The sequence below is a fragment of the Equus przewalskii genome, chromosome 2, assembly GCF_037783145.1.
Source record: "Equus przewalskii isolate Varuska chromosome 2, EquPr2, whole genome shotgun sequence".
NCBI classification, from domain to species: Eukaryota; Metazoa; Chordata; class Mammalia; order Perissodactyla; family Equidae; genus Equus; species Equus przewalskii.
Genome location: NC_091832.1, coordinates 4,236,062 through 4,365,650, shown reverse-complemented (window position 1 = coordinate 4,365,650; position 129,589 = coordinate 4,236,062). Strand labels below are relative to the sequence as shown.

At 48.1% G+C, this 129,589-nt stretch overlaps 2 long non-coding RNA genes and 1 pseudogene across 5 annotated transcripts; 2 read left to right on the top strand and 1 right to left on the bottom strand.

The window, feature by feature from the left end:
• Nucleotides 1–8,186: 8,186 nt before the first annotated feature.
• LOC139079088 (uncharacterized) lies at nt 8,187–28,185 on the top strand. The gene is made up of 4 exons (XR_011532392.1): nt 8,187–8,315; nt 8,397–8,463; nt 14,190–14,232; nt 26,255–28,185. It is a non-coding gene; the product is annotated as an uncharacterized lncRNA (long non-coding RNA).
• On the bottom strand, nt 19,260–38,350 carry LOC139079085 (oligosaccharyltransferase complex subunit OSTC-like; annotated as a pseudogene).
• On the top strand, nt 35,765–95,462 carry LOC139079086 (uncharacterized). 4 transcript variants are annotated; one of them, XR_011532390.1, is made up of 4 exons: nt 35,765–35,902; nt 41,174–41,384; nt 42,004–42,146; nt 88,221–95,462. It is a non-coding gene; the product is annotated as an uncharacterized lncRNA (long non-coding RNA). The 4 variants fall into 4 exon arrangements; XR_011532385.1 differs by having other exon boundaries at nt 41,174–41,684; XR_011532391.1 differs by lacking the exon at nt 88,221–95,462 and adding an exon at nt 87,169–87,721 and having other exon boundaries at nt 41,174–41,684.
• Nucleotides 95,463–129,589: the final 34,127 nt, after the last annotated feature.

The window sequence follows — 129,589 nt, the reverse complement described above, 5'->3', positions numbered from 1 at the left end:
ATAAATCTTTTCTTAATCTCTTTGAAACCCAGGCCAACTGTGATAAAAGGAAAAGCGTTCCCTGGGGTTTGTTAATCAAACCAACTGTCTTAGTCGCTTGGCAGAGACACGTATGGATGCTATGCTGTGTCTGTCAGTAGGCAGTTTTTGCCTAATTTATCCAAAGGAAATGTCTGTGTGATGTACTTTTAATTCTCTGAGAAGGATAAGTGTTCAAACCTTTGCAAATTTACGCTGAAGTTAGTTTTCCAAGGTCCACATAGCTGAAGCTCTGTCAAATCTTCCTTTAAAACATAGAGTGTGACTAGCTGTGATAAATTATACAGTTTTATAAACGTCGTATCTTATAGCGTTGTTGTGAAACTTAAAGAGGATGAATTGTGAAGAGCACCCAGCACCATCCTTGGCATATCAGTTGCCTTTCCTCTTATTCCCTTTCCAGCTTTTAGAGTAATGGAAGACAGAATAGATGAAATTCCTACGTGGGTGGATGAGGAATGGTTTTGGCTAGAAATAACAGAAAATTCAATATAAGAGTTTTAAAAATAAGAGCTTTTTCACTCACATAACACTAAGTCTGATGGAACCTGTTGCTTTGGTTTTAGTTTGGGAGTCCAACAAATCCATAGCCAGTAGCTCTTCAATTCTCTTGGCCTTTTCCTCATGCATATTGCCTCATGGTTCTAAAATGGCTGCTGCAGCTCCAGACATCATATTCATATTTGAGACAGGAAAGAAGGGTAAGAGACCCATCTGGTCCTTTTATTAGGAAAGCAAAAAGTTTTTCCAGATCACTTTCTACCCCCTTAGCTGTTTCGTGTCTCACTGGCCACTCAGGCTCACTGGAACTTGAGAAAATGAGTTCTTAGCTTTTTCAGTGGAGGTTAGCAAGGGAGAGCCAGTCCTGGTGGTCTAGTGGTTAAGATGTGGTATTCCCACTGCCATGGCCCTGGCAATTTCCCAGTCAGGGAACCACACCACCCATCTGTCGGTTGTCATACTGTGGCGGCTGTGTGTTTGAAGCTGGAAGCTCTGCCACCAGCATTTCAAATACCAGCAGGGTCACCCATGGTGGACAGGTTTCAGTGGAGCTTCCAGACTCAGACAGACTAGGAAGAAGGACCTGGCCACCCACTGCCGACAAATTGTCCATGAAAACCCCACGAACAGCAGCGGAGCCCTGTCCGATATAGCGCCGGAAGGGGAGAGGGTGGGGGCTCTGCTGTGCACCGGGGGTCTCTGGGAGTTGGAATCGATTGATGGCACCAACAGAGACAAGGGCGAGGCGGTCAGAAATGAGTCTCTGGTCGGCCCACTTGAAGCATCACCACCTGACGCTCTCAGGAGGGTCCGCACTGTTCTGCAGAGCTGGGGACAGAGGGGAGGGCAGTGAGCAACCGCACGTTTGCTTTCTCCCCTTCGTCTACTGAAGACCCACCTTGGAGTAGTTGGGTCCCATCTGGGGACATAAGCGGGTCTATGAAGCTGCACAGTCGGCGGGTGCTGGGCTGGCTCCTACATCTCGTGAGAGCCGATTGTTAAATTTTTATGAAAGTTATAGGCCAGCTGATAAATATAGTCATTATTAAAGTTGAATTATATGAACTTATAATTAAATAAATCATACTGAAAAAGGTAATGAATACTCAAAAAAAAAAAAACCCTCATCATTTCCTAATATTTTACTACACGTTACCACTGACTATGCTCTTGAGGTTATGTACGTCTGCTGTATCTGTATAGTATTTAAAAAATGTGCTGCTGTGCATTTCTTCCCAGCTCTGTGTTTAGTGACAGCATATTGGCAACTTTAAATTGGCCATGATGGGAGTACTTACACCACAGAAATCAGAAAATGCTGCAAATCTGGTTTTGGGTTTTTTTTTGAGAGAGAGTCAGTTGTTAAACATTTAGCAGCACACCATTGTGCACAGTCCTAGAAAACAGTAATCTGGAGAGAGGATGGACATGCACGCACAGTTGAGGTCTGTAGGCAGGCATCTCAAAATACTTTCCAGAGCCCTGCGTAGATGAATCACGCAAAGAGATGAGCCCCTGTGTTTTAAACCAACACGGGAGGAATGCGTCCTACAGGTCGCCTACTTTTTCAGGCATGCAAAAAGGAGTGTAATTTCTTCAGCTCCTGGTGCTTAAGAGTCATTCTCAAACAATACTGTTCTCCTTAATTGCCACTATTATCATTAATAAACACCCACTGCATACCTACTACGGGCTAAATTCTGAGTTTAACCAAGCAATGTCAAATATGGTCTTTATTCTCAAGGAATTTATGATTTAACTGGAATATGCACAGAAAAAGTAAATGAAAGTAGTCTACTCTGAACACTCCATACTTTCTCTTCACAACTCTTACCTTGATTTGTAGCCCTTTCTGTCTGTCTATATAAAATAAATATCTTTATATATAGTGCATGCACACATATACATATACACACAAATATAACACACTCACGTATATACCTTTGTTTGAACCTTTGTTTAATGCTGAGTCCTTCTCTAAACTATAAATTCCATTAGGGAAGCCAGCTACATCTCTTTCATTCACAGCTGTGTCCCAGTATCTAGACAGTGCCTAAAAGATAGTAGGCACTCAATTAATGTTTGTTGAATGCATAAGTGGATGAATGAAATGAAATGAGCAGCTTGGACAACAAGAGGTGAGAGGAAGGAACGCTTACCAATGACTGGAATGGGTGGGAGAGATTTAAGGAGACTCTAGGACACGAGTAGGATCTTGAGGGAAGGGTAGCACATAAATAAGGTACATGGCACATTCAACACAAGGACTTGTATGGCTGGAGTGGAAAATTTATTCCTTTCCACTGGAGTTGGAGCCAACTCAGTGGAGCTGGGGAGTTAGGATCAGCAGGGTTATATTCAGTTGAACTGTGGTGTTACCTGGACCCAAAGGAGGCAAATGCAATTCGAGAAGCAAATGCAGATTAAGGCTGAGGAGGGAGCTCGAGGTTGAGAGAAAAGAACCATATTTAACTAGTTTCCCGGCTGCCATTCCTGCCGTTTTATCCATTCTCCTCAAAGGAACCAGAGCAATCTTTTAAAAGCGTAAATCAACCAATATCTCTCCTGAACTTAGATGTAAAAATATCCAACAAAATATTAGCATATTGAGTCCAGCAATGTACAAAAAATTATATACTACAATCAAGTGGGGTTTACTCCAGGGATGCAAGGCTGGTTCAATATTTAAAAATCAACCAATGCGATCCACCATATGAACAGGCTAACGAAGAAAATTCACATGATCATATCAATTGATGCAGAAAGAGCATTTGGCAAAATTCAATACCAATTCATGAAAACTGTCACAAACAGAAATAGAGGGAAACTTCTCCACTTGGAAAAGAGCACCTACAAAAAAAAAATCTACAGATAACATTATACTTACTGGTGAAAAACGAAATGCTTTGCCCCTAAGACCAGGAACAAGGCAAGGATGCTCGCTCTCACCACTCTTATTCAACATAGTACTGGAAATTCCAGTCAGCACAATAAGGCAAGAGAAAGAAAGAATGACATACAGCTTGGATGGGAAGGAATAAAACCGTCTGGATTTGCAGACGTGATTGTCTATGTAGATAGCTGCAAGGAACCTATAAAAAAAACTCCCCAAACAAAACAATACAAATCCCAGAACAAAGAAGTTCAGCAAGGTAGCAGGTCACAAGAAGAGCACACAAAAAATTCTATATACCAACAAGGAAATGTGGAAACTGAAGTTAAAAACACAATGCCATTTACACACAACAGTATTCTACGTAATGTCGCCACAGAAAATGGAATACGTAGATATAAATCTAACAAAACGTGTACAGGATCTATATGCTAGAAATTATAAAATGCACATGAAAGAAAGCAAAGAAGATCTAAACAAATGAGAGATATACTATTTCATTTACTGTTGATTTAGTGTTTATGTATTGAAACTCAACATAGTAAAGACGTCAGTTCTCCTGAAATTGATCTATGGTTGAAGAAAATTCCCATCAAAATCCAAGCAAGAGTTTTTATAGATTAGAGAACTTTATTTTAAAATTTACATGTCACGTTAAAGGCCCTAGAAGAGCTAAGACAAGTGTGAAAAGGAAGAGTAAAGTGGGAAGAATCACTCGACTTGATCCTGGGTTTGCTATAAAGCTACAGGAGGCGAGACAACGTGGTGCTGGCAGACAGACAGACACCCAGATCAGTGGCACAGAATAGAGAACCCAGAAATAGACCTGCCCAACTGATTCTTGACAAAGTTACAAAAGCAATTTAATGGGGGAAGGACAGTCTTTTCAACAAATGATGTTGGGGCAATTGGACACCCAAAGGCAAAAGTAACAATAATGGTAATCATAATCATGAAATAGACATAAAAATAAAAAAGAACCTTGACCTAATCCTCTCAGAATTAACTCAAAAGAGGTCCAAGATTTAAATGTAAACATAAAACCACAAAACTTGTAGATAAAACATGGAAAATCTTCAGGACCTAGGAGAAAGTGAAGACTTCTTAGACTTGACACCAAAAGCACAATTCCAAAAAAGAAAAAAAATGATAGATTGGACTTCATCAAAATTAAATACTTGGCTCTGTGAAGACTTTGTTAAGAAGGTGAAAAGATAAACTATAGATTGGGAGACAATATTTGTAAATTACATATCTGGCAAAGGGCTTCTATCTAGAATATATAAAGACCACTCAAAGTTCAACAGTAAAAATGGACAATCCAATTAGAAAATGGACAAAGACACATAGAGATATTTCACTGAAATACAGCTGATAAATAAGCACAAAAAAAGATGTTCAACATCGTTAGCCATTGGGTAAAGGCAAATTCAAACCACGAATAAGAAATTGCTTTCTACCTAGCATATAGGCTAAAATAAAAAATAGTGATAACTCCGCATGCTGGTAAGGATACAGAAAAACTGGGTGAGTGGTCATACGTTGCTGGTGGGAATGTAAAATGGTACAGTCACTCTAGAAAACAGCAGTTTCTTTTAAAACTACGCTGTAGTACAATGTACTCCTGGGCATTTATTCCAGAGAAATGATAACTTACGTGTGTGTAAAAGCCTGCACGTGTATGTTCATATTATTATAGCTATTCATAATAGCTAAACACTGGAAACAACCCAGACATCCTTCAATGGATGGTAAACAAACTTTGGTCCATCCCTGCCGTGGAATACTGCCCCACAGTAAAAAGGAAGGGACTGTTGACACAAGCCACACATTAGATGGACCTCAAGCGAATTATGCTGAGTGAAAAAGCCAGTTTTAAAAGGTTATGTAGTGTATGATTCCCTTTGCATAATATTCTTGAACCGTTGTAGTTATAGAAATGGAAAATAGATTAGTGGTTGCCAAGAGTCAGGGCTTGTGGGGAGGGGGTTGGAGTGGCTACAAAGGGTGACGTGATGGAACAGCTCTGCATCTTCATTGCAGTGGTGGATATGCAAAACTAGGCATGTTATAGAATTGCCTAGAACTGTAGACACACACACACAGACCTACCTGTCTCACTGGTGAAATCTGGATAAGCCCTGTGGATTGTAGCAATGTCGACGTCATGGCATGTGACTGTACCACAGGTATATAAGATGCTAACCTTGGGTGAGGAGAGGGGATGTGTTCATGAGACCTGTCTGTGCATTTTTGTGCAACTTCCTGTGAATCGCTGACTATTTCCAAATAAAAAGTTAAAAAAATGGAAGTCAGATCACATCAGATCTCTTACTTAAAATCATTAGAAGGCTTCCCATCGCAATTAGAAGAAAATCCAATTCCTCACCTTCTGTCATCTGGTCCCAGCCTATCTCTCTGACCTCATCTCACTCTTCCTCTTATTAATGGAGCTGAAGCCACACAGATCTTTGCTCGCACACGCCGTGTTCTTTGTGTCTTTCACACCTCTGAGATGTTTCACTTGCTGTTTGCTTCCTGAAAAGCTCCTCACATGTTTCATCTGCAGGTCTTGTCATCACTCAGCCTCGCCTCCATGTCACCACCTCAGAGAAGCTTCTGTTTCCCCCCATCTACAGCAGTCCCCTCCCCTAGGGCACTCTCCACGCCATCGCACAGTTCCTTTTCTCCCTGACCCCTGCCTTTATCTGAATCTACCTTGTATCTTCATTCATCAGCCATCTTCCTCCATTAGAAGTAGTAAACTCTTCTAGAACTGGGGCTGTGCTGGCTTACTCGTAGTGTTATCTCTAGGGCTTTCGCCAGGGCCTGGTGCTCAGCCCCACGGGCTGTCCCCTCTCCACACACACAATGAGCAGCACCTCCTTTCCTCTTTAGGTTCTGAACAATTTCAAGAAATATAATAAAAGAGTAAAGACAGGAGCAAAAATATCAGCTTTATTACTGATGGGGCTAATTTGGAAGCATAGCTTAGGCAATGCTAACTGGTTATGGAATTGGGCAGCCTTGCCCATCGGATCCCAGCTAACTCTGGGCTGGATTAGCCCCTCTTCCAACATCTGGAACATAGGTGCATGCTACATACTTTTTTGAATGAAAGAGGGAAGAAATAAAGGCTATGAGGAATTCCTGAGTCATCTCTCACAATGGGTTTGGGAATAAGACTCAGAGGTGGGCCTGCTGACTAAGGGTACAGAGCTCAGATGCAGAATACGGTGAGGAAGGTAGAGACACAGGTAGGAGGCAGTCTGTGGGACATCTCAAATGCCAGGCCAAGGCCTTGGCAAGCTGTTCCAGGTGAAGTTGTGGGTGGCTGTACGTCTTTTCGTCCGCCTCCATCTGCTCATTTGCCTGGGTGCCATTTCCATTGTTTGGGGAGGCGTGAGGGATTTCTTTTTCTGTGACTAAGCTCACTTCGGTACTCAACACAGATGCGGTATTAAGCAACCCATCAGCCTTAAGAGTTTATGTCTTTACCACAACTCTCTTGCCTCAAAAATAATAAGAGGACGCCTAACATGTCTACTAGTCAGTACTATAAGGTGCCATATTAATCAGAAGTGGAATGAAAAAAAAGATAAATCATGAGTTACAAACCACTACCACAGCATTTCCTTTAATGGGAAAATCAAAGTTTTTGGGAACCAAATAGATACATTGTCTGGAGCAGTCGGCTATAGCTGTGAAGAAGAGACCACAAAAAGGTAGTTGTCAGCAGAATCAGAGGAAAGGAGGACGGGTAAGGTGGAATATGGGACGTGCAAAAGAATGAGATGTAAACAGTCCCCTTGACTCCAGCAACCTTGAAAAAGAAAACCTTCAATAAAGCTGAAGTGATGTCTCCGCTCTCCACCACCGCCACCAAACGCCCACGTCGCCACTGCTGCTCTCACACACACCCAGCTTTCTCTGGACGGTTTCCCCACTATTCTCCAGGGGCGTATGAGTGTGAGAGTGCGTGAGCGCGAGACACTAGGAGAAGAGAGGAGTGAGGGGTTGCTGTAGGAAAATGCAGGTGCACTGTTTTGGCGTAGTTTGGGGATTTTGAAGAGCTTGCTGTCCTGTGGGAGGCCCCAGAGCGGCAGGCGGGGAGGGCCGGGGGGCCGCACGCTGCTCGCTTCTGCCCTGCGCCTCTTTGTGGAAACTACCTCCCTGAAGATCAGCAGACGGCTCTGTGTCAACCTGGGCTGCTCAGCGAGGCAGGAAAAGGTCTAAGTCCACTGACCTTCACAAAGGGCGCTGAGTCAGAAATTTACCCACACTGGTAAAAAACATGGGTAGGAAACCCATGAGAAAGTGTTTTCGAGACAGATGTTGAGAATCCACTTTCACAAGGGAGGAAGGTGGAAACTGTAAGAGCGTCTGCTTGCTGGGTGCTTAAACCCTTCTCACTATTGACTTGTCGTTTAAGTTGTCGGCTGTTCATCCCGTTCCCCTAAGGGAAGCGGGGAAGGGCGGGCGTCAGTCTGGGTCCTGGCAGGAAGCAGAAGCGCTGGATGGAAGTCGGGAGCGCATCGGACGCAGGGACGATGTACAGAGATAAGGGCAAGTGAAGGAAACCACAAGGACTGAGGAGGCCCCGGGGCCTGACCAGCGGGGAGCCTGGAACTCCGTGGGCCTTGTGGAAGCTGCGGTCACGAAGCACGGGCTCCCGGAGGTCGGGGAGGGGTGCCCCGTCACCAGAAGTACTGGGCGGGACAGAGCGGGAGGGGGAGCAGTGACCTCACACTCCTCTACCTCTCAGTCTCCCTCCAGTGTCTCCCACTGGCCAAACCCAACCGGAAGCCGGAGGGCGGGGGAGCCCTAGGGACACGGCCCATGGCATTAGGTCCTTGGGACACAGAGCAGGCGCAGGAGGGAGGTGAGTGAACCCGGGGGGGGGGCGGGTGTGTGCAAAAAGAGGGCGGTTTGCCACTTAACATCAGTGCGCTTGGTATTCCAGGTGGAGAAGAATCTGATGCGGCCGATTCCCTCTGGACGTGACCATTAGGGAGAGAAGGCGCAAGCCGGTGAGAAACTTCGCAGTTGTTTTTTTCCTCATAAAAAGCAATGAAATAGCCCAGACCTGAACTATGTGAGGAAGGAACGGGTGACACACTCTAGGCTGGTCTCCAGAGGCAGCAGGCAGCCCACATCTGAAGCAATTGCCCTATGTTTGGGGTAATTTCTGGCCCATTCCCACCAAAACATCGCTCCATTTTGCAAGGAATTCGGGCAAAGGTTGCTTTAGGAGGACTGACTTCTCTGAGATATGGCTGAAGAAGAGCTGACTGAGCTTGCCAGGCCTTCCATCCCAAGGACAAGCCTGCGGCATCTTCCTCCCGGGTGCTCCTGGCAGAGCCTGCTGGGCACACATAGCTGTCACGGTGTGCTGATCAGAAGTTGCACTGCTTAGAGCAAAGACGGATTATCTTGCCAGCAGGCTGGCTCCATGGGTGAAGGTACACTTGACACGGGTGGGGGAGATTCGATGGAAGGTGAAAAGTGCTTTCTGAACTCCAGGGTTCTCGTTCAGAGACCCTATTTCTGTCTTGTTTTTGTTACCGTTTTCTTGTTCGTTCATTCAATAAGTATTTTTTGAGTGCAAAGGGTCAGGCAGGGCCACCACTTCACTCAATTCTAGCACACCCCGACTTGAGCAACACCATAGCCCTGTTACACTCTACCCTTGGACGAGGAGTAGAAGGATGCGTAAAATATGGGATGTACCACAATGTACAAAATTAGGAATATACAGTGAGTGGGAGAGACAGACGATAAACCATGTTGCAACATTGGGAGTGTTGCAACAGACACAAATCAAGTGTTGGTGACAGAAAATAGAGCAGTTAGCTTTGCCTGGGGCAGTGTAATGACATCAAAACATCTCACATCATCACAACTTGGGTTAAGTCATCAAGCATCCACATAAAAACGTCAATATTTCCTGGGAAGTAGGTGATGTTAACTTTATCTATTAACAATTTTCAGATTAATTTTATTTTTGTTTCTTTTTGGTGAGGAAGATTGGCCCTGAGCTAACATCTATTGCCAATCTTCCTCTTTTTGCTCAAGGATGATTGTCACTGAGCCGATCTTCCTCTATTTGTAAGTGGGATGCTGCCACAGCATGGCTTGATGAGCAGTGTGTAGGTCTGCACCAGGGATCTGAACCTGCAAACCCTGGGCTGCTGAAGCAGAGCATGTGAACTTAACCACTATGCTACTGGGCTGGCCCCAACAATTTTCAGATCAATTTTACAGAAAATATTCAACCTCTTTCTTCCTGCATATGTTTCTCTTCAGCAGTTAAGGATGCTCAAGCCTGGTACACCCCAAAGACTTCTCCCTGGAGTTCCTCCCCCACCCCCACTCTGATGTCGCCCCTTTCCCTGTCAGGAAAACTTCTCCAAGAACTCTCTTCTTCCTGCCATCATTGTTTCCTCACCTCCTGGTCACTTCTCATCCCGGCTTCCCCTCCCGTCATGCAATCAAAATGATCGTCACCGAGATTAACAATGGCCTCCAGGTTGCTTGAGCCAACTGGCAGCGTTTCCATCCTTGGCCTGCTCGACCTCTCAGCAACGTTTGATGCTGTGGACACCAGCTCCGCTTGCTAACTCGGCGTTTATGAAACATTCTCCTGGTTTCCCTCCTCCTTTGGCTGCTCCTTCTTAGTATTGTTTGCTGGATTCCCTTCCTCTACATGATCTTTAAATGTCGTCATTCCTAAAGGCCTTTTCCTAAGCCTCTTTCTCTTGTCGCTCTGTACTCTCCTCAGTGAACTCACCCGCACTCGGGGCTTCAATGATCATTTATGCAATAATAACCCTCGAATGTATATCTTTAGCCCAGTCCTCTCTCCTGAGACTCAGATCAGCATATTTTGAAATTTCCACTGGAATATCTAAAAGGCATCTCAAACTCAACTTATTTAAAACCAGACTCCTGCTGTCCCGTCTCAAGTCTGGCCTTTCTACAGTGTCTGTTCTGGTGAATAACTCTGCTATCCATCCAGAAACGTGGCATCATTCTTCCACGTTCTCGCCAATCTCCCTAAACACCAAGTCCTGTCGATTTTGCTGGAGTATTTCTCCAGTGTGATCGTATCTCCCTTCTCCAGCGAGTTCTCCTGACTCGAATCTGCCATCACTTCCCGCTTGAACAGGGCAATGGGCTGCTAATGCGTTTGCATATGCTCACTCTTGCCTCGTCTCCAATTCATGCTCCAAAGGGCAGCCACAGCCATCTTTTCAAAATACGTCATGACATTGTCTCTCCTCTGCCTAAAATCCTTCAGTGGCTGCCTGCCGCCCTGAGCAAGATCCTTCACAAAGCCTCCTGGCCCTGAATGACCCAGCTCCGCCCTCGCGCACTTCAGCCCAGCCTTTTCGTTCTTCCCCTTGCCAGACACGCTGGCTTTGTTTCAGTTGCTCCTCCTTCTGTGCTTCTGCCTCAGGACCTGTGCAGTGCTGGTCCTTCTTCCTAGAATTCCCCCTCCCCTCTTTTCACCAAATGCACTTCATCGACTTTTAGATCTTAGCTCGATATTACCTCCTCAGGGAGTCTTTCTTGAATTCTAGACTAGATAAGGCCCCCCTGTTACATGCTGTCACACGGGACATGTGTGACATGTATGACTGCATACAGCACGTGCTGCCAGCCTGGACTTTCCTCTCTTAGCTATTGGCAGTGTGTAATTACATGATTATTTGATTAGTATCTGTCTTCTCCTTTATACTCATGATATCCGAGTCCATTTCTGTTTTCCTCGTTCTAGGACCCCTCGTGCTTAGAATGGTGTCAGGCACACAGTACGTACCCAGTAAATATTTTTTTGGAAGAACGGAAGCCTGAAGAGACTTTGTGACCTGTAAGGGCCCAGGGAAGGGTGACAAAGGGTAGGTAGGTAATGACATTTGGAATGACTTGGGAAGGATGTAGGCAATTTGGTGGGCGGGCCACGACAGTGGTAACCCCCGGGCCAGAGAGAACCGAAAGGGCACGTCAGGGACAGAGCAGCAGGCCACAAGGCACCCTCTGTGCCTCTGTAAGGTGGCACCATGGTCGGGGGGGCGGGCAAGCTCACTAAATAGTGTCAGGAGACCTGCTTTCCAGACCTGGATTTGATGTTAACCAGCTGTGTGTTTTTCCCTCTCGTTCTTAATTTCACCTGTAAAATAACAGGATTGGATTGTTATAGCAGTCAGGGCTCTTGTCGCAAAGAATAAATACTCTGGGCAATTTATGCAGAAAATGAACTGATTGAAAGGATATTGGCCTGCTGACAGGATTACAAGGAAGCCCAAAGAACCAGACCTGGAGAGCTGGGAAGAACAAGGAGGATGGCACAGGCAGAGCCAAGGCCAGAATCTCAGGAGAGGCCAGACTCCTGCGAGGCCACCACAGTCACTGTGCCGTTGAACACTGAGCGTCACAGCTTTCACCCCTCCCAGGAGTGGGCACTGGACACCCCTGTTGACACCATTGGCTTTGCTGCCCTTGGGATCTGGATGTTGCTGACTTTGCTGCTACCCTGGGAAAGAATTTTCCTCTCTCCTTCCTTCTTTGTGTCATTGACTTCTGACTCAAAAACCAGAGCAGGTGCATCCGACTTCCTGAGCTTGGTCTTATGTTAGATTCCTAGCTGCTGGGTGAACTGGGAAAACAGAGCTTCCTAGAGAGGGAGGCAGGCCCTGTTGACCCTCCTAAAATGGAGAGTTCCCCCTCGGAGAAATCAGAGGGCTCAGATCCTGGGCAGCCCATCAACGTGGCACGTCCAGCGTTGGGCGGTCTCTGAAGTCCCTCCAATCCTAACAATCCGTGTGCCTACCAGCAAAATGAGAATAGATATGGTCATCACCTCATCACCTCCTCTCCTTTCTGTTAACCCCAGCAACTTATAAAAGCTATAACACTATCGCTTTGCCAAAGAAAACTTGTTCCATATTACAAGTCCTTATTTCTAGGTACCTTGGAGACATACTCTGCATGTCCTTGTGTTATGTGTTTCATTGAGCCACTGAAGCCAGTCTGTTTTTCCTGGTTTCACAGCCCTAAAAATAGGGCATTATTGAATAGCCCAATAACCTGGTCAGAGCTCAGAGTGCAGCGGGCTCTGCGATGACTCATATTTTTAGCGGGCAGATGCTCTTTCTATTGGAGTATCTATTTTTAAACTTGCCAAATGTCAATTCTCTCTCAACTGTCAATTTCTGTTCTCAAAGACATTCTGGTTGGTCTGTTTGGGGTTTTTTCCTGGAGAAATTTACTCTGCAATGTGAAAGGCACACTTCAGTCACTAATGGTTCTTTTTGGACAGAAGTAACATTTGTTTTCTTCTTTTTATTTGACTGAGAACTAGGAGAATCGATGAAAAAGGAATTCTGGAGGGAAAGGGTCCAGGATCTTGGAGCTGATTTACGCACCTTCCTTTAACGCAGTTCTCACCATGTCTGCTTCCCTAGGCAAGAAGCTTGCATTTAAAGCAGGCAAGCTGTGGGAGCGAAGCAAGCTTTATAAAACCATTCAGTGTGAATAGCTGATTCCGGCTTAATTTGTTACTACTCCAAGGTAACACAGAGGTGTGAATATAAAGTGACGTGACTGATGCTTTTAAAACTGACAGAGATCTTACACATCCAAATCAACTCGGGACTCCTCGAAGAGCCCCCTTTGGAAGGCATCGTACTTGGTCTGACGTGATCTTTTTGCTCAAAGCCTTTCTGGAATACCTTTTTCAGAACTACCTGCTCTGGGGCTCTCCTCCGTGACAGCAGCCCTCTGCGCTTGGGGAGCACGGGACACTCCCTCAGGAGAAGGTGCTGTCCCCTGGCGCTGGGTGTAGGGGAGGCGGAAGTGTGGTCACAGTGAGCCGGGCTTTGGAGTAAGACAGATGATTTGGGTTCAAACCCTCTCTCCCACCTGCAAGCATGGTCAGGCTGCTCAGGGGCTCAGAGCATCAGGTGCCTTGTGTGTAAAATGCGGGAAATCCCGCCTTCCCTGTGGGATGTGGTGAAGATTAAAGGCGTTAACGTGTGTAGGGTTCTGGTGCCTGATGAAAACTCCAAAGGCTTATCACCCTCCTCTGCTCCACTAATCTTCTGACACACTTTGTTTCCAGCCAAGTGAAGCTGCTGCTCTCCCATGTTCTTTCTTTGTCTCTGTGCCTTTACTAACGTTCTTTCCATCCTTACTCCCCATTCTGCCACCTCTGTTTGTCCAAATCCCATTTCCCCTTTAAGGTCTGTCTGGAATAAAAATAGTGCTAATGGACAGAGAGGTTAAGCAATTTGCTCAAAGTCTCACAGCTCTTACGTAAGTGATAGAGCCAGGCTTAGGGCCCAGGCCATCAGATGCTTGTGTCTACATTCTAAAATGTCTACACTACAACGTCAGGATATGTTATACCTGTGTGTATAAATGCCTCCACATTCAATTTCCACCTTTTCCATGCAGCTTTCCAGGTCCCTCACTTAGAAACACCCTTTTCTTCCTTTGAATCCCATATACTGCATTTACAAAACTTTTCTAATGAAACATCGTCTTTCCACATGATGTTATCATTGTTTGGTAACGAGTCTTCTTGCCCTGCTACACTCAGTGCTCAGTAGGTGTTATTATTATTTTCGTAGTACTCTTCTTAGCCTCCTGCTTAATCTGTTACAGGTACATAAGAATATTTGTTGAGTGAATTGCTTAAAAATGCAAATCTGGTTATGTCTGTCCTCTGCTTACAATGTTCCATTTACTTTAGGATAAAAATGAAAATCCTCGACACAGCCAGAAGGTCCCGAGTGGTGAGTGCCCCACCCCACTTGCCTCACCTGGCACTGCTCTCCCCTAGCTCACGGCCGTCCAGCTGACAGTGGACACCTTCTGCCCTCTTACTGCCTCAGGACCTTGTCCCTTGCTTTCCCTCTACCTGGGAGGGTGGGCTCTCTTTCCCCACCTTGACGCTGGATCTGGTCATGACCACTCTGATGACCTGCCTTTGTTACTTGCCTCTGGGTTCCTGGGGGAAGCACTGCCCTGCTCTGCTCGGGAGTGGACGTACTACATCCCGGCCGGGCTGGCCAGCCCTGTGAGAGGGGACCCATCTGGCAGCCCTGGCTCTGCCCTCACTCTCCTGGTGGGAAAGCCAGGCTGGTGGACACTGGGGATTTGGGCCTGACCTCTGCAGGGGCCTCTGGGGTAACAAAGGCCCCTTGTCCAGTCCAGCTTGCCGTGTCACAGAGGAGGCGGGCTCTGACTCCACACCAGAGACTGACCCTGGCAGTGGCCTTTTCTGAAGGGAAGTGTGCCCTTCACATCCCTTGGTTCAGACATGCCAACTGCCATCAGGCCTGGCTCACAGCCATTTGCAAAAGGGGAATTTTTGTAGGCTGATTGGTTTAATTTTGTTTTTTTCTCAAATTTCTATCCTTAGGCAGAAATAGTCTCCAAACAGCTTTTGTACCATGGGGGATAGGATAGGGACCACGCAGGGGGGGAAAGAGATCAGGGCAAGGACATCTAAGTTGGAAATAGGTTAGTTTCTCATTAAATAATACTATGTTATTTAGCTATTTTTTAAAATTGGCACCTGAGCTAACGTCTGTTGCCAATCTTCTTTTTTTTTTCTTTTTCTTCTTCTCCCCAAAGCCCCCCAGTACCTAGTTGTATATTCTAGTTGTGAGTGCCTCTGGCTGTGCTGTGTGGGACGCCGCCTCAGCATGGCTTGGTGAGTGGTGCCGTGTCTGCCCCCAGGATCCGAACCAGTGAAGCCCTAGGCTGCCGAAGTGGAGCGCATGAACTTAACCACTCGGCCATGGGGCTGGCCCCACTATGTTACTTTTATAATAATAGGCAACATTTATTAGGCGTCTACTATGTCCTGGGTATTGTACTAGGAATTTGTACATATATCAGCTCATTTAATTTTCTTAATTATAGTGCTTTGAGTTACCTTCTATTATTATTCCCACTTTATGGATTAGAAAGTTGAGGCTTGAGGAGGTGAAGAAACTTGCCTAAGGTCAATGAGTAGCAGAGGCGGGCTTGTGGTAAAGACGGGGGAGCCCTTGCTGACATTTTTGCCTTGGAGGTGAGAATGTCAAATTACACCATGGTTTCCAGCGCAGAGGTCCAGCAAGAATGATAATCATAAGGGCAGCTTCTAGAGGGATCCAAGCACAACCCAGGGTATTCCCCAGGTGTCCACCTGACAATGATCGCTTTTTAGATGCTTCTTCTAGTTCCCTGGGAGGCAGCCTGGTGTCAAAGAGGGAACATGAACTCTGGAGTCACACAGACCTGGCCTGAAACTGAACTCAGCCTCTTCCACCTGTGCAGCCCAGTGCACTTGATATGACCTCACCGTGACTCAGTTTTCTCCTCTTTAAAATGGTCGATGTGAATCATAACTCACGGGGCTGTGAAGATTCTGTTTGAAAAATAATAAAGCTCCTTGTGCCTGGCATGGAGACAGGGACAGGTAGATGGTAGATACTGAAACAGCACCGCTGTGAAGGGAAGCCCCAAATACTGTTGTCAGCCTCCCCTCCCATAATTTACTATTAGCTGATAAATTCCACTGTTGACAGTTGAGCTGAGGCGTGCTGTCTCTAGGGGAGCTGATTAAAAAGAAATACCTTAAAGGGAAAACACATTAAACTATGTGTTTAATTTATTTATTTAGATTGTTTATTTAGACAATCTAAATTATTGTCTTAATTAATAATTAAGCCATTTATGGTGCAAGCTGGAAAGTAGGACGGTAACTCGCAAAAAGCCCTAAATTAGCGGTGCTACGTACAACAGCTGCCTCCACTCAAGGAGGGCTGCTTTGGGGGGATGTCTTTTATTGGTAATCCTTGTGACTACCCTGTGGGGACGGTATTCTTATTTGATTTATGAGGCTTAGGACGAGATTAAGGATCTTGTCTAAAGCCAGCTGAGAGTCAGTGGTAGGGAAGGCCATCCGTGCAGGCCTGACTCCAGGACCCATGCTTTCCTGGTTATGCCTCTCTACTCTCGGACCTGGCAGCCCCACTTTTGGGAAAATATCCTAAGTAAGTAATTTAAAAAGAAAAGAAGGTCAATTGTTAAAACAAAAAGCAAAAAATATTTATAGCTCACGTTTGTCACGTAGCCTTATAGCCCCAAATTGGACGTTGGAGAGGAGGGCTCCCCCGCAGGAACATAGTGTATCAGACTTCAGAAGACAAATGCATGAGTCATGTCAGTCGAGAACATCTGAAACCGTATTTCATGAAAAGGACGGAATTCAAAATAGTACCACAAAGAGTATACACACGCTTCTCAAAGTTAGAGAAAATGGACATCAGCACACCAGTGAGGATCAGAAGTATTTAGAGTTATGCAAATGATTAGTGTATGAAGCTTCTTTGTTATATTTTTGGGCAGAGAAGGTTAAATATTGTATTCAATTAAAAAGAAAGAAAGCACGTTGAACGAATTTTTGAAAAAAGGATTTTTTAAACTATCTAGATTTAATTGGTAAAACTAGCTTCTCAAAAACTTGAAACAGAAAGTAATTGCTATCTTGAGAGGGATTTATTTATCGCAGTATTCCTCACCGAGAGCTGGAGGCCTTTCAGAGGTGCACTAAGATCGTGATGGAGGGGCTCCAGATTTTTGCTGTATTTCACAAGGCACGATGGGCACTCTGTGTTTTAAGTGCGTGCTTTATCCCTTTGGCTCAGGATGGAAGAGCTGGGGCTCTGTTTTCAGATCAACTGAGTTTGAATCTCAGCTTCCTTACACGCTTGCTAGTGATGCTGGGCAATCACTTTTGTTTCCTTGTCTGTGAACTGGGGTTAACAAGAATGCCACCCCAGAGGGTCACTGCCTGGCACATGGAAGGTTTCCGTAAACACGAACTATTATTAAACTACAAAGCTTCTTTGCTTTGATCTAGAATTATATCAATTCAGTACTAATTTTGTTATCTCAAGCAAATCAGAAGTCTTGATTGACAACTGAATAAGCTTTTGGTTGCCAAAATATGGGAAAATGGGTGAACTGTGAGTAAATGCAGTTTGGTCAACAAAATATTTCAAAATATGAGAGAGAGAAGGGAGAGAGGGGAGGAGAAGCGACAGGGATCCTTGTGATGAGATCTGAAGGTGAACACACAAGACAGACACACTTCGATAAGGCCGAGGTGAAGGGGAGGCCTGAGCGCTCAGAGGTGGGCGGCTGCAGCCCCACAGGCTTTTGCCAGAATCAGAGAGAGTCCCACTCTTGAGGCCTGGCCCTCCCTGAAGGTAGATAGCTGTCCTCCTCTGCTCTCCAGGCTGTGGCTGGATTGCAACATCGGAAGCCAAACCTGCAGAGGTGAAAATGTGCTTCAGAAGGGGGCTGTGCAACCTAGGAAGCAGCTGGGGCTCCCCATCCCTGGGAAGTCTGGGTAACCTTGACCTGAACACGAATTCCATGGCCTAGGACATCACAAGGCCTCCACGTGATTTCTCTCCGGCTCTGACCCCTTCTTCCACTCACTGCTTTGTGCTGCCTCAAGTCAATGCAGAAGCCAAGCCCAGCCCTTCCACCGAGTTCCGCAAACAATCCACACACACTGATTCGTCGATGCCAGAGCTCAGCAGCGCTACTGAAGGTAGATGGGGCAGACACTCCAGGTCAGTCACAGCCCAGACACATAGCCTTCTGCCTCCTCCCAGCTTGTTTTCCTCGGTTTTTCTGGTCTCTTTCCCTCTTCTCCCTCTGGCCAGCATGTAAATTCCTCCGCTGTTTCATGTGAGGGAGAGAAACCGACCCCAACCCACGCACTTATCATTGGAGTTTGCCAACAAAGGTAGTTTACCCATCCTGAGAGGAATTCTGAGCAAAAGGTTTTCTCCTTCACATTACGGTTATGAGTATTAGGCCAATGCAACATTTGTGACTTTTTATGCAAAATGAGTAATTATAAATAATATATAATTATAAAAAATATTAAACTGCTTACAATCTGTGGTCTATTGGTGGAGTTTTGATATATCAGAACCCCAGTGGTGGCAAGGAGTCAGATTAACGGTAAGGGCATGGGGAGACATGGAGCCACTGAAGAATCCTAGTAGAAGACATAGGAAGGTCCCTCGAGTAGTCCTAGGGGAAATGACAGGAGGGAGGCAAAAGTGGGTGCCAGGAAACCACGGGCAGGAGACAAGAAGCTCCAGAAGAAGGCATGTTGGTGGCAGTGGAACGGAGGGATGGATTCGGGAGGTTGAGCTTACAGAGGTTAGTGGCCAACAGATGTGGGAAGTGAGGGAGAGAGTCAGGAATTAGGGTAACCAACTTGTCCCGGTTTGCTTGGAACTTAACTAGTTTTAAAACTGAAAGTCCTGTGTCCTAGGAACTCCCTCAGTCCCCAGGAACTTGAGACCGTCAGTCATCTTTTAGTCGTCTTATTATTCTGGAGAGCAGGAGTTTGGTAATGGCATTAATTGAGAGGAAGGACCCAGAGGGAGGCAGTTAGTGGGTGATAACGTGGGAGGGAAGTGGTGATAATAGAATCTTGACTATCACGTATTTGAGATGCTGTGGGATATCCAAGTCAAGATAACAGCCTGGTGGTCAGAAGAAATGTCACAGCCGGTGAGAAGGGCTTGATAATAACAGAGCAACAATCACAACCAGCATCTGGCAAAAACTGTTCTAAGAACTTTGCATTTTTCATCTCCTTGGATCCTCATGGTAACCCTATGAGGTGGTAACTATTATCCCCATTTTACAGTTAAGGAAACTGAGGCACAGAGAGGATAAGGAACTTGTTCAAGGTCAAAAGTCAAAAAGCTAGTAAGTGGGCAAACATCTCTGGCCAAAGGTGTTCTTTGAAACATTTTATAGTAGCAAAACATCAGAAACATTCCAAGCAGGAGGCAAATATGGAAATTAGGGTACACTCATAAAACAGAACGGGTGTGCTCAGTTTGTGCCCTGCCCCATCCCCAGGAAAAGCATGCCACCATCCTGTCGTTCTCTGCCCCCTGCAGAGGCCAGACTTGTGCTTTTAGCCCACTGTGAGGTCAGAAGGACAAGGAAGTGAGAGCGAAGGTGCGGGGGAGTGTTGAAGACGCCAGTACAGTAGCAGCTGTGACACCTCAGGGCAATGGAAGAGAGAAAAAGGGAAAATTTTAGACGTATTCATATTGCATGAATCTCCTTCACGGTGTTAGAAAATGCAAAGGGCTCGAGTTCTTCAGACGTCACTTTCTGGTGGCTGAGCGCAGTTTCTGTGATGGTGGCAGGCCTTTGCAACAGGATTGGGTAATGGTTTTACTAGTATTGCTACAGCATTGTCACAATGTCAGAGGTGACAGGGGCAAGGCAGAGTGGTCCTGGAAGCCACCGAATGGGAAGGGTGAGGGGAATAACCAGGGACTGAGAACTTCCCACGTGCCAGGTGCTGGAACCCCATTCAGACAGGGGCTGGCCATACAGCCCTGGCCTGCCCGGACCTTCCAGCTTAGTGGAAGAGACAGCCACAGAAATAAACAGTTCTGATGTAATGCAGCAAGTGGGTTGTTGGTGGTCTGCAGGGCAGGATGCTCAGGCAGGGAGGAGTTCTACTTAGCTTGGCGGTGGAAGGGCTTAGGCCGTCAATCAAGGCTTCCTGGAAGAAAGAGCAGCTGGAGCAAGTGTTGAGGGAAGAGAGAAGGCAGGAAGGAGAAGATGCTCTGGAAGGAGGGACCTGAAGAGCCAAAGACAGTGAGGCGAGAAGTAGCCTAATGTGCACAGGGAATGACAAGCAAGTCATTGTGAACAGAGGAGCAAGTCTCCGTGGGGTGTGGGAGTTGATGTGGCTGGGGAGGAGATGGGGACTAGGGCTGGGCCACTTGGGCAGGCCCCATCAGGCATCTGGGCCGCTGACGCTTGGTGAAGTGTTTTAAGCAAGAGTGCATTTTGTTGGTCAGTTTGCATTTAGGACGGGAGGAACTCGAGCAGATCTGTGGGCGTATTTGAGATAGAGATGGGACAGCAGGTTGAACACCGGGGGTACTCCATGGGGCTGAGGCCCGGGAGAGCAGAGGCTCATGGGTAACAAGGAAAATGGCCAAGGAAAGAGGAGTATCTGTTGCAGACGTAAATTCTCTTGCAGTGAGAGAGAAAGCTCAGGGGGTGCACACATGGTCGCCTGGGTTTTCTCCGAGTTGTTCTGAGTGTGCGTGTTAGGGGGTGGCTGATGATGGCAGTGAGAGGGAGGGCCCACCACGGGTCAGCAGAGGAGGTCATGGGCTGGGTCAGCTGAGGACGAGGTTGGTGAGGGGGTGGAGGAGAGTCTCCTTGGGGCAAAGCGACCACGGGCTGGGCTTGGGGAACAAAGAGGGGGCAGAGGGGCGACCAGACAGGGAACCCAGGGCAGGGAGGTTGTGGCCACGCCCATTTCCCCATCCCGGAATGGCCTGCAGCAGCAGTGCTGCCGATCTGCTGGGCCTTGGACAAGTAATGCCATCTTCCTGGGCCTCAGCTTCCCCATCCGTGCGATTTCGTAATCACCATGGTACTCTCCAGCCCTGGCCGTGTATGACTGTGCAAAGCACGAGCGTGTCCCAGCCTCTCGGGCCTCTGGCTGAGGCACGTTCTGTGCCTTCTCTCCTGGAGCTGCTGAGCCCTTTCCGCTCAGGAGGAGCCAGCCCCCGGGCTGGGCATGGGAGGGGAGATTTCAGTTCTTCATGGCCGGTGCCAAGCCATAGTTCCAGCTGCCACTGGCTGCAAGTTCCCATGCAGGCTACTTTGCCTCAGGGGTCTCAGTAAATATTAACCAATATACTGGATGACCTGGGCAAGCTGCTGAAAACAATTCACTGTTTGGTTTACTCAACCATTAAGGAAAAGCAAGTAGTTACGTGCTCAGGGTGGCCATGCAGAAGTGTGACCCAGAATGGCTGGGGGAACCAAGGTACAGATAGAAATGTTTGCTCTTGGAAAGGCCACTGCCTGAGGTTGGGTTCGCTAGCAGCAGAGCCTGAGGCAGGGGTTCTTGTTAAGAGATTTGCTGGGAGAATGCTCTCAGGAGAAGGGAGAGAGGCAAGAGGCGCGGGGCAGGGGGGAAAAGCTGAGCAACAGCGTGGGCTCCCCTGGAGAGTGGCTTCAGTCTGCTCCTGTGGGGAACCTCTGGAGTGCAAGTGGTGCCACAGGGCTGGTCTCACCGCAGAGTAAGGGAGGGCCTTTTGTACCAAAATGCCAATTAGTTACTGGCTGAGGTCTGTGGGTGGTGGGGGTGGGGGTGTGTAGCCTCTCTGGCGAGGGTGCTCCCGTTTGGTCCAGGGCAATTCTGTCCCAAGAGAGCAGCAGGATTCTGTCGGCAGTACTCACATCTGCCGGGTAGGAAAACTATAGCTACCCTAGAAAAATAAACAGAAATTGTATCTTCAGGGTTGTGGAGGACGGAAAATGACATACAGATAGTTAAAAAGAAAAAAATGAAATGGGAGCCCCACCACCCATGCAGAATTAAAAGACTTGAGGTCACATATATTGACTCATAAACGTCACTCACCATCTCAGTGACAAAGCAGCAGAGCTGCTCTCAGTCTTCCACACACATCACTCAATCTACACGGCCAACATAGAACTGGTATCTTCAATAAACAAAGAACTCCTACAAATCAATAAAAATTAAGACCCTGATAATGATAGAGGTAGAGGGTATTAATTAACAATCTACTGAGGAGGAAATATAAATAGCTAACAGACATTTACCAAAAAATGAGAGCTGGCACAGACACGGAGAGATGAGTGCTCTCCACACAGCTGGTGGGAATTAGATCTAGCTAGTCTTAGAAAATAATTCTACAGTACGTTTCAGGAAATTTAAAAGTATTTGAGCGCTTTGATTTGTACTTGTACTCCTAAGCATCACCCTAAGGAAAGAATCCAAATGTTTCACTATTGTATAATGGAATAGAGAAATTGCTACATGCTAGGCATTGTGCTGGATGCATTCATATGCATCTCTTCATTTCACTTATATGATTGCCTTATTAGGAAGTACTTTCATGAAATCTTTTTTTACAAGAGAGGAAATTGAGGCTTAAGGAGGTTCAGTAAAGTTTACTTACTGTGGAGAAGCGGGGAGGCTGGGATTATCTGACTCGAGTTTGGGCCCTTAACAACTTTACTTACTCTCTGGACTCGCTAATACTGGGTCCAAGAAGAGAGCAAAGAGCTAGCCTTTTTGCAAAATAATTAAATCAGGCACACTTCCTTGCTTCACTGATCAGAGAGCCTCAGCAGCGTTCAGATTTCTAATTAAGTCAGATTGATTTAATTAGAGTTCCTGGGGCTATCACCTAGTCCTTTGGAAATTTCCATGATGAGTTTTACATAAAAATATAAAACAGTCCCAGGCTCCTCTGTGCAAAAGGGTGAAGTCATGTCCCGAGTGTGGCACCTTTTGGGTTTGGGGAGGCAATGAAGTGACAGGTTTATAACAACAATGTGTTACTGAAGCAATCAATTGCATATACCTGTCGACTTGTCCCTCTCTCCTCCAAACCGTGAGCTCTATACCAGCAGGGATCGCATCTGTCTCATTCGTTAAAGTCACCTCAGAAGGTGAGACTGGGTGATGGGCAGGCACCCAGCAATGTCAGCCCAGCTCCCATGTGGGCCAAGAGAACATGTCACAAGAATGGTCAGTACAGTGGCTTTGTTGGTATTTGTAAAAAATCTGGAAGGACATCTGGGTTGTTTCTAGATTTTGTCTATTACAAATAAAGCTGCTATAAACATTTGTGTCCAGGTGTTTACATGAACATATGTTTTCATTTTTGTGGAATAAATGCCCAGGAATGCTATAGCTGGTTTGTATGGTAGTTGCATTTTTAATTTTTTTTTTAAATCATTTGTTTTTCTTAAGTTTAGTTTTGTTTTTTTAAGGAAGATTAGCCCTGAGCTAACTACTGCCAGTCCGCCTCTTTTTTGCTGAGGAAGCCTAGCCCTGAGCTAGCATCCGTGCCCATCTTCCTCTACTTTATATGTGGGATGCCTACCACAGCATGGCTTGCCAAGTGGTGCCATGTCCACACCCAGGATCTGAACCGGCAAACCCCGGGCTGCCAAAGTGGAACGTGAAAACTTAACCACTGCGCCACCGGGCCGGCCCGGCATGTTTAACTTTTAAAGAAGCTGCCAAACTGTTGTCCAGAATGGATGTGCTATTGCACATTATCACCAACAGTCCAGGAGTGATCCAGTTTCTCCAAATCCTTACCAGCATTTGGTGTTGTCACTCTTTTTTATTTTAGCCATTTGGATAGATTTGTAGCAGTATTTCCCTGTGTTTTTCATTTGCATTTCCCTAATGGTCAACAGTGTTAAACATCTTTTCATATGCTTATTTACCATCTGTGTATCCCCTTCAGTGAAATGTCTCTGCAGATCTTTTTGCCAATTTCTAATTGGATTGTTTGTTTTTTAACTGTTGAATTTTGAGTGATGTTTACATATTCTAGCCCTTTGTCAGATATGTGGTTTGCAAACATTTTCTCCCAGTCTGTAGGTTGTCTTTTCATCCTCTTCACAGGGTCTTTCACAGAGCAAAAGTTTTTAATATTGATAAAGTACATGTCATCCATTTTTCCTTTATGGATCTGAAAGATTTTCTCCTATTTTTTTCCTCAAGTTTTATAGCTTTACATTTTACGTTAAAGTCTGAAATCCATTTTGGGCTAATTTTTGTATAAGGTGTGAGACTTGAGTCGAGGTTCATTTTTTTCCTTTCCTTTGGGTATTCAATTACTCCAGCATCATTTGCTGAAAAGGCAACTTTTCCTCCGTTGGATGACTTTTGCACTTGGGTGTACTTGTGGGGTGTATTTCTGGGTTCTCTGTTCTGTTCCATGGATATCTGTGTCCATCCCTCTGCCAGTACCATGCAGTCTTGATCACTGTAGCTATAGAACAAGTCTCGAATGCGGGTAGTGTGTTTCCTCCCATGTTCTCCTTTTTCAAAATTGTCTCAGCTCTTCTAGTTACTTTGCCTTTCCATATAAGTTTTAGAATAAGTTTATCTGTATCTACAAAAAGTCTTGAAGAATTTAGACAAGAATCATAGTAAACGTATTGATTGATTTGTGAAGAACTGACATCTTTACTATGTTGAGTCTTTCAATCCATGAACACTGTATGTCTCTCATTTAGTTTCTTTGATTTCTTTTATCATCAGTTTGTAATTTTCAGCATATAAATCATATACATCTTTTATTAGATTTACACCTATACATTTTTTGAGTGATTATAAATGGCATTTTATTTATAATTTGTTAGTTTATACAAATACAGTTGTTTTTTGCGTATTTATCTTATATCTTATCTTTCTGAACTCACTCATTAGTTCTAGGAGTTAAAAAATTTTGTTTTCTAGTTTCCTTAGGATTTTCTACATAGACAATTGTGTCATTTGTGAATAAGGACAGTTTTACTTCTTCCTTTTCTATCTATGTGCCTTTTATTCCCTTTTCTTGCCTTATTACACTGGCTGGAACGTCCAGCGTGATGCTGAATAAGAGTGGTAAGACTGGACATCTTGCCTTGATTCTGGTCTTAGGGAGAACGCGTTCATTCTTTCACCATTAAGTATTATGTTAGCTGTGTTTTTTTTGTAGATGCTCTTTATCAAGTTGAGAAGTTTCCCTTATTCCTAGTTTTCTGAGAGTTTTTATCACGAATGAGTGTTGAATTTTGTCAAAATATTTTTTTCTTTGATTGATATGATCATGAGATTTTTCTTCTTTAGCCTGTAACGTGGTAGATTTTTGAATATTGAACCAGCCTTGTATCCCTGGGATAAATCTTACTTGGTTATGATATATAATTCTTTTTATATGTTAATGACTTCTATTTGTTAATATTTTGGATTTTTGTATGTGTATTCATAAGAAATATTGGTCTGTGGTTTTCTTTTTCGTAATGACTTTGCTGGTTTTGGTATCAGGGTAACATTAGCTTCATAAACGAGCTGGGAGCTGTTTCCTCCTCTTCCATTTTCTGGAAGAGATTGTGTAGAACTATGTTAATTCTCCTTTAAACATTTGGTAGAATTGTCCAATGAAAACATCTGCATCTGGATATCTGCTTTTGGAGAGTTTAAATGAATTCAGTTTCATTAATACAATTATGGAGACAGTAGAAAGACTGGTGGTTGTCAGAGGTTCAGGAAAAGGAAGGGAGGGACGAACGGTTACAGCTCAGAGGATTTTTAGGGCAGTGACACTACTCTGTATGAAACGATAACGGTGGATACATGTCATTACATGTTTGTCAAAACCCACGGACTGTACAACACAAAGAGTAAAACAATGTCAACTACGGACTTTGGGTGATAACCATGTGTCAATTTAGGTTTATCATTGTAACAAATATACCACTCTGGTGCAGGGTGTTATAAAAGGGGTGGAGTGTGCTGTGGCTGTGCTGGGCGTGGATGTGTTGAGGAGGCAGGGGTATGTGGGAACTTTGTACTTTCTGCTCAATTTTGCTGTGAACCTAAAACTGCTCTAAAAAAAAGTATTAAGAAAAAAGAAAACTGAGTCTGTGTGGTTGCAAAATGGGTGCTCTTACACTGTTGTCCCCATCACTAGTGTGGCTCACGACTCACAGAGTGCCTATAATCAGCTGCCCACACATGGATTCCTCGGGGCTTCATTCTGTGAGCTGCTGGCCATTGTGCCTAGGCCTGAGGCCGCCCTGGCCTCACTCAGATTTGATTTGCTCCCTCCGTCTTCCCACGGCTTAGCAGGTCTTGGACCTAGGAACCAGACGGACCTAAGTGACGACCTCTCTAAGCCTCATTTTCCTCATCTGTATAAACAGGGGACACCACAAGATTACGATGTAAGGCAACCACGCCGCTGCCTGGTACAAGGTAGGATATCATCTCTTTCCTTCCTCCTCTCCCGGTCCAGTCGCCCAGGGTGACCGACGCTGGAAAGGCAGCCCTTTCAGAGGAAGAGGTGAGGAGACTGGCTGAGGGAAGGAGAGCGGAAGAGGGATGACCTTGGGACGTGCACACAGCAGCCGGCCAGCCAGCGCCCTTTCCCACGACGGATGCCCGTCTAAGATCTGTCTGCTTCCTGGGTCCCCTTGAAGGTGGGGGTGGAGCTGGGAGCACATGGGGCTGTGGGGGAAGGATGTTGTTTTCAACTGACAAGAGCGGCTCCGTTTCCGATTCTCACAGGCGACCTGAATGCCCGTCACATCAGGCAGGGAGAGCTGCCCAGATCTGACACTAACCCCTTGTAGCAGTGCTGGCAGGCCCCGGGGGCGAGAGGGGACGCCTGCGGGCGGCGGAGGCTGAATGAATTTAGTGCCTGTGAATGAGGCGGGATTGGCAGCCCTTGAAACAAACTCTGTCTTTGTTCCTGACCTGGACCTCCCAGACAAGGGCAGTGCCAGCTTTCTTCGCTCCATCCTGTCCACATTCTCTGGCCCAACTCAGCTGTGAGGAGAGGCACAGAGGCTCCCATGTTCTAGCCCTAAGAAGAATCAGTTAATTTGTGTCTCTGAGACCTATGAGCAGCCTGCAGCCTGCACGGCTGGAGCTGTAGAGCCGAGAGTTGCCAAGATGGCAGTTTTCAAACATTTTTGACTATAGCCTATAGTGAGAAATAAATTTTGCATCCTGATCCAGTGACACTTGCAGACACATTCATGTGCACTCCTATGCGTAATTTAAACATTTGCAAAAGGAAATAGACTAGACAGTATTAGAGTGCAGTAAAGATAAATATTGCTTTGTGAACCTTTTGTTTCCGCGTGTGTGTGTGTGTGCGCATGCACGTGCATGTGTGTGTTGAGTCATTATATAAGTTGTATTTCTGACTGTGGATCGTGGAAAAAAGATTGAGAAACACTTGTCTAGATGACTGTTTCCCCAACTACATATTAACTCTCCAGCTTGGAAAGGGGCGAAACATGTTAGTGTATTAAAGGCTCTGAAAATTCCTGCAGCAAAGAAATCTGTTGAACTTTGCTGATCAAGTGTGTGGCCTTGGATCTGGGAGGAAAGGGGTCCCCCCACATGCTTATACTACTGTCTCGTGGAAGTAATATTTCACGGCACACAGACCTGCAAGGAATTTGAAAGGCCACTTGAATGCCCCAGGGGTTTTGGTGGCACGGTAAAAGGAGGCCTGTTTTGACAAGAACAGAGCTACAGAGCCTGCGATGTTGGTGGTTGCCACGTAAGATTTTATTTGAAAACGTTCTCCTGCTAAAGAAGTTTGAAAACTACAAATCTAGTCCAAATCTCTCATGTTATGTTTGGGGAAACTGAGGCCCAAAGAAGGGAAGCGACTGGCCCAAGGTCACCCAGCGAGGTCATGTTAGAGCTGGGACTCAGTTTTGCTGAGTTCTTAACCATAACCCCTGAGCCCACCTCCAGGTCAGATAGACCCCCCAGTGCAGGGGATCTGGGTGTTCTGGGGTGGCATCAGTGGGCTGGGCCTTGTCCTTTGTCCCCTGCTCTGTTGCTGACCTTTTGAGAATGGTTCAACTTCTCTGTATTTGAGCTTTCTCATCTGTGAGGTGGTAAATAAGGATACTACCTTAAAAATGACATAATATATGACACTTCTTTGAAAAGGCAGTTATTGTATACTAAATATAAGGATTTTACTTTTCTCTAAGCCTCAGAAAGGAGATCCTATAGTTCCAACCAGGAAGTTACCAACGCTATTGCCTTGTAATTTAATGGAAACTTTTCTTGTTGTCCAATTCGAAGAAAAGTTGCTCATTACTATACTAAAAAAAAAAAAAAAAAAGAAGTTAGAGTGTTTAAGAATTCCTCTTTTTTCCAACTGAACCAGATTATTATTTTCCCAGAAGTGACTTTGCCTAGATTGCATTCAGACTAGCAAAGGATGTCGCTTCCTCATCCGTGGAGGCTTGAAGTCGAGTGGTCTTACGTCTCACGGTATCTGCACAGCCCTGCTCCTTCGGCTTCTGTTGAAGGGACGATGCTTGAATGGCGGGTGATTGCTCCTGCCTCCAGATCCGCTCTCCATCCCCTCCACCCTGCTCCTCCACCCTGGAAACTAACTTCCAGGGACTCTCTCAGTGGCTTCCTTGCCTTTCAGCTTCTGGTTCGTTTGGCCCAAGAGAGGCTCTGGCGGGAGCTCCGAGGGTGGAGGAGAGTGGGTTTGGGGTACTTCTCCCCCGGCCGCCTCCCTCCAGGGAGGGCTGCAGCTCCCTGGCAGGCAGCCCTTCTGCTTTGTCTCCAGGGTCTGTTAACCTCTCCCCCTCGGCTTTCATCTGGGCATCGATGTCCCTGTAGATACCGATCCACTGTTGCTTGTGGTTTCTCCACATGACTATATTTTTGCAATTCCTTTATTAACTCGCCCAAGTTACCCAACTTGAGTGAGACATCTGTTTTCTGCTGGGAGCTTGACTTATATGCTGTTTCATATACATTTTCTCGTAATATTGTCTATTTTCTTGCCCTTTTTCCATTTAGTGTCACGACACCTGTTAAAGTGTAGAAGAGTCACATTTTTCTTTCTTTTGCATCCTTGTGTGAGAGGTAGAACAAGTAGGACTTCTTCACTGTGGGATGCTTTAAAAGCCACTGATGCCTGGGCCCCACCTGGAGATTCTAGTCACTGGGCCTGGGTGGGACCCTCGTTCCATGAATGGGAACTCCACGGGAGCTGCTGACGTGGGGAAGAGGTCTGGCTGTGCAACGTGTTTTCACGAGACCGTCGGTAAGTCCTTCTCCCTGGGCCTCCGTGCCCCACCTGTGACGTGTGTGTGCGCGTGTGTACGCGTGTTTGTGTGTGTGTATGGAGTGGGTGTGTTGACCCACGGCTCTCTCCTCTGGACCTGACATTGCTGCCCCTGCTGCTGAACCCAGCGTGAGAGCTTGGTTCTGACCGCATGCAGCACTGCCCTCTTGTGGATGTGGGCACAGCTGTGACCACAGCCGAAGCATCACCTTATGGCCCCTGCAGCATGTTCTTCCTTGTCACCTACTGTCAGAACTGAATGGGGCTTCAAGAGCGGGTTTAGTCCAGCGCAGGAGAGGCTGCGCTTCACAGCCTCAGAAGATAGCCATCTCCTTTGCTCTAACAGGCTTTGGCAAAGACCTCCTCCTAGTTCCTGTGCGTTCTTATTTTAAGAGTTTGTTAATTTGTTTAGAATTAGATCTCCATGATGAGAAGATGGAGTGGATTAATTGCTTTGCAGAATAACCATGATTAAAAATAAGGCAGAGCATTTAGGAAAAAAATCAAAGACCACAAATTAGACCCCTGGAGGCAGAGACAGCAGAGCAGAGGGGCCGGGGTGTGGGGTGAGGGAGCAAAGTGTGTGCGTCCAGCTGACCTGCTGAGGACGCCCCACCGGCCCGCCTCCCGGATGACCCTCCTAAACCTCTTCTTTTTTCCTTTTTTTAAGAATTGAGGTAACACTGGTTATAACATTATATAAGTTTCAAGGAAACAACATCATAATTCAACTCCTGTATATACTACAGTGTGCTCTCTACCAAAAATTCATTTATCCAAAGAATATGAAAACACACATCCCTGAGGGCATTTGCACCCGACGGTCACTGTGGCACCATTTACAACAGCCGAGACACGGAGGCGACCTCAGTCTCCTCTGACTCGCCCCCTCCTGGAAACGCCCCCTCTGGCTTCAGCCTCCTTTTATCTTGTGTCCCAAGACTTCTCTCAGTCCCTTCCTCTGAGCGTCCTCCTGGCTGCGGCTTCCTACCACCCGCTCCTCTGTCCCCTTTCGCTCCATGGACTATCACTGGCCCGTTCACAAAGATAGTAGCAATCTGTCACTGTTTTTCATCACTTTACGTGATATATTGTGCATTAATTATTAGCATATTTTATATATTATTATTATTGTTAGGGATGATGTAAAAGGAAGAGTATCATGCCTTAATTATCAGTGTATTTTATATTATAGAATTTTTATTATTTTTGTTAAGGAAGATATAAGAAAAAAGGATAAATGTGTTACTAAAAAGTGGATGTAATTTTGACCATTTAAATTTACATTAAAGAAATTTTTGTGCCATATTTGGAGAACTTTATTTTGGCTTACCCGTGATCTCTACTGCCACCCGTGTTCGCCACTCTCTGGGTTAACGTGAGTCCATTCCTTCACTCAAGAGTGGTTTTTCCTGAGCATCTTCTCTGTGCCAGGCACTGTCCCCGGTTCTGGAGGGACAGCAAGGAACAAGACCATCTCTTTTCTCAGAGAGCTCAGGTTCTGGTGGGAGGTGCATGTGTATATATACAGTCTGAGGGGCTGGCTATTACTTTATTTGCCTCAACAGTGCCTTCTGGAGTTTTGGGACTGGGAGCAAGCCCCCAAGCTCCTTTCTTTCACCATCTCCAACATGTGATCTCTTTTGGATCAACTTTTGGGAATACTTTGCTATTTATTGGTGACTTCTGATGGCTTAACCGTGCCCAGTCGGGTAACTTTTCTATTATTTGAACTCACAGTAAGAGGAGGAGGAAAGGGGAGCCACTTTCCAGGTTGAGCTAGTTCTCAAGGGGCCACTGGCTCTTGTGCAAAGCTGTGAGTGTAAGTCGCGCTGCATCGGGCAGTACAGCGTGGTGGTCCACAGGGGGCCTCCGGAGATAGACCTGGGTCCAAATTCTGGTTTTGCCACATGTCTGTCTGCGTAGCTTTGCTCAGATCACTTAACCTTTCTGAGGCTCCTTCTCTGCCAGCCCCCAACTACTTCCCATAAAACGAGGAAAGTGACAATAATCACCTAGGAGGCTTGGAGCAATCATTCGAGGAGGTTCTATCTATGTACGTGTGCACACAGCAAGTGCTTAGCACAGCGAGTGCCGGGCACAAATCTCAATAAATGGTAGCTGTGGTTAGTAAGCATAATTTACTGTTTCTTCCTCCCCTCCAGCTTTATTGAGGTATAATTGACAAATAAAAGTTGCATATATTTAACGTGTACAACATGATGTTTTGATATACGTGTATATTGTGAAATGATTACTACCATCCAGCTAATTAACATACTCATCACTTCACATAGTTACCGTTTTTTTGTGTGTGGTGAGAACGCTTGACATCTACTCTCTTGGCAAGTTTCAAACACAGAATTCAGTATTTTTTAACTATAGTCACCGTGCTGTACACCAGGTCTCCGGAACTTATTCATCGTATAACTGAAAGTTTCTACCCTCTGACCAGCATTTCCTCATCCCCCCGCCCCTGCCCAGCCCATGGTAACCACCATCCTACTCTCTGTTACTGCGAGGTTGACTACTTTAGATTCCACATATACGTGAGATCATGCAGTATTTGTTACAGTGTTTCTTAATTTTCACGTATTATAGCGACTTCTCGATTAATTGTACTGTAATCAGAGAACATATTCTGCATAGTTTGATGAGTTCTGAGACACGGGAAATACAGATTGATACTGGTGCATATGGCAGGGACACCTGAGAGTCTAGGTAGGCTGCCTGGAGGAGGAGTGACTTATAAACATAAAACGGAAGGATGAGCAGCATGCAGGTAGAGAAAGGTGTATGTATGTGTGTGTGTTCCAGGGAGCAGTGGCTGAAGGACCTCAGTCTTATGGGGGAGACACTTAAGTGGGCAGGATGGGTTCAATGTAATCTAGTAAAGGTCAGGACAGAGGGAAACCTGGGCAAAGCCTAATGGGCCTGCTTCAGGAATCTATGGATGTGTAAAGCTGAAAGCTACACCGCGACGGAAAGCTGGTTGGTGTCAGGCTTGGGTTTGAAGCTTCCCTTCCCTCTTAATAGTCTTACTTTGGGTGAGATACTAAACTTCTTGAAGTCTCAGTTTCCTTCTCTACACACCGGGGATGACCCCCCGCCGGCAGACGGACATGGAGCTATCTGAGATACTGAGATACTGTAGGAGCCATCAGACATGACCATGCAATTAGCAAAAGGCAAGTGCAGGGCTCTGTTAGTGTGAGTGGTTTTCATCCCTAGGTGTGAGTTTTTACAATGTCACCTTGGGCGTCTGGCCCACAAAGGGACTCTGGGTCATGCTGCAGCCACAGAACACCCAGGAGGCAGCAGGTGGAGAGGACAAGAATAGCCAGGAACCCTGAGCGGAAGGAGCCTGTGAGTACAGCCCGGGCGGCTGAGGTGGAGCTGACCTAACTGATGAGAGCTGATTTAGCTGACGAGTGCAGAGAGGGCGTGGGCAGAGCGCCTGGCCCGGGGGTTGGGCCCTTCCTCCCATCTCTGCATAGGCTCATCCAGTGAGCTTGGCTTCCTGGGTCTGTTTCCTTAAATGAAAATGCAGAGGGAGTTTGCAGGCAAACTGGATTTCCGCCCACCCCTCCAGGAGGACTAGATTGAGAAGAATTTACAAGCTTTGTCCAGATTCAGCAGGAAAGAGCGTTCAGGTCAATCAGAGGTGTCTACCTCGAGTGACAGGGGAGTGGTGGCATGTGGGCCATGCATTTTCTATCCCTGGGACTTGGTAGGAATGCCCCCAACACTTGTTGTGTGCTTATTTTGTACCAGACACCATACTAAATGCTTTAGGTAAATTGTATCATTTAACTCTCTTAACAGCCTCATATGTCAAGGACTACTGTTATCCTCATTTTACAGATGAGGAATCTGGCCCAGAGAGGTTAAGTAATTTGCCCAGCGTAACACAGTTGTTAGCTGTGGCCAACGTCTCTTCCAGCTTGTAGTCTATCCAGACTGGAAGCTGTTTGAGAGGAGGAGCTTTATCGTATTTATGTTTGAACCCCCAGGGCCTAGCAGGCTTTCAGACTGTTATTTGTGGCTATGCTGAACTCAGTGGTTCTAGTGGAACAGTCACTTAGGACATAAAACAGCTTCTCCTGCCTGGGTCCAGCCTTGCATCACTTGTGTCTCTGAGGTTGGGCCTGGGCGGCTGCACCTCGTGATCCGAGCCCACAAAGCTGAGAACTGTTGGCCCAAGTATTCTGATTCTTGGGCCAACTGCGAGCTCTCCTTCCCTCTTCCTGCGTCGTGGCTCTGGGGGGTGCTGTTGGATAGTCTAAAGACTATCCCTCAACCCAGGAATGGCACGTCTCTCTGTTTTCAAATTTGCTTTGTGTATGTTCTCTCAAGAACTCGGTAGAGAGCTTGCCCAGATGGACGTGGCCTGCACTAGCCTTCCTGCGGCTCTTCTGATTGCTAACGGTCGACGTTGAAGCAGGCAGATGGATGGCGTTTCTGGGGAGTCTGTAGCTTCGTTTTGTGTTCAGCCTTCCTCCAGGAGCAGTAGGTCTGTGTTGAGGAAGAAGAGGTTTGCAAGGAATCACGTGAGGTGTGGGAGGCTGAGTGATGACCCCCGAAGCCGTCCACGTCCACCTGTGACTAGGTTACGTTACATGGCAAAGGGGACTTTGCAGATGTGATTAAGTTAATAATCTTGAGATAAGGAGATTATGCTGGATTATCCTAGTGGATCCAATGTAATCACAAGCATCCTTAAAAGCTGGAAGAGGGAGCAGAAAGTTAGATGAGAGAAGGAGATGTGAGGATGGAGGCAGGAGGCGGAGGCAGAGAGAGATTCGAAGATGCCATGCTGCTGGCTTTGAAGATGGAGTAAGGGGCCAATTTTAAGTCACAGGATGAAGGCAGCCTGCAAACGCGTTTTCCCCTAAAGCTCCCAGAAGGAAGCAGCCCTGCTGACACCTTGATTTCAGCCCACTGAAACCCATTTTGGACTTCTGACCTCTGGATCTGTAAGATAATAAATTTATGTTGTTTCAACCACTAAGTTTGCAGCAATTTGTTACAGCAGCAATGTGAAACTAATATGTGAAGGAGACCTGAAATGCTTCTATGGCTGATGGGATCGCTTGGCTACCTCGTGGCCATTCCTAAGCCCCTCCTCCCTTGCCTTCTTCCCAGGTACTCATATTCTCAGCCTCCTTTGTACTCAGGGATGACCAGGTGACCCAAAGAGTCAGAAAGAAGTCAGCAGGGGAAAGAGTCTCTGTCCTTGATAAAAGCAGAGAAGGATTCAACCAGAGCTCTCCCTCACTGCCTCCTCCACCCCTTTGAATTCTTACTTTGGGAACACTGTGAGAAGGTGATGTCCAGAGCTGTAGCAGCCATCTTGGGACCATGAGGTGAAAGTCCATGCATCACACCCTCAGCTGTGCTTAGGATTCGAAACCACGGTTAGGTCAGTCCAACAGCTACACTTCACCTTCCAAAATGTTGTTCTGGAGGAGTTCACACTCTGCATTAATCTGATCTTCTTTGGTTGAAACTGCCAGAAACCCACCTTTATAGGCTGCTGTGAGAATTGACTGAGACAAGAAATCAACCCAAGTTGACCGCTGGGTGCTTGGTGAGTGTTACTGGGCCACGATTACTACAGGACTTGCCGTTTAGAAAGCTCTTTCACAGGTTTTTCATTTTAATTTTTATCTTCACAAAGATCTTGAAAACAAGAATAATAAAATTGCTACTCTCCCTTTACAGATGAGGAGACAGGGGCCCAGATTCTGCGTCACCTTCTCAGTGGCACTGAAAGCCCATGGTGGGTGGTGACTAGGCCCCAGGTTTCTCCACTTCTGCTTTGGTGCTTTTCTCCCTCCTAGATCACACAACGTCGAAACTGGTAAAAATGCTTAGAAATTATCTAGCTCAGGCACGGCAACTGGATTGTATTTACTTCACTTGCCAGCTCTGGCCTGAAGCTCTGCGTTGTGTCCTACTCACTGGGAAAGGGGGTTGGGATTGATTAGTGATGTCTGCTGGGGCTCAGGGTGGGCGAGTGTGTGTGGCACGGACTTGCCGTACCTGTCCAATCCCACCCTCTCACTTAACCAAAAAAGGAACAAACCTCAGAGAGAGAACTGACTTACTCATGGTTACACAATGAACTAGGGACAGAAGTGGGACTAACGATTTCTCTCACTTCCAGTCCAGCTCCCAAGACCGCCAATCAGACTTAACTATTTAAATATCCTCTTTCTTACGTTGGCAGGATTCCTGCTGTCTAAATAGAAATCATCGAGGCCTCCCAGAACGTTAACAACCGTGGGTTCTAATGCCAGCCGTTCTGCTGTGTGGCACTCAACAAGCTGATCATCTTTTTGTGCTGACAGATCAAACTGCTTCCCCCAGAGAGCCTCCCCACCTCAAAGAAAGTGGATAGTTCAAGCATGGTGAGCTAGGTGTTGCCTAGGAAATGTCAGCCAAGAAGACTGAAATGAAAGAAACACTGTGGCCCAGGACACATAGAGCTCTTGACTGGCGACGTGAGTTGGTAAATTGGGATCTGAGTGTGTTTCAAGGCCGTAAGCTGGAGAGGAAAGGACAATGGCTGGATTTGCACTTTGCAAGAACTAAAACAAAAGGAGCAATTCTTTTAGTCTCAGGTTACAGAACGCTGGCTTGACTTTTTACGCATGACGGGGCATCAAAGATGCCCGTTTTCCACGGGCGTGCGGCCTTCTGCGGTGGAGGCTGGCTGCGCTCAGGTTTTCAGGTAATCATGAGTTCTGGGCCCTCCGGGTTTGGAGGGGGAGCAGTGACCTGGGCGGATGCAGGGAACTCTGGTTGGCTCTTCAGGGCAACTGTGGCGTCCTTAGGTCCCGGGATGTATGAACGGTTTGTAAACCATAAAGCCCCTTGCATGTGAGGAGTGGTCTGAACTGCAGCATAAATTAAACATCAATTATTTCTTCACATTTCAGCAGGGAGCCTGGGGGAGGAATAGGGAGTCCATAGAAATTCTGCTTATCAGTGCGAGTGGAGTGGAGCAGTCTGGATAATTGAATCAGTACGCTGGATTTTCCAGCGGAAACGTTATAGACCATAAATGCAGAACCAGATCATAAAAAAATGAGTTTTATGGTTTAGTATTACTATTGCCCTAAAAGTTAATAGTTTTTTTTTTTTTTTTTAACACTCCATGGCATTTCAGAGTTTACAAAGTCCTTTCACATATATCATCCTGTTGACTTTCCACAAGTGGGAGGGAGTATTCACCCTATTCCAGAGAGTTGAGCAACCGGGGACAGTCAGGCAGCAAACCACTGCAGACGCTGGGATTTGAACCGGGGTCTCTGGATGCAGAACCCAGCAGGACTTCTTGTGGTGGCGGCGTGGGCAGGGCGAGAGTGGCTGCCTGATGTCCTGGGGGAGGCGTGGAGGGCAAGGCCAGGGGAGACACGTGTGTGCTTGGAGCAGCTGGAGATGGGGCGGGCTTGCACCCGTGGGGGCTGGGCAGGCAGGTTTCTGGGGTGAAGGACATGGCACAGCCAGGAGGTTGGTTTGGTGTCAGCTGCTATTTAGTGAGTTTTTACTTTGGGTCAGGCAACGTGTTAAGGGCTTTATGTGCAAAACCGCATTAAATTTGTGGCAAATGCTATTATTTTTAGGATGTGGAACCTGAGTCAGGGAGGCTGACCCCTTGCTCACAGTCACACAGTTTAGGGAGGGACGGGGCCCGGATTAGAAATCTGGTGTGTCAGCTCTGAAGACTGCGCCTCTGACCACCACATGTCAGAATTGGGAGTCCTTGCGGTGTAGTATTGGAAAATAAACTTGTAAACGTAGGCTGGGCTGGTTGAGAGGCTCTGAGAGGTCAGATAAGAAGCCTTGCGCATAATCTTGTGGGCAGCAGTGAGACACCAGATGGGAAAGAAGAGCAGAAGAGCAGAAACTCACCCCTCTTCCTGAGTAAAACAGAAATTTTACTTGTAAGTTAAGTGGGCACACGTGTGGTGACGCTTCAGTGCCATTTCCGTGGGCTCCCGTGCTGCCTTGCCCTCTGAAAGGGTATTGCTGGCCTGCCACACCCCTCCAATTTCTTTTTTTTTTAATTAGAAAGGTTATTTATTTCTGCTCCTTTCATACGTCTTATTGACCAGGAAACAGTCTTACAGACGTACCTGATACGGTGTACTGCCACATACTCTGAAGGCGGAGCACCCTAGGTAATGCAGGTGTGAGGTCCAGAGTTCTCAGCTTATGGGATCTTGCTTCCTGATTTTACATTGATTTCTGAAAGTCACAAATGTCAGCTCCAAAATGTTCACGGGGTTGTAAAAAATAACCGCTTCATTCAATATTATAGTTGTAGAAATGAAATGAAGTATATTCCCTTTAAGAAATGAAAAACTAAGAAGAAAATGCCACTTAATGTTGTCAGTACATCAGTATAGGTCGCAGGAAAAAATATGCGGTAAGCTTGTCTCTCTGATACCAAGAAGACATTCTAGCCAAAGCGTTAACACGCTTCCTGTGTTTTCACTAGATGCTTCTTTTTTTTCTGGTGCTTTTCACCCTTTTCCACATTTCATATCAGAGGAATGGTTCAGCCTTTAAAACTTCATTAACTGGAGCAAATCCAGTATCTACTGGTTTCTTCTCAAAAAGCGCGCTAAGCCATCAGATAGCCCGGCAGCTTCATGCTCATGAATATTCGATCCATGAAAAACTCGGTAGGACACCAGTGAATCCAAAAAATAGAAAGCAATCTACTGAGTCTTGGAATGTTGGGTGCGTTGGACCAGTCCGGGATTATGAAACCTGAAGCGCCCCTTGTAAACGGGAAGCTGGACGCAAGTCCTTCTGTAATACAGTGTCCATTTACTCCATAGGCCGAGAAAGCTGCTGGTCTCTGATGCCATGTTCATCAGTCACAGAGCCAACACTTGGAGGTTCGATAACAACCCCATAAATTATTCCTCTGGTGATGAGGAAGTAAGACGTCACTGCTAGCGTGTCACTGTCACGGCTGACGGCACGTGCACCGAGGTTGGGGCATTTGGGCACTAAAAGCGGGACTTGGTACAAAGTCTCCATGTTCGTGGTGGCAGGGCCTTCCAATTTTTCTTAAAAAGAAAATAAAAATCATTTAAGAGCCTCCTTTGGCCCTGTAAATTCTGGAGCTGTTCTTGTGGCGATTTTGGCGTAGGTCCTATGAGGATGCAGAGGGACAGCATTTGGCTGGCTCGACACTTGCATCCCTCTCTGGCCAGTGGCCTCTATAGGGCTATTTCCTGAGGAACGTACTCTTTGGCATCACCAACTTGCTTCATATGCCCCTAAATAAAGCTGTGGATTTAAATGCTCCCACGGGGCTTCTCTGGAGAGAAGAGTGTTCCTGAAACAGCCCCGTGGATGACGTTCACGCATGTCCAGCTCATTAGTCATGCTGACAAGGGACCCACTTCCCGACTGCACACACCGGCAGTCATCACTGATGCTCCAGGGGCCTGGCCTGGCCTCCTTGCTGGCTTCACGTGTCAGAGTGCAGGTGGCTGTGAGGGGTCCTGGAGCTTGCCTGGACCTTTGGTTGAGGAGTGATGTGATGTGACATGCTGTAAACGTGAGGAGACTTGAGTGGCCTGGTCGAGATGTGCCCGGATGGTCCTTCACTGGAGGTGCAGCTTCATATCGGTGACCCTTCTACCCCCACCAGATCCTGTCGGGCGTATCTGTGTATTGCTTTACGCTTCAGAAGGATGGGGTGTGTACACGAGCTAGTTGAATTGTCACACAGCAGCCCTGGGAAATGAAAGGTATTGTCCGAAATCTATAGGTAGGAACACTGAGAGGATGTCTCTTGGACAAACGTCACCGTACTGTCCCCCTTCTTCCCCCTGCAAAAGTGAGATGGGGTGAAACTGAATTGGAACCACTATCAAGTCAGGTATGACAGGGAGCAATCTTTAGGAACCCCCCACGGTGTGCTGTTTAGCAGGGGGGCTGTAGGCTGGTTATCTGTCATTTGTCCTGCCATCTCCATTCTCTTCTCTACCTTGCTCTGTGCCCTGGGAAATCGACCTTAACAGACTGCTTCTATGGTTTCCATTGCCCTCCAGCTTCTGGCTGTGTTCAGCCAATGGTTGGCACCAGCAAGAGATTGCAATAGGAGGAGAGTGACATGGCAGGCCATCTCCCAGACAGGACACCATGAGTTGGCTAAGTTCTAGGCAGCCTGGCTGCTGCTAACCCCAGGGCACTGCACTGTCCCTTGTTGGTTTCCTTAAACTCTGCTGGCATCTTTGAGAAGAGCCCCTTCATTCGCTCCCCACCCCCATTACAGATTTCGTGTACTACCTGCATCTGCTGGGAACTCGTACAGTTCACGGCTTGAAAAGGTTGTTTGTCACATTCATTAAAGAGGGCATTGAGTATAAATGTCTGCTATTGATCTGTGGGCTGGGTAAGGACGGCCGTGTCTCTCCTGGCACTAATTGGTGCGTTTGAATCATCTCCCCTGTTAGCCTTTTTCTCCTCCAGTTCCTGCTCAGGCGGGAATTTTCCACCTAGTAAAATTTCCAGAAAATGAAACTTTAAATGCTCTAAATCTGGAGAGAGTAACTCGGGGGCAAGTTAGAGTTTATTCTGGTGCCAGTGGTGCCTGCTTTGTGCCTCGTGTCCAGTGGGGGCCACGGTGGCACCAGTGGTGGTTTCCAGGGTCTGGAAGTAGCAGCAGCTGGGCCCGTGTCACATTGTTCTTGCCACAACGGAGCCCCTGGTTGGCAAGAAGATTGAACTTAGAGCCTGTTCAATTCTGGACAAGTGGACACTTTGTCCAGTGGATTATCGTAGCAAACCCTGGCCAAAGCAGAGAAATGAGAACATCCATGAAAATTACCCATGTTTGCAGTCCTCTGTTCTCCAACTTGCAGAAAGTGCCTCCAAATACCTACTTTATGCAGTCCTCACGACCTTAGGTGACTCAATAAGTGAGACATGCCCAATCTGGGGCTTCCTAAATATCTCTCCCCTTCATGCAGAAATATGTAAGCTCTCATCATGTTCCAACCTGTATTTTGGCTAATGAGTCTGGTTTCTGTACATACTTAGCAGGCAACAACCAAAGGGACCGAATTTAGTGACACTTCTAGAGTGATGTCCTTTGGTGCCTCCCAGAAGATGGGCCTGGTCTTGCCTGGGTGGCCCGGGGCCTGTCCTCGAGGCCTGGCTGTCCTAGCTAACGGGAGCCAGTTTTCTCAGAGCTGCTTCTGGGGTGGTGTGGTCCAGGGAGGGGCTGGAGTCACGCCTGCTCCATGCCAGATTCTGCCCCCAGCCCTGGGGCTACGGGATAGAGAACACAGAGATTCTGCCTCTGAGTAGCTCAGAATTTAGCAGAAAAGACCAACTAATGAAATTAAAGGGTCCGACTTTACAGTTTCGGCTGCAGATACAACCCTCCACCATGGTGTTCTCTCTAGCTCCTTCCTGCTCTTAGTAAAACAAAGCCCATTTTGGGCCGGCCTCATGGCATAGCAGTTGAGTTTGCGTGCTCTGCTTCGGCGGCCCAGGGTTCATGGGTTCAGATCCCAGGTGAGGACCTACACGCCGCTTGTCAAGCCATGCTGTGGCAGTCGTCCCACATATAAAATAGAGGAAGACAGGCACGGATGTTAGCTCAGGGCCAATCTTCCTCAGCAAAAAAGAGGAGGATTGGTGGCGGATGTTAGCTCAGGGATAATCTTCCTCAAAAAAAAACAAAAGAAGCCCATTCCTTCTCCTCCACTAAACTAGCTGTGTTGGACTCCCCGGATACTCACTACTCTTTGTGGGTGACCCTGGTCCTGCTGCCTCCTAGGCCATCACAAAAAACCCGGAGTCAAACCCACCCTCTAAGGCAGGAGGCGCCCACCGTCCGTGGGCGATGGCTTGCCCTGGGACAGTCTGGTGGCTGCCGGGTGTCTGGAGAGGGGAGCCGGTGTAGTGGCTGCGGCGGAGGGAGTCTGAAGGGGCCTCTCCTTTGATTTTTCTTGCTGCTGCTGCCCAGGTTTCTCCAAGCGGGGATGATTCTCCTTCCCGAGAGGAAACTTGGTGACTAATCAAACGGACAGAATCTGGCCTGGGAAACATTGCCACGCATGGCAGAAGATGCTGGCGCTCACCAACATTCATGTTCTTTTCTTCTTCCTGGGCATGGAGCTCAACTACGTTTCCAGACTCCCCTGAGGCCAGGCGTGGCCAAGAGAATGTGGATGGAAGTGAGTATACTGCTTCTAGAACTGGCCCACGTGTCATCTTTGCTCTTTCCTCGCCCACCTGCTGTATGGAGAGGACTCCGAGGACCCACGTGGAAGGAGTCTGGCCACTGAATAACGCACAGAGCAAGCTCCCTACTACGGTTGGGTTGTGGCGTAAGGGAGAAACAGATTTTAATGTGTTAAACTACTGATTTAAGTACTCACGTGATTTGCTCTAAAGTGACTTGCTGCCTCCATTTCTGGATATAACGGAAACTGACCTCATTTTAAGCAGCCCTTCCCAGGGAGCCACTTATACAAGTGAGCAGGAAAATTCAGTACAGTGAGGCGAATGTGGTGACGGGGACATCCAGAGGGCTAGGAGGACATAGAGAAGGCTTGGAGGCTCATTCAGGAGAGGCTCTGCACAGCAACTCAGAGTGGGAGGTGGGAGATAGCGAGGATGACGAGTAAGAGGCAAGCAGGTGTCTGAGGAATCTGGGCAGAGTAAGTGGAAGGGCGCTGGGGCTCCCAGCCAAGGCCGAGTCAGGAGCCTCAGCTGAAGGAGAAACAAGGAGCCCTAGGGCAAAGAGCCAAGATCTTGGGTCCTGTAAGCGCTGGCTTTGTTGCTTGGTTTTAGGATTCAAGGCTGGGGAAGGGCCTTTGCACTTCAGCAGGAGGTGAAGCTGACAGAGCCATCCAGAGGCTCTGAGCTACTGTAAGTTGGCTGGACCTACCGCAGGATCTGCACGGCAGCGCCTGCATGCATCTGAAGTATTCTCGGTAAGGAGCGGTAAGGGATGCTGGCTTTGAGACCCATTTAAGAGACAGAACCAGAATTGGTGACTAGTGGGAAGGGAAAAGTTGAGGCCAATCACAAGTTTTTGGCTTAGGTGTCTGAGTGGATGGTTTTGTCCTCACTCATAGTCGGGGCTCAGGGGATGAGCAGTTTGTAGGGTAGGCAGGAAGATGAGTTTGGTTTGGGGACTCTTGCTTTTGAAGGACCACTGAGACACCCAGTAGGAGAAGTCTAGTAGGCAGATTGCAATATGAGTCTGGGTCTCATGAGCGAGGTTGGAGCTGAAGAGGAGTAACAGAGAAGGGAGCCAAGACTGAATCCTGGGGAGCACTGACATTTATGGGATGGACAGATAGGGTGGGGCCCGTGAAGGTCTTTCAGGTGCCCCCAGCTCCCCATAATAAGTCTGCCTTCTTGCTTAGGACACAACCATGCAATGCCTTGACGGTTTCTTCAGCCTCCACTTCATTCCCCTCAGACTAGCTGTTGACTGAGGCCCAAACAAGCCCCCTTTCCGAGCCCACCTAAGCCAGGATGGGCCCACCAAGGCAAATTCTATTCTGCATTAGGACCTTGCTCTCCTAAGGCTCCATATCTAAGCTTTGGTTTTCCACCTTCCCTGTCTCAGCCCCAGTCTTGGAGTTGGTGGCAAGGCCTCTGGCTGCAGAATTCATTATGGGCCCCACTGCTCTCTCCAGGAAGCCCACTGACCGTCTGACTCAGGCGTGAGTTCACACTTTGGGAATTTTAATAAATGTTGAGCGTCCGAGCCAGCCCAGATTTCTCTGTTTCTGTGCCAATGGCTTCTCTAAGATGATCCCTTCCCATTTGTCATCCTTTGTGCCAGAGCTCCTCTGACCTTTTAATTAAAGTCCCCCAAAGAAGAAGGCATTTGGAAGGTGTGGTGAATGTTCTTTTAAGCTAATTTTCCAACACGTCTGAACATTCATGTGATTTTGTTTCCAGAGTCTGACCTGGGTCAAAAACATTTGCTTCAATGGGGCTCATTTTTTGTTTCCTTCTTGAAACTTCTATGAAACTGTTTTTTTTAGGTTGATTTGAGGCCAAATAGTCCCCTAACTTGCCTAAGTTGTCACAGATGATTTTCTGGCAATAAAATATTGTAGACCTATCAGATTCAGTGTTATAGGCTGCAGAATGACCAGATTCAGTAAAAATCACCCAAAGGACTTCTCCCAGCCCTCTTGGAAGCATCACTTGGGCACTGCTCTTCCTGTCAGCAGTTTGGAGGAGCCACAGCGAAGCTTGATTGGGTCCTTTCGCCACCGTGATTCCCTTCCTAGCTCTACGTCTGCTTTTCCTGAAGCAACCGGGTGGCCAGTGGTGCCTTTCACCAGAGGAGGGATCCTCCCCCACCCTGGACTCCTCCTGCTTTCTCAGGCTCCCTGTTCAACCAGCTGCAGGCCTGGCTGGTTTGCTCAATACCTATCTACTGGGGGTCTACCAGACAACAGGCACTGCATTTTAGCACTGGGGCTACAGTGATGAGCAAGGCAGAAGCAGCCCCACACTCCCAGAGACTCCGCTTCACAAGGAAGACAATGAAACAAGCAATCACAAGAGGGAAGGGTAAGTCTTGGGTTAGGACGACACCATTATGGGCTTCTGTTAACCTCAGGATAAACCAAGCAATCAACGTGAAGTTAGTTTTAAATTGCAAAGGACTAATGCAAGTGTTGGTCATTTGTTGACATTATCAATGAGTTCTTAGAACCTACTCTTAAAGGACGTGAAAGGGAAGGAAGGGCACGAGCTGTGGGTTAGTGAGAGACACGAGGAGATGAAAGGCCTCAGTGAGGGGCTGGCCCTGTGGCCGAGTGGTTAAGTTCGCGTGCCCGCTTTGGCGGCCCAGGTTTTTTCTGGTTTGGCTTCTGGGTGTGGACATGGTGCTGCTCATCAGGCCATGCTGTGGAGGCATCCCACATAGCACAACCAGAAGGACCCACAACTACAATATACAACTATGTATGGGGGCTTTGGGAAGAAGAATTAAAAAAGAAAGAAAGAAAGAAAGGCCACAGTGAGAAAGATGGGGCAGGAAAGCAGTGCCAGGAGGAAGGAAGGGTGGCCGTCAGGGTGGGTGTGCCAGAGGGGAGCAGGTCGGCGGGAAAAGAGCCTCACCAACCAGAGCACTGATCTCCGTCTCTTTGGGCCCCAGGTTCTCCTCTGAAAATGGGGGGATGCCGCAAACCTGGCAGGGTCCCCATCAGGATGAGAGAACACTTGTGCACCACCGGGCTTTCGTGACTGAGTGGTCACTCAGGCTGTGTTTGCGGAAACTGTCAGTGACCGAGGCTAACAGCTCTGGAGACTAGGCTGCAGGCTTTAGAATCAGCCCTAACGATGACCCTGAAGTCAGTTGACTAGCACGGGGATCCTGGTTAGCTTTTTAGGAGGGACACCACCAGTGAGCGCCCAGCAGCACTATGTCGGTCCCAGCTCACCTGGGTTGTGGCAGAGTGCACGATCCAGAAGGTCAGGAATAGCCTGTGCATCAGTCAGGAAACGGAGGGCACACTCAAATTAGAAGTTGATCAAAGTTCACCGAGAAGTTGATCAAAGAACTCTTCATGGCAGAATGGCACGCCGGGAAATCACAAGGGAGGCGCAGAAGCCTGGAGCGAATAACAGACAGGCTTCCCTACTACCCCCAGCCCAGAAGCCGTGAGGGGTGGGGTGGTGGCTGAGCCAGAGGAAGGGAGGGCTGCATGGCAGGGTCCCTTACAGCAGCGGGGCCTGCGGGTGAGGGATTCAGCCAGACTGTGGTGACGGCAAAGAGAGGCAGCTGGGGGATAAACACCCCACCCTCGCTTTTCTCCCTTCCTCTAATCTCCTGGTCGTATTTCCCATTGTTCCCACTGGCCAGAGGACAAGGATGCCCAGTGATGTAATCCATATAAATCAGCCAGCAGGGATGGAAAGCCTGGTACAGAAAGGGGGTAGTGGTGGAAGGGGCGTGGGGCCCTGCTGACATAATGACATGTGACCTTGTTGTTTCTATCTTGAGGTCATTGGTGATGGGAACATTTGTTTAGCATAGAGGAGAAAGTGCTGGTATGCTGCCCTGGTGTATTATCATTGCAGACCACTGGCTGTTCCAGACCAAGGGAGGGCAGGGGTGGAAGACGATAGGTGAACCCACTCAGGTCCAAAACAACCCAAATTTTACAAAGGGGGGGTCCGCATTAGTGAAGAGATTCTGCCTTTTGGGGGAGGTGGGTTGGAGCTGAGGGGTTGGGTCATCTGTCTGCATTCCGAGTGGTCTTTAAAAGTGCAGCTGCCCGAGTCTAACTCTGCCAGCTGTGCCACCTTGGGAGAGTTACTTAAACTCTCTGTGCCTTCATCTGTAAAAGGAGAATCATACTATTACCAGTCTGACTGGGGTAGTGGCACAGATTAAGTGTGTAAAAACATTGAAAGCACTTAGCACAGAGTCTAGTCCATAGTCAGTGCTCAGTACATGTTAGCTGCTGTTACTGTGATTGTTATTGGCAAAAGCCCTGAACAGACAGTCTTGGGACTTACTCAGCAGTGCTCGCTCTGCTGGGACCTGCCTTCTGACCTTGGGAAAGTCACTCTCCCTCTTTGGCTTTGGTTTTCTCTTCTCTAAAGCTAGGGGTGGGATTCAAAGATGCTGAAGACACATTTTGGCTACAAAATTCTAAATTCTGCGTCTTGAGTCCATCACAGATTTTGCAAAAGCCCCCAAAGGGGAAAAACATTTCCAGGGCCCGTCTGGCTCCTGCCAGAGAGAGCTCGGGTTTCTTCCCTTAGCATCAGCTGGAGGAGTTCCCAGCAAGGGGCCCCCGGCGGCCCCTCCCGCAGGTGTCTCAGAGCCCTGTGCTACTCTCTTTTTGATGGCTTCCACCTGCAGTGCGTCTCCTGCTGCTGCCTGGGGGAGGGGCAAGCCCTTTGCCGCTGGTCCTTGGGGCAAACCACTCATCTCTGAAGGTCTCCCTCGAGGCCTGAAGCCTGCCATGGGGAGGAGGGCCCTGAGCTGGCTGGGGGAGCTGTGACACCACCCTTGGCTGGGTAGGATGGCCCGAGGCCATTTAATGCTCTGAAATCCCATCCTGGCGTTTTCAACTGCCAATATGATCTCAAATGGCTTGAATTCAGGAAATTTGCCTTCCAGTTCTCTCTTTCCCTTCTTCCTCTTTGTGTTTCTTCTCTTCCTTTCTCTAGATAAAATGCAAGCTCCTTAGCACAGCCATGGGTTTTGGCTCCAAGCTGCCTCCCAGCTCTCCCCATTGCCTTTGTGGTCCATGGCCTCTGAGCTCCAGCTACACTGGGGGCCTCAATTCTTGATTGTGCCAAGAGTTTTGCACTTCAGGGACTTGGCAGATGCTGTTCCCATGCCTGGAACAGTTCTCCATCCCTTTTCTCGTTAGCTAACTCCTACTCATCCTTTGGATCTCGGCCGAAAGCTCCTTTTCTCCTCAGAGCCTCCCCTGACACCCGTGGTTACCAGTGGTTACAGGTTTCCAGCACGTTGTGAATGTCACTTTCCCACCAGGACCATGAGGGCAGCGTTGTTTCTGCCCAGTTCACTCTGGCCTCCCTGTGCCAAGGACAGAGTCTGGCACTCCGTCACTATTTGTAATTAATCCATCCTTCTCCATTCATTGTTGCTTCTCTTCTCCCTCTTTCTAGTCCTTTTTCTTCCCATTTTCTCTTTCCTAAAATATAAACCCGATGATGTCAGTCATCTATCTAAGGCTGTCTGACTTTCCTCCTTTCTTGGCTAAGGGTTTGATTTACAAGGCTCATCAGAATCATCTTCTTGCCTTCTTCTCAGCCCTGTCCCCATGAGCACTTTCTGCTCCACGCGCGCCCACCCACACGGTTTCTCAACTGTATTCCTCGCTTTCTCAGCTCCAGGCTTCTGCTCAGGCCCTTTGCTCTGCCTTGACTGCCCTCCTTGAGCGTTACCAGCCTATCTCCAGTTCTTTCAGTTCGCACTCAAGTGTCCCTTCTCTTGAGAATCTGCTCTGAAGCTTCTGGACTGGCCCGTTGCCTCTTCCACCTCCCATAGTCCCCTGAGCCTCCTTTCCTCATGGCTCTGGCCCTGCTGGGTTGGACTGGTTTACTTGTCTGTGGGGAGAGGAAGAAGAAGAAGGAAAAAGGAAGATGGGCAACACGTGTTAGCTCAGACGCCATTCTTCTTTTTTTAAATTTAAGATTGGCATCTGAGCTAACATCCGTTGCCCATCTTTTTTTTCCTTCTTCTCCCCAAAGACCCCCAGTACATTGTTGTTTACTGTAGTTGTAGGTCCTTCTGGTTGTGACATAAATTATTATTGTTTTTTACTCACCAGAAATAAACTTTTAAATGGATAATAATGATAAAAGAGTATAGCATGACACAAGGTGAGAATTTCCCATCCACTCCCTTCTCACATCTGCTATTTCATCCTGCCCTTCAGCACTCCCAACAAGCAAGGTCCTTGCTTTTCTGCCTGCAATGTTTTATGCTCATAAGCAGAGAGGGCACAACGACAGAGAACCACCCCACAGCTTTTCATTTAATGTAAAGAGCAGTTTACTGTTGTTCCGCACTGTACTTTCTCACTCTGCAGTCTATCTTGAGATTTTTCCATAACAGCGCGTGGCAAACTTAATTATTCTTTTCCTTTTATGGTAATATGACATTTCATTGTAGGGATATATCTGCTTATTTTCTCAGTTCCTCATCGATTGTCTTTTGGATTGTTTTTATCTTTTATTGTTACAGACACTGTAGTAATGAATAACCTCATCATAAGTCTGATTTAACTGTAGGAAAAATTTTGGGAGTGGAATTGCTGGGACGAAGAATACATCCTTTATAACATTCTAAGAAGCAGCCTGCTCGAATCTTTACTGAATCAGGCCTGAAGGAAAAAGACTTCAAGATCCCTCTTTTCTCCACCCCCTGCCGTACCTGTTCCAAATGTCAGTCTGGGCCAGTCTGACCAACCTTTCTTTGCTCCACAAACAGTTCCTGTGGATGTAGGATGGCTCTGCGTGGGGCATGGCTCTTTGCTGAGTGAATGAGCTGACCAGAGCCTGGAGATGATTCAGCTCCAATCTGGCACCATTTCCTTTGTCCCAGCCGTCTTCTCTCCATCGCAGGGCCGTTCTGGAAACCCCCAGAGGGAGACACCACCATCATTAGGTTCACATCTTGAGCAGTGTTCTCCATGCACTCCTTGCCACCCTGTGCACACTCCAGTCCTGTCACATGAGCCACTCACCATTCATTCATTCAGGGTTCACAGAAAGGCAGCACACCTCAGGTGCATCACCAGGGGAGGAGGGGCTGGGTGCCTGCTCTGCCTTCACTGGCCTGGCCTCAACAAAGCAGGGCGGCTTGTCGAGTCTGTTCCACTTCGAGCGGATGGAGACAAGCTGGGTATCCAGGGGAGGGAACCAGAGTGCAGAGGGAACCTAAAAACAGGTCTGGTAAATGCATCCTTGGGGTAAGTCGAGGTGATTGTCTTCAAGAAGAGTTCGGGGGGCCAGAGGTCTGTGTTTCCTAAGTAGAGGGGGTGGCACGGGGGCATCCTGAGTTGCCCTGAGGGGACACAGACAGATGCCTGGGAGCTGTCGGGAGGCAGGAGTAAGGATGCGCCTGACACGGGCTCAGTACTACCCTGGGCTGGGCAACTTTGAGGGATGGTGTGTCCTTCCTGCTGAAGACCCTTTGGTGGCCTCCCACGACTTTAGGAGCAGAGCCTGCGAGAACCTGGGTGGTCTGGCCCTCTCCCTCCCATGGCCCCCTCAGCCCTTCTCACCTCACCCTCTCCCTGCTACTGGGCTGCCCTTCTCTCCCTCCCTCGGTCACACCCCCCTGAGCTGCTTCAGTGCCCCAGCACCTGCTGTTCACTTTAGACTGGGGCCAGGGACAGTTCCGTCCTCAGCGGTCCTCATGGAATAACAGTAGCAGCGATGACACTGACAGCAGACGCACGGAGCCCTCTTGCACACTGCCGGCGCTCTCAGCACTTCATGGCCACCTTCACTCATTTCCTGTGCAGGGGAGCCCTCGCAGGAGCCAGTGCACCTGTCCCCACTTCACAGGTGGGAGCCAGCAGGCTGGGCTGCTCAGGAAGCTGACTCTGAGATGGAGAGGGGCGTGCAGGCTGTGTGAGGGGTGCTCTGGGACCAGCACTGCGGCAGGAGGGGAAGAGGCAGGTGGTCCCAGGGAGAAGCTGAGCTGTGGTGGGTCTCAGCAGAGGCCTCAGCTGACCCCACGGGCTCTGGAGCGTGGACGGTGCTTTGGTCGGTCCAAGTTGGGGTTCAGGGCTGGGCTTCGTGCTGCTGCGTTGGTCGGACCCTGGACGGAGCCTGAACTTGGGGGAGGCAGCTTACTTCACGGAGGCCCTCCCGGAAGAGCTCGGGCAGTGTGGGCTGGCTGTTCCCAGGCAGCACTCCCAGCCACTGGGGCACTGGGTTCTTCATTCCTTGAAGGGGCAACATCCATGCCTTCACCACAGGGACCCAGGCACAGAAGGATCAAGTAACTGCCCCAAAGCCGTGGGGATGGCTGGGGGCCTTACTCAGGATTGGAACTCGCGCTCACTGCCTCCCGGGGAATCCTTGTGTTTACACTAGTGCCCGACAACAGTAAGTGCCCAATGAATGTTAGCTGCTCTTATTATTATTGTTATTACTTTACAGGTGAGAAAACTGGATCTTGGGGAGGTTCAGTCGTGTTTCCAAAGTCAGACAGCCTGTATGGAGTAGAGGTGGAGCTTTAGCCCCATTTCATCAGCCAGAGAATTAACTGACACAAACTCATTGGATCCAGGCCTTGTTTGTCACTGTCATCCACAGGGCTGAGCACCCTGCCGCATAACTGGTACTCGGTGAAGGTCTGTGGCGTTAACGACTCACTTCGTTAAAGTATTTGCGGAGCTTTGAGCCTGACTCCCCAGGCCTCTGTTCCCGCTACCGGCTGACATCCCCTTAGCGGGTGTCTGGTCTAAGCAGCTCATTTTACAGATGAGGAAACTGAGGCCCAGAGAGGAGAAGGGACGTGCCCCGGGTCGCAGAGCCCCTCAGTGGTTGGTCAGGACTCTCCTGGGTCTCTGGATTTGCGGGCCGAGGCTCTTCCTACTGTGTGGCCGTGGACACCAATGGCTGCACATCTTGTTTAGACGCCGATCCTGACTCAGAAGTTCCAGTGGGGCCCGAGGCTCTGCATTTCTAATGAGCTCCCAGGTGGGCCGAGGCTGCCAGTCCAAGGACCACCCTTCGAGGAGCAGGGCCATCGGGGACCACAGTCTTGCGGGAGCAGGAGGTCCTGAGGGCCAAGGCAGGCTGGGATTCGGTGTCGAAAGGCTGGGGCCTGTTCCTCTTCTGCGCACGTAATCCAGGTGCTGTCAACAGGCAGCAGGAACGCCTGGCTGTGGGGTCACAAATTCACGCAGGTGCCCGCCCGGCTGTTTCTGACCAGCCTGCCCACTCAGTCAGTCGCCTGCTGGGCTGGGCCCAGCCCGCCCAGTGAGGGAGGGCATGGGGGCCGCCACCCTCCAGTGCCCGCTGGGCCCTCCACCCAGGTGGGAGACAGGGTCTGCTCCTTCTTCACCAAGGGGCTGGGGCAGGCTGTGTCACCTCTCTGAGCCTCGGTTTCCTCACTTGTCAAATGGAGTACTACCACTTGCCTCCTCACAGGTATCGTGAGGCTTAAGTGACATCATGCCTGTCAAGTCCTCAGCTGGCAGGTATCAAATGCTTGATGAATGTGCATTTCTCTTATTTCGTTTTTATGGGTGCCCAGTCTGCTAGGGGATTTCTCAGTGGTGAGGGAGGGAGGCGTGGAGCATTACTTAGCTCCCTACCCACGGGCCGGCAGCCCGGGTGCCTGTGGGAGGATCTGGCATCCGGGATCTGAGCGGCATCCTGCCCTCTGCCCTTTCTCTTACCCGCCGCATGCGTCCAATCAACCACCAGTTCCTCTGCTTTCTAACCTCTGAGTGTCTTCGGGTCTGTCCGCTTCTCGTCATCTCCAACGCCTAAGTAAGTGGACTCTGCTTGGTGACTTGCCAGTAATTTACTTCACTTTTGCAAGTCTCCTGCAAGACGCATGAGAAAGAGGTCTTATTATACCCACTTTACAGATGGAAAAATCTAGGTTCACAGTGGTCACGTGGCTTCCCCAGCTAGTCCGTGACGAGGTCAGCATGAAACCCGTGTCTGCTGGATAACGGGGACCGTGCTTCAGCCACTACGCCTCAGTTCTAGGATCCTCAGCTATAAAATGAGGGATTTGGTTAAGCAATCTTCTTTCTTTCTTTCTTTCTTTTTTTTTTTTTAAAGATTGGCACCTGAGCTAACAACTGTTGCCAATCTTCTTTTTTCTTCCTGCCTTTTCTCCCCAAATCCCCCAGCACATAGTTGTATATTCTAGTTGTGGGTCCTTCTAGTTGTGGCACGTGGGACGCCGCCTCAGCGTGGCTCGAAAAGCGGTGCCATGTCTGCGCCCACGATCCGAACCAGTGAAACCCTGGGCCGCCACAGCAGAGTGCACGAACTTAACCACTCTGCCACGGGGCGGCCCCTGAGCAATCTTTATACTTTCATACATCTATCACTTGATCTTGCCTATGCCAGATGCTGCTCTTGGCCTGGTCGCTGAGCCACTTCCCCTCCTTCCAGCTCCATGTTCCAAAGCCTCCAGCATCACTGGTCGGGGGCAAGGCCTGGCTGACTGCCCAGAGTCCCCCTAGCTAAGCAGGTCTTTGGAGCCAGTGACACAGATTTGTCCTGATGTCCTGAGTTTCCTCGGGAGAAATTACCGATGATCAAATCTGTCTCCATAGATGACTGCTGAGCTCCTTGAAATCCTTTCCACATCTCTCCTCTCCCATCTCCATTGTCATTGGGCTGAGCCACTGTCATCTCTTAGATTTCTTCATCAGCTTCTAGAATTGGCATCTTCTCTTCTCCAATCTCTGCTCCATGCTACAACTAGACTATGTTTTGTAAATGCAAATCAGCTTGTTATTCTCCTGCGTAAATTCCAGCGAAGGCTCTCTCTTATCCTTGGAATAAAGTCCAGAATCCCTGCTTTGACCTGCGAGGGCCTTTACGACCTGAGTCCTTCTTACCCCACTTCTCCAGCCTCTTCCCCTCCACTTCCCCTGTCGCTGCAGCCTTGTTGATGTGTCTCTGCTTCCACACCAGTCTCTGCCCGGAAGGGACCGGCTGCTCATCTCTCGCGTCTCCTCAGGGAGGTCTCTGGCCCCACAGTTTGATTTCCTTCTAATAATTGCCAACAGATGTGTTGGATGGAATGTCCCTTTATGGACGATCTGAGTGTTTCCTGGCCAGGTAGTCCTCTCAAACTGCAATCGCATTTCCAGTGTAGAATCCGTTTTCTCCCTGTTGAGGCCAGGCTTTGGCCTGAGGGAGCTGGAGGGGTGGATCTGCTCCTTCACACCTCACTTTTCTGCTTCTGGGTCTTTCAGGGTCAGGGACGTCATGGGGTGGGTGGGGCAGCAGCACCTGTTGTGTGCTAGGTGCGGCTTTTTAAAAGGATGAATGAAGGCCATGGGCTTTGGACCGAACTCCAGCTTTGGGACCAGGATTGCTTATGACTCAGCACCTTGGGCAAGTTATTTTCCTTCTCCAAGCCTCAGTTTCTTTATCTCCAACATGAGGTTAATCTCCACTTGGCAGTTGGGGTGAAGAGTAAATACAAAATGAGATGATAAGCATGGATGACCTAGCGTAGCACTGAGTGCATAATTGTTGCTCCATAAACGGTACTTCCTCATCCTCATCTGTGAAGGGAGGTGGATAATCCAGGTCCCATAGGCTGTGCTCACAGCTACGTGTGATAACGTGGGAATAGGGGCATCTTCATAAAAATGATTTCACTTCCTTAGGATTCCCATATGATCCTTTCTAACGCCTCTGACTTTGCATGGTGACCTCAAGGTCTCTGAAGACACAGACCAGAAGGACTTTTGGTTCCCAGTGTGGGCTAGGCTCTCTCCTGGGCATGGGAGGCCCATATGCTGGATAGACTCCATCCCTGACCTTGGGGGGCGCAGAGTCTCACCAAGGACAGAGACATCCCCAATTTATTTTTGGATAGCATAATGTGTACTTTTGTAGGATATGAAAGGGAGGGGGTGCAATTTTTCTCTTCCCTGAATTTGATGCCAGAGATGCCACAGGCTTTTAGAACTTGAAGGAAGCTAGGTCCCGAGCTACCCCTGTGGTGTGTGAGTGGGAAAGTAGAGGCCCAGACTGGGGAGGAAGTGTCAGAGGTCACACTGCCATTTGTGGGTTGCGACAGGAGCACAGCGCGCATCTCGGATCCCCATCCTGTGGCTAATTCCTACTCCTCCTTCCATCTAAAGGACATCTCCTGAGAAGAGCCCTTCCTCCTTGCTCCCCACGCACCAGGGTGAGGCCTCTTCTGTAAACTCACTCGCTCTGCACTTCCTGGTTGGTCACCCTCATCACGTCTGTGATCCCTCGTTCATGCTCTTTCTCTCTCCCGTTAGACTGGGAGCCCATGCGGGCAGGAGCCACGCCACCACCATGACCGCTGCTCTGTCCCATAGCGAAGGCACTCAGGGAATCGTGTGGCGCACTGAGTGCTGTGTGGCCCTGAGCGCAGTCCTTCGGGTGGGCAGGGTTCTCTCCCAGCTCCGTCCTCAGGGTTGCTAAGAAGCGCCCCTCTGGAAGTGAGGAACAAGGGACTAGGAAGTTGCACCATTTGGAGTCCCCTCTGTGCGGGCACTGCACGGGGTGGTTGTCACAGATGACCTCACTGGCCCCTGTGGCAGCCTGAGTGCCTGGCGGGGCGGCAGAGGGAGACAGAGTCAGGAAGCAGGTTTATAAATTCAGTTCTTTCTTTCCCAGAAGCCAGGAGGCAGTGCCATGGATGGGCAACCAGTGAGAGTGACACTTAGCCGCACTCGGAGCCTTCCCAGGGGAGCTAGGGACTCACAGTCGCCCCGGCCTTGCATCGCCGGAACCAGTGTGGGGAGGCTGTGGCTGGGTGCTGATGGCAGGGGCTCGAGCACGGGCCACATCCCACAGGTCCCATCCACTGGTTGGTCTGCTGCATGGCCAGGCTGCACTGAACCAGTCAAGGGGCAGTGGCCATCACTAGTGGCCTCTAATACTTCCCTGCTGGATGTTCATTTACTGTCCAGTACACCCAACCCTGCTGGAAGCTGGCTGCATCTTATTCCTCTCCTCTTAGCTGTGTGATCTTGGGCAAGTACATAACCTTTCTGGGCTTCAAATGCCTTATCAGTAAAATGGGGATCAAAGAGCACTCAGCTCCCCGGCGTTCTGTGGGGGCTGAGTGTCTCCCAGCAAGCAGAGTTCTTAGGAAATCATAGTGATAACTAACATTTATCGAGTACCACTGCCCCGGCCTGTCTCTTTCTCTCGTGTTCAGAACAGGTCCAGCACTGAGTGGGCTTGCTGGGTCTGCCGGAACCGGGCCCCCAGACTGAGCGGCTTCAATGAGAGAGAGGCGCTTTCTCACTGGTCTGGAGGCTGGAGTCCAAGCTCGAGATGTCGGCAGCCTTGGTTCCTTCTGAGGCCTCTCTCCTTGGCTATCAGACGGCTGTCTTCTCTCTGTCCTCACTTGGTCTCTCCTCTGCATGAGTCCCTGTCCACATCCCCTCTTCTTGGAAGGACACCAGTCACATTGGAGTGGGGCCTCCCTAACGACTTCCTGCAAACTTAGTCACCTTGGTAAAGAGCGTCTCGGAAGGCAGTCTCATTCTGAGGTACCAGCGATGGGCTGCAGCATAAGAATCTGGGGGGGCACGATGCAGCCCGTGACAGTGATGAGCAGAGAGCTGTTGTCTAGCTGAATGAGGGGGGTGGGAAGGCGCGGTGACTAAAACTGCAGGCTCTGGAGTCGTGGTTCTGCCTCTTACAACTGTGGGAACGCTTCCAAATCCCTTAGCCAGGGGTTGGCACATGTTTTTTTTTTAAAGAGCCAGATACTAAATATTTGAGGCATTTTGGGTCATACGTTCTCTATCGCAAGCAATCACCTCTGCTGTTGTAGTGTGAAAACAGCCACAGACAACACGTAGACGAATGAGCATGGCTGTGTTCTAATAAAACTTTATTTACAAAAGCAGGCCGTGGGCCAGTATGCTCATCCCTGACCCTCTGAGTCTCGATCTCCTCATCCACCAATGGAGGTAACAATTCTTTCCTCCCCGGTTGTTGCTAGGAGTACAAATGATAGTTAACAGCCCTTAGCTAATTTTTATCGAGCTCTTAGTTTGTGGCACCCCTATGATATTATTATTATTATCATTTCATTCTAATATTATAAGGGAAACATCACAAGGGAAACGTCTGGTGCAAGAGCCCTGCATCAGGAATCAGGCGATTTGAGTCTGTGACTGCATTTCTCACTGTTTATGTGGTCGGAGGTGAGTGGTTCCCCTTCTCTGAACTTAGTGCTTCTGCCTGTGGACAGGGAACATAATGCCTGGCTCAAAGGCAAAAAGAGGTGGAACCCTGTGAGAGCCCCCCTCACGGGCCCTGTGGCCACAAGGAAGGGAAAGGAAGTCACCCAATCTGTTGACGTTAGGAGGGCGTGGGAAGGCTTTCACTCCGGCTGCTGATTACGTTGCCCCGTGGCCCCTTTTATCTGACACCTTGAGCCCTTCCTGACTCCTTCCCTGCTCAGGCTCTCACCAACACACGAGGGGAGTGGACGCCGACCCCTCCCACGGATCAGATAGGAACCATAGGGAGGAAGTGCTTTAAGTGGCCCACGTGGAAATATTTCTCAGGGCTATCCAAACTGGACAGCGTCCAGGGCCCGAGGAAGAGTTTTCTTTTAGGAGACCGGGTTGGGGATGGGATGGAGGAAGAGGGGACAGAGTGAAGATTCTGTGTGGCAATGTGGAAGGTAGAGCTGGTCTGGTCTCCGGCAAATGTTTCTTTGAGAGCCATGGTTTTCCCACTGGCTTGCAGAGCTTAGAACGCTGCTGAGATTGTTTCAGACCTGATCCTCCCTTCAGTGTGTGTATGTGCGTGCACGTGCACACAGAGGTGTGGGGGCTGCTGAAGGACTTCCTCCGTCACCTGGCGCTACGAGGGCTTCCGGGCGGGAGGTCAGAGTGTGCCGAGACCGTGTGAAGAGGGCAGTGAATACACCTGCCATCTCTCCAGCACTTCTGTGTGCCAGGCACTGCCCTGGGTCGTTTGTATGCATTCTTTCTTTTGATAATGAGATCGGCATTACCCTTCACAATTTAAAGATGAGGAACTGAGTCTCTGAGAGGCTGAGTTCCTTCCCAAGGCTGCATAGCTGGGAATGGAGTGAAGGATGACACAACGCTGTGTGCCTGGGTGTGAGAGCCTCCTTGATGGGAAACCTCCCTCCATCCTTCCCACTGCTCAGCTCCGGGCCCTGAGCAGGCTTAGGCTCCTGGAGCCCCCTCTTCCCAGAGGGTGGGTGCCAGAAAGAGCATAGTTATCTTTTATCTCAAGTGTTTATAGACTCCTGCCAACGGGGCCTCCGTCCCACTGGGACTCCAGCTGCACAGGACTGACCACCACCGGGTCTGGCTTTGGGGTCTCTCTTACATGCTCCCTCCGCATGTGCCCCATTTCAACAGGGATACAGCAGCTCTGCTTATTGAGCTGCTACTGTATGCCAGGTGCGGGGCTAAGTGATTTTCGTATCTTGTTTAATCCTCATCCACCCCTGTGAAGTAGGACTTTTGATATCTCCATGTTACAGATGAGAAAACTCAGATATAGAGGGTTAAAATAACAAACCACACAGCTAGTGGGCCACAGAGCTGGGTGGTGCCTCTAGCTTTGTCCAAGTTCAAAGTCTATTCTCTGAACTGCTCTGATTTCCTGGCTCCCTTACCACATGGTATGACACTTGTCCATTTGCAGGTCTGAGTCCTCACTAGAATGTGAGCTCTCTGTGGACAGGCCCCTGGTGGTGGGGAGACACTGGATTTGGAGCCACAGAAAACTGCTTTGAACCGCAGCATTGACATGTCCGAGCTATGTGACCTCGGCACTTCACTTTTCTAAAGCTTAGTTTTCTCTCTCTCTCTCCTTTTTTGCTGGGGAAGAGTGGCCCTGAGCTAACATCTGTGCCAATCTTCCCCTATTTTGTATGTGGGATGCCTCCATAGCATGGCTGATGAGTGGAGTAGCTCAGTGCCTGGGATTTGAACCCACATACCCTGGGCGGCCCAAGCCCAGGAGTTTGTGGAGCATGTGGAACTTTAACCACTTGGCCACAGGGCCGGCCCCCTCTCATTTTTAAAATAGGGATAACCATGGCCTGTGTAATTATATGATTGTGGCCATACAATTCATGATGTTAGCAAGGTGCCCAGCACGTGTGTGATGGACGTTTGATGAGAGGACTAATTCAAACCTAGGCTTCCCATGAACCTGACCCCGCTGACGTGCGGGGCCTCGCTCCGGTCCGCAGGCCTGGGTTGGGGCAGCCATGTCTGCTTTCCCGTTCCCGAACAGGCAAAGGTTTCCATAGGGATGGCTTCCTGGACTGTAACAGGTGACAAGGGTCCAAATATTCTTCCCAACACAGAAATCCAAGCCTATTAGTTTCATATGACGCTCTATATTTCTCTCTTCCTTTTCATCTCCTTCACTAAAATAAACCTTGCACATCAAAACTCATTCAGCACCCCATAGAGGGGCAAACGCCTCCTCTGGGACCCCTTGGAGTCTTGAAATCCAAAGGCTTCCTCAGTCTCTGGGGAGAGGCGTTATTTCAAATTTCTTAAGATACCAGTTCAAGAAGCATGCCCCTCCCCCATCACACTCCCTACAGGGCGAGGGCAAGGCCCTGTGACAGCTCAGACTGGAACCTCACACAGCTGGAAACCACGCTCCCAGCCTGGCCTGTTTCTTGCTCCTGCCCCGGCTCCCTCATCCCGATCCTGGCAGGACACGAATGGGAGCCTGCCCAGGAGACACCCTTAGTTAGAGACCTCAGGAAGGATGGGAGAGGTCAGCCGTGAGGCGCACAGGTTTTAGATGGGGATGGGGCAGCAACTGGACTTGAATCTCAACTTCCCCTTCTGCCTGTGTGGCCTGGGGTCCATCACGCAATCTCTCCATGCCTGTGTCTTTGTATGTAATTGGCTAGTGTTACCTAATTTGCAGATGGGGGTTAAATGATAGGTTTTCTGTAAATTATCCAGCCCCGTGTCCAGCACTTAACGATGGCCGCTACTTATCAGACACCTACTGTCATAGGTGGACCTCGAGGAGCCCAGTGGAGACTCAGAGCACCTGGGCCAGCTGAGTGGCTGGCCCTGCTACCTAGGGTGTGCTGGTGGGAGCGGGACTGCAGAGGAGGGAGCTGTGTTCACAGATCTCTGGAGTGTGAAGAGGGGAGGGCAAAAGGGTGCGGGAGGGAGGAGTTGATCAAGCTGCGCTGATATTTCTATTTCCTGGTCCAGTCTAAGTTTTAGGTCCTGGTTCCTGAGTAGAGGGGTCTAAGGCCCAGGCTACAGATACGGTTTTCACAAAGCCCTTTGTGAGATTTGGGTTCCAAGCAGGGCTGCTTTGGGGCCAGCAGGGAGAGTGGGACGCGGGTCTGGGGGAGAAGGCCCCTTCCCCAGGGGTGGGTGGACTGCGCACCACTCGAGGTCTGTGGTGGGGGCTGAAGGCAGCGGCTTGGGAGCCCTGGGGAGGAAACGCCGTTCTCATCGGCAGGAATGGTAGAGGCAGGGGCCCACCCCTAGAAGCTGGCAAGCTGCAGGTGTCACTGAGGGTAGCACAGTGTTGGGGAGACATCTCAGAAACACCCAGGGGAGACTTTAAGGAAGGGCAAATGCCTTTGTCAGCAGGTGAGGGCTCTGAGCCAGTGATATCTGAATTGTTAATGTGACCTCTTTGACCCTACAGCCTGCTGAGGGTCCCAGGGGATGTCATAGCATCAGCCTTGATTCCAGAAGTTATTGAAGTAGGGAAGGCAACCCAGTCAGCTTCAGGGGGCGTGGAGCAAACCAGCAGCTGGCAGTGGGCTGAGGTGCCAGGAGAAGCGCTGGCTGGACTTTGTGGCTGGCCGGGCTGGGTGGGAGGAGGAGGGGGCAGGACCATGAAGACTGCCTCCAGGCCCCTGGGAGGGTAAGTGAGTGGGAGCCCTGGGCTCCAGCTGATGGGTTCAGATTCAGGGAAAGTGTGGGTCTAAAAGCAAAGATGAGGCTGGGTTTAGGGCTGTGCCAGACTAAGGCATTGAAGCTAGTGTTTGGGGAGAAGTGTTGCAGCGTGGCTGGAGGCACCGTGGCCTAGTGGTTAAGGGCAGGGACAGGAGCCAGACTACGAGCGTTCAAACCACAGCCTTACCACTTCTCAACTCTGTAACCCGAGGCACAGTGCTTAGCCTGCTGGGCATGCGCTGAGTGCGCACAGCATGAGCGTCAGCTTTCATTACGTGTCTATTACCTTGCGTGCCAGTGGTTAAACATTCGAGGCGGCTACAGCCTAGTTTACAGTTGGGCCTTCGAAGGATCTGCCTGTGAGAAGATGGATGCAAAAGAGGCTCAAGAAACCAGGCTACAGAGAACCAAATCTGGTCTTCCAAAAGCCTCCTAGAAATGAATAGCAACAGTAAACCTTAAAAATATTTCCAAATGAGAAAAGAATACATGCATATCGTAAACATTCAGTCTAAAAGGTGTAGTGTGAAAACCACATTTCCATCCGACCCCACACCTTCTCTAGCCCTTCTCCTCAGGAGGATGGTTTCCTGAAATAGTCTGTGGATATACAAGTGTGTATGAATGCATGTGTGTGTGTACAACATACATACTATTATGCATTCCAAATTCATTCTATTTAGCGAATATTTGTTGAGGTCTTATGATTCACCAAGCACAACGCTGGTGCCTTCGCAGGCACTCTCTCATTTAGTCGTGTAATGCCCTTCCTTGTGCGGTGTCTGTTACTTTGACCGTTACACAGATGAGGAAAAGGAGGCTTGGGGAGGGAAGCTGCACAGCCTCCCACAGGCTGGAGGAGCTGAGAGTCCAATCAGGGCTGACTGACTCAGAGGGGTGCACGCCCACTGCTTCACGCTGCCCCGTCAATGCTTCCTGGGAAAATGCTTTCTGTGAATTTCCTGATTCCAGTTCAGAAGGTCTAAAATGGGCTCTCAGTGCTGCAAGCTGTGATTAGAGACTCAAGAGAAAACCTACGGCAGAATTTATTCATTAGGTCTCATGGCTCATTCATGTATGCAGTGTCCATTTATTAACTGTCACCTGCAGAAGTTGTGTTGGTCCCCATGGAATGTGGCTGGGGCTTGCTCTTAGGTCCAACTGACTTAAGCTTAGTGTGTTTGTGATTGCATGTGTGTGTGCATGTGCGTATGTATATGTGTGTGTGTATGTGTGTGTGACGTTTGAGTCAGAGAGATCGGAGAAGCAGCGATGTTGTGGGTTTGCCCTTGGTAAAGACCAAAGGGGACAGTCAAATAAACCTTTGCTTGACCCCTCACTCCTATTTGGTTTCATTAATTTTTATAAAGAATTAAGATAGGGCCTGTCCCAGAGAAGGAGTTCCCCTTGATTTTGGTAAAGCTCTGAAACAGGTTAATAATACTTACTTTGCTCTGTCCTTGTGAGGACTGGAGACAACTACACGCTTGTGCTTCTCTGACTGGGTAGTCGTAACTCTGATCACACACTCATGCACGCTGGGGCCTCGAGAAGGCACAGGATGGCTGCGATATTCTAAACTACGGATGCACAGCAAATTAGAAGATGCAATTGATTTTTTAACTTAGAGCGAGCATGAACACACTGGGGAGGAAATATATCATAGCGGTTAAGGACACTGTCTCTGGAGCCAGACTGTCTGGGTCCAAATTCTGGCTCTGACACTTGCTGGATGTGCAACCTCTCGTAAGTTACTTACCCACTTTGTACCTCAGTTTTCTCACCTGCAGAATGGAGGAGTAATAATGCCAGCTTCATATCAACACCATAAAGACTGAAGAATTAATATGTGTAAAAAGCTTAAAACAGTCTCTTTTAAGTACTCAGTAGGTGTTAGCTAGCGCTATGATGTATAACGGAATATAAAAATCACATTCACTTGGAAGATAAAACAAGGGACGTCAATGAATTTTTGCATTTGCTGCCATTGACCTTGGGCTGTATTTTTACAACAGGCTGGGTTCTCATTTCATTCTGTGCACTAAGGGGCATTTTTCTGGAAAATTTTGAGAGCCACTGTGTCTATACAGAGCCTGCCTTGTGGTTGGTGCACAATACATTACAGCTGATACCGTCCACTGCTGTTAGTATCATCCGAAGGAGTATTATATCTGCCAAATTTGAGAGGTTGTTCACCTATTTTAATGAGGTGACATTGTTACTGGGAGGTACTTGCATCTTCTGGTTGAGCAGGGCCTTCAGAGGCTGGCTTGTAGGACCCAGGAGTAAATTAGACCTTTCTAAAATTTGGGGGTTAAAAATGAGGTCTAACTATTCTTGTTTTATTTACCAGGTGGCTATGAATGGCTTTCAGTGATTTCTAAAAATCAAATCTACTCTTGGAGGACAAAGATTAGCCATTTTGAAAGAGCTGCGTAATAAATATATAAAAAGAATTTAACCTTATTAAAAAAGCCCAAATGTAAATTAAAACAGCTCAACCCTATTTTCTTTTTTGAAGTTAGTCACCATTGGGAAACTGATAAAACTGAGCACTTCCAATGGGGTGGTGGGATGGGCACTGCCATAGGGTCGAGTCAAATCTCATCTTCCAAAGTGAAAATTGCATAAAATCAATGTCACCTCGGACTGACCTTTAAGTGCAGCACACGTGATTTGTGTTTTGTAATTCCCCATACTAGTTCATTCCAAAACCTTTTCATTTCGAAAATGTCTGTCAAACACAGAAATAAATTACGTGTGGAGACATTTCTCCGTAGCTGTCACTCGGCTTCAACAACCATCAACATTTTGCCATATTTGGTCCATATATCAACTAACCTCTCACCTTTCATTTTGCTGCAATATTTTAAAGCACATCATAGACGTCATGTCATTATGCTCTAAATATTTGTCTACACTAAAAAAAGTGAAAAAATTTTTAACTTAACCATAATGCTGTTATCATACCCAACAAAATTAATCATAATTAATTGATATCATTTAATACCAGGTTTCCTTTATTTTCTAAAAATTATCTTTTTAGTTGGTTTGTTGACTTAGAATTCCAATAAAGCCTCCACATTCACACTGATTTTTGTGTATAACAGAGAGTTGAGAAGCTCTAAGCCACGTTAGAGGAAGGAAGGAAAGGATAATGGTAGTTATAGCTAGTGATACTGGCTCAATGGAGGTACTGTTTTGAAAACTATTAGCGTGTTTTCCTATTTTGCTTCCTGCCTTTCTTGACCTTTGCTCTAGCTGGCTTGAGGCATCCATCATTCTGGGGAAAGATCACGATTTATAACAGAAGGAATGCAAAAAGAAAGAACAAGTTAATACTCTTCTTCTCACATGTAAAATAGAATTATTCAGCCAGAAAATAACTTTGTAAGCCAGGTGTTATCTTGAAAGAGAATTTCTAAAATCCTTTCATCTTCTCCTTTGGCTTTGCAACAATGTAGCCTGATTGACCCGGCTATGGAGTTGCCCCATCGCGTACAGAAAAATACCCCTGTGCTCCATTATGGCCTCTCCAAGAGGCTGGAGTGAAAGATGGAGAGCACGATGTATCGGGGGGAAATCGTACCTTTTGGGCCCTGTGAGATAGTGAGAAAGAGATAGAAAGAGAAAGGAGGAAGAGGAGGTGAGAGATTAATTTAGATTGTGTGTTCTCCTAGCTTTGGCCCAGAAAGTGGGGAGGCACATTTTGGATAAGAGGGGCTGTCACCAAGGGCAGAGGGGGCTCTTGTCCTTCTCACCACTTGAGCCTGCTGAAAAGAGTGTCATCCTGGAGTGTGATCACATCCAGGTGGCAGTGTGGTGTGGTCAGGCAGAGGGAGGCCTCCAGGTTCAGCTTTCCTGCGTCTTCTTTATTTCCAGTGAGGCATAGATGGATCCAGAACATTGTGAGAGTTTGGCTGGGGAACATTGCCAATGGGAGTTGCCATGGTTGGGTGGGTCAAGGTGCTCTGGAGCAAGGGCTGCATGGTGGATCACCTGGGCCAGGCCAAATTGGAGGCATAGCAAATGGGAGAGCGTCTAGAGCCAACAGGGGAGTCTAAATTGCCAGGAAGAGCTGGTATGAGGCAGAGCCAGCCGGGCAGTCCCTGGGCTCTGACCAGCCGAGTTAAGCCTGGACTGCAAGTTACTCTAGTTCAGATACAAACTTCAGCTGTGAACCCCAGCAAGTGCATCAGGAACCCCGACCCAACCCGGGCCAGAAGAACCAGAACAGCCAGAGGAATGACTCTTTGCCTTCCGTGACGTCACTTAAACCTCCCCTCGTCCCCCTTGCACCCAGATGTCATCTTGGAGAGGAGCCAGGAAGGAACCAGAGACTGATATGTCTACGAGACTAAGCCTTTATTTCCCCTTAGAGAGTAGACATTCTTTGACGGGACCGTTTAAATTACTGTTATATGAAGGTTCAAACCTGATTAGATGTTGAAGTAAGGGTGTTGTCCTTTCGAATGGCTTTTGGCTATTTTCAAAACTCAAATCCACTCTCAGAGGACAAAGATTAGCCATTATTAAAAGGCTTCTAAAAATATTATAACTGATAAATATGTGACAAAAAAGTTAACCTCATTAATTATCTGCCCAAATGTAAACTAAAACAACTATCCCACACTTTCTTCTTTGAAATTAGTAAACACTGGAAAAACACCAAAAAATCTACTAGTTAGGAGGAAAAAAGTTACAGATGAAACAAAGGAGCCACATGTTCCCCTCAGCTGAGCGCTGCTGGAAGGTGAATGTTGTACTCTGGTCCGATGATGACATTTGTCAAGCACTTTCTTTGTACCTGGCGCTGTTTTAAGAAATTTAGGTGTTATTTCACTAAAGCTTCACAATAACCCTATGAAATATATACTCTCACTGCCCTATTTTACAGCTGGGGAAACTGAGCCACAGACAGATTGAATACCTTGCCAAGGTTGCACAGATAGAAATGGTAGCCCCAGGACTGGAATCCAGGAAGTCAGATGAGTGGGCCATCAACCTTGACCTCTGCCTGACCAGATTTGGACGCTCAAACCCTCCTGCCGTGTGACAACTGTCAGATCCTGAGCACTGACTGGGGTGGGCAGAGAATCCCAAAGCATTCCTTCTTGTCTCTGCTCTGAGCACTGAGCCTCTGTGACCTTAATGTGTATGGACGGATTTGTTTGTTGGTATATTTCTGAGAACACCTTGCATAGGCTTAGCCAGAGTCGGTGCTCGCTCAATGTTGCTCGTTGAATCCAAATCTTGCTTAATCAGCTCATTCACACACACTATTCTTTGAAAATGTCTGGAGAAGTCCCAGCTCCTTGCTTCCTGTCTTTGCAAGGTGGCATTTCCTGTTGCAACTTCCCTGAATTCTATCACTCTCAGGCCCCAGATTATTTATCTCACCTTACAAGGGGATGTGCTCCTGGGTAGCTGCTGCCCATTCAGCCTGGGCTCCAGAATGAATACCTGTGGAGCAGACCTGACCCCAGAACGATCTGTCTAAACTCAGCTGTCCGGCTGGCTGAAGCAGAGCTCCACAGCCCTGTCCAGCCTGGGTCAGCTGAACGAGAGTTGGTCTGCAGGTTTGTAATTGGGGAACAAATGCTTGCTGGTGAAAGCTATTGAGTTTTGGGGTGTTTGTTACGCAGCTTTATAGTACCGAGAGCTGACAAGTGCAGGGGCTATGTTCTAAAGCCCATGTGCAGGTTAGCTGTGTGAACAATGGGACCTACTCGCTGCTGCTGCTGAGAAGATAAATGATGCAGCTACAGGAAAGGAAGAGGGATGTGTCTATATCACACCCTTTCTTTTCTGCCTTCGAAAATAACCTGGAATATGGGCAGAAGTTCATTACAGTGTTATTCCTAATAGTGAAAACTGGAAACAATCTTAAACAACAACATTAGAATCACGATCAAATAAACTATGGTGTAGCCATACGATGGGCTACTACACAGTGTGTTAGGACTAGGTTCAGTTAAGAAACACCTAAAATAGTGATTGAAGCCAGATTGAAACTATTATTGATTTCTCTCAGTAAATGAAGTCTAGGGAAAGGCAGTCCAAAATTTGTTTGATGGCTCAGTAGTCACAGCCCTTTCCAGGTTTCTGCTCCATCCTCCTTAGAGTGAGGCCCCTGCCTTCATGGTTCAATCAAGTGCTGGAGCACCGGCCATCACATTCATATTTCAAGGAACAGAATGGAAGAAGGAGCAAAGATGAGTGTGCTCTCTGGCTTTAAGGAGACATCTTAGACTTCCTCACACAGCCCTTTGTTTATACGCCAATAGTAAAATTCATCACGACAGTGCCCGCTGAAAATTTGGGTACTGTAACTATGGAAGAAAAGGAGCGTGGACACCAGCAGACACACAATTACTACAATTATGAATATGAAGACCTCCAGGGCGTCCTGTGTCACAATTTACTTTGATATCTGATATCTACTGACTTTATGCCTTGGAGAAGTTGCCTACATTCCTGGGGTTTGCTGGAGCACAGCATGTAAGAGTGCTACCCATGGACTAAGTGTGGGCCATGGGTGAGAGGGAGCTGGTGTGGGGGCTGCCTAGAGGGGGAACAGACTCAACAGAAAGAGGCAAGAGGTGAATTTCTGGATTCCTAGGGGCTACAGGAGCAGTAGGTGGCAAGCTGGAGGAGAAGGTACTTGTACTGTCAGGGGAACTGCAGGTGTGGGGTCTCTGAGAAGACATGCGATTGTGTTCAAGGAACGAGCTTCAAGCACTGCTGAGCTGTGAGTGATAAAGCTGTCTTCCAGCAGCGTCCGTCCGTTAAGCACGTCCCTGCCTTCCATGTCTTGCCTTCTTTTCTTCTTCAACCCGGTGGGGCCAGGAGGCAGTTAGCTAGAAGGGCGAGGGCACGTGGCAGCAGAAGGAGGAAGGAGGAAGGAGGCGTGGTCCCTCCTTGCCTCCTCACTGCTCAGGTGAGTCCCTGCTCACAGCCGCCCGTCACCGTGGGGAGGGGCCGCACCTGAACCTTCGAATCGAGTTTGGAGCTTTGATTATTCTAGGACTTTCAGTGATTGAATTGACAGTAAATTTGTGATTTAAAAAGACTGTAGGGCATTAAAAAAAAAAATCCCATCAGTGTGAGCAGGATTCGTGAGAGCTGCCCTGGTTTTCATCCAGAGGACGGGGAGGATTTCCTCACTGAAGAGATCCCGCGGGCTACAGCAGACAAAACAAAGGCGCTATATCCTCTAAGTCCTATTTGTTCACCATCCCAGTGGGACAATTGCTATGGGACAATTCTTTAGGTAATAAAGTTAACTGAGAAGGCCATATACAGATACATGCATAATATGAATGGACCGTGTGAAAACACTGAGAGAGCGAGGATAGGAAATAGCACAATGTTCAAAGCGTTTTCTCTGCTGTGGGAAGGTCTGTGTTAATCTTTTCTTTCCTCTGGACTCCCCATCCATCCTTCCTCAACGCCTGTTCTGTGGCCCGTTGGCTTCTCTCTCAGAACCGTCACACGTTGGGTGACTCTTGGTTTACGTGTCTCTACTTGGACTGTAAATGACTTGACTGAAGGGCCATGTCCTTATGCAGCTTTCTCTTTCCAGGCCCAGGACACAGCCTGGAATACAATCAGCATGGAACAAAGGGAAGCGTTTATTAAGGAAAGGAGGGCATTATTAAAGTAAGAAAGCGAAGGAAGGAGCCCAGGTCGAATGCTTGTCTGAGTGCCCCACACGGTGGCAATCACTCTCTCCTCTCCACTCCCAGAATGTTCTGCTTATGTTTCCAAAATGCCCCAGCCTCGCGTTAGTTATCTGTGTGCTTGGATTAGCTATTTGTGAACTGTGAGGATTGGACCCATATACTGAGAATAATAGCTACTATTTACTGAGCACCTCCCGTGTGCTGGGAGGGCACTAGGGTGGTGCCGCGTGCAAGCTAATGCCCTCCTGGGGCTCTTGTTAAAAGGCAGGTTCTGATTCAGTCGGTCTGGGGTGGGCCCGAGTTGCTGCATCTCTAAAGGCTGATGCTCATGCTGCTGGCTGAGGACGGGGACGCGCTGGGAGGACTTGAACTCCTTTGATTCTGCCGTCAGCCCCAGGAGGCAGGCCCTGGTATTCATTGCACGTTGTGATGAGAAAGCTGAGGGTCAGCCAGGTGAGGGGGCTTGCACTCATTGGTGGCAGTGGCACCTGGATGCAGTGTTGTCTGACTTCAAGGTTTGGGGTCTTTCCAAAGCGCCACACACTCAGCTTGCCAAGGGGGCACCTTTAGGAGCCCTCTTTGCACTGTTAGACCCTGGAAAGAAAATTAGCTGTCTTTCTAAAAATGAACCTTGGGCCGTGTTTTGGCTCTGGAGGAAGGCTAGGGGCCCTGAGGGTTTACCCTCCACTGGGGAGAGCGCGCAGCCTCTCCTGGAGTGGGGCGTGCTCACGGCAACTCTTGTGGCCCCAGGCCTTCCAGTGAAGAGCTCTCAGCTCCAGCTAGGGGAGGGCTGGGACCCCTCCATGTGTGCTCGGGGGATAACCCCAGAATGGGAGCTCTAGCCTCCATGGGAAAGGCCTGTTTTCAGGGGAAACGACAACAACTCAATTCTGAGCACTCGCAGGTTCCCTAGCCGTCTTGACAGTCCTCCAGTGCAGCAGGAGCTGTCACCTCCACAGGACAGGTGAGAAAGCTGAGGGCTGGAGCTGGCTGTCAGACCAGGGTCTTCCGATTTTCCCAAACCCTGTGTAACACACTGAGTTCTTTGGGGTTCATGAAAGGAGAGGCCACAATGATGGGAAGCATCCAAACATGCTCCTCTTTGAAGGAGGGTAATCTGGGGAGAAATGAACCTGGGCTCAAGTCTTGCCACTTAAGTGCTGCATGGCTGTGAGCAGGCTGCTGGACCTCTCGGAGCCTCCAGGTCCTTCTCTATAAAGTGAAGGTAATAATCGTATGTGCGTGCGCGTGTGTGTATACATATACACACAGTCCATCCTCGTTGTTCATAGATTCCATATCTGTAAATTTGCCTACTTGCTAAAATTTATTTGTAACCCCCAAATCAAGGCTCATGATGCTTTCAATGCTATCTGTGGACATGTGCAGAGTGATGGAAAATTCGAGTTGCCCAATGCACACGTTCTCAGCCGAGGTCAGACAGGGAGATGCTCTGCCTTCTTGTTTCAGCTCATTCTGTAAACAAGTATCCTTTTTATGATCTATTTGGTGCCACATTTTCGTGCTTTTTGTTTGTGATTTTGCCATTTAAATGGCCCCCAGATGTGATGCTGAAGCGCCGTCTAGTGTCCTAAGCACATGAAGGCTGTGATGTGCCTAATGGAGAAAACACGGGTTTGATTGGCTTCATTCAGGTATGAGTTATGGCCCTGTTGGCAGTGAGTTCAACGTTAATAAACCAGCAGTATATATTAAATAAGACATCTTTAAACAGAAATATATATAAAACAAGGTTATGTGTTGATCTGCTCATAAAAATATTGTGACCAGAGGCTCACAGGAACCTCACCCTGTGTTTCCCCTGGGAGCAAGGGCTCAGAGTTCACTAATTCAGTGTTCACAGCGGCTCTAAGGAGCACACCTGCTGCAAATGATGAGAATCAGCTGTAGGCATTTCAGGGGCACATTGGACGTCAGTCCCTCCCTCCCCTAGTCTCACTCATCAATCTTTCTTGGCGGGGCCATGTCAGTGAGCCCTGGAGACCATGGCCACAGTCAGAGGCGCGAGGAAGAGCAGGCAGTGTAGTCAAGCGCATGAGAGTGGACTCTTCCTATGACACCCTGGGCATCAGCCCTTTTCTCCATGTCTATAAAGGAGCACCTCCGTTTTTCACATCTGCAAAGGGTGGTGATATGGTACCTACTTTATGGTTTGTTGTGAGGATGAGATGAGTTAATATGTAGACGTGTTTAGAACAAAGCCCAGTAAACAGAGCAGGGACTAGGATGAGGGTGCAAAATTCAGTGAGGCTCTTTAAATTTTGCACTCGAGGGGTCTGTCATTTCACCCTCGCCCCAGCCCTGCTGGCAAAGGAGTATTAGCTTCTGCTACTAGTAACAGGAAGTCCCAGGCCCCTCCCATCCCCTCCATCCCTCTGGAAAGGGTCTTGGGGCCACTGTCCACTGGTGTGGGTCTCTTCGAGCCTCCGCTGTCACCGTGGACATAGCATCCTCCCTCTCTGGGTCTCATTCTTTCATCTGTCAATTGGAGATGACATCATCCTAGACATCCTTGACCATGTCGTCCCCCTCTGAGAGCAGTTGTGAGCATCAAATGGGATAATGGTGGGTAAGCTTTAGTAAACGGTCAAGGGCGGGCAATGGGAGGTGTTATTGTTCATTTGAATGCCTCCTTCTGGCTCTGTCATCCATCAAGCCATCTCAACTTGGCTTGAACTTGCTCATGACTTCAGTCTGTACCACCTAGCCAAATGAGTTCCATATGGCTAACCCCTGTGGTAGGAAGGACATTATTTTTTATTTATTCTAAAAACTACATTTGAAAAAGCTTCACTCCTGGCCTTTTCCAATCTGGTGTCCTGGGCTTGGGCTGTTACCTGTGGGCTCATTTTGGTCTTTGAAGACCCTGTCATAATTTTACAGAAAGGCAGGGACGAGACATTTACTGAAGACCTACTAAGGGCCAGGCCACATGCTAAGTGCTTTAGATAAACCCTTTGGAATCTTTACAACTCTGCCAAACAGACAGTGTTACCCTCACTGTGCCAGGTGGAAAGGGAGGCCCAGAGCGATTAAGGAACTTGCTTGGGTCACACAGTCAATGGTGGGCCCCTGATTTGAAGCTCATTCTGTCTGAGTCCAAAAGTGAGGGACAGGGAGGGGGTGGAGGCTGGGCCTGAGGATCACACTGGTTGTATACCAGCTCCTTCCTTACTTGTTGGGTGACCTTGGGAAAGCTGCTTTAAATTCTTTTAGTCCTCAGTTTTTCAACTGCAAAAACAGCGAGCATAACAATATTTACCTTATCAGGTTGTTGTGAGGTTTAAGTGGATATTCATTCACTTATTCCAGTGCTTGTCACAGTCCCTGGCTCAGAATAAGTACTCACCAATATTAGTTACTATTTTAGGGAGAGGAAAGAGGCTAAGGAGATGCTCCCTTAGGATGGAGGATGAATCCGTTTTGCAATGGGCTACAGAAACGATTCACTGAGAGCTGTTCCCCGGCTCCCAATGCTGTGCCTGAGGAAGAGAGTGCTGCCTCTGCTGGCCGGGCCTCCTCCCCGCACCCTCCTTCTCCCTCGAGCCTCCCCCAGCCAGCTGACAGACATTCTCCATTTCCTCTGCCACCTGAGGACAGTATTCGGTGCTTAGAAAACCTTGTTGTCTTCACTATTTGGGCCGAAGCTCACTCTGGGCCTTGGTGTGAGATGGAGAGCCCTTGGAGGCTGGCTGGGGGTGGGTGGGAGCACAAGAGGGGCTTTGGGCAGCCAGGCCCAGAGCAGAGCACTGGAAGTTAGGGTCTGTGTTTCTTCCCTGTGCCAGGAGTGGTCCCTGGGGTGTGTGTGTGTGTGTGTGTGTGTGCGAGAAAGAGAGAGAGAGAGAGAGACAGACAGAGAGACAGAGAGAAAGACAGAGACAGAGAAAGACAGAGACAGAGAGAGAGAGACAGAGAGAGAGAGACAGAGAGAGAAGGAATGTGAGTGAGAGGACCCAGACAGCTTGTGTAAGAGTTCTATGTGTCAGAAGACAGGAAGTGACTGGATGTGTGGGGCAGTGCATGTGGGTGTGAGGGAGTCTGTGCGTCTGTTGTGTGAGAGTGAACGAGCAGCTGTGCGGTAGACGTGTCGCCGTCAGTGCATGCTGCGTATGAGTAGGGTGACTGGGTAGGATTTCTTTCTTTTCCCCTCTGTGGATCTGGGTACAGACGTCACTGTCCCAGCTGCTGGGATGTAGAACAGAGCGTGGGGGAAAGGGGAAGTCCTCTTTATATCTGGACAGGAAGTCCCTTTACAGAGAGATTGGGTAGCAGTGGATGCCAGGAGATGGGTGATGTGGTCTGACCTCGGGGCCCCTTCCCACTGTGAGAATGAGGAAGGGAAAAGGGATGCAGTGTTTGCAGAAGAGACACTGGGACAACCAAGTGGTTGTGGGATTATGGAACCAGGCCCTGAGGGATGATGTAGAGAGGCCCTACTTCCTCAGTGTAAGATGGGGCCTGAGGTCCAGAGGGGGAAAGTAATTTGCCTTTGGCCACGGAGACTTGACCTTGAGCCCTACAGGCATCTTAGGGGCTTAGACAGAAAAAGGTAGAAGGCCATGGCTGGAAAGGATTGAGTGGCTGTGTGAGTGGGCAGGATTGAGGTGGCCAGGGAGACAATGGTTCAGTGCATAGATGTGGTGCCCTGTCCACTGTCACCATCTAGTGGGACGGGGGTGCGGGTGTTAAATCAGTGGGAGGAGCAGAGCAGCACTTGCCCACTGGGGGCTGCAGCTGTGGGGGTCAGTGTCCAGCCCTCCGCAGCATCTGGGAAGAGTCAGAGAGGCACTGTGGCAAGGAACAGAAGGCAAACAGGGAACTGAAGTGGTGGCCCAGCAGAGCAAATGGGAAAACTGGGCACAGGAAGTCCATCTCGGGCTTTACCTGATGGACACTGGGCCGCAGAATCCTAGGTGTGTGGTGGGGAGGGTACAGTGACAGGTTATCCCATCCAGCTGCCCTCTAAGTCAGGCTGGCCTCATCTCTGAGACACTCACCAGACCCCAGAGCAGTCCTTGCTGTGCCTGAAACAATCTTTGAGGAACACATTCTCTCTCCGTTGACCCCAGCTTGCTCGTTCTGGATCCCTCCCTCTGGTCCCCAGCTCCTGATTCCCCACTGCAGCTGGGGTACACCTCTGCCGTTCCTGGATTTGGTGTTTGTTCAGACCTGTGGACTTCTCCCTCCCTGGTCGCTGTCGTTGTCTTGGGTAGGGATTGCTGTGAAGGTCCCTCAGCTGTGCCTCGCTGGGGCCACCCTGGCTCTGCCTCGAGGGAAGGAAGCTCAGTGGAGGCTGTTATAGATGTCTGGTCCTGCCCAAATTGGGGGGTGCAGGGTTGGGAGGAGCTGACCCTCAAGCAGTTCATTTGAGATGCCCTGGGCTGGGTCTGAGGGGCCGTGGCCCAGCCTGTTGCAGGAGCTGAGGGAGGAAGATGAGTTCACTGCCAGGAAGTGGAACTGGTTTGGAAGCTGGGAGGGAGATGGCTAGGGGTGTTGATTAGGGGGAGGGAGTGGCCTGAGTGGCAAGCAGGCCAGGGTCAGTGTGGTGGAGGTCCAGAGAGCCAAGTGGGGTCTGAGAGAGCAGAGCTGGGTAGCTGAGGATCCGTATACAAACGCTGGTCTTCCCAGCTTGCTCCTTTGCAGACGCAAGTGATGCACCCAAGTCCTATTTGCTGACCATCCGTAAACACCCCTCCACTGAGAGGAAATGTTAGTCCAGATCCTCTGAGAAGGAGATGCCATGCCAAGACAAGGTTGGATGTTCAAGAGATTTCTTGGGAAAACACTTGTGAAGCGTAAGGGAGAGCCTGCAGACAGGAAGCAGGTCTGTCACCTGGGAAAGCAGAAAGGGAAGGAAGGAGGCGTGGGCAAGGAGGTCTCAGACCGAAGCTCACTGCTCAGAGAGCTTTGCTCCGGCTGATGTAGTGCTTCTGGAGCCAAGTCACCCGTTGGAGGAGCCTGCATCTGGTAGAGGTGGGTGGGTACTAGTACCTGCTGCACCCAGTCATTGGCTGCATCTGGGGGGAGTGGGCGGGTACTAGTACCTGCTGCACTCAGTCATTGGCTGCATCTGGGGGGAGTGGGTGGGTACTAGTATCTGCTTCACCCAGTCATTGGCTGCATGTAGGGGGAGTGGGCAGGTACTAGTACCTGCTGCACTCAGTCATTGGCTGCATCTGGGGGGAGTGGGCTGGTACTAGTACCTGCTTCACCCAGTCATTGGCTGCATCTAGCAGGGGTGGGTGGACACTAGCACATGTTACACCCAGTCATTGGCTGGGAGCTGCCTAGGGAAGCTTGGCCTTAGTGCAGATACGGTGATGGATACAGAGGGCGCACAGCAGGGGCGTCACCTGTGCTTGCTTTGGCTGGGCGTTCTGAAGGAGATTAGGCAGTGCATTTCCATGGCTTCTACAGGGCGTAAAGAAGTGGGGGATGTTGCTCCAAACCTCTTGCAGGGACTCGTGGCTCTTCACATTGCCTCTTCCGAATGCTCATTGGCGTTTAGAGTTACTTAATCCAATTCGCCTGGCACATATTGAGGATCTATAAGCTACATTTTCTGTACAAACTCAAAGACAAGCCAGACCCTGCCCTCACCGGTCTTAGCCCCTAGTGGAGGTGACCAGATATGAGAGGTGATCAGAGAGTCATCAAAGTCAAGGCTGGTGCTCCAGGGAGCACAGAGGAGCGGGAGGAAGGCCCAGTTAGGCATGCGGATTGGAAGAGAGTTCAGGGAAGTGCTGGTATTCGAGTGGGTCTTCGTAGGGCGGTGGAGTTTGACAGTAGAGGGAAGAGAAGGGCATTCGACTCCAGAGGAGGATGCGATGTGGCAAAGATGAAGAGCTGGGAAGAGCCAGCTCATGTTTGAACAAGGACAGGGCCTTCACTTTGGCTGGAGAGGAAACATGAGGGCACACAGTGGTGGGTAGAGGGGAAAGGGGGTGGGAGCAGACAACGGATTTTATGCTGTAAGCTGTAGTGAGTTTTAGAGGATCTTAAGCATGGGTGAGACACAACTTCTGCTGTGCTTGAAGGATGCTTATGTGGTCACTGGGTGTGAGAGAGCCCCAAAGTCACATGGGAATACAAGGGCAGGACAGACCCAAAAAGTTTCAGGAATCCCCCTCCCCTAAATCCTTCAAAATGCTCTAGCTGGGAAGTCCCGGGACCTTTCGTTCTCTAATTACAGAGTCGTCCCTCTGGCTAAATGAAATCCTCTGCAGCACTCCCCTGTCTAAGCATCTTCTGTTTGATGACGTGATGTGGCGCATCTCATTGTCAGTCAGCCACATCTTAATGTAAATGAGCTCATGGGCAGTTTTCTTCTCAGACCAGTTCCTGTTAGAGGGGCCCTCAGAATTGATTTACTATCGTCCCTATCCTTGTTTTACGGATGAGGCTAGTGCGAGTCAGAGGGCAGAAGTGGCGGCAGGGCCCGCCCTTAGACCAAGATCCTGTCACTGAGAACAGAGTCTGTGCGGAGGAGGTGGGGAGGGTTTACGGCAGGGAGCAGGGGCAAAGGAAGGGTACTGCCCGGGAGACGGGCAGCGGGGTGGGCGCTGCAGGAAGCTGTTGGAGGTCAAGCACAGGGAGAAAATCCTGTGGTTGAGAAAGCGCTGGTCCCCAAGAGCGGAGGCCTGTGTTCTCTGGTGCTGTCACGAACTTTCCTTGCAACCAAAAGCAAGTCATCTCCCCTCTCTGGGCCCACTTCCACATGTGTAGATTGTGGGCGATGACAATTTTCACCTCCTAGACTTATTGTGAGGATAAAAGACAATTATGGATGTGGAAGTTTCCTTCTAACTGAAAAGAACCGTACACGTATGTGGTGGCTATGAATACCATTAATAGGGCAGGCTGGGGTTGTTATGATGAGTAGATAAGTCATTCCACTTGACATGCTTACCCAGGCACAAAGTCAGTACTCCACAAAAATTAGCTGCTATTTCTTTTTCCCCACTATTTGGTCAAGAGCCAATTCTATGCAGAGATAATTCTTGACCGTGTTTAGGCTGAAACCCTTTTCCTCAAGAACTCTGGACCCAGAGCTGCTGTTCGGAGGCCGTGCTGTCCCGCCTGAGCTTCCACTCCCTGCGCCAGCTTTTGCTGGGATCCAGGGGGCTCCATGGAGGGGCCTGCTCTGCTCCTCCTCTGTGAGGTGGGCACTGCTATTACCTCTGTTTTACAAAACAGCTCGGAGAAGAAAAGTGCTCGTCCAAGGTCACAGAGCTGGCTGCAGCGACAGCCAAGAGCTGTTTGCAGTGGAAGTCACAGGTTTAATGCTCGAATCTCAGGAGTGTGGAGATGAGTGGAGTGTGTAAGGCCTAGCAGAGCGCTGGCGTGGGCAGCGGCTCAGTGGACAGTGGTCTGTGGACTGGTCTGGGTCTGGGTCGGCTCGGGTGTGGGGAGCTGCTGCTTGAAAGCTTCCTGCTCCATGCCCTGCTTTGGCCCGCCCTCGCCAGAGGCTCCACCTCACACCCTTCAGCAGCACCTGATCCCCCCCCTGCACCGCGGGCCAGCTTGCTCTGTTTGTGGGCCTGGCTTGGGCTGCCTGGTAACCCCCTCCTCTGTGGCCTCGCCCTCTGGGAGAGAAGCTCCAGGTGCCTGGGCTGCTGCCTGCTAGCCCCCTGGCTGTGTGCAAGGGGTGCCTTTCTGAGAGTTCTTTGGCATGTTTTCTGGCCCCCAACATTTTTAAAGCAAATTTCTCTATCAGTTGGCTCTTCCTCCTGCGTTTATTTATTCCTTCAACGAACTCGTTGAACATGCACAATGATAGCACTGACGCCAACATCTATTGAGTGCTCATTACATTCGAGGAGCCATGATGAGCCCAAGAGAAGGGAGACTGATAAAAAGGATCATCGAACTCCTACCTCTGGACAAGGCGCCGGGCTGGGCCCCCTGCAGGGTAAGCCTTCGGCCCGTTGAGCAGCCCTGTGAGGGCAGGGCTGCCATTACCGGCTTTGTACAGACCAGGGCGCTGGGGCCCGGAGAGAGCTTAAGGAACTCCCCTGGGGACACACGAGTGATAAACGCTGGCACCAGATTCAGACGTTTTGGCTCCCAAACCAGGCCCTTAACCCCACTACACCGACCACCTTCTCAGGGCTCATGTTTCTTAAGAGACGGATGTTTTAACATTTAGCTGTGGAAAGAAAAGTCATCTTTGGAATCATTTAGATTTCGATTCAGTTCCAGGTCCACCATTTATTAGTTGTGTGAACTTGGATGAATTAATGAAAAAAAAAAAAAGCTTCAACTTTGGGGCACTGTAACTAAGGCCCTTCCACGGCTGTGTGTCTTACAGCAGCTCAGATTTTCCTTTCTGATAATTCAGTAAGAGAGGCGTTATTATTATTTCCATTTTACAGAAGAAGGAAGTGAAGCTCAGAGAGGTTCAGTAACTTTTTATAAGCATATCAGTCAGTCTCCTGTAAGAAGATAGAAACCATAAAGTAATTTGAATAGAGAAAGTTTAATATAAAGAATTGTAAACTAGTTATAGGGAATTTTAACTATTAAGGGGTAAAGATAACACTAAAGTATGCAGGAATAGAGGATTTAAGGAGCATTCTCTGCCCATAGGGTTGAGGCAGGGTGCCTTTGAAATAATAAAAAAAATATATAGTCATGCACCACGTAATGATGTTTCAGTCGATGCCAGACTGCGTATATGTCCGTGGTCCTGTAAGATGAGTACCATACAGCCTAGGGGTGTAGTAGGCTATCCCATGTAGGTTTGTGTAAGTACACTCTGTGATGTTCATACAACGACAGAATCACCTGATGATGCATTTCTTAGAATGCGTCCCAGTCATTAAGCAACACATAACTGTATACTGTTCTCTGACCCCAAATCCTGATACAGAGCTCCGAAAGCCTGTAATTTCCTGTGTGACAGGAGTGCCTTACACAGAGCTCCTAAAGCCCTTGGAATTTCCTGAGTGATGGGAGTATCTTTGTTTTAATGATGTGACTCTCGGTGGGCTTCTGCATGGGGCTGGTCATCAGAAAGATCAAGCATAATTAGAAACTTGGAACTTTCAGCCCCACCCCCAATCCTCCGGGGATGGAAGGGGTTTTGGAGATTGAGTTAATAATCGATCATGCCTGCATGATGAACCTGCATTAAAAATCCCTAAACTATGGGGTTTGGGAACTTCCAGGTTGGTGAACACATTGACGTGTCATGAGGGTGGCAGAGCCCAGTTCCATGGGGACAGGAGCTCCCGTGCTCAGAACCCTTCCAGATCTCACCCTATGGACCTCTTCATCTGGCTGTTCATCTGTATCCTTTATAATAAACCAGTCAATGTAAGTGGGTCCCTGCGTTCTGTGAGCCATTACAGCACATTATTGAGCCTGAGGAAGGGGTTGTGGGAACCCCCAATTTATAGCTGGTTGGTCAGAAGTATAGATGACAACCTGAAACTTATGACTGGCCTCTGATGTCACAAGACTTTGTGGGACTGAGCCCTTAACCTGTGGGTTTTTGCTAACTCCAGGCAGTTAGTGTCAGAATTGAATTGTAGGATACCCACTTGGCGTCCAGAGTTGAAGAACTGGTTGGTGTGGGAAACCCTCCCCCCACATTTGATGTCAGAGCGTTGTGAATAGAGAAAAGGAAGGGCCTTTTCTTTTAGCATGCAAGGAAGGAGCAGATTTGGAAGAGGAGCCCCGTCCCCAAGGCTGAGACTCAGACCTCGTTGGAGAGGGTGTGGCTGTAATCTGCTGGATGGTGGAGAGGTTTCCTGAGGGCCCCAAATGGAAAACCAGCCCCTGGGGTGCCAAGAAAACTCTCTAGTGATCTGTCTTCTGGGGTGTGACTAAGACCCCCTGGGGAGCTGCTCCTGTATGTGCTGCTGACATTTGCTGGGGAGCTGCCTTCTGGGGTGCCAGTGGAACTTGCTGTGGTGCGAGCACCATTGGGATTTGGTGTTCCCAATAGTGACATGCTGGTCGCTATTTAATACAGGAGCAAGAAAGAAAGCATGTGGAACCAGGAGGAAAAGACCTTTCCTCCTGTAGTGCCCTCTACTGACAAAGCTTAACATTCTGCCAGCAGGCATAGGAGAAACATTCACAGGGTCCAGCTCCAGCATCCCAAAGCCAGGCAGTGAGGGTGAGCACGGAACTGAGAAGCAGGAAATTGATAACTAGCACAGTGAGTACTATAGCCTATCCTAGTTTATCTACTATAACACCCACCTTTCTTGACCCTCAGTTTTTCCATCTCTAAACTGGCCACAGCAATGCTTGCCTCACAGGGGTGCTGCGTGTATAAAATAAGACAAAGTACGGATGGGTCTGGACATTACAGAGGTTCAGTGAGGGTTAGTTGCTTACTAGCCTGTTTTCTTCTAGCACTGCAGGGTCTTCACACTGTAAGAGACTTAAGGCATCATGAAGGCCTGTTTTCTGATTTCCAGATAAAACTGACGTACAATGAAAACGATTTATCTCAGGTTTCAACACCTGTCAATAGCAGAAAAGTAATTAGTTCCTGGGCCTCATGAACCCTGTGTTATTTCTCTTCTTACTCAACTCTGCCAACTCACATTTGATATTTTAATTTAGGGCTAAAGTGGGGTGAGGTAGTTCCATCTGAAATTATTTAACATTGGCTGGCCTTGTACTCAGTTGCACAATCAGAGAATTTTCTTTTGTTTACAAGGAGAAGGGTTATTTTGACCAACTCAAGTTTTTCCTTAAAGATCAAGTTAGTGCTTTTATTTCATTACTGAATTGGCATCGTGTCACTAGTCAAGCTCATTAATAACGTTAACCTCCTGACACAGAGAAGGCAAAGAACGAATGTTCCAGTGCCGTAAGACGTCCTCTTGGACTTCTCATTTCCATCCACAGTCCTCCTGTCGCTGCTCGGGATCTGGTAGCAATATTCCAGCCTGCGTCATCTGGGTAGGCTGCAGGCTCTTTCAGCAGTTTCCGTTTGTGGGTCTCTCTTCTCTACATGTTCTGTTTGGGGGATCACATCTGTAAGCATGGTTCAGCTGTGTCCTCCAAACGACGAAGTCCCAAACCCTGGTCTCCAGGCCATAGCTCTCTGACTGCCTTCGAAGTTCTCTGTCTAATGCCTTCTGGGCACATCCCCATGCGAGCCTCCAGGCACCTCTGTCTGTCCCTCCTGTGGTGAACTCATCATCTCCTTCCGGATCTGCAGCCCCTGCTGCCTGGTCCCCTGGACTGCTGCCTCTGTCACCACACACTCAGGGCAGAACACCTGCTGTCACTTCCCGGGGCTGTCAGAGTTTTTATTCCAACTCCGTGATGTGGACAACAGGCCCTGACCGAGCCGGTCCCTGCTGACCCCCTCACTCCTCTTGTCCCACTCTTCCTTTACTCATTTCTTCACATCTTCCAGTGCATCAGAGCATTTCCTGCCCCAGGGCCTTTGTCCAAGCTGTCTCCTCTGTCTGATGTCCTCATGCCCACATCCTCAGAGCCCATGATCCAGCAGGGGCTGGATTAAGTGCAGGGTTGGCTATTGTTTGTCTGACCATCTGAGAGAGGTCATCATGTTTGAAATTAGTCACTTAAAACAAGGAGTATGCTTTCACAGTGGGTAGTAAAAATGGGCAAAGATTTGGTTGGAAATTATTTTGAAAATCGACAAAAATTATCATGTTTTTGTCATATTTAACAAAATTTAGATTGCATCGCAATTACGTGTGAGTGGCTTACAGTGAAGCAGAATGAACTAAATGTTAGTTCTTTGGCCTAGTTTTCCTGACAACATTGTACGCTAGCACCAAGTACAGTCTTAACCTTTGACTTTTGCAGCATGATTAACAGCGGGGTAATTCGTGTAAATTAGTAGAAGTCTCACTAATTTTCCCCTGAGCTTTGTGTATATTAGGAACGCTCTCCTTCAAAGCACTGGTCGTGTATTATCTTTTTGGATTTTCTTGTCTTCGATGGCTGACCGGTCCACCTGCCCGGTTATCCTTTATCACTGACTTCGCTGGTGACCCGTGCAGCTCTAGCATGACTTTCGTTGACTTCCTGACATGTGGCGTCTTTCAGAAATTGCAGCGTTACTCTTAGGCCATTTGCACTGTGTAGTCCTGGTGTGACTAGAGTGGCGCATCTGACCACGGAGGAGAGGCCTGTTGCCATCCCATCCGCCTCTTTACGGGTCATAATCTTTAGTGTGAAACAGTGTGTGTAGGGGGTGAGTGAGGGAGTGGGGGTCGTCTTGGAATGAGAGATACTTTTGTAGGTGGTGAGTACATTAGTGAATGTTTTCACGTTCAGTCCTTGCTTCCCTCCCTGACTTCACAGCTGGGGGTTCTGGTAGTGGCTTCTCAGGCACTGAAGACGTCCTGTGCAAGTCTGTTTCTCAGAGCTTGCTCCTCCCCTGTATTTACTGCCCCTCACTCCTCACACCAGAACCCAGGGGGCCCTTATGGACCCCCCTTTATCTCCTGAATCTAATAAATTTCCCTTGTGCTAATGGTTGCATGTTCACAAGGGAGCCCTGGCCTCCTGGCGGGGTCCACACCATCCTATCTGGGACACGGTCTTGTGGGACAATGGACACGTCCTCTTGTTTGTTCCTTTGCATCTTCCAGGCCACACTTTGTGCAAAACTGTAGAGCGTTGGAGCCGGGTTTATGCTCCACCCAATATTCATTAAGGGTCTGCCGCGTGCCAGGAGGTTTTTCATCTGTTCTCTCATTGGATCTTTACAGCCTTCCTGTGAGGTGGCTGTTTTTTCACCCCCATTTTAGAGATGGGACTCAGAGGAAGTCAGTCACTTGTTTCAGGTCTCACAGCTGAAGAGCGGAGCTTCAGTAAGGACTGTTGTGTCTTGCTTTAGCTCCAGGCTCTCCCTCAATTTACAAATGATGAAACCGAGGCCCAGAGATGGGAAAGGACTCACCTAGGACACATCAGCAGCTTAGTGGTAGGAGCCAAACTTGACCCCAGCCCTCCAATTCCCTGGCCATCTTCTTAGACTCTACTTTTCTGCTCAGACTTGTCATTGTCCCCCTATAGTTTTAGGAAAAGAAAACAAATTTCATATGAAATTATTTAAAAACTTCCAGACTCTTCCTTAGTTGCACAACCAAACGTTCCATTTTATTTACAAGTGTATTTTTAAGCCTTTGTAGATTTCCAGTGATATATTTATTTCCTTACTGAATCAGCAACATGCAAGATCTAAAAATTTATCAGATCCATCAAACTTTCAACACTCTTTGACACAGGGACTATATTCTACTGAGATTTCACTGTCCTAAGACAGCCACAAACATTGATATATGATCAAAGAGAAGTATCTGTCCAGAAGCCAGGTTCTCTGACTCCAAACCCAATGCGCCCGCCCAGACTCAGATTCTTTATTGAAGAAAGTGATGTGTTTTACTGATTAACATCATAGCTCTAATTAGAGAGGACTCTATGTGTCTGGCACTTTTACCTTTGCTTTGCATGTATTAACGCATCTAATCTTTAGAACAATCCCACAAGGGAGGTATTATCATTACTATTTTACAAACAGGGGCATTCACCTGGGGATATGTTGATAATATTAAACATTCACTAGTATATTTTCTGTCACATATTTTCTGGTTTTCATAAAGGTTTATTTTCTACTTCTAACCCTGGAATCGTCTCCTCCTCATGTGGCCCCTTCATGTCCCAAGATGTTGTTATACTGTGGCTTGATAACGCGTGAGCCCTCGGTTAAGGTTCTTTGAGTACGAGTCACAGAGCACCCGACACAAGGGCTGAAGAAGCAGGCAGTCCCAGGCTGGCTCGATGGCTCAAACCCCTCCCCACCCCAAACCCCAAAACCAAAATCGACCTCTTTCCACCCTCTGTTGTCTTTCCTCACAACACTGATTTTGGTCTTCAGGCTTGTTGCCTCAGGATTTAAGTAGGGCTGCGTTGGCTATTTTCAAAGGCAGAAAGCCAAGGGATAGCCGGGGACACTGGAGCAGCGTCTCTCCACGAGGCAAGAACGTCTTTCCCCAGGAGCCCTCCAGTACATTTCTCTGTGTGTATCATTGAGTTGGAAGTCACGTGGCCACTCCTAGTTGCAAGGAAGGCTGGGAAAACTGAACCTTTGCGTGTGTGTGTGTAGACGTCACTCTGGAAAAAAGTGGGAAGGAAATACCTATTGGATCGTCAAACAGTTTCTATCATACATGATAAACTGCTAGTGCATAAATATCTTTTAATGTGGTCTCCAGTGGGTAACTGAGACACTTCATTATTTAATTCTTACAACAACCTTGAGAGGTTGTTGAGTGACATGGTGAGAGCTCAAGAGCTAAACATGCTTACTTTGAGCTTTCTGTCATAATTCCATGACTTGACAATGCGTGGTGTATCAGGATGCTTTCCGCTATTTGGTCACGTGCCACATAATGACATTTCGGTCAATGATGGACCCACGACAGTGGTCCCATAAGATTACCATATAGCCTAGGTGTGTAGTAGGCTATCCCATCTAGGTTTGTGTAAATACACTCTATGATGTTTGCACAACAACAAAGTGGCCTAACGGCGCATTTCTCAGAACGTATCCCTGTTGTTAAGCGACATATGGCTGTATGTATAACAACCCCCTTGCCTGTGAGGTTTTTATATGTCTGATTACCACTTCTTGCCCTTGTCCTTGTCCTATAGTTTATTTTAGCTGAAGAGTATAGGTAGAAGATAGGGGCCACTGGGATGCACCCTCAGAACCCTGAGACTGAAATGAATAAGACTGTATTCATTTCATAAAACGAGATGAGCCACTTTAGAGACAGGCTTTGTCCCAGGCCCACAGAAGGAAGAGCAGGTGTGTAAAGAGGGTCTTAGGATTATCTTTGAGGGAGGGGTGGCTGGGGGACATCTCTGGGAACTTGGCCCTTCCTTCATGGGAAAATGCCCACACGTTTTTGGCCTTTCCTGGGAACCCTCACGGAGGGCGAGCTCTCTTCATGGGCTCATCCTGAGAAACTGCAAAGCAGATGTCTGCTTTGGGGAGGTAAATTCTTTCCCTTCTGCCTTATTTTCAAAGGTCAGCAGAGATGACTATAAGATCTTGCCGGCCTAATTTAGAGGCCAATCTGCTCGTAGGCCCCAGGGCTAGCATGCCCATTGCCGCCCCAACTGCTTCTCTGATGGGCAAAGATGTTCTTTTGGGGAGATCTGATGGGGTGGGGGCAGCGTCTCTTCTGCCCCTCTAGAGCTTGGCTCTCACGCTGCATGGCAGAGACAGCAAGATGGGCCCATTCTGGGAATAATCACCTCCTCACACCTGGAAGTGAACCCAGCAGCAAAAGTGCAGAACGATGCCTGACTGGGAGTCAGGGCTCTAGCGTTCGTTCATCTGGCAGGCGTGGAGCGCCTACCATGTGCCAAGTACCGAGCTAGTGGTCAGCCTGGAGGAGGAGTCAGCCTTCCCACCTCCACGTCTAGTGCCCTTGACTCCATTCCTATGCAAAGAAGAAAGGTGATTAACAGAGCATGTTCTGCATGTGGGGCCTTGTGGCACTGTTCTATTTTCCTGGTGAAGAAATGGAGGATCAAAAGGAGCAGGTCCATGTGCCAGCCACGCAGGCGGGAGGCGGCAAGTCAAGGCTCAAACCCAGGGTAGCCTGTCTCCAAGATTCACCCGCCTCCTACTTTACTCAATACCCTCAGCTCAGTAAACAGGGGCTGGCCTGCCCAATGCTCTGGGTAAGAAGCTGCAGGGTTTTCCTTTTCCCCAGGAAGGCGGGGGATCAAATGTTTGCTGCTTTTTTCAGGGGGCGGGGCTGTGGACGTGCACTTTCCCAGACCCCAGGTGATTCTGATGCCCAGCAAAGCTGAGGACCTTCCTGCGATACCCCACGGTGGTGGGAGAGGATACAAAGGAAAAGTACGAGTTGTTCTTCCTCAAGGTGGAGGCAAGGAAGGTGGCCCAGAGAGGACAGACTTGAAAAGGAAGGAGAAATCCTAGGCAGAAGGCCGTGGGGACATAGCCACTAGGCACAGCGGGCACAGGGCCTGGGCCCACAACACTTTAGGGGTCCAAGAAAATGTTTTAATTTCTTTCAAAAGTCAGAAGAAAAAAGCCCAAACATTTAAGGTCAGAGAACATGTTTTAATTTCTTTCTCACAACAGAAAAAATGAAATTTTTAGGGGACATGGAAATCTATTAAATTTTGCCTAAAATAGAAAAGAAACGTTGAAGTATTTAAAGTTATATCAATGGTAATATTTGATATTGATATCCTATGGCGGGAGGGGCCCAGGAAGCAGACGTGCGCTGGCCCTTATGGAGACGCGGCGGCTTTGGGCAGGTGGGCCGCATGAGGCCCAAAGCCCGGGAGTGGGCCAGGTGCTGTGGGAGGGCCCTGAGCGCCGGCCCAGGAGGTGGGGCCTCATCTTGAGCATGCGGAGTCACTATAGGGTTTACACGGGGAAAGATACAGTTAGATTTTCAGTGTTAAGAAAATCCCTTTTCTTAACATGTTCTCCTGGGCGTGGCTTTGGAGGGGCTGATGGGAGACTGGCATTCGGGAAATCCGAAGGAGCCGGCTATTGAGACAGAGCCCGTGGGAGGGGACAGAGTCAGGGGACAGAGGACGCAGAAGCACTAAGACTGGGTGAGGGCTCACTGGGCCTGGGAGGATCTCAACCAAATGACGAGTGTTTTGATTAATATCCCTCAGAATCAACAAAGCTCTTTGTTCGTGTTCTACTTCCCACAGATTGCTTAGCTTCTGCTATGGACCAACTGTTTATGCTCCCACCTGAAGAGCATGTGTTGAACCCTAATCCCCAGTGTGATGGTATTTGGAGGGGGGGGCCTTTGGGAGGTGATAAGGTCATGAAGGCAGGGCCCTCATGAATGGCATTAACGTCCTTATAAAACAGACCCCAGAGAGATCCTTGGTCCCTTCCACCATGTGAGGACTCAGTGAAAGGCCATCTAGGAACCAAGAAGTGGGTCCTCAAAATACATCAAATCTGCAGGTGCCTTGCTTTGGGACTTCCCTTTCTCTGGAACTGAGAGAAATAAATGTCTGTTGTTTCTAAGCCACTTGGCCTATGGTCTCTCTTCACAGCAGCCTGAGCAGACGCCCAGTGATCCCTTCGTTGTGCGGGCCGAGTTGAGGTTGGCCTCTTGCTCTACCCCGTTACCACCTTTAGGGTCCCGGACCACTCTTGTGCCTGCTGCCAACTTTACTGTATTGGTTAGGATACTGCTTTCTCCTGTGACAACAAAACCCCCTGAACTTCAGAGGCTCAAGGTAGTAGATTTCTTTCTGCCCCACCTAATAGTTCAATGTGGGCGTGCCTAGTTGGTGGGCAGCTTTCCACCAGGTGGGGAACCTGGGCTGAGTCCTCTTCCATCTGGTGGATTAGCTAACATCTGGGACCGTGGAGTCCTCTGCATGGAGTCAGAAGACAGGCAAAGGAGACAGTGGAGAAGACACACCCGATTCTTTCCTGCCTCTGCCTGGCGGTGACAGGTACCACTAGTGCTGACCTTCCACCATGGACACTAGCCCCCTACACCCACCTGGATGTCAGAGGACAGCAACATGGTCTCTGGTTAGGCAGCTGCTTCCCGTGGCAAGTCCACACTGTGGAGGGACAAGCACAAATCTTGGTAGAGAGGAGCCATCTGTGCCACCTCAGCCCAGGGCTATTTCCAGACCGAGTGGTGAGCACATCGGAGCTACATACCAAGTATCCGTTAAGGAGTTCAGGGTTGATTAGCCACGTCACATTATGAAATATGATAAAAGAGGTACAAAACACGTGAAAAAAACCTCTCCATGTTAGATTGAACCCTATGGAAATGCTGTCTTGTAGCTAAAAAGTAGTCGAATGTTGGCGATTTCACATGATTCAATCTAATATATCGAGGGAGCTCTTCCAAACAGCTTTTCTTAGAACTCTAGCTCATAACTCTGGGAAAATACTGTGTACTCTATATTCTACTGGGAGAGTCAAATATGCTTTAGCCAGTTAAAAGCTTTGAAAAATCCTGTATTTAAGAAAATCCTGCATTGTTTAGTTTCTGTAATCAGTGATTTCCTAAGTAACTCTTGTTTAATCAGTGATTTCCAGGCTAATCTGTGCATAGAATTCATTTCTCCCAAATGCCTGTTAAGCTCTCATAGCATTCATCTTTACCTTTTGCACTTTGGGAAACTTTGCATGGAACACACAAGGGAATCCGTTTATATAGCAGAAAAGAGGTTTTTCTCTACGAAAATCCATACTGAGCACATTGGTGGAAAGGATAAACGTTTGTTGAGTGAATGAATGACTTTGCACTATTCTCATTTCTCTGAACCTTAAGTGTTTCATCTGCAAAATCAAAAAAGAAGACCCATTTAAAGAGCATGAGAAGGCATCACACACGTGCTCGCTTCTTCCGTCCATCAGCATCCCTGAGACTGAAGGAGGCAGCCACTTGCCACGTAGAGGACGTCCTGTTTCAGCAGCCACATGTGGGATTGCTTTGGTCCTGACATGCAAACATGTTTAAGCACAGCTTCTTGAGAACTCACACGGATATTTGGGTCTGGCAGAGTTATTTTTATGTGTTCAAGAGAGAAGAAAATATAAAGCAACATCCTTGTGTTGACACGAAATGGCTGCCCCGTGATTCTGGGCTGGAGGTGGGGGTTGAATAAGCGAGCTGAAACGTCCACATGGAATCACTTTTCCATGGTCTAATCTGGGAAGCGGAATGCTCCGAGCTTGGAATGGAGCTGTGGCTCTGGTTAGAGGGTTGATTCACTGGGGCCAGCGCGGCCTTGGCAAGGCCATGGATGCATCTGTCCTCCCCTCCCATGACCTCCTTCTGGCTGCCTCAGCTCCAGGCCTGGCAGAGCCCCCAGAACGGATCTTTCTCCTGGCCCCCAGCAAGGCTCTGAGCCGACTTCCAAACATGTGTGACTGATTTGGTCATCTGAGCTTGAGGCCCCTCTGTGCGGGGGACCTGGCTGGGATGGGTCTCTCTCTACCCTGCACACTTGTCACGGCTTCCAGCTGAGTCCACGTACCTGGTCTTCCTGCAGGGCCCCCACCCCAGGGCTCTTTCCAACACTAAGAAGAAGCAGGGGGAGGTCCTAATTTGAGACTGAATGCTGTGCCTGTTTTCCAGGTTGCCGTGCGGCTGGTGCCTCACACAGGTCTCCTGCTGGCAGCTGAGTATGGTCTCCAGGGGCAGAAAGACCAGGTTGGAATCTTGGATTGGCCACTAGTGAGCCGTGGAAGCTTGGACACATATTCTACTCTTTTTGAACCTCAGTTTCTTCATCTGTATAATGGGGATAATTATTGGTGTTTCTCCTGTCATTCAACCACCTCACTCTCCTTGAGGGCATTGTTCTGCATGCCACTCACTGGAGACACAAAGATGAACTACAAGTGCTCCCTGCCTCAAACAGGTGACATTATCTAGATAGAAAAGAATGGCTAGGCATCTAGAACCTGGCGAAGTGGAAATAATTGGGGCTTTAAGTTCAGACACATGGGGGCCTCAATTCCAGCTCTGTTATTGTTGCTGTGTGATCTCGGGCGAGCTGTGCTTTCCGGTCCTCAGCTCCCTCAGCGGCACAGTGAGGAGGTTTCTAGATGATCTCTCCCCCTTACGTCCTATGATTGTATACAGATACCAGCCTCGAAATCAAAAGGAGAAATAAATCAGTTGGTCACTTGGTGTCATGTAATTAAGCCAAATGGGCGCTGCGGAACTTATAACTCTGTCCTGGACCTTCCAGATTGCAGGCGTTTTGAGGAGTCCTGTGGATTCCTGGGGAAAGGGCCAGAGCTTTGGCATCCAACACACTTGGAGTCTGATCCCACTTCTGCCACTTACTGGCTGAGTGACCTCGAGCAAATCATTCAGTGTCTTTGAGGCTCCATTGCCCATCATAAAATTTGGGGAAAAACATATACTTTGCAGTGCTGTTGTAAGAACTGGAAATTGTTTAGGTGACGTGCCTGGCATGGTAGACCCTCACTACACGGTCCTGCGACGCAGCAGACAAAGGCCTTGGAGGGCAGGCTCTGCGTCTGGCCCATTGCCCTGCAGGGCCCGCACAGCACCTGCAGGAGCAGACACTCAGTAAATGCTTATTAAACGAACGAGTAGCTTTCAGTGCTATGCTTTGTAACCTGGGCCTCAAACGAGCATATTTTCCTCTGTTGCAGGAACTTTCGAGCCAGATACGGGCCTGAGATACGGGTTGCATAGCACGCATCCTGCCTATTAATAACTGTAAGTCCTTGTGCAAGCCATGGCCCCTCCCGGAACCTCAACACTCCAGTTGTCTCATAGGCAAATTGTCCTGCCTGCCTTGCTGGGTTCCAAGGTGACCCAAAGAATTTGCGGCTGTGAAACTACTCTGCAAACCCTCAAATGCCATCCACTTGGAAAGTGTGCTTGTGGAGGCCACGAAGCTGTTGACAGCTGCTGTTTGGCATTGGCTGGGAGGAAGGTCAGAGCGTCCAGTGCTCATGCATGTGAACTCTGGGACTTCACATGCTGGGAACATCATTGGGAGACACCAGCTGACCCCCCTTGTCCCCAGGGAGCAAATGTGCCTGGCTCACTGTCCCCGTGGACGTGAGTGAAGCATTTACACAACACAAGCAAGGCTTCCAGAGCATCCTAGAGCAATGTTAACTTTTTTCAGTGCTCCGTGAATGTCGTCTTTACACCTGTTATCTCATTCATTTAACCTTCCTAGTGACTCTAGGAAACAGGTACTGTTCCGATTTTTAAGTCGAGGAACATGAAGCCCAGAGAAGTACAGAAATGTGCAAAAGGATAGAGGTAGTTAGGGCAGAACAACCCACGCCTTCCGACTCTAGGTCTCACACCCTTCCCACCCCTTTAATTTCCACGAGAAAAAAGATCTTGACGTTATTCAGCAAACAGGAAGTCTGTGTCTGGTTTATTTTGCTAGTCTCCATGGAACTTAGCCCTAGCTGAGAACATGATAGGTATTCGGTAAATACTAGAACCACAGAATCGAAGAATGTGGCTTTGGAATCAGGCAGATCTGGGTTCAAATCCTGCTCAGCCACTCACGAGCTGTGTGACTTTGGCAGGGGCTCTGATTCTCAGTCTTCACATCTGTACAGTGTGAGGGTGCGTCCTGCCTGGGGCTGTCGTGAGTGTCCATGGGGAGAACACGTAACACCTTGAGCACTACACCTGGCACAGATCAGGAGGGCTCTCCAGTTAACAGAAGCTGTAAAAACTGGCCTTTAAACCTTTTGGTTTGAGTGTAAAGAGCGGAGGGTGACCCTGAGAACTCACTTCTCTTTCGTAGCTCCCTAGCCCTCTCTCTGGCACACATTTATTTTTAAAACCCGTGTGTGTAAAACCAGGGTGGGACCATGTGCCTTTGATTCATTCCCACTTAAGTGACAGGCATTGTGTGCTCAGGGGCCTCACAGGGGCTTCCTCCTCCACGGCCTCCGCTACCTTGGCCTGTGGAGATGGAGGTCTCTCTGATCCAGATGAGCTCCCACTCTGGCTCCAAAGGAAGGGACTTGCCCAAACTCACTGGACAGAGGAAGGTTAAACCTCTGCTCGATATCTGTGCAGAGTGCAGTATATCTCAGGTTGTGGGCAGCTAGGTACCGATGGTACACATTGTATGGTCCTCTGTGTCATTTGGGGTTGCAAAAGAATGATTAATATACCCATTTTACAGAGGGGGAAATGAGGCCCAGAGAGCCATTTATTGAGCTTTTGTTATGTGTCAAATATTGTACAAGGTGTTCCGTTTGCCTTCTCTTTGGTCCTTAGAGGGGATTTGGAGATGTACAAACTGAGGCTCAGGGAGGTCAAGTGTTTCGTTCAGGGTCACACCATGTATCAGTTAGGGAAAAAGTTAAGATGCTCTAACAGGGACCTCACAATGCCATCGCTGAAACAAGATCTGGGTGGACTGCCTCCTCGTGTAACAGTACTCCGGAGGCCCACAGCTTGGCCCCATGTGGTCACTCAGGTATCCGGGGTCCTTCTCATTTTGTCATTAGAGTGTTGCCTCGTCCACTTGGTTGAAGCTGTTTTGCCCCCTCCAAATATGTGTTCCAGTCCATGGGAAGGGGGAAAGGGAGGAAGTGGAGGGCAAGCCATTTCCATTTACAGTTTATTGGGGAGAACATAGCCATACCTAGATGCAAAGGAGCCTGGGACACGTAGTCACCAGCTGGGTGACTCCTTGCCCATCCCAAACTCAGAGAGGGGAGGTGTTCTATCAATACATCTCTAACCATCTCTGCTACACACAGTGAGCGGCAGAGCTGGGTTTTGAACACTAGTCTGTCTGCTCCATCGCTGCACAGATCTTAGTGAAGAGGGCAGATTCCTTCCCTGACTTCTGCTCCTCTCTTGTATTCTGACCACCTTGGTGCATAGAGTCAGACACCCGCCGACATTAGCAGGATAATTGAGCATTTTCTCTGTGCCAAACACAGAGTGCTTTTCACACATTGTTTCATTTAGTCTTCAATCAGACTGAAAGTCTTTGTGTAGAGATCTCATAAAGGGTCAATTGATCTGAAATGCTCAGGGACCCTGGGCACACAGACGTGGCATTCCACCCTCTCAGTTCTTCCCCAGACAGCCCAATGCTTAAGAGCTTGGGGTCCACGTACATCCTTCAAAATAAATCATAGCCCTTTCAGATGGTAGATCCAGCCATTACAAAGAATGAGGCAGATATTTCTATGCTGATATGTTAGGACTGCCTAGTAATATTGGTAAGTGGAAAGTGGAAAAAGAAAGGGGCAGAACATTGTCTGCAGTGTGCTACCGGTGGGCAAGCCTAACGCATTTGCTTTGCTGGTGGAGGAGATGTCTCGTAGGATGTACAACAACTGAGAACAGTGATCCCCTCCCAGAGAACAAGATGCTGGGAGACCAGGAGTAGCAGGAACACTTATTCATACTGTAGACATCTTTGTACCTTTTGAATTTGGTACCACGTGAATATATTTCCTATTTTTAAAAAAAGTAAAAATAAAGATAAAAACTAGGCCTTGTGATATGGAGATAGCTAGATGACCCTGGGAATGTCCCTCAACCTCTGTGGAGCTTCAGTTTCCTGGTTTGTGAAATGGGGAGTAAAAATCTTAGTGCAGGTCTGCCTCACACGAGAGTCAAGTGCAGTGACGCCCATAAAGGGCTTCCACTCTGCAGGACAAATCGTTCGTGTGCAGTGAGCGTTAACGATCTTCGTGTAGTTCCTTCCTGGAAGGGACAGGGAGTAGATGTTCTGTTTGTCTCGAGGAACAGCCCCGATCGAGGTCCTGGCATTCTCTTTGGCCCTGGGAGGGCTTTCAGCGAGGTTGAAGGAACCTCCGGCCCAGAGCTCGGGCCTTTGCTCCAGCTGTCTTTGGGAAGTTCTCTCTTGGGAACTAGCAAGGGGAGGTTGGCAAGGCGCCCAAATGCTGATTTTCCTGGTTCAGGAAACCTGGAACCTGGGAAGGATTGTCCATCCCTGGACAGCCCAGGCCCCTTTGGCATCTGGATGCCTTGTAGCCTGTAACCCCTTCTTTCCTTGGAGACACTAAGACCTACACAATGCATCAGTCGAGCTCTCAAGGCCATTAGTCCAAGCCCGTTGTCTGATGGGCAGGGTAGAGGGGGCCAAGAAGAGCCCGAGTTTGCATGACAGAGCAGTGACAATGCTGGGCCTGGAGCCCAGGTGCGAGTCCAGCGCAGGTGTTTCTCTAAACTGCCTAGGGATGCTGTCAGGTTAAACCTACTGCTTTAATGAACCCTGAGCTGGGTGCTTTCCGGGAGTTCTTACTTATTCCTTTACTGCAGACTGCTGTTGAGGACCTGCCGTGTATGAGGCCAGTGCAGGAGCTACAAAGATCCGTCAGGCCTCACCCTTCTGGCGGACAGGCCGTGGGGCGAGGGTTGGGGTGGGGAGGGGAATTGGTTCTACCAGAGAGGAGAGAACCAAGTCCTGGGAGTTCAGACGAGGGAGAGTTCACACGAGGACAGGAGAATGAGAGGGTGCTGTGTGTTCATCCGGTGTCATTCATTCATTCATTCATTCATTTATCCATTCCAGAGACCTTCTCTGGAGGAAGGAAGGATACACATGCATATTGACTACTCTGTCTACCAGGCATAATGCTTCTGGTTTTCACATTCATTATCTGATGTAAAATAATAAAGGCAATGTAAAATAGTGCCAAGATCATAAACTTGATTGTCAGGCAAACCTGGGTTTAAACCCTAGAACCTCTACCTTTTTAGCTGTGGGGAAAACTCAGTTATCTTCTCTTAACCTGCTTCCTTATTTGTCAACTGGGGTTAATAATCAAAAAGTCATCATGAGGATTGAAAGAGATGATGTCTGTAACCATTCCACTTATGGCTTGGCACAGAGGAAGCTCTAAATAAAAATGCTGGCTCTCTTCCCTTCCTGTACCCTAGAGAACTTTTTTTGAGACAAATTATTGCCTATCGTGACTTCTAGAATTGGGCTGTATTCTACGAAAAGGGAGCACTAATGTAGTACAGCACTCTTGACACTGTCCTTACCTCATCTTTCAGGATGAAAGGGTAGGATGGCCTCTTTCCCCTCCGTTTTATCAAAGACATCCCATTGCTGGCTGGACTTAATTCATAAGGCCGCATCAAAGAACACTCTGCACTGGCGAGTGTGACTGCTTTCTCTTGGGACTTGGGCTTCTGTTTTCTCTGGAGCTGGAAGGCCAAAGCCCCAGGCCTGCCATAGAAGATCGTGCCAGGTCAGCCTTGGGCCCCGAAGGCCTGCCCTACTCAGGGTTCCCATCTGGGTAGCGTTTGGGTTGGATTGTGCCCTTCAAGAAGATATGTTGAAGTCTTAACCCCAAGTGCCTCAGGATGTGACCTTGTTGGAATTAGGGTTTGTGCAGATGTAATTAGTTAAGATGAGGTCATACTGGAGTAGGCTGGGCCCTTAGTATAATGTCCTTACAAGAAGACCACATGAAGAGAATGCCATGTGATGACAGAGGCAGGACTGGAGTGCTGCGGCTACAAGCCAAGGGACGCCAGGCCCTGAGGGCCACCGCCAGAACCTAGGAAGAGGCAAGGAAGGATTCTCCTGCAGGCTTCAGTGGGAGCCTGGCACTGCAGACACCTTGATTTTGGACTGCTGACCTCTAGAGATGTGAGACAATAGGCTACCGTTGTTTTGCAGCTGCCCAGTTTGTGGCACTTTCTTACGGCAGCCCTCGGAAACTAGGGTTCAATGAGTGGATATTTCATCTCCATCTTAAAGTTCGGAAACCATAGCCCCCAAACTTCCTCATTTCTCCAGAACAAACAGTTTGGTGTAGGACTCGGCAAAGGTCGTGGGTCCATCGAAGGAACGAGCGAATGAACGGCTGGCAGCTTGGAGAAGGGGTGCGGATGGCACAGGGTCTGCGGCTAGTTGGAGGCGGAGTCTGCTCTCGAGCCTGTCTCTGGGGTCTGGTCCACTGTTTGCTCCACCAGGACAATCACAAGATTTACCACTTAGCGCCCTGCTGACGAGCCTGGGCTTTGGAGTCTCTCGGCCTCAGTTTCCCCACTTGTAGCTTTTGGCCTCGTTCCATAAATGTCGGTGCCATTGCTATTGTCACTATTATTATCATGTTCTTGTATCACACTTTAAGTGGGTCACATATATTGTTTCATTTAATTCTCATGGTAGCCCTTGAGGTAAATGTTACTATTCCAGTTTTGCAGACAAGGCTGAGGCACAGAGAGGTTAAATACACTGTCCAAACACCCAGGTGGGAAATAGTGGCCTCAGGTGGCAAACCAGCCATGCAGCCTCCTGTTGCGTCTCAGGGCTCCTGTCCGGCCGCCTCCATTCAGACTCAGCTTTCCAGGCCTCAGAGTCAGCCCCTCACTGCAGGACGGCCGCAGGCCTCTGTCTCCTGATTCAGGTGTACTGTCTGGCCACCCACAGGCTCTGTCTGGAGTGTCAGCTTTCCTCAACTTTTTTTTTTATTCTTTGAAAATCTCTCCCTTGCTAAAATAAAATTTTCAACATGGTAAATACAACTCTCATACGAATATAACATGAGCATATGTGAAAGATTTTATTTTAACTTATTAATTAATACGGGAACTAATAAGAGATTAAGTGAGAATTTGACTTACAGAGATTGATATTCTCTTTCAGATAAAACCCAGTTTGATTGCTCTGAGCAGGAATTATTGGGATTGCCACGGACAATTGCACTGCTATTAGTTTTTACCTGTTAAGTTTTATCTCGTACAAAGTTGTAAAATGGCTAAGTCAATCAAAAACAATCAAAGGGATACAGAATCTGATGACCCTTGGCCTGCTAGACAATGTTCAGAATTCAACTGAAACAACACTCAGTCTTCTCTTTTGCCCCTTTCCAGTCTTTGACAAAAATTTCCTGATACTCTTTTTACTGTGTGCAATGCAAAAGGCTTTTTATCCATTAGATATTTAGAACTCCTGTAAATTACTAAAAAAGTGACAACTGACCCAAAGGAAAAGTGGGCAAAGGATATTAAACACACACTTCCCAAATAGGCAGTAAAAATGAAAAGATGCTCAACTTCATTAGTAATCAAAGAAATGCAAACTAAAACTACAATGAGATATCATTTCATGCCCTCTAGATAAAATTGGTAAAAATTTAGAAGTCAGGCATTAGCAGGAATATGGAGTCCCAGGAATTCTCGTGCACTGGTGGTAGGAGTTTCAACTGGTAAGATCACTTTGGAGAGAAATTTGGCAATAGCTAGTAAAGTTGAAGATGTTCACCCTGGGACTAGAGAATCTCCTTATAGGTACGTTTTCCAGAGAAACTCTTGTACACGTGCACAGAGAGACACATGTGGAGACCATCACAACAGCCTGATTTGTAAGAGCAGATCATTGGGAAGAACCTAAATGTCCGTCATCAGGAGAACGCAGAACATAAGTTGTGCTGTATTTCTGTACTCATATCATGGAATACTCTACAGCGTTAAAATGAATGAAGTTGAGTTAGATGTGTCAATATGGATAAATCTCAAAAACTATGTTGAGTGAAAGAAGCAAGTTGTAGAATGATCAGCGCAATTGTTAAAGCTTTAAAACATGCAAAAACAGTATTACCGTTTTACAAGGACAAGTGTGGCTAAGTGTAAAAAATAAGAAGGGAGTGACACATACAAACTCCAGGACAGCGGCTTCCTTTGGGATGCGGGGAAGGGAATGAGATTACGGAGGGCGACGGCAACTGTATCTGTAATGTCTTAATTTTTAATAAAAATTGGGGATATGCAAATGTTTGTTATACTGTTTTGATACTTTTCATATGCCTGAAATAATAGTAATAACTAACAATACGAATAATAATCATGTGTTTGTGTACCATTTCCCTATGCTTTAAAATAGAGAAAATAAAGCCTTTCCTTCCGCAGTTGGAAATGTTGCACTTCTCTAAAGATCCTCTAAAAAACCCAATAAAAAACCAGATGCCAGCAGTTGGCCCTTTTGGAGAGTCGGTCCAGTGTATGCATTATTCCTTGGAATTTGGATCTTAATTTGGGGGCAGAGGAAGCCACTGAGAGGTTGTAAACTGGTCTCGTTCTTGGCTTGCAGGACTTTGGGGACGTCCTTCTTCTCCCTTTCCCATCCTCGTATGCCTGTCCCAGCTTCAGTTTTTCTCCTGGTAACTTCACACTTCTTCCTAGTGACATGCTGCTATGTCACACCTCAGTGCTATTGCTCCTGGTTTCCTATGCTTAGGACATCTTTCTCCCCACTTTCTTTCTGGCTAAGCCCTACGCTCCCTTCCAGAGCCAGCTAAGGCAATGCTGTCTCTTAGGAAGCTTTCCCTGTTCTTTCAGGATGAGTCAGGTTCGCCTCTGAACTCTGAGCTCCTTTTGATATTTGTGTCATAACCTTACTTACTCTCTATCTTGCCAGCCCCTCAGCAAAGTGCCTAGTCACAATAAATGTGTAGGAGAAGGAAGTGCTGTTGGAGCAAGAAGGTGTGAATTGGTGTTTGCTCAAGACCCTCCCCGCACTACTGATTTCCAATAATGGCTCACATGGTCATTAAGTAAGATTCCAGTGTGAATCTGCCCCATGAGCCTTCGTAAGACTTGGAAAAGAGACTCTGAGAAAGGGGCAGCACGGGGGGGAGGGGGAGGGAGGTTCAGAAGGAGATCACAGCGACGGTCCAGGTCGAAGTCACTTCCCATTGCCGCTCAGCAAGTTGGAGACTGGGTGGACAAGAACTCCCGTCTCCTTGCTCCAGCCGCTGTCTTCCTTTTGTTCCACTCTCTGCAGGTTGAGAAAACAGCTGCTCTGTGTCATCTTATTAAACTCTCCTCCAATACTTGAAACAGGAAATGACTCTCTAGCTCTGGGGTAGAGAAGCTGGGTCAGCCGCAGCAGGTGGCCTGGAAGAACCTAGGAGGCACTGGAGGATGGACAAGCCTCAGGGAGGCTGCAGGGAACTTGAGCAGTTCTGTAGTTGGATCAAATTAAAGCAAGTTTGGCTCCAAAGGTCTGGTGACCCTTCTGAACATACTCACACATCTGGATATTGGATGGAAGCCCAGTAGATCCATCCTTGAGGATCATCTAGAGACAGACTTTTGTGCAAAAAACGAAAGAATAACGAATTATCATATAGATGAGGCTGGCCAGGTGTTCATCGTTAGAAGACAGAATAAGACACAGGCTGTAAACAAGACAGGGCTTCCATGGCATCAGAAGAAATACGGATTGTTGTGTTTAATTATCTGTGAATTTCAGGGCCAACTCAAGGCCTGGAACACGGCAGGTTTTCAGCAAGCTTTGCTAAATGAACGGATGAGCTCTGGAGAAATCTCATGACTGGAAAAAGCCTCACCAGCCATGTCTCATATATCTGGTTTGGAAGAATGCTGTTGGTAAAATAAGAAACAAGATTCCTGCAAGAGCTTTTGACATCCAGCTGACCAGAAACATGCCAGAGCCATAGGACCAGTGGGATCGAAACCAAGGAAAGGCTCGGCAGCGTTTTAAGGATTAACAATTAGAGGTTTGGGTTGTGATGGTGGCTTTCCAGTGATGCCTGATTTAACCCCCACCCTCCCCCCAGAAATACGAACACAGTAAGACAGAGGTTGCAATGGTGTAAAGGAATGATTTCCATGAATAATTCGCAGCCCTCTGGGACGGATTTTTCTCTGACCACAGCATTGATGGGAGGAAGTTGAGAAATAACTCACTTTGATCTAAAAAATAGAACCACAGCGCTAGCCTGGAACCCCCACCTGTGTACCAGAAGGTCTGGCCTCTCTTTCCTTGGGAACAGCCTTCTGAAGCAGGCAGGCTCACTTCCCACTCTTCCCACTGTCCGCCGTGGCGCTCTGTCTCCATCTGTTCGGTAACGGTGACTCCTGATCACGCGCCATCCCGGGAAGCCACGTTGGCCGTGGGAAGGGCACAGGAGGAAGGGCTTTAGGGACACCGCACTCCGGGGAAAAAGGCTTAAGTGGGATCAGACAGTTAAATGTTTTCAATTTTTTCTGTTTGTGTTATTTTCATTTACTACTGCAGGCGCTATTATTGAATGTTTATATCTGACTACAGAGCAAAGGGAGACGGGTATCTGATAATACCGATAGCGGAATGTCTTCATGGCCCTCTAGAATTTGAAGAATAATTCCAGAGATTATTTCAACCCCTCACCCCACCTTTGCCACCCTTTCTACCACGAACAAAGTCACCTTTATGGAGCACTTGTTCCCTCTCCTCTGACCCCATACCACCATTCCTCTCAGCCCCCCGTGCAGATCGGGACTGTTAGGGTCTCTGCTCTGCAAATGAGGGAACTGAGGCTTCGGGGTGTCAGTAACATGGTCGTTCTGAACTGAACTGTGTCCCCTCCAGATCCCCATGCTGAAGCCCTAACCTCCAGTGTGACATCTTGGAGGTGGAGCCTTTGGGAGGGGATTAGGTTCAGATGAGGTCCTGAGGGTTGGGCCCCATGATGGGGTTAGTCCCCTTATATGAAGAGGAAGAGACTAGAGCTCTCCCCGTCTCTGTCCACCACGTGAGGACACAGCAAGGAGGAGCCATCTGCAAGCCAGGAAGAGGGCGTTCCCCAGAACCGAACCCTGCTGGCACCTTGATCTTGGCCTTGCAGCCTCCAGAGCACTGAGAGATAGAAGTTTGTTGTTTAAGCCCCTTAGTCTATGGTCTTTTGTAATAGCAGCCTGACCCAAGACAATGATGACGTCACCCAGCGCAAGCGCGGCAAGAGCCGGGCCGTGAAAGCCGTTGCGTGTGAACGCGGCACTGCACCAGGGTCTTCAGGAGCAGAGGAGACGGCGGGAATCGCATTCCGAGATTCGTGCTGCACTAAAAGTGAAGAAATACCAGAACAGAGTGACAAAAATATTGTCTATTTTAAATGGTTGTATTTGACAAATTAGCCCCTTTAACACCCAAACCACATTTCTTTAATTTGTTTTGTTTCTCAGCATGCAAAAAGTATAACAATTGAAATACTTTTGACTGATCTGAAATCTTAGATATTTTTTGTGCAAAATAATGTCATTTCGAATTTTGAGAGAGACATATTATACCAGTTACAAAAATTAAATAGATTATGAGTGATGCATAGCCATGGTCCCACCGTGGAAGCATTTAAAGATAATCAGTACATTTATTAAAAAAATGCTATTTCGTGTATACTACAGGTGATATGGACTGGTAATGTGACAGAAATTTAAGAACTATGGTAAGCAACTTTCTCACTGTTGTCAACGTATTTCTTTGGCTGCATACCAGGCCTGGGGCTAAAGGGTCCCCAGATTGGCACTGATTAGCTATGTGGCTTCCTAACTGTGTAATGACCTCTTTAGCTCTGTTTTTCATCAGTGAAGTGATGGCTGAGGGTTGGATGTCCACCTCCATCATCTCCTTGCTCACCAGAGTTATTTCCCTAATTTGGGTGGCTGGGCTAGAGACTCCTTACCTCTCACCTGCAAATATGACGGACTGCATGGGACAACCTGCAGCGTTCTACCAGGGCAAAGAGCCCATTGGCTCTTCTATTAAAAATACGTGATTGAATTGAAAACATGTTAGTGTCACGCTGCTGCTGCTGCTACTACTGCTGTGACCACCAGCACCACCACAGAACTGCATGCCCGAGTGAAACCAAGCCGCTCAGCCCGAGAGGGCAGCCGTGCCCTAGGGAGGGCAGCGTGCCACCAATAAGTGCCCTCGGAGGGCTGGCCTTACAATCTCCAAACCGAGCTTGTAACCCCATGCCAGTTACATCTAAACCATCAGGAAACAGTTTCTCTGGCAGCGGATGCAGGAATGGTACAACTTCCTCTCCTGAGAACTGTAGGACAGCCCAAAGGTTCTGCTAAAGAGGTGCCCACAAAGACTTTGAAAATAAGAGAAGGAGGGCTGTCTTCTGAGAGTCTGACTGTAGATCAAGACACTGTGGACAGAAACATGCAGAAGCCACCTTTGGAAGTAGACTAACTCTGAGACCAGAAGACCATTGATCCAGTTAAAGCAGAATGTACCAGCTGCAAGGGGGTGGGCGAGTCAGAGAGCTGGAATAGAAATGAGTCACTGAGGTAGCTCCTAGATCTGTGAAACCAAAGGCCCTTGTGCTGAATGACTCCATGATGCCACGGCTCCTGTTTACTGAGCGTGTATTCTCTGAGGGGAACAGTGTTAAGTGCCTTTCACACAGCATCTCAGTTAACATTCCACAGCCCTAGGAGGTAGGTATCACTCTTGCCATTTTACAGATAAGGAAGCTGAACCAGGGATCAGAAAGGATGCTCAGCTCACTTAAGGTCACCGAATGGGTGAGGGCTGCAGCCCAAATCACATGCAGGCTGTGCGGCTGCCAAGGCTTTGCTCCTGACGGCTGTGATGCTGCTGGACCAGCCACAGGGCTGCCCGTGCTCTTCTGGGGCCAGTCTCCAAAGGAGACAGAACCAGATGGCTTCTTGGTGAATCATGGGTGCTCTGGACTGAATTGTGTCCCCTTAAATTCCTATGCTGAAGCCCTACCCCCGGTGTGATGGTGTGTGGAGGGGGTGCCTTTGGGAGGTGATGAGGGTGGGGCCCCATGGTGGGATTAGCGCCCTCAGAAGAGGCATAGGAGAGCGTGTGCTGTTTCCCTCCACCAGGTGAGGACACAAGAAGGTGGCCACCTGCAAGCCAGTCAGAGAGCCTCATCCGGGCACCGGATCAGCAGGCACCTTAGTCTTGGACTTCCCGGCTTCCAGAACTGGGAGGAATAAGTTTCTGTTGTCTAAGCCTGCTGGTCTCTGGGATTTTGTTATGGCAGCCCAGCAGACTAAGACAGATGGAATCAAATGCTCAAGGGCATGGCCTGCCTGGTCTTTGAGGGGCTCTTTCTCTAGGGCAAAGACTGATGACAGGGAACCTCCCATCATACAACTGCTGCTCTCTGTGCCGCTGACCCTCTGCTCATCCAGCTTCAGTCTAGAGGTGGGCCAGAGCGGGAGACAGGCTCGTAGCTCCCCAGCAGTTCCATTTCGATTATCAATAAGTTCCAGGGTATTAGGGTTTATACATCAGTCTCATGGGCTTGGTCAGCCTAGGTCTTCCCCCACATATAGGCACGTTCCCCAAGGAAATGGAAGCCACTGTGGGAGGCCTTCGGGGCTGGTCAGTCTTCTTTCCCTGTTAGTGTCCTGACTGCTTTTAAAAAGTGAGAGAACTAGACTGCACTCACTCCTTCAGTTGCTCTTCAATCTTCTAGACTTTTCCTAGCTATGCCAAAAGATAGGCTCTACTCCAACCAGTGACAGCCATGCTGGCAATGATGATGAAAGGTAGGTTTCATTGAGTCTTTTGCGCCTGGCAACTCAATTCATGTTAAACAAATAAAACTAAGACTAACAGACCTGAAGACCCCAGGGAAAGTTTTCTGCAGAAGATGATGTGTAATCACGTAAATTTGGAAGAATAGATGAGAAAAAGAGATAAAAACATTCCTGGCAGAGGGAACAGCTTAGGCAAATGTTTGGAAGTTGGACCTGGTAAAGTGGATCTGGGAACTCAGTCTGGCACAGCTGAGGCAGAATGGGGCACCAGCTTTGTTGAGAAGAGAGAGCAGACAGTTGCTTCTGCTGGGGAGGTGATGGATGAGGTGCTCAGGAGGGGGCTGCCAAGGTGCAGGGTGTTGCGGAAGCATCATTTCCCACGCCCCTCAGTTCTGCCAGACACCTTCTGGGCGCCTCCCCTCCCACTGACGTGGTCGTGTGCCGGTTCTCTCGTGGGACCAGGAAACGGCTGAGCCCGATGGAACTGCCCTTTGACTAAAGCAAGAAAATCCCACTCTGACCCCTGGGTGCAGTGGACCCTATGCTGTTCAGAGTACAGGAAAAGAAGAGGTGATGTGATGTGGCGAACGGGGGAAAGTGAGAGCAGTCAGATTTGTGAGCGCCGGGATGAGCTGAGCCCCGTGTAGGCACATTATCCACACTGTGCCCTTTGATCTCAGAACCTGGGCAGTTTGAACCCCTATTTATAGACGAGGAGGTTCAGATAAGTTAAGGGGCTTTCTCCCCAAGGGAAGAAGAGGTGGCAACTGGATTCGAACCAGGACTGTCTCCAGCTCTTTGACTCTTGAGCAGGTCTTAGTCAACGTTCTTATTTGGTAAACCATGTGCTGTGTGGGTGCAGGGGAGTCACTTACCCTCTCTGAGTGATGCTCAGAACTGATGTTTCTGGATCCCATTTGCTTCTATACTTCCCTTTGAATTCTTACAGAAATCTAATTTTCCTGATCCCTGACAATCCTTCAAAAACGTGACAGTAGTGCGCTTTCCCTGAATATTCTCATTTTCAGGCTAAAAATTCTTTTTTCAATTGCTTATTTTCCCCTTGCTTTTTGGTTCTTTGCAGTCAATTGTGTAGTTGCCCCCACTGCTAAAGATATCTCAGGTTGCATTAAAAGAAGTATAGTGCCGGGATTAAAGAGGGGGAAAATTTTCTTCTGGTCACAGCGCCTCTGGAACCAAAGATTCAGCTGCAACCATGAGGTGTGAGGGAAGCAGAGGAATGATTGTGTATTAAAAAGGAGCTTCTTTAGAACTGTTCCTGTTGGCAAAGGTAAGTAGAAGGAAAGTGGACCTCTCTTTATCCCTTTCGTGCCAACACTGGAAGCTTTCTCCAGAATCCCCTTAAAACTATACTCCGAGCGGGCACATGAAATCTTACACTGAAATCCTGGACACTTCCAGGCTCCAGAGGGATACAGCTGAGGGGGTGGGAGACACGTGGTAGGGAGGGTCTTCATCCTGACCAAGACGCAGAGCTTTCCATGAGCTCTCATCAGCTTCTCGCAGCGGGTCTTTCAGCTGGAAAACGGTTGATCGAAGAATATTGAATGACGCTGGGCACGAGCCAGTTTCCATTATTAGCTAGGCATGACCTTGAGCTAGGCATGACCTTGAGCAGAGTCTTTTCCTTCTCTGGACCTCTGTTTCCTCATCTGCCAAAGGAAAGCGTTCGATTAGAATCTGGGAAGCCAACTGGCTTCATCACATATGCACGTCAACCACACGAAGCATCGTGTTGAGAAGTATGAGACCACGTCTGGCCTCAACGATAAAGAGCTCTGTGAGTGATTAGGGATACTCATCAGAACGGCAAAGGACAGAAATCCAAACCGAACTACGATAAACTAAGAGAAAATGGACTGGCTCATTAACAGGCGTGACTGCAGGAGGAGGTGCCTCCGGGCACAGCCAGAGCCAAGGGTGCACCTGATGTTGCAAGGGCTCTTCTCTCTCGGTCCCTGGCTCTGTCTGACTGGTTGGCTACATTTCCTGTCCTGCCTTTTTATTGGGTGGGCAATATGGCTGCTGGCAGTCCTAGACAATCATAGACTTCCACCTTAGTAACCTCCAGGGAAAGACAATCTTTCCAGTTAACTTGGATGGACTGTCCTGGGGTGATTTCTGATTGGCTAGGTTTGGGTAATTTGTTCATATCCAAACCAATCAGGTGGCCAGGAGAGAGAGTCTTTTGATTGCTAGATCTGGGTCACATTCCCTGTGGCTGGTGGGGTGGAGCACTGTGATTGACAGCCCCACCTAGACCTCCCAGAATGGGGAGATGCATCCTTTCTTTTAAAAGAAAACCCAGGATCCATTCTTGGCAGAAAGTGTTTGGGAAAGCCACTGGGCAGGGAAATGCTGTAGCTGGGTACTAACACCAGCTATATGTGTGGGAGACGGATTGTGTCACACAGGCCACACGTTTTCCATCACAGAATTAGGTAAGGCCCTGACAACTCTTAAATTCTATTCTCATGAGTAAATAGCTCAGAATAAGTGGCTCTGCACTGAATTCAAGAGGTTTGCCTTGTGCTTTCAGCATGAGTGGTACCAATGAAATGAGCGGCAAGACTGGCCAATGCTCTTCTCCATTCTTGGCCTTAGTTTACTTTTCTTCTAAAGTGAAGGGGTTGATCTTGTAACCAGATGTCCTCTCAAAGTGCCATTCCCCTCTGACATCCCCATCCCTTCCAGCAAGAGCCCCCTGGAATTCCACTCCCCTGCCCCCAGGCCCTGAGCGCAGCCTGGGCAGGGCTGCAGGACTCAGCACCCTCTGCCTGTTCCCAGCAGGCTGCCTCTGAGGCTGGGCGCGCTTGCTGCCCTGGGCCAGCAGGTGTCTGGGGGAGCTCTCCAAACCCCAGCCTGCTCCTGTCTTTGCCGTGTTGGCCCTGCATATTAGTCGGATGCCTTCCTTGTTTTTCTGTCTTCACCAAAAGAACAGTTTATCCCACAGCTTTGAACGGAGAACGTGCTTTTCATAACCTGCCGAGCTGGAGCTGTTGAAGCCCTGGGGCCCTCTCCATGAAACTTTAAGGTCAATCACTCTGAATGTCCACCCCGAAGAAACACATTTGCAAACAGCATAGGGAGAAGGAATCTTCTGGGCTCCAGCCCTGTCCAGGCTGATTTCTTTGTTCCAAGCCCTGCTCTCTTCTTCATCCCGTTATTTGATCAGACTTTTTCACCCATTGCAGGTATTCCCCAGTTGCTCTGTGTGATTTCCTGGGTGACATCTGGGTTCTGGCTCCTCACTCCTCTGAAGAATGTGGTTTGGATGAGCACACAACAATTGCAGCTTGTCTTCTCCAGTCCCAGGGGACACGGGGTTATTTGAGTTTAGAGGTGCACAAAGACTTTATAAACACCCTGGATTCAGAGCCGAGATTGGCTGCCCAGGTTTTGTTGGCTCACAGCATGTGCGCCGGGCGTAATGGCTTGATTTGGGATTAGGGAGCATAGCCTGAGCAGCCTCCGCCCCTGACACCTGTATAAGATGAAGTTCAACTGGAGAGAAAGGCGGTTACTCATCCTGGCTCAGCGCACAGTGACTTCACTGCGGGGAAATCGGCCCTCGGCCCCGGCCGAAGCACGGGCTGGAGAGCAACTGATGTTTCAGTCTTTGCTGACACTGCCAGCAAAACCAGAAAGGGAAGCGAGGGAAGCGGATATTTTCTGAGTGCGTGACTCTGAACCTTGTTTCAATTTCACGATGTCCTAGTAAAGTCACAAATATTCTGATTCTGTTGAAGAAAAGGAAACCGAGGCCAGGGGAGGGAAGACACACAGCTGGCAGGTCTCTGGCCATCGCCCAGGGCTGCCCCTAAAACCCAGAGGGCAGGGGAGGAGGCACGGGCCCGAAATGAGGAGGCCACGCAGACCATCCAGCCACTGCGTCTCTGAAGGCCATCACTCCATTTCTTGGATTCTGGTTATTAGTCTGTAAACTGGAGCAATTAGGCATCCAGAGGATCTGGCTGGGTGGGAGGGAGGCGAGATGGAAGGCCAGGGGAACCGGGAGGGGAGTTGGCCATGTTGCTCCGTGCCCCTGGCCCACTGCAGGAAGGAAGGGCTGGTTTCTTCAGGAAACGCAGAGGGGCTTGCTCTTTCCTCTTCACACCAACAGGAGGCAGCAGACAGCAGTGAATGTCTAGTCTTTATTCCCCAGAAAAGCCCACTTTTATTCTACTTCCTGGCTCTGTGATTTGGGCGAGTTCATTCGCTTCTCTGGGCCTTAGTTTCCTTATCTAATTAGGGACGGTAATCCCCACCCCACACAAATGCCTCACGTGGTTTTTGAGATGATAATAAGATCTTGGATTTAAATCGTTTTGTCAATCAAGTCTGGGCCCACTTGAGTTTAACGTCTTCCCAAGTCTATCGTCTTTCATGAAAATTTCCTTTAAATCTTCTCTAGAAGTGGATGAGCTATGAGAAAGCCAATACAAATAAAAGAGGTGATTGTTATAAAATATTATCTGACAGCTGTTCTGAGAAAACACATTTTTTTCAACTTGGAATTCTCAATTGGAACCACAGTTGGATCGTGAGTGATATTCATTCACTTGAGAAATACCTAATGATTACTTTCCATGTGCAAGGACACTTTGGACACAATTCCTGGCCTTGAGGAGCTTATGGTGAAGTGGGGGATAGAGGCTGTGACTGCTTGAATTTAAGCACATACTCATGGTTAAATTATTTGAGTTTAATTATGATGAGTGCTGAAAAGTAGGACTGACTACCCCAAGAATACAGGATAGGGAGACCTAACCCATATGTTTGGAGGGTTAGAAAGTGATGTTTGAAATGAAATCTGAAAGAGGTGTGGGGGTTAGGTAGGTGAAATGGAAGAGGAAAAACAATTCCAGGCATTGAGAATAGTAGGTGCAAAGGCCCTGAGGTTCGAGAGTAACAAGGAAGGTCAATGTACATAGACATAGAATATTCATGACTTTTCTATCTATGAGGAAAAACAATCACTGAAATATTGGGTAGATTGAAGGTCTAGGATTTTACTTTCTGATACTCATCGTACATCAAAGTCAACACAGTCAGCTTCAGGATCATAAAAATGTATTTGGTGTAATTTTACGTTCTCATATGATGATAATATTTGGCATAAGGGTAATGAGATAGTGAAAAAACCTTATTTTCAGGAACAATTATTTAAGGACCATCCCCTCAAAACTGTTTTCCTCTTTAATTGTCCACTCTGCCCCTCCTGACCTTGACATCGCCAATGGCCCTGTGTCGCTTCGTGACCTGGTCCCAGTGCGTTTTCTAGACTTGGTTCCACTCCTTTCTCTCACTGCTGTCTGTTTTACACAGTCAGGCTCTCCCTGTTGCCCCCAAGCCCTGCTCCTCCTGCGCCACACCTTGGCTCTGACGCTCTCTCAGCTCACTTGTCTTTCTCCTCTCTCCTGAATTGACCCCCAGCCTCCGCCAGGCCCTGGGGAAACGCTGGGTCCTCCTGGAAGCCTGGGTGGGGTGACTGCCTGGTCAGCTCAGGGTGTTCCCCACTCACACTCTCTGTGACCATCTATCACAACCAGCATAGGCTCTGCTCACATCAGGGTCATTTCTGTCTGTGCCCGTCTCTCAAAGGACTGGGAGATCCTTCAGGATGCAGACTGCATTGACTTAAGACTTAGTGCAGCGCAGAGCACGCGGTAAGTAAACGCTTCATCCCCGCCGAATTCAATAGGTGACTAGGAGAATTTCCTCGGGAGTTCTGGGGTTGATAAGGAATTTCTGCCGAGGGAGGTTTTTCGTTTAAACATAAGATTACTTGATTTTATTTATATGTAATAGAAAATGTTGGCCACAACCTAGATGTCTGTAAGAGGGATTTGTTTGCATAAATTAAGCTAAGCATATATAATGGGATACTACACAACCATGAACTATGAGGTAGAAACACCCTTATTGCTAACGGAAGATGTCCTCAGTATATTGACAAGTAAAAAGAGAAGGTTGTAAGATCAGATGTGTGTTGTATCCCTTTTAACGCATGGCACGCTGTTGGGGGAGTCTGGCGGCAGGGGAACGTAGCTGCCTCCATCCCTTCCTCCCCTTCAGGTAACAGCCCCGAGCAGGGCTGGGAGTGGGAGGAAAGGGAGGTGACAGAGGAGGCTGCGAAGTTCCTGGGAGATGCCCTGCCATAGCGGAAGGGACTTTAGGGGCATTCTCAGAAGGTTGGGAGCAGAGTAATGGTTCCAGGTATAGGATAGGTCTCCTGTTGGCACCTGATCTGCCGCTGGAGGATTCCCTCACCCCAGGGATGGGAAGACCTGTGTATTTAAACCCTGGGAGGCCCATGGGAAGAGCAGCAAAGAGGAAGGCATTTCTCCTACAAGGAGGCAGGACTGTCCATGTGGCCCAGGGAAGTGGCAGTGTTGGAAGTCAGGAGCGACAAAGCAGAACTGCCCCAGGGGGCCCGGGCAGTCCACGCAGATGAGCTGGAAGCCAATGGTGCTGGGATGGGGCCACATGGGGCAGTGGCCTGAGAGGAGCCACATTGGCAGCAACACAGTGATTTGGGGGCGAGAGGTGACAGACACAGGGGCAAAGACTTGGACTGGCTTTGGAGCATAGGTGGGACCCCTCTAAAGATGTCCAGGGATATCAGAGGAGGAACCTTGGAAAAGGGTCTGGGGCCTGATGACAGGCAGGGAGAAGCCATCAAGTCAAGGTGTGACAATTCATCACACCACAGGGGAGCCCGCCATCTGGGGAGCCCTGCAGGATATGGGGGTTACATTTGCTTCGTAAATTACATACTCACAAAGAAAAGCCTGGAAAATAGACATCAGGATATTAACAACAGTTGTCTCTGGGTGGATGGATGAGTGTTTTTCATTTTTGTCCACGCCCGGGATCCAAACCTGTGAACCCAGGCTGCTGAAGCGAAGCCCGTGAACTTCACCACCACACCGCCGGGCCGACCCCTTTTCTTCTTTTTGGTATCTCTGTCTTTTCTGATTTTCCTGAAAGGAACATGTGTTACTCTTCTAGTAAGAAAAAAAGCCCCAATAAAAGTTGTTTAAAAAAAATCAAATTACAGAACACACATTGCTTGGGGACACGCTGGGAGCACAGCCATTTTACACGAAACGGTGGCCAATGTAGAGACTGTTACAGCGATCCTCGCTCATGATTCCCTCCTCCACGCCCATGGCCAGGAGGATTTCCCAGGGGTGCTAAGTCCCCCACAGCGTGGCTGCGTGGATGCAGCAGCCGCTCACTGCATACACCCACTTTCTGCACAGCCCTGCCAGCAGCCACCTCACTAGCTCCTCCCAGGAGGCACTGTGCCTCTCCTCTCCTGGGTTGGCCTGCCTGTTTCCTGAACCTTGCCCACCAGAATTGGGAGTACAAGGGTGGGTGGGGGCCAATGTAAGTCACGTGGTCATGGTCCCAATGTTTGATGTGCTGTGGTGAGGCCTGCGTAGCCAAATGCTTGAGAAGTCACTGTTTTTACCAGTGCCTCAGCCCATCAGCACTCATCTAGGCTCTTCGCATTTGTCCCTCCACTTCTTGTTGGAGCTCAAGCCCTTCTTGGGGTCCCAGGTTTTTTGGCAAGGGTCCGGACAGCCTGCCAAGCTCTTGCAGCCCTGGCCCTCCCAGATCATCTTCCTAGCACCCTCTGACCATGAGTACAGTCCTGAGATAAATAACCATATCGCCTGGGAGTTGATGATGTTGGGTGTCTGACTCAAGTGTCCCTTGTATGGGATTGTCAGTACTGTGTTTGGACCATGGAATTGGACCCTGCCCATCCTAACCTGCTGGATTCTCATTTGGTTTTGCCATGCTATAGGTAGGGTCTAGTGGAAAGGACTCTCCTAGCCTCGGCCCAGAAAGCCCTTGTGGTCTCTCCCTGCTTGCCTCCCTGAGCTCACCCAGTACCACCTTTCCTCGATCTTCTACACTTGAGCCATACCGGTCTTCTTTTGGTTTCTTTAATCTGCTAAGCTTGTTTCTACCCCAGGGCCTTTGCCTTCCCTTGCTCTTCCGTCTCCCTGGGTCCCTTCCCTTGGTGGTTCTTTTCCACTATAGGGTTCAAAGTCACCATCCCAGGGAGGCCTTCCCTGTCCACTGCCAAGGATGCCCCTCCAGGCTCTCTCTCCACCAGAGGTGGCAACTTTGTCTGCACAGAGCTGGATAGTGAACATCTTAGACTCTGTGGGACACATGCCATCTCTGTTCTTTATAACCCTTTACAAATGTAAAAATCATTCTTAGCTTGCGGTTGTATGCAAAGACAGACTGTGGCGGGGTTTGGACTCTGGGCTGTATTTTGATAACCTCTGCTCCAGAGCGTCATCCTGATTCGTTTGCTTCACATTTTATCACCATCTGGAATTATCCTTGTGTTTATGAACTTGATGTTGTTGGTCCCCCCCACTAGAGGGTGAGAGGTGTGCCTGACTCACATCTCTGGCGTCTGGCGCAGTGCCTGGCACTTAGTAGGCCCTCAATACATTTTTGTTGGATTAATAAATGAATGGATGAATAAGTGAATAATAGATTTCAGAGGCCAATGAATTTGGGTTTGAATCCATGTCTGCGTTTGGGTAGCGTGTAAACTTAGGCAGACCATTTAGTTCTAAGTCTCAGCTTTATCGAGTTAAAAGGCCAATGACAAAGCTCACTGCCTGCTTTGCTGGGTGATGAATTGAGAGGACCCAGCTGGGAGAAAGGTCTCAGTGAACATTAGCGCCCCTCTGCTTCAGTCCTTTGGCAGGACTTAAGGGACAGCATCTCCAACTCATTTTACTGCCCAGTCCCCAGCCTGCATTGCCCCCTCCCTCAGCTTTCCCTTGGCCCACCCTCATCAAGGTCCCAGCGTGCTTCGTGGCAGAGCCTCTCCAAGTATGACAAACCTCTTGGAACAGCTAACAGAGTGTTTACAGCAGAGAGAACTGCACGAAGCTGGGATGAAGGCCACTGGGGTGATTGATGGAAACTGAGAGATGGGAACTGATGGAAACTGTTCCCGTGGGTGTGCAGATCCCCTTGGATTTAGAGGATGGCCCCCACCCCTCTGCGATCCTGGCCAGGCCTGACTCTGGCTCTGTAATTCCCCTGATTCTCAGGAGAAGGATGGGAGGAGACGGCACAGCCAATGCAGAGCCTCCCGTCTCCCCCCAGCAGAGCTTCTTGCCTTTGAGCGCCAAGGAACTGGAACAAGATCCCTGAAATGTGTGTACTGCCCAGCAGTGGCCACGTGGAGGGTCTTGGAGGAATCCATAATCCTGGAATGTCGGAGCAGAAGGGAGCTGTGAGAACCCTTGCGAAGCCCTCCATTGGCCTCTCCTTCCCTTTCTCTCCACTGTTGCCCCCTCCAGCCTTGTCCACTCTCTCCTGGTGGGTCTGGCCTCTCGGCAGCTGTAATGGTCCCTCTAGTCCATTCTCTTTCTGCTGCCAGAGTCCTCTCTAAGCCTGAGCAGACCAGTCCTTGCTTTTAAGTCCCTACCCCTTGATGGACCCCCATTGCCTCTGGACGAAGTCTAAATCCGCAGTCCATTCTGTGATGCCATCTGTAGTCTGGGACCCATGAGCCTTTCCCCACCACCGGTCACTCACCTCCCTCCACTGTCCCACCACTCCTCCCTGGGCTCTGCCCTGTCACAGCTTCACGTGGGCTGGATCAAATGCCACCTCTCCTGTAAGACCGTCCTTGACCGTCCCCGTCCCCTGCTCCAGCACCGCATGGCCCTCTCAGCAGGCCTCTAGAGAAGCTCTGTGGACACGTGGCTCTACCTCCTGTCACTAAAAGCTGACACGTGAGGGTCTGAACAGATGTTTCTCCAAAGAAGACACACAGATGGCCAACAGGCACATGAAAAGGTGTTTAACATCATTTGCATCAGGGAAATGCAAATCAAACCCACAATGAGGTATCACCTCACATCTGTCAGAATGGCTATAACCAACAAGACAGGAAACAACGAGTGTTGGAGAGGATGTGGAGAAAAGAGAACCCTCATCCACTGCTGGTGGGAGTGCAAACTGGTGCAGCCACTGAGGAAAACAGTGTGGAGATTCCTCAAAAAACTAAAAACAGAAATACCATATGACCCAGCTATCCTACTACTGGGCATCTATCCAAAGAACCAGAAATCAATAATTCAAAGAGACCTAATGCAGCCCTGTGTTCATTGCAGTGTTCTTCACAGTAGCCAGGACGTGGAAGCAACCCAAATGGCCGTCAAGAGATGAATGAATAGAGAAGATGTGGTGTATATATATACAATGGAATACTACTCAGCCATAAAAAAGACAAAATTGTCCCATTTGCAACAACATGGATGGACCTTGAGGGTATTATGTTAAGTGAAATAATCTAGACAGAGAAAGACAAACACTGCATGATTTCACTCATATGTGGAAGATAAACACATGGATAAAGAGAACAGATTAGTGGTTATCAGCGGGGAAGGGGTTGGCTAAGGGGTAACAAGGCACATATATATGGTGATGGATGAAAGTAAACTGTTGGTGGTGAGCACCATGCAGTCTATACAGAAACTGATATATAATAATGTACACCTGAAATTACACAGTGTCATAAGTCAGTGTGACCTCAATAAAACAATTAAACAGTGGACATGCCACCCTTGCTAGCCATGAGCCAGCTCCGCCCTGTGCCAGGGCTTAAGTCTTCACCCAGCGGCTCACAACCACCCCTGCTTGCTTTGTGGATAGAGAAAGGGAGGGCTGCGATGTGAGTAGCTGGCTGGGCCACATGGCTAGGGATCATTGGAGCCCGACTTTAGTGGAGGGTGCCCACAGGGGCCGTGCCTGTCCTGCCTGGGCCCCTGCGATGTGACGAGGACACCGCGAGGTCATCACAACCACAGCCCGCTGCCTGCTGCGCGGGCGCCACCTCGCTCTCAGGAAGAACAAAGGAGCAGACACGACTGGGTCTCCACCGCCTGGTGCACGCAGGAGCGCAGCAGAGGGGAATGAGTTGCTGCAGGGCACGCAGCATGCTCATGCTGGGTGCAGGTGACCATTCTTGTCTCAGAGGAATCTGTCCCAGGGCTAGGAGTGGACCCTGCTTCTGGGACAGGGGCATGACATTGGCAGTTCCCCAAATTTGTGCACACTCAGTCCTTTCATTGGTGGCACCCGTCGGCTGGATGCTGCCTCTTTACAGTCCTCACAAAGGTGAGTGACAGTGCCGCTGATCAGGTCAGTCTGTGGGGAGCTCTCTCTAAGCCAGCACCCTGAGGTCCCCAGAGTCGAAAGTGATTTCTGCCCCATGGACTCCATGTGTGTATCCTGTCTGATGGGGCATACCTGAGTCTCCAAAGTGCAGCTCCCTCCCTCTCAGGAACCTTCGGTGGCTCGCTAGAGCCTCCTGAATTAAACTCAAGCTCCTCATCACGGCTTTCAAGACCTTTCCCAATCTGGGCACTGCTTATGTTGTGCTGCACCCATAAATATCCGTGACGTCACAGTCAACGGGGAGTACTTGCTGGAGGAAGCAGTAGGATGACGTATAAGGGACACAGACCTGGCAGGCCCGCACCTGCATCACGTGTCAGTCTTACCTGCGTACCTGGGTGACCTCGGCTTCCTCACTCCAAACCTAAGCTGTTTGCAGGATGGCATGTTGCCTCTCTGACCTCCTGGAGCCCCAGGGGTAGAGGCATGAGGGGGAGGGCTGGGTCTGTTGAGGGGAGTGGGGGAAACCTTGCACATGCTGGGACTCGTTAGGGTCTCTGAAAATGTCTCCCTCTTTGCCCTCTTTCCTCCTACACATTTTGGAATCTGTGAAGTGGATTCTGTTTAGTGACTCATGAGTGCCAGTGAAGTGCCATCCAGAGGCAGTTTAGGTGGCGCGGAAGTTCTGTTCATGAGAGTCCTGAGTTCTGGTTTAACGGTTCCTGTCATTCTCTCACCTTCCGGTCAGCTCAGGTGCCGAGAGCCTTTGGGGCTCCACGGTCAGTCCTGACAGAGCACAAGCCGTGGCCTCTGCTGACAGGAAGGCCTGGAGGCTAAAGCTGTGGGGCTCTGGCAGGTACGCCGTGCTCTCTTAGCGAATATAATTTTCACACAGCAGATGTTTTCTGCCGGTGGAAAACAAAATAATAACTGTGCTGGGACCCCCCCACTTCCATAGCTGGAGGGCCGCCAACACTCAATCAACAGCTCACTTTTGAGTGTGTTCACACACATTCTTCCAGCCTGGTCAATGGCTGAGGGCTGGCCTAGGTCCATGCAGAAGTGTGTGTGTGTATGTATGTGTGTGTGAGTGTGCAAGTGTGTGTGTGTATGTGAGATGGGATGAAATGCCCAAACCCCAACTGGCCTCAGTCAAAAAATACCTCCTCCTCCAGGAAGCCTTCCCAGAGCCCCTCAGCTGGAAATAATGACACTCTTTGGGTTCTTATGGCTTTCCACCCAGTACTCTAGGAGGCCTTACAAAGTGTGAAACAAGCACAGACTGGAGAAACAGAACTGAATTTGAGCCTCAGCATCCTTATGGAAGAGCTGATGATCTCAGGCAGCGTACTTGCCTGCTGAGCCCGGCTTCCTCACTTTAGGATAGGAACAGCAGTGTGCACCTGCTAGGCTATCCCGGGGCGTCATGGAGTAACACGCGTGCCCTGCAGAGAGAAGGCCCTCAGTGGACGTTTCCCTCCCGCCTTGCTGTTGCCAGCTCCGTAAGGGTAGCGCCCAGGTCCTCTCCATCTCCTCTGGCTGCGTTGGCCTCAGCACCTCCTCAGGGAAGGGGACGTGAGCATAGAAACCCTGGGGAGACGGTGTACGCTGGACACAAAGTCGGGATCAAGAAAGATTCGGTGCCATGATGAAAAATCAGCAGATAGATTTGATAAACTTGCTTGTATTCATTCACTTTCATTATATAGTGAATGTGTTACTGGTTCCGGTGACTTGGCTGTGTTGTCAACACAAACATCACAGTGAGGGAACTAGTAAGATTCTCAGATCACCTTGTTGCTGTGCAGAGAAGGCTAGTGACTTGTTTAAGGACATCGCTGTGTGAAGATCAGGTTGGACTTCTTTTTTCTCATTTTATTTATTTATTTATTTTTATTATTTTTTTATTGCAGTAACATTGGATTATAATATTATATAACTTTCAGGTGTACCTCGTAATACATTTCAAATTCTGGGTAGATTACATCGTGTTCACCACCCAAAGAGTAATTACAACCCATCACCACACATTTGTGCCTAATCACCCCTTTTGCCCTCCCCGCTCCCCCCCATGATAACCACCAATCCGATCTCTGTCTCTATGTGTTTGTTTGTCATTGTTTTTATCCTCTACTTATCAGTGAGATCATACGGTATTTGACTTTCTCCCTCTGACTTATTTCACTTAGCATAATCTCCTCAAGGTCCATCCATGTTGTCACAAGTGGCTGGATTTCATCATTTCTTATGGCTGAGTAACATTCCATTGTGTATATATACCACATCTTCTTTATCCATTCATCCCTGATGGGCACCTAGGTTGCTTCCAAGTCTTGGCTATTGTGAATAATGCTATGATGAACATAGGGGTGCATGTATCGTTACCCATCTCTGTTTTCAAGTTCCTTGGATAAACACCCAGCTGTGGAATAGATGGATCATATGGCAGTTTCTGAGGATGCTCCATACTGCTTTCTATAGTGGCTGCACCAGTTTGCACTCCCACCAGCAGTGTACGAGGGTTCCCTTCTCTCCACATCCTCTCCAACACTTGTTTTCTGTCTTGTTAATTATAGCCATTCTGACCTGAGTGAGGTGATATCTTATTGTAGTTTTTATTTGCACTTCCCTGATAGTTAATGATGTTGAAGATGTTTTCAAGTGCCTGTTGGTCATCCGTATACCTTCTTTGGAGAAATGTCTGTTCAGATCTTTTGCCCATTTTTTAATTGGGTTGTTGTTTTTTTGTTGTTGTTGAGACATATGAGTTCTCTGTATATTTTGGATATTAACCCCTTATCTGATATGTGGTTTGCAAATATCTTCTCCCAATTGTTAGGCTGTCTTTTCGTTTTGTTGACAGTTTCCTTTGCTGTGAAGAAGCTTTTTAGTTTTATGTAGTCCCATTTGTTCATTTTTTCTTTTGTTTCCCTTGCCTGGTCAGACATGGTACTTGAAAATATGCTGCTAAGACCAATGTCAAAGAACGTACTGCCTATGTTTTCTTCTAGAAGTTTCTTGGTTTCAGGTCTTACATTCAAGTCTTTAATCCATTTTGAGTAAATTTTTGTGCATGGTGTACGATAATGGTCTACTTTCAATCTTTTGCATGTGGCTGTCCAGTTTTCCCAACAGCTTTATTGAAGAGACTCTCCTTTCTCTATTGTATGCTCTTGGCTCCCTTGTCAAAAATTAGCTGTCCATATATGTGTGGGTTTGTTTCTGGGCTCTTGATTCTGTTCCATCAATCTTTGCGTCCGTTTTTGTGCGAGTACCATGCTGTTTTGGTGACTATAGCTTTGTAGTATAGTTTGAAATCAGGGAGTGTGATACCTCCAGCTCTGTTCTTTTTCCTCAGCATCCTTTTGGCTATTTGGGGTCTTTTGTTGTGCCATATAAATTTTAGGATTCTTTGTTCTATTTCTGTGAGAAATGTTCTTGGCACTTTGATAGGGATTGTATTGAATCTGTGGATTGCTTTAGGAAGTATGGACATTTTAACTATGTTAATGCTTCCAATCCAAGAGCATGGAATATCTTTTCATTTCCTTCTGTCTTCTTCAACTTCTTTCAACAATGTCTTATAGTTTTCAGTGTACAGATCTTTCACCTCTTTGGTTAAGTTTATCCTTAGGTATTTTATTCTTTTTGTTGCAATTGTAAATGGGATTGTATTCTTAATTTCTCTTTCTGCTACTTCATTGTTAGTTTATGGAAATGCAGCTGATTTTTGTATATTGATTTGGTATCCTGCAACTCGACTGTATTCACTTATTATTTCTAAAAGTTTTTTAGTGGAGTCTTTAGGGTTTTCTATATATAAAGTCATGTTGTCTGCAAATAGTGACAGTTTCACTTCTTCCCTTCCAATCTGGATCCCTTTTATTTCTTTTTCTTGCCTGATTGCTCTGGCTAGGACTCCCAATACTATGTTAAGAGAGGTGAGAGTGAGCATCCTTGTCTGGTTCCTGTTCTTAGAGGGATAGCTTTCAGTTTTTCTCCATTGAGAATATTAGCTGTGGGTTTGTCATACATGGCCTTTATTATGTTGAGGTATTTTTCTTCTACACCCATCTCATTTAGAGGTTTTATCATAAATGGATGCCGTATCTTGTCAAATGCTGTCTCTGCATCTATTGAGATGATCGTGTGATTTTTATTCTTCATTTTGTTAACATGGTGTATCATGTTGATAGATTTGCGGATGTTGAGCCATTCCTGCATCCCAGGAATGAAACCCACTTGATCTTGATGTATGATCTTTTTAATGTATTGTCGTATTTGATTTGCCAGGTTGGATTTTGAACGAGTCCTCCCAACGCTCAGATCACTGCAGGGCACCACTTATCTCTCACATGGGTATTTCTGACCAGGCTCGGGGTGCGAGTCCCAGCCCTTTGGGTGGCTTTCTGCCTGCAGCGTGCCCCTTTTGGGCTCTGTCCCTCAGAGCCTGTGACTGATGTGTGGGTGGGAGGCGCCATGCTCACTTCTCTCCTCAGTATCCCTGTGGCGGAAGAGTCAAGAATTCTTTGGTGCCTGGCAGCCCACAGCACCCGACTCCCTGGGAACATGAAAGAGTGCGGGCTGCGCTTTCACTTCTAATTTGTCTCCGGTGGAATAATCCAGAAGGTGAATTTCAGGGGTTTCCTGGAGACAGAAACGTTACCTGCCCTGTGGCCTGGGCCCAAATGGGGAACTTTCATGAAATACGGCCCAGATATTTGATGTCGCCTGGATAGAATAATGAAACACTTCTTACAAGCAATTTATGAGTCTGAACACCAGGCAGCCGACTTTCAAAGGCAGACGCCGAAGTGTCAGCAGGTTTCTCTGAAGGTCAGGGCAGAGATGAAAACTCGCCCTGGGCTAAATGAGGAAAGGTTTGAATTTGGGCCTGTGTGTGTGATGGATTTCATTCCAAGCTGTTGGCACCTTTTGCCACACCCCTCTCCTTCATTATTAGGTAAAGTCCACTGGACTTGAAATCACAGGTCTAGGTATGGATCCTGATTCAACCACTTACCAGCTGTGTGACCTTGGGAAGTCACTTGACCTCTCTGAGCATTGACATTCTCAGGAGTACAATTAAAATAACACCCTCACCTCTAGTAACATATGCAGATCAAATGTGAAAGTGCCAGGCACATAATAGTAAGTCAAAGCTTTTTTAAAATTAAAAAATTTCTCTAACAATATACTACCAGTCTGGGGACCTGAGGCCTAGCACTGATGCCATCAAAAACTTCCTGTGTCTCTTGATAAGTCATTTTTTCTTTCTAGGCTTTATTTCTCACATCTTGTAATAAAAATGACCATTTACAGAAGGCGTACTATGTGCCAGGAACTGTGAAAAACGCTTTCTGTCTCCCTCCCTACCTCCATTTCTCCCTTCAATTCTCCCTTCCTTCCAACAAATATTTACCAGGCACCCACCACGTGCTAGGCACTGTTCCAGGCACAGGTGTGGCAGGGAACAGAATGGACAAAGTCCGATGCCCCTGAACTCACATTCTAGCAGCGGAGCCAGGAAATAAACAAAGTAAATAAGTAATTTGCATAGTACGTTAGAAGATGTTAAGTTCCATGGAGAAAAACAAAGGGTGGAAGGGGATAGGGCCTGCGTGTGCGATTTTCCACAGGGGATCTGGTCAGGCCCCAGGAGAGGGGGACACTGGGCACAGGTGTGAAGGGGCAGGGACCAAGTGACTTGTGTGGGGAGCAGCGTGGCAGGTGGGAGAAGAGTGAGTGCAAAGGCCCGACGTGGGAACAAGCCTGAGGGCGGCGAGGCCCAACTGGAGTCCGCACGTGTGTGCGCGTGTGTGTGTGTGCATGTGTATGTGTGTGCGTGTGTGTGTGCGCGCGCATGTGCGGCAGGTGAGCAGAGGGGAGGAGGGCCGGACGGAATTGGAGCGCAGGCTCGCATCTTGGGCGCCTGGTTGGCCAATTCAAGAATGTGGGCTTTTTCTGTGAGATGGGAACATGCTGGTGAAGTGGATTTTTTGTTTTGTTCATTTTATGCATTAATGAGATTATTATTTCACAAAAATTTTAACTTTCCCTTGCTCCAGAAGCATTCCTGTTCCCTCCTAGGCACTGACTGAAACCTTGCCCTTGACTCCACCCCTCGCCCCAACGCTCTCTCCTCCTCCCTCGGTCTCCCCGTTCAGCTTTCCATTCTTACGTTTTAAAAGAATCACTCTATTATGTCATTCAACCTTCCCAACCACTCTATGAAGTGGGGTTTATAATCCCTGATTAAGTGATTTTTTTCTTTCTATAAAAGAAAAGGATAAAAAAGGTAAAAATAGAGCTGGCAGTTTTTCCCAGGCCAGGAGGCCCAGTATGTGCCGTGCTGCTCGTTCATGGAATAGCTCTGTCCTTCGGGCCACACAAGACATCGGTCATTACTGTCCGTGACAGCTCTTCAGAGACACGCCAGTGCGCCCCCAGATTTCCCCGCTGTGCCCTTCCTTTAAGCTCCAGTGTAAAAGTTCCGTCGTGTGAGAAGCCTTTCCTGATCCCTCTGGTAGCCTGAACTCCAGCGTTGTTTAATCCGAATATCCATTATGCAGTTTGCTAGTAGTAAAGGGAAAGTGCTGTGAATAAGTGGAAAGTGTCCTGGACTCGGAAATAAGAGAACTAGGCTTTTTAAATTTCTATCATCATCATCATCACCAATATTATTATGATGCTTTTAAAAATCATTAAACCCAGATATAACCGGGCTCTAACATCCTAAGATAGATCAAACCATTATTTCATGGCCTGTGGACATCTAATATCCTCCTTAAGGTTCTGTAATGTTCAAGGGGCCTGAGGCTGTCATGAGCATCTCCGCTTTAGGTTTCTATGTTAGCACTGCTCTCTCTAGTCTGCAAAGTCTGGACCTGGGCAGGAAACTCAAGCTCTTTTTTTTTTTTTTTAAGATAGCCACCTGAGCTAACAACTGTTGCCAATCTTCTTCGTTTTTTTTTCTGCTTTTTTCTCCCCAAATCCTCCCCCAGCACAGAGTTGTGCATTTTCAGTTGTGGGTCCTTCTAGTTGTGGCATGTGGAATGCCGCCTCAGCGTGGCCTGATGAGCGGTGCCATGTCCGCGCCCAGGATCCGAACCAGTGAAACCCTGGGCCGCCGAAGCACAGTGTGTGAACGTAACCACTCAGCCACGGGGTCGGCCCCTCAAGCTCTTGCTTGATGTCCATAAAAGAAACCCACTTGCACAAACCTTTCATGAATATAGATTTCGCTAAAGACTTGGTTATCACTCAGTAGGATCGCACAGCCTAAAGAGCAAACAACTTTATATTAATATAACCACGCCACCTTTCTTATGGTTATTCTTTGCATAGTGTATTAGCCTGCTTGGGCTGCTGTAACAAGACACCACAGACTGAGTGTCTGGGACAACATAAATGTATTATCTCCCTGTCTGGAGGCTGGAAGTGTAAGATCAAGGTGCCATCAAGGTTGGTTGCTGATGGGGCCTGTCTTCGTGGCTGGTAGACAGCTGTCTTGCTGTGTCCTCACAGGGCCTCTTCTCTGTGCACACGTGGGGAGAGAGAGAGAGACTTCCGGTGTCCCTCCCTCTTCTTATAAGGACACTAGTCCTGTTGGATTAGGGCCCCACCCTTATGACCTCATTTAACCTTAATTACCTCTCTAAAGGCCCTGTCTCCAAGTAGAGTCACACTGGGCATCAGGGCTTCAACACATGTGTAGGGGAGAGGGGCACAATTCAGTCCATAACACATAATATGTCTTTTTCTGTCCTTATACTTTGAGCATATTTGTGTTTTGAAATTTAAAGTGCATCTCTTGTAGAAAGAATATTCTTGAATCCTGCTTTTCTATCCAGTCTGTCTTTCTCTGTTTTTTTTTGGTGGGGGAGTTTTAACCCCTCTACGTTTAATAAGATTACCAATACATTTGGGTTTAAGTCCACTGTCTTGCTCTTTTTTGTTGTTCCTTTAATGATTCTTTCCTTTCCTAATTATATATGTTTTTGGAGTTCCGTTTTATTCCCTCTATTTTGGCTTCTCATTAATTACTTTTTATTGGTTACTCTAGAGCAAAGAATATGTATCTTTAACATATCAAAAGAAGTCTATCTAGACTCAATATTATACTACTTCTCACTGCACACCTGACTCTTCACACTCCTCCTTTGCATTTCTCACTTCACACCTGCCACTTATTTCCCACTTCGCAGATGGAATAGCAGTTTACCCATGTCTTGTGCTTTGTGCTTTGTTGTCATATCTTTTATTTCTAAATAAGTTACAAACTCTGCCTTATATAATGTTACTATTTTTGCTTTAACTGGTCAGTTGTCTTTTAAGGAAATTATAAGAAAAAAATAATCTTTTATATTTAACTTTTTTAAAAACTTTTTTTGGGTGCTGTTTTTTTCCTGTTTGTAGATCTGAGTTTCTACCTGCTATGAAGGCCTTTCAGCCTAAAGAACATCCTTCAGTGTTCTTGTAGTACAGGTCTGCTGAAATCAGATGCACTCAGCTTACACTTATCAAAACTGTCTTTATTTTATCCTCATTTTTGAAGAATATTGTTGATGAATATAGAACTATGAGTTGATAAGTTTTTTCTTTCAATACTTTTAGATGTTATTCCATTGTCTTCTCACCTCCACTGTTTCTGATAAGAAGTCAGCAATAACGGTTACCGTCCTTTTCCTACACAGGCGCACCTCGGGGATATTGCAGGTTCAGTTCCAGACCACTGCAGTAAAGTGAATATCACAATAAGATGAGTCATGCAAATTTTTTGGTTTCCCAGTGCATATAAAAGTTATGTTTACACTATCCTGTAGTCTATTAAGTGAGTGGTAGCATTAGATCTAAAAAAACAATGTACATACCTTAATTAAAAAATACTTTATTGCTAAAAAATGCTAACCATCATCTGAGCCTTCAGCAAGTTGTAATCTTTTTGCTGGTGGAAAGTCTTGTAAAAGAAGCAGTATCTGCAAAGTGCAATAAAGCAAAGTGCAATAACATGAGGTACGCCTGTCTACAGGGTGTCTTCGTTTTCTGATTGCTTTTGAGATTTTTCCCCTTTTCTGTTTTTTTCGTAGTTTCATACTAGCATTTCCAGGTGTGGCTTTCTTTGTGTTCATCCTACTTGGTGTTCACTGAGTTTTTGAATCTATAAATTTATGCCTTTAGTGAATATGGAAAAGTTTCAGCCATTATTCAAATATTTTTCTTCCTCCTTTTCACTGTCTTCTCCTTCTGGGACTCCTACTACATGTATTTGACCATTTGATATTGTTCTGAAGATGCCTGAGATTTTGTTTGTTTTTCTTCAATCTTTTTCTTTCCTTCAGATTGGATAATTTCTATTGATTTCTGTTCAAATTAACTATACTTCTGCTTCCACAATCTGTTAACTCTATGGATCCAGTCAACTTTTTTATTTTAGCTATTGTACATTTCAGTTCTAGCTTTTTAAAATATTTTCAGTACCTCTGCTGAGTCTTCCTATTTGTTCACTCATTGAGAACATCTTCCTTTACTTCTTTGAAAATATTTAAAATTGTTACTTTAAAGCAATTGCTAAATCCAACATCTGAGTTATTTTGGGGTTGGTTTCTTGACTAGGGGTCACATTTTTCTGTTCTTTGCATACCCAGCAGTTTTTGATTGTGTACTGGACATTGTTGATGAGAACTTGGATTCTATTATCTGCCTCTGAAAAAGTGTGAATTTTGTTTTAGCACACGGTAATGAGTCCAATTACTGGCTTATCAGCTTGAATTTTTGTAGGCTTATTTTTCTGCTTTGATATGGAGGATCTGTGGAAAGGTCAGTGTCTTTCTCAAGCAACTGTAACTTGATGGTCCCAGCCTCCAGATCTGTGTCCCTTGTGGCTCTTGTGAGGGCTCGGCTCTGGGCTTTCTTACAGTGGAACTAAAGCTGTGCTGTACAATATGGTAGCCACATGTAGCTATTCAAATTTAACTTTATATTAAATAAAATGAAATACACTAAAAAATAATTTCCTTGGGTGTACAAGTCATATTTTGAGTGCTTGATACCTATATGTAGCTAGTGGTTATCATTTTGGGCAGCACATTAACATTACATTTGGGCAGTAACATTAACATTATTGCAGAAAGTCCTAGTGGTCAGTGATTATTAAGAGCATGCCTTACTCTAGGGCGCAGTCCCTACTGTTATGTTGACATTATTTTGGTGTCTCCGCTGGAGGCCTGGGATATGAACAAGATTTCTCCTCTGTGGCTGAGCTGTATCTCTTCTGTACTCTAGCACTGCTTAACTCCTAGTATTTCTGTTCTATTCTCTACCCTGTTGTAGCTGCTCTCTGGCAAGCCTGTGTGTTCTCTCCCTGAGCATGCATAGACTAGCTTGCAGCCAAGGACTCTATAGGGCACCCCTACACAAGCTGCTGGGGACCCCTGTCTGTGCAGTTCACCCCTCTCTGGCGCTCTGCTTCACAATTCCAGCCATTTCAGCTGCTCTGAACTCTGACTTCTACCTCCTGAGCTCATCAGAACTGCCATGCTTTGCACAGACTCTAGCTCTCTGCTCTGCAGTGGTGGCAATTATTCCCAGACAGAGCTGGGGCAATTTTTGGGCTCACCTTGTGAACTCACCTTCTCAGGGATCCACACTTTGTGCTTCCTGTTGTCCAACGCCAGAAAACTGTTACCTTCTGTATTTTGTCCAGTTTTATATTTGTTGGGTTTTGGTTTTTTTTGCTGGGAAAGATTTGCCCTGAGCCAACATCTGTTGCCAATCTTCCTCTCCTCTTTTTCCTCCCCAAAGCCCCAGCCCTGGTACATAGTTGTATATTTTAGTTTTAAGTCCTTCTAGTTCTTCTGTGTGAGCTGCCACCACAGCATGGCTACTAACAGACAAGTGGTGTGGTTCCACACCCAGCAGTTGAACCCAGGCTGCCCAAGCAAAGCCTGCGGAACTTTAACCACTAGGCCATCAGGGCTGGCTCTATGTTTGCTGTGTTTTAATTGGGGGAGGGCTAGTTCGTACCAGTGATTCCATCATAGTCTGAAGTGGAACCTTCATTAATTAGCAAACAACTTAAATCCTAAATTACATACTTCTGCTTTTTAGGAGCTCCTTTGCTGCTGGGTTTCTCTCGTTGGAAATTCATTCTGCTCAGTAGCTAGCATCACACTGTCTTGCTGGTCCCTCTTTCCTTTGCTCTTTTGTTTTTCATTGATATTCTCTGGGAACCTCCAATTCTTTCCTTCTACATGCAGAGAATGTGGTTCTCCATACTTCCTATCCTCAAAACTATATAGCCAAAGTCATAGAAATTCTTAGCAAAAAAAAAGGCCCCTCTTCCATTTAACAGGATCTGTCCTCTTTAGAAGATGGTCATAGTTGTAGAAAGCAAAACGAATTTTTTCTGTTTAATGTTTATTGTTGTCACTGTATTATTAGCTAATTCATCTCTGGGCCGCTCGCCCTGACCTCCCTTGAGTCTATACTCTGCTCAAGTGTCCCAGGGTCTTTCTAAAACACCCATCTGACCATATCACTCTTCTTTAATGGCTTTCCCTAGCATGTAAGGTATGATCCCATATCCTCAACTGACATAGGAGCCTTCCACGAACTGTTCCTTTCTGTCTCCAGCTTCATCTCTTGTTCTTCTGCGCCCACCCCAACACACACAAATGGGTAGCTCCTGTGAGACTGGAATCTTTGTGGGTCTCAAAACACACCAAGATGTTTCTTTCTTCCATCCCTTTCCTCATGCTGTTTCCTCTATCTGGAATACCCTCCCCTCATCCCCAACTTTCCCATGTTTATCTGGCTGTTCGAACTCATTCTTTAAGATTGGGTTTAGAAATATTTTCCTTCTGAAAGGGTTCCCTGGCCTGACCTTCCCTAGCTGAATCAGCGGCCTTCTCAGGGCTCCTCCTGGGCTCCCTTCTGTTGACCTCCTCACAGACTAGGAGAGTAGGACTCTGTCCATTCGGTCTCGCCAATGCTCAGCATAGCACCTGGCACATAGTATGTGCTAGTCTGTGCATTCATTTACCTACCCAGTAAATGTTTATTTAGTACACAGTATATGTAGGGCACTGTTCCAAAATCTCTGCCCTTTGGGAGCTTGTATTCTGGTGGGAAAGGCTGAAAACAAACAGATAGATAGTAGAATTTAGGAAGTGATAAGTCTGTGGGGAAAAATAAAGCAAAGTAAGGGCAAAGCAAGCAATGGGAACGCTATTTTGGATAGAGTGTCTCTCTGAGGAGGTGACGTGTGAGCAGAGACCTGAGTGAAGTGAGAGAAGGGGCTAGGCAGACATCCAGGGGACACCCCCTGGGAGAGCGAACAAGGAGTCTGAAGTGGGGCTTTCTAGGTGTGCTGAAGGAAGAGCGAGCTGACCGGTGCGGCTGGAGCAGTGAGCGTGGAGGGGTGTGGACAGATGAGTCCCAGATCATAGGACCTTCTGGGCCATGGAGGAACTTTAGATTGTTCCCGCTACGTGTAGGGAAGCTGTTGGGAGGTTTCGAACAGGAGGGTGACATGATCAGGCTGGTGTTTTGTGAGGCTCATGCTGGCTACTCTGTTGAGAACAGACTATAGAGACGCCAGGGAGGGAAGCAGGAGACCCGTCAGGGGGTAGCTGCAGTCATCAGGCACGAGGACGCGTGGCTTGGACCCGGGAGTTAACATTGGAATTGGGGTAACATTGGCTCAGTGTGTCTGTGGAATGATGACTGGATTACATTGCTTTATATCTAGCATATATCTTAGAAGGTAAGATTTATCTTTATATTCTGAATGCTTAGAACAGGGCCTGCTAAATAATAGAAGTGCAATATTATTTTTTAATCTTTTTCTTTCTTTTTGTTAAATAGATGAGTTTTGAGAATGACATATGTGGAGGGAAGGATGATAGATGGTATCTCATTGTTACCCCATTTTCCAGATGACGAAACTGAGGTTCCAAGAGATTAAATCTCTTGATCGATTCTCACCAGCCGCAGAGTGATGAAGCCAGTCTCTAATCTCAAGTCTGTTCGACCCCATAGCCCTTAGCTTTTCCGCTCCAAAAGCTGGGCGGGTGTAGAGGGGGTTCAGGGAGCCATGGAAGGAAAGGCTGGGCGTGCCCTGGTCGTGAGCGGTAAGCCTCACCCGAGATGACAGGCAGTCGGGAGGTCCATCCTGGGCGGGAACGACGTGCTTCTGCTGGAGCCCCCTTTTCAGGCAGAGTCAGCATGCACCTGTGTGGCTGCTCTTTCTGATTCACACATAGGGGTTGCATTTTATTTTTCTATTTTTTGAAAATAAAAAGAAAATGTAAAGAAAAAAAAAGCAAAATCCCAGTTGCCAAGTCTGTTAACGACACACATAATGGTGTGTTAACACGGGCGATTATCGAGCTGGACAGCACCCAGCTTTCTGCCAAAACAAACCTTTCTGCTCCGTCGACCTGGGAAGGCTTCAGCCAGAATGGGACCGAGTGGGGAGGGGCGACTGCAGCATTTCAGGGTCTGGAAACAATTAAATGCCACGGCTGGTGGCATTGCTGACTTCTCCGAGGGCCAGGGTGGGAAGAGCTGGCCCCCAGCTCTCTTGGGAACCCTCCATGGGACCCCAGGCGGGTCTGCACCTGTTTCTGGATCTCAGTTTCTCCTCATGTGGGTTGGATTAACGATCTCTAAGGTGCATGGGTTTTAACCTGCTGTGGTTCTGGGAGGCCTTCAAGGAGACCGAGGATAACTGGGCTCTGGGCCCCTCTTGGGGATGAGAAGGAGGGTCCTGTCTGAACAGCAGTGCCAAGCTGGCACCACCGCTCGGGGGCCTGTGCAAAACCTCCAGATTGCTCTACCAGCTGTGAGACCTGAGGCGTCACCTGAGGCCTTGTCTTCTCACCTGTGGAATGGCAAATGGGCTTTCCTTAAAGGGCCGTCATGAGGCTTAAATAAAACACAAGGGGTAAGGGACTCAGCACAGGGCCTGGCGCACAGGAGGTCCCAGGAGTGTTAGCTTCCTTCCCTTGTTCCTACCATGGCTTCCTTCTTCCTTCCCTTCATTCTTTCTTTAGCCTTTTCTTTCTTCTTTCCCTTCCCTTTAGTCCCTTCCTGCTTCCTCCTCTTCCCTTCCAGAAGGAATATCTGTCTTGTGTTATAATGCTGTGAGCCAGTGTATCTGCTTCATTCAGTTGCAGATTACTCTACTGCGGGAACCATGTGCGGGCCGTCTTTTCACCCTGTCCATCTGCAGGCGCAGAGGAGGCGCTCACGGGAACCGGTGATGGGCCTGAAGCAGTCCGAGGCAAGCCTGCTGTCACTGGTGGCTTGGCTTTCTCATTCCTCTTTCTTCTGATAGGAACATAAAAAGCACACCAGCTCACACTCTCACTGGTTTGCCTGCATCCCCTCCCTTCCCCAGGCTATAAAAAACATTATATTCTAAAATGAAACAAAGGTAATGGGAACCAGAAAGCCATGTTTTGTGTGAGATCGAAAACATATGTCAAGAATGAGGATTCGAAATGATGAGTCTGCACCAGGCCGTTGGCCGCGACCCCTGCTCTGCTTTCTGCTCTGGTCAGGGCAGGGGTGTGCGGGTCTGCAGCAGCCCTGCCTGAACCAGGCGGCCTCCGTGTCACGGCATCAGGCCTAGCACAGCTGTGCAGTACTGCTCCCTTCAAGCACCTCCTGGGGACATGAGGTGGTGTCGGGGAGAGGATCACACAGGACTTTTCTGACCTTTGGAAATGTGGAGAAAGGGTCTCTTTGGGTTCAGAAACAGAGGCCCTTGGTCTGCTTTGCCTTTAGGGTGACAAGAGTCACTGTCACTGCTGATTCTCTCCTATTAAAGGGTAAACTGAGGCATAAGGCATATTTAACTTTTTAAGTTTATTTAAGCAAAAATTGATTCAAATTGGGTAGCACTCGATTTATTTATTTACTTATTATAGACTTTGTTCGAGCAGTTTTAGGTTTGCAGAACACTTGAGCAAGGGGTACAGAGAGTTTCCATATACGCCCCTCACCACACATACACTTTCCCCCATTGTTCACATCTTGCATTGGTGAGTACGTTTGTTACCACTTATACACCAACAGTGATACGTCAGACTTAACTGATGCCCTAGCTTACACTAGGGTTCACACTTCATGCTGTACGGCTCTGTGACTTTCATAACTTTGGACAAGTGTCATGTATTCAGCATTACGATATCATACAGAATAGTTTCACTGACTTAAAAATCTCCCGTGTTCCTCCAGCTCACCCCTCCCGCCCTCCCCCTGAACCCTTGGCAACCACTGATCTTTTTGTTGCCTTTTCTAGAGTGTCTTACAGTTGGGATCAGACAGTATGTATCCTTTTCAGACTGGCTTCTTTCATTTAGCAGTATGCAGTTAGGATTCCCCCGTGTCTTTTCGCGGCTTAATAGCTTATTTCTTTTCATTGCTGAATAATATTCCATTATATGGATGTACCACAGTTTGCTTACCCGTTCACCTATTGAAGGATATCTTGATTGCTTCCATGTTTTAGCAATTATGAATAGAACTGCTACAAACGTTCTTGTGCAGGTTTTTGGGTGTTCATCAGTTTTTAACTCATTTGGGTAAATACCTAGGAGCACGATGGCTAGATTGTATGGTAAGACTGTGTTTAACTTTCTAAGAAACAGCCAAACCGTCTTCCAAAGTTGCTGTTCCAGTCTGCATTCTCCCAGCAATGGCAGAGGGTGCCTGTTGCTCCACGTCCTCGGCGGCATTCGGCGTTGTCAGTGTTTGAATTTCAGCCATTCTAATAGGTGCGTGGTGGCGTTCCTCTTCTTTTCACTCTGGCCTCCAGTGCTCTAGGTGGGGTATCTGCTGTCTGCTCGGCACCCCTCACCAGGTATTTGTGTCTTCATTTCCTACGTGAGAAGATTAAAAACCACTGAGGAGAAACGACTTGCCTAAAGTCTCACAGCTGAGTGACTGCACCTTCATTTGCACCCAAATGGGCCTGATTCCAAATTCACCGCTCTTGTTTTTACCACTTCAGGCTCCACTGAGCATTAAACACACAAGCAAGACAGCATGCGATAATGCCGCCCCATCCCTGCCCCGTGTAACTCAGACACAAGGAAAATCTTTTAGTTCAAAGACATCTATGAAATTCATCCAACTGGCTGGAGAAGGGGTCCCCTTTGATTGGCATGGATAAACCACAGCTTTGAATAGAATTTAAATTGTAAGTCCACCTGATTCAACACTCTCTTTTCCCAGGTGAAGAATCCGAGGCTGCATTTTGGAATGAGGCACTGTTCTTGGGTCTGTAGAAGAAAGGGCCTGAGAAGTAGGGTCTGGAATTGGAGACAGAACAAACGTGGGAGTCGCAAGCTTTCAGAAGTGGGTTCAAATGCAGGGATGCATGCAGTCTAGGCCCGCAGGAGGAGTGGTCTCTGGAGAGCATGGTGACGGGCGATTAGTGATTAGTGATGCAGAACGATTGACCCTAGGGCAGGGAGGTCTGGCCATGGTGCACAGGCTGCGCGCCAGGGCCTGTGCTGAGAGAGTGCTGGGGGAAGAGATGAATTAGACAAGTGCATTAGGCGACGTTGTTTAGTAAACAAGAGCGTACATTAGGGGGTCGGATCTCATGAGCTTGAATTTCAGTTCCGTCACTTCATAGCCCATTGACCATGGGCAAGTGGCAGATTCTCCAAGCCTCACATTCTCCATCTGTGGACTGGGGATGGTAACAGTCCTTTCCTCCTAATGTCGTTGTGAGTGTTAAATAAGACAGTGCCTGTGGAGCACTGAGCATAGCCCTGGTGCATAGAACGTCTCATTATGTTTAGTTCCGTCGTTGTGAGGAGGAGGCGCACCACGCAGGGCACGTGCTGGGGAGATTAGGAGGCAGGCCGATTTCACGTGCAGTGTCCTGGGTAAGGTCCTCTGGGTGACGGACAAGACAGGTTCTAGTTTGGGATGCAGCTGAATCTTCAAAGGTGAGTCATGTGGCTCCAGCAGCGTGTGACAGGATGGGGAGCAGGCAGAGTGTGTCAGTCAGGGTGGAGAAGTGGCTTGCCCCAAGTCTCATTTGCCACATTTTAAGCCAAGAACTCCCTTCTCCAAGGCTTTGTCCTTGCAGCTCCTTCTTGAAGTGAGTAACTCCCTGGTGCTTTGTCCTCTGCCTGGCAAACAACTACCCGCCATTTAAGACTCAGCCCATGGGAGCGACACGCCGGCTAAGAACAGGGCGCCTGTCTGACCAGGGTCCAAACCATACTTTTCACCTTACTGGCTGTGTGACCTCTGGTAAGCTGTTTACCTTTTTACGTCTCTGTTTTCTCATTTGTAAAATAGGGCTGATGATAGTACCTGCCTTATAAGGTTGTTGTGAGAATTAAATCATATAATGCATGTCAGGGGCTGAAATATGGCGTACTGTGTTAATTGTGTCCTCCAAGAAGATACGTTCAAGTCCTAACCTCCCTGTAATGTAAATGTAAACGTATTTGGAAATAGGACCTTGAAGTGAAATCATACTGGATGTGGGCTGTGT